The 116,298-nt window shown below is 46.6% G+C and overlaps 8 protein-coding genes across 12 annotated transcripts; 2 read left to right on the forward strand and 6 right to left on the reverse strand.

The window, feature by feature from the left end:
- Positions 1–3,584: 3,584 nt before the first annotated feature.
- PGF (placental growth factor) lies at positions 3,585–10,736 on the reverse strand. Of its 2 annotated transcripts, none has more exons than XM_015631275.2 (7): positions 10,617–10,736; positions 10,421–10,460; positions 9,588–9,784; positions 8,079–8,155; positions 6,441–6,470; positions 6,331–6,350; positions 3,585–5,790 (listed from the first exon to the last, which is right to left on the reverse strand). In XM_015631275.2, the coding sequence occupies exons 1-7, from the start codon at positions 10,680–10,682 to the stop codon at positions 5,726–5,728; spliced, it is 495 nt and encodes a 164-aa protein (XP_015486761.1). In that variant the 5' UTR covers positions 10,683–10,736; the 3' UTR covers positions 3,585–5,725. The 2 variants fall into 2 exon arrangements, with proteins under 2 accessions (XP_015486761.1, XP_015486760.1); XM_015631274.2 differs by having other exon boundaries at positions 6,288–6,350.
- Positions 10,737–20,186: 9,450 nt separating this feature from the next.
- EIF2B2 (eukaryotic translation initiation factor 2B subunit beta) lies at positions 20,187–26,139 on the forward strand. 2 transcript variants are annotated; one of them, XR_002001870.2, is made up of 9 exons: positions 20,187–20,366; positions 21,013–21,133; positions 21,671–21,819; positions 22,516–22,679; positions 22,942–23,037; positions 23,904–24,041; positions 24,713–24,779; positions 24,925–25,066; positions 25,665–25,775. XR_002001870.2 is itself a non-coding variant. In XM_015631104.3 (8 exons), the coding sequence occupies exons 1-8, from the start codon at positions 20,204–20,206 to the stop codon at positions 25,820–25,822; spliced, it is 1,056 nt and encodes a 351-aa protein (XP_015486590.1). In that variant the 5' UTR covers positions 20,188–20,203; the 3' UTR covers positions 25,823–26,139. The 2 variants fall into 2 exon arrangements, 1 of the variants encoding a protein (XP_015486590.1); XM_015631104.3 differs by lacking the exon at positions 24,925–25,066 and having other exon boundaries at positions 20,188–20,366; positions 25,665–26,139.
- Positions 26,140–26,475: 336 nt separating this feature from the next.
- On the reverse strand, positions 26,476–37,595 carry LOC107205950 (DNA mismatch repair protein Mlh3). 2 transcript variants are annotated; one of them, XM_033515248.1, is made up of 10 exons: positions 37,503–37,595; positions 37,176–37,280; positions 35,109–35,181; positions 34,393–34,464; positions 33,326–33,434; positions 30,081–30,240; positions 29,392–29,415; positions 29,110–29,191; positions 27,686–27,837; positions 26,476–26,967 (listed from the first exon to the last, which is right to left on the reverse strand). In XM_033515248.1, exons 2-10 carry the CDS (start codon positions 37,191–37,193, stop codon positions 26,890–26,892), a joined length of 768 nt encoding a protein of 255 aa, XP_033371139.1. In that variant the 5' UTR covers positions 37,194–37,280; positions 37,503–37,595; the 3' UTR covers positions 26,476–26,889. The 2 variants fall into 2 exon arrangements, with proteins under 2 accessions (XP_033371139.1, XP_015486589.1); XM_015631103.3 differs by lacking the exons at positions 37,176–37,280; positions 37,503–37,595 and having other exon boundaries at positions 35,109–36,976.
- Positions 37,596–40,342: 2,747 nt separating this feature from the next.
- On the reverse strand, positions 40,343–47,034 carry LOC117243690 (DNA mismatch repair protein Mlh3-like). Its single transcript, XM_033515246.1, has 2 exons — positions 46,728–47,034; positions 40,343–45,943 (listed from the first exon to the last, which is right to left on the reverse strand). The coding sequence occupies exons 1-2, from the start codon at positions 47,014–47,016 to the stop codon at positions 42,546–42,548; spliced, it is 3,687 nt and encodes a 1,228-aa protein (XP_033371137.1). The 5' UTR covers positions 47,017–47,034; the 3' UTR covers positions 40,343–42,545.
- ACYP1 (acylphosphatase 1) lies at positions 47,030–48,235 on the reverse strand. Its single transcript, XM_015631106.2, has 2 exons — positions 48,079–48,235; positions 47,030–47,675 (listed from the first exon to the last, which is right to left on the reverse strand). The coding sequence occupies exons 1-2, from the start codon at positions 48,160–48,162 to the stop codon at positions 47,460–47,462; spliced, it is 300 nt and encodes a 99-aa protein (XP_015486592.1). The 5' UTR covers positions 48,163–48,235; the 3' UTR covers positions 47,030–47,459.
- Positions 48,236–48,380: 145 nt separating this feature from the next.
- On the forward strand, positions 48,381–52,790 carry ZC2HC1C (zinc finger C2HC-type containing 1C). The gene is made up of 2 exons (XM_033515247.1): positions 48,381–50,406; positions 51,081–52,790. The coding sequence occupies exons 1-2, from the start codon at positions 49,186–49,188 to the stop codon at positions 51,360–51,362; spliced, it is 1,503 nt and encodes a 500-aa protein (XP_033371138.1). The 5' UTR covers positions 48,381–49,185; the 3' UTR covers positions 51,363–52,790.
- Positions 52,791–53,609: 819 nt separating this feature from the next.
- On the reverse strand, positions 53,610–80,717 carry NEK9 (NIMA related kinase 9). Of its 2 annotated transcripts, XM_015631836.1 has the most exons (23): positions 80,452–80,717; positions 80,059–80,088; positions 79,115–79,292; positions 76,032–76,087; positions 75,112–75,182; positions 71,266–71,371; positions 68,209–68,340; positions 67,134–67,244; positions 66,523–66,587; positions 65,516–65,566; positions 64,586–64,778; positions 63,231–63,375; positions 62,042–62,242; positions 61,577–61,623; positions 60,604–60,759; positions 60,061–60,169; positions 59,370–59,531; positions 58,828–58,998; positions 58,556–58,615; positions 57,791–57,981; positions 57,396–57,560; positions 56,506–56,718; positions 53,610–56,119 (listed from the first exon to the last, which is right to left on the reverse strand). In XM_015631836.1, exons 1-23 carry the CDS (start codon positions 80,638–80,640, stop codon positions 55,997–55,999), a joined length of 2,925 nt encoding a protein of 974 aa, XP_015487322.1. In that variant the 5' UTR covers positions 80,641–80,717; the 3' UTR covers positions 53,610–55,996. The 2 variants fall into 2 exon arrangements, with proteins under 2 accessions (XP_015487322.1, XP_015487323.1); XM_015631837.1 differs by lacking the exon at positions 80,059–80,088.
- Positions 80,718–85,042: 4,325 nt separating this feature from the next.
- TMED10 (transmembrane p24 trafficking protein 10) lies at positions 85,043–100,902 on the reverse strand. Its single transcript, XM_015631709.2, has 5 exons — positions 100,627–100,902; positions 96,473–96,593; positions 92,083–92,156; positions 87,712–87,838; positions 85,043–87,263 (listed from the first exon to the last, which is right to left on the reverse strand). Exons 1-5 carry the CDS (start codon positions 100,852–100,854, stop codon positions 87,142–87,144), a joined length of 672 nt encoding a protein of 223 aa, XP_015487195.1. The 5' UTR covers positions 100,855–100,902; the 3' UTR covers positions 85,043–87,141.
- Between the last annotated feature and the right edge of the window lie 15,396 nt (positions 100,903–116,298).

Raw genomic sequence — 116,298 nt, forward strand, 5'->3', positions numbered from 1 at the left:
TCATCATCATCATCACCATCAGCATCATCATCGCCCCCCGCGGGGTCCGTGCCGGGTCCCCCCGCCGGGGTCCCGCCCCCGCCCGAGGCAGGCGCTCCACCTCCCTGTTAACGCGCGCTGAGCAGCGTCGCTCCACTTGCCTTATTGTCATCCTTATTTACCATTAATCGCTCTTAATTAACCAAGCTCCTGTTCATTAAGTGATGCCTTTTGCCGCCGTGTTTCCCTCCTCCCATAAGGCATAATTAGCTGTGTTTTAGTTAGCCTTTGTCTCTGCCGTCGGCCCGACAGGTGCACCCATTCCAGCAGCTCCCCACTGCCACAGTGTCCTAGTTTAGGGCTAAAGGTGGTGGGTGTCCTCCTCACTTCATCATGGCCAGCCCAGAGTACCCCTGGCTCTTTCCAATTTCCTCTTTCAAGTTTGTGCCGTTGGCCCTGACACTGGGGTCTCAGCTAGCCCTTCTACCAGCTCTTGCAGACTCCTTGGGTTTTACAAATTTATTCCGAATGTGCACCACAGGGAGCATCACCACAAATGCATTAAGGTGCAACAAAGTGACAGCATAATCGAGATCCCAGCTGGTGGTTAACATGCTTTGTATGTGGAAAATACCGGTCTTTGCTTTATCATAAAAACATGTATTCCTGCCCTCCTGGCCTGGCTTTTGCTTGGAAGGCCAGGAGCCCTTGCAGGGTCTGCTAGATCACTGCAGCTATTAGCAAAGGAGATTTGCTGAACCAGGAGTGCCCAAGTGGTTACTACCAGCTGGCCAGCTGGTTTGCTGTGTCTGAGGGATCCCAGGTTAAATAACTGCCTTACCACAGGCATGGCAGGGCACCTGCAAAGGGAGGAGGGCTGGAATGAAATCTAAGGAATACCCTTAGAAAAACTGTGCTAAGATTGTTTGGAAGAGGGAAGCTCCTGCATCTTTGCCCATCCCTTCTTAGCCTATGCACGTGTCCCATTGCAACAGGAAATGAAGCTGAGATGGGGGTTTCCTTTTTGTCAGGAGCTGCCCTGTGCTGTGCCATCACAGCCACACCAGTCTGGTCAGTCACACTGTTCAGCCCCTGCTGGACCTGGTACTTGCTGTGGGACTGGCAGAGGGGGAACCAGGTTGTGGCAGACCTGTGGTTACTTCACACCCTGCACACAATTGGAGGGGATCTCCCCAGACTCAGGTCCCCATGGTAGCTCTTTTGCACAGCCCAGCCTGTTAACAACAGAACAGGACAGCAGAGCCTGTGCCCACAGCTCAGCTCAGCATCCAGCAGCCAAACACTGCCTCTCTTACAAAGACCATCTCTTTGGCTGTATGAAGGTATTAAGTGTGCCTCAGAGGGCAGGCCTAGGCAGATGCAAAGCCATCTGCTTTGTAAGACAGCTCAATGCCCAAACATGATCGGTGTGCTTGATTCTCTGGTTTCTCCTCAAAATGCTTCCAGGTTCCTTTTTCAACCGCTGCCTAACAGAGACCAGTTTTTTCTGCCCAACCTATTTATATCTCACAGTCTCTGAGGTCTTTTATTTCCCACCAGAGACTGGAGGCTCCTCCTTGAAGGACAACCAGGGATGAGAGCAGGGGTGCTGCTGGCACGACTCACCTGCCTGGCTTCAGCAGATCTGTGTGGACCTGGAGAGGACAGAGCACAGGAAAACCACAAAATCCAGCACAGTGTATCTATAGAGTGGTTTGGATATTGAGGTGATGGGATATTGAGGGAGATGTGAGGAGTTGCCAGGAGGGTACAAAACTCAGTTAAATTCTTCATCAAATACCTCTGAAGTGGCCAGAAGAGAGAGAGCCGAAGGCATCAGCAGGAAGCGCCTCAGGGATGTTCCTGTGAGGAAAAGCCTTGCAAGGGAAGAAGACTTGTACCAGCCCTGAGGCAGAACTGCCTTTACCTGTGGGCTTCCAGGTTTGCATGTCAGTGCTGGACAGAGTACATTAAATTTGGGAGATTACTTTTAGATTAACCTGTTAAAGAGCTTGTGGTCCTTGCTGGGAAGTGGGAACTGCCAAAGCAAAATCAGCACAAACAAATAACAGGGAGAGGAGTGAGAGCTGCCTTTTTTCTCACAGGCTGAAATTGACACATGAGAGCTGGCAAAAGCTTAAAATATGCTGAGATTGCAAATATCACTGGCTTCAACAGGCAGGATTTTGCCAAACTTTGTGAGGGTGCAAAAGACTTGCAAGTCATAGTCAAGAAGTTAGGACCTCAGTGATTCTTTATTTGCATGGAGACGTGGGAGACTTACACAGGCATGGCCAGGAGATGCTGCAGGGTGGCAGAGCTCTGATGGCATCATTTGCTCAGGGAGACCAGAAATAAACAGGGAAGTTTTAACAGCAAAGATGCTATATCTCTGGGCCAGTCCCCACATCACCTTTACAGTTACTTTCCAAAAATTGTAAAATTTTGTTCCTGGTGCATAAGGCCACTTTATGTTTTGTCTCTCTATAACAATCCTCCTAAACCATCTCACTGCAGCTCTGGCTCCTAAAGCCTTATTAAACAAACCTTTGCCCTGTGAGGCTGGAAGACGCAGGGAGCCCAGGGACGCTGATAACCCAGCGGTGTGCTGCTCCTGGGCTCTGTGGGACAGCTGCTTGTCTGCAAGGGGTACACAGGCAGGTAAAGGATGAGGGATTTGGGAGCACTGCAGCTGGAACATGTTTTCTGCCTGTCCATGGTGGAGCTGCTGGCTTTGGGGCTGGGATATGTCAGGGTCCCTTTACAAGGGCACCAGTCTTCCCCTGCAGCCCCGCACTGCAGTGCCTGGGGGACATGGGGTCTGTAGATGTTGCTGCCCAGAGTGCTCACATGTCTGCTGTGACCAAGGAGGGCTGCCAGGTATAAAACATATAGTATAAAAAGTATAGTGGTATAAAAAAGCTACAACTGGGACCACACAGAGGAGGGACAGGCAGACAGTGGTTGGTCCCCTTGAGGGGAAACATTGAACACAAGCCCTGAAGTCAGGAACCCCTCTCTCCCCATCAGAGCAGCAGTCCCCCATCCTGATCTTCGTATCTCCATTGGCTGTGGTGTCCTGCTGGGAGTCACTGCCACCCTGGGATGAGGAGGGTCTTAGGGCTTTCCCCTCTGGCAGGGATAGGAAAAGGAACTTTCCCTGGGCATGTGATGCCTGCAGCAGTCACAGGGACTTCAGAGCTAGGGTTCATTGGGTTCCTGTCACCTCCATGGAGCTGGAGGGAGCCCTGACAGCTGAAGATGCAGCTCCCTAACCTCTTGTTTCCCCCTGCTCCTGCCCTGCGCATCACAGCTGCAGTGGGACAGCCACATCCCTCCCAGGAGTCACATTCTTGCTGTCCAACACCCCATGCCATGGCAGGAGCAGGGGACAAGGCCACACACAGCACCCAGGCAGCTCAGGTGATGGAGGGAGAGAAGAAACACAGGAGTCTGTGCAAGGCAGGTGCCTGGCCCTGCCATGTCTGATGGGCAGAGCTGCCTGGAATATCTCAGTGCCAGGCAGCAGCCAAAGAGGTGACACCAGGAACTGTTTGGAAAAGCCACTGTGTGTTAGTGTGCTTGAATTTGTTTTAATCCTAATCATCAGTCTTCATAAACTTATTTTTATTAATTAACATATTTTGATTTATGTAACTTCCTTTTTTAAACATTTAATACTACCAGGGTATTAAAAACAATACAGAAACCATCACATACATCCTCAAGTGCTGCACATGGTTCTCCTTGGCCTCAGAGCAAAACCAGCCAGGCAGAAATGACACACAGTGATAGGGAAAGCCTGTGTGGCCCAGGCCACCACATGCTCCACACAGACTTTGAGCGGTATGGGAAGGGGAGAGGCGAGTTCCCCTCATCTATGAGGTAGTGGAGGAGGAACTTCATGGGCTGTTTTTGAGGCAGAGCCCATGTAGGCTGTGCTCCAGGATACTGCAAATGGCCTGGAAATGGGATGCAAAAGGGAATCCAGCAAGCTCCTGAAGGATGTGCCCAGCTGCACGGTTACATCTCCTACAGTCCATTCCCTGCTACATGGTGGCAGTCTGCAGGTTCACATCACCTCAACACCCACCTCCAGCTTCCCCTGACAGGGATCTGCCCTGTCCCCATGTCCTTGTGCCAGCCTCAGGCAACACCAGCATTATGGCTTAAAGAATCATAACATAAACCCTGTTACAGGCAGCCCTGGCAGATGTGGGAGAGAGCTACCTTGGACCCAAATTCTTGCTGCATTAGGCTCCACCCTTATTCCTCAGAGCAGAATAAACCACAGGTCACATAATTTAAGGGTAACCTTGAAGCCTTTGCAGATCTTGCCCTCCAGTCTTTTATTTGAAGATTTCAAGAATGACTCTTGATTTTGTTTTAACCCCGTGCCAGGAGTGCCCCACAACTATGCAGGTGCCAACTCACCCTGGGGTTTCCAGCTACCTGCACTGCTCCAGGATACAGCTTGCACAGATCAGCATGGGATGCATTTGGCAGATAGCCCCAGACCCCCTGCAGCAGGGGTGGAAATGGGGACAGGAAGAGCCCCAGGAGAACTGTTTAAAGCATGGAAAACCAGGAGCTGTGGCTTCCCCTTAGACCTGGACAGAGACCCAGCTGAGTGGAGAAAGCAGCAAACAGCCACCTCGATGAGGGCCACCAGCTCCTTATAGCCTGAGGGTATTCCCAGTAAGGAAAGGGGGCCCCAGGCCAGCCTGTCCCCATGCCAGGTAAATGACCCTTGGTGGGGTATTTTCTGAGTGGGCAGCCTGCCCCCCACTGCCCTAAACTTTGCATCAGCCCTGCCAGGGAGAACAGGACACTGAGCCAGATATTTGGACTGGGGTGAGAACAGGATGGGTGTGGTGAGCAGGGAGAGGTACCAGTCCCACACTGTGGTGTGAAGGGGAAGGGCAGCTCGCCCAAGGGTTCCCCAGTGCCCAACTGAACTCCAGCACATGGATAGCCCCCAGCCCAGGGAGCAACCTGCTGGTTGCCCATCTCCAGCATCACACCAAGGGCAGTCCCTTGGTGCTGCAGGATCAGTGATGGGGACAAACCCTGGGTCACTGCCCTCCTCCAGCCTGAGGAGAGTGTCCATGGCTGTCCATGGGGAAGTTCCCTGCCTCGCTGGAAAGCAGACAGGAGCTGCCAGCTCCCATGTCTGACCAGCTTTAATTCAGCAGGGCAAAGCTGGAATGTAGCTGTGATACAACAGGAGCCCGAGTTCCCTTCTGTTCCCAATAAGGACAGCTTCCCAGGCAAGCTCCCTGGCACCTGCCTGGGCTGCCCCACGCCAAAGCTGGGACGGATGCAGCCCTACAGCCTTGCCTGCCCCAGATTTCCTTCCTCCCCAGCTGCAGAGCACTGGCAGGACAGAGAAGTTTTGCAGGTGCACCCCAGTGAGCCATCTCCACTCACTCCCACATCATGCTGTCTTCCCCAGCCAGTTCCAGCAGCACATTCACCAGCTCGGCTCCTCACTGTCCCCAGAATGTTCTCAAACACCAACACACTGCTTGAGCTCCTCATCTTCAGCCCCAGGCTTGGTCAGAAGTCCTTTTTGCTTGCTGCCAGTGGGGCAGATGGGGCAAGGGAGTCCTTGGTTCCAGGCTGTGTTCCCACCAGGGCCAAGCAAGAGTACAGTCAGCTCTTCCATGCTGGAGTCCTGCTCCCCACTGCAGCTTGGAGGGACGTGACTCCACAAATCCCCCACGCAGGGGCAAAGTTAGCTGGCTCAAACCCAGGTGGCAGGAGCGAGGCTGGGGGCAGGGCAGAGGCTACCTGCGCGGTGTGCCACACCTGCAAAGACAGCATGGCACGGGGTGAGCACTGCCAGCATGGGAGGCTCACCTGCTCTGCATCCCCTTCTTTGTGCCTGGCCCCTCTGACACTGAGCTGCAGGGGTAGGGACTGCAGGCAGCCTCTTCATGGGGAGGAGTGATGCCAAAGGGGCTGGACCCCCAAGAGCAGGCTTCAGACAAAAGGGGGAAATGCTAGAGGAAAGTGCTAGCCACAGGTGTCATACCTCAAAAGTGCCCACAATGAGTCCAGTCTGTTACAGCAAGGAGTTTGAGAAAGTGACATAAAAGACAGAAAGAGTAGAGTAACCCAAACAACAATCAGTCAAGGACAGCAGTAAGGACACAGCAGGAGGACAAAATGAGGCTGAAACTGGAAATCTATGGACAAACCTTTCACTGCTCAGTGTCAGTAAAGCTCTAACTGCTTCATGAAGACACTCATCCTAAGAAAATTAACCAAGAAGACACCACCCATACCTGCCCCTGCTCACTTACAGTTCACAGTCTTTCCGTCCCTTCTTGTCTTGTCTTCTCTTACCTCGGCCCTTGGACCTCCTCCTTCAAAATGAAAGTACCAGAAGAAAAGCTGATGTGTGGGAGCTGAGACCCACAATCCCAGCCAGTAGCAATGCCCCTGATGTCACTTACCTTCCCAACCTCATCAGGTCCTGCCGAGGCCTGCAGAGAGGGAAAAATGACAGAAGTGGTTGTTGGGCAGTGCTGCGTGTTGAGCTGCAGGAGCTGGCCCACTGACATGCCCCAGTGCACAGCCCAATCTACCTGTTATCATTCATGTTTAGAGCAAACACAATATCTCTTCTCTTGACTGGACCAACTCCTCAGTCAGGAGTCGATTGCAGCAGGCAGAGAGAAGGCAGAAACAGCTCAAGGGCTGCTCAGCTTGGGGGACTACCCTGGGGATGTGACATTTTGCCAGTGAGGCTGGGGAGGGCAAGTTCAGTCCTAGCTGCTCTCAGTGACAGCTTTCACATCTCATAGTTAAACAAGGTGCAACATCCTGAGTAACAAACATGGGGGATTTGCTGCAAAGTCTCAGTGGTGGGTTCTCAGCCATGACATCCCCCCCACAGGGGTCACAGCCAGGACGTCTGCCACACCTACATTAACTACAAAAGGGAGCAACGTACAGGTGTGGAAAGCGGATTAGGAAGAAGCCAAAAACTGCTGCAGAAGGCAGCCTGCACAAGTGCTCACAGGAGATCCCCTGGGAGTTACCCTAGGCAGGAAAACCACAAAAGGCTTAGGAAATTCCCTGCATGGGAAATAGCTGGAAGGAGAGAAGGAGGCGAGGAACACATCTGCTTCTTCCCACTCTCTCTTCTGCATCTACTGACAGACATCCCAGGCAGAGACTCTGTGGAGCTGGGTCTGCTCCAGTACAACTGCTCATAAAACTGCAGGGGAATACCAATCTGGGAATCCTCAGGATCTTCTTCCAGGCAAGGATCATGTCTAATGGCTGCCCAGCAGGACACTCATCCCCCAGTTTTCGCAATACTAAGTCACCCTGGATCATGATGAAGAGTGATTACCAGGACCCCCCAGGCAGACAGTGCTGGAGTGTCTATGGCAAGGAGCAGCTGCAGGCAGCATCAGAGCTGCTCCCACAGCACTGCAGTCCTCAGGCAGAGTCCCGATCCTGCCCAGGTTTTCACCACTTTTGGGACACAGTGAGCACCCCACGGGGTTGACTAGGTGCCAGGAGTCTGTGGCAGGTTGGTGCTGCATGTTTTAAGCATGCATTTGTTGTCTTGGATGTAAACCTCTGCTGTACCCCTAGGTCTGTATGGGGAAGCCTCCCTTAAATGGTGGTCAAAGACTCAGGTGTTGAGCTTTCTTTTTGAGCCACAGTCACACTCAGGCAATGCCAAGCTATGAAGCTCCCTGCTGAGCCACCACCTTGGATGTGCTGTCACACACCAAATACCTGCCTCAGAGCCACCAGCCTTGCTCCATTACCCACAGGCAGATCCTCTGGCTGAAGGAGCATATACCAGGCATGCCAAGGCAGCTGCAGGGATGGGGAGCACAGCCCTGCAGATGATGCATGGTGCCTGACCTTTCTTCATAGCAGCATGTGCCCCCTCCTCTGCAGGGAGCAGTGCAGGAATGTGGTGCAGCCTGCAGCTGAACAAGGGCCACAAGCACCAGCAAACCCTAGTGCAAAGACAGCAAGAAGGGGTCCCAGCACAGGCAGGTTTCCCACAGGGCATCCCTGTTCCACACACAGAGTGAGCTGGCAGGGTTGCACCCAAGAGTCCCTACCTGCACTCGCACTGCTTGTGCTCAGTGAACGCCATCTCCACATAGGGTGCCTCCCCGTTTGGCTTTATCTTCAGGAGCTGAAAGAAGAGCAAAGGTTACTTCTCAGGCAGTGGCAGGAGGGGGCTGGAAGAGCTCCTGCACCACTGCCTTGCCACCCCAGGCTCTTGGGAAGATGCATGTCTAACCTGTTCCTCGGGACCTCCAACAACAGAGACTCCACCTCCACACGTAGGCAGTACTGGCCAGGCCCAGCTGCCCCGGCAGTTTGGGAGGCTCGGCTAGTGCCGCCCCATGTCTTCAGGGCTTTCATTTAAGTCCCATGGTCTCTGGGATTTCCCAGCCTTTGAAAATTTTTTTTCAGTCTCTGCCTTTCTGGAAAGCTTTCACATATCTGACCCCTTTGCACACCTCTCTTCTCTGACAGAAATATCCCCATGGCCATATTTTTCAGACCAATCCCATCCCTGCTGCCTCCTCCTGGACCCCTTTCCTATAGCACTGAGTTGGAATTCAACGGCATCAGTACCACAGGGCCTCCTCAGTCCAGGGGTACAGGATTTGCCCTGTCACAGGTCACAGCCCAGCCTGAAGTTCAGGCTGGACATCCAAGGGCCTCATAGAGTATGTTCATCATTAGTGTAATCCAATGTGATCCAAAGTACCCCTTGCAGAAGTGTCTGGAATTTCCCTGTACACAGCAGCAGGATCCCTCCCATAGAGGGAGATCTGTGCTTGGGGAGCTGCCTCCTGTTCACACCAGGCTTTTGATCCACCTCAGCCAAGAGATTTTGGAAACTGCCATCCTGCCTTCCGACACACTTTCAACCTCAGAGAGACGAAAATCACTAGTGATTTATTGCAGGCATTCCCAAGTCCATCATCCATGGCAAAGTAAAGCTTTTCCCTGGTCCCTGCAGCATCAGCAGGTTGGTCTCTGGCAGCTCAGTGCAAGAGCTTCCTGGTACATGGGGAAGAGTCAAACGTCCCAGGATCTCCCACCCCACATCTCACAGCTCACACAGTGGTGACTGAAAACAGTTGGCTCAGCCCTTCATGCTCACCATGCCCCACTGTGGGGGCATTCACTGTCAGCACCACCCCAAGCATCACCTGATACAGGAGAGCCTCACTCCTCCCTTTGATTCAAGGGCAATACCTACTTTGTCCCAGCAGGCAGTCACGGGCAACTGGAACATCCCCCAGCCCCACCACAGGACTGGAAAGGTCATGAAAAATGGCAGCAACGAGCGAGACAGACCACACAGAGAGAAGTCGGGGAAGGAGGGAGTGAGGCCAGTACCACCAGGAGTGACGCCTGACCTCAGGGGCAAGCCCAAAGAGCAGGCAGAGGGACCCTACTGGCTCGGCATGCATTTGGGCAGTTGTAAGTCCTCTCCCTTGCAAGCCACACTGCTACAAAAAGGATGCAAAGCTGCAAGGTCACCGGCGCTTGGTGAGCAGCCCTCCAGCTCTCCCGCACAGCCCCGGCCCCGCAGCAGCAGCACGTACCTGCAGGGTGACCGTGCTTGTCTCCACGGGGACGCAGCGGAGACCCTCGTCCCCACAACAGCCTCCACAGCGCTGCAGGGAGACGCAGGAGGGTCGGAAAATGTACTCCACCTCGTTAGGGAATTCGGTGATGACGTCCACCAGCTGCTCCAGAGGCCGGCAGAAACTACGATTCCAGATCTCCCGAAAGGTCAGGACTGCAAGAGAAAGGGACAGGGACTATAAGGAGGCGTCCAGAGAGGCAGAGCCCAGCCGGGCCGCTGTCGGGGCAGGTGCAGCAGCCGCGGGGGCTCCTGCAGCCATCACGGAGCACAGGGAAGCAAAGGACCACCTTGTGCTCCCAGAAAGTCCGTACCGTGCACCCGCACTGTGCGGGGGCTCACACAGCCACTCCGACAGGCCCTTTCTCCCTCTATCCGCCAGCTCCGTCTCCTGCCCAGGCACTCAGCTCACCCCCACCTCCGCCGCGCAGGGGCTCCCCCGCTCCTCGCACCTCGCTCGGCCGGACAGCCGTGCCCTGGGGCTTTCCAGCAGGGAGAGCTGAAGCGGAGCGCTCCCACCCAGGACCCCGCATGGCACCGGAGGGGCGGCAATCGGGACTGGGCTGCGCTCCGCTCCGGCCCGCGGCGGTGCCCGGTGCCCGAGGCGGGCCGGGGGAATCAGGCTGCTCCGAGTTTCGGAAGAGTCCCCGCTGCCTCTCCGGTTGTCATCACGGGACTCAGGAGGTAACTCAGCCCCGGGTGGTACCCAGCGCGCCCTGACCTTGTGCGAAGCCCTCCCTGGGTTGCTGCCCCCTCCCAGCCGGGGCACCGGAGCCCCCACTGCCAACTCACCGTGTGACTCCGTGCTGGCGGTCCCCCGTTCCTCCGTGGCCTGCGGGGAAGGAAAGGCGAGCTCTGGAGGGGCGGCACGGGGCGACCCGCCGCCGCCCCCCGCCCAGCACCGGGAGGAGCTGTCCCGGCCACCCCGGGCAGGGCACTGGGGGCCCGGCTGCCCTTGCCCCGACCCTCTCCACCCCTCGGCTCTCACCGGGGCGGGCGGTGCCCCCAGCGTCCCGGCCACCAACAACCGCAGGAAGGCGCCGAGCAGCCGCATCGCCGCTCCCGCCGCCCCGGTACAGACTCGGCTCCGCCACTACCGCCCTGCCGCCCCCGGCATGCCGCCCCCCCGCCGGGCCACCGGCCCCGCCGTGCCGCCTCCGCCGCCGCCGGGCCATGGGAGCGCGCCCCGCTCCGCCGCCGTATTTCACCGCCACCGCCCCGCCGCTGCCCCGCCCCGGCCCCGCCGCGGGGCGGGAGCAGGTGCCCGGCCCCGGCGGCCGCGGGGACGGCCGGTGCTCCCGGGCGCGGCGGAGTCCCCTCCTCCAGCGGCCCCGCGCAGCCCCCGGCCATCACTCCATCGGGCTGCCCCGGAGCTTCTATTCGCCGACCCGTGCCCGGTGAATCCCCGGCCGGCGGGATCCACCGGGGTTGTGTCGGGCTTCTCGGCTTGCTGTTTTCCCTGCTCCCTGCCCATCCACTCAGTCTGTGCCCACCTGGCTCCCCTGCCCCCATACAACTGCCCCTTTCCCACTCATCCTCTTCATTCTTCTACTGATGCCCTGCTCCCACTCAGACATCCCGTGTCCATCCACCCCTTCCCCTCAAGCTGCCCCGTGCGCGTTCCATCAGCCTTTGGACCCCTGTCAGAGGGTTTCCAGCCCTGCCTCAGGGACAGCATCCCGCGTCTGGTCTACAGCTCGGGAGGGAAGGGTGCACAGCAGGTCTGGGGTCAAACCCTGCTGCCATCCCAAAGGAGTTCTGTGGCCTTTTCTGTTCTATTTTTAAGCCACAGAGGCCAGGGAAGCTGGAACTATAGGAGGTGTGATGAGATGCCAACAGGCAACACGATCCCCCGTGGGCTGCAGGTCCCAGGGAAATAACGGGCTCTGTGTCCGTGCCAGGATTCACGTTTCTGTCCTCCTGGGAGAGTGGGAAGGCTGCTTCAGGGCTTTCCTACCCAACACTATGTGAGGTCTGTCCCAGCAGCATGAGGATGCCAGCAATCCGCTCCCAGCCCTGTAGGATCTGTCCCCAGGGGATACAGGACATGCCAGCTGCCTGTCCTGAGCCCCGCTGGGCCATGCAAGTGGCAGTGACTCAGGCGCCAGCTGGAGCTGGGCTCAGTCAGGAGCTTCTAGGCGTTGGTACCGCTGAGTGTGTGACAAAGCTGCTGGAGCAAGGCCTGGCAAATTAGCATGGAGATGCTGCAGAGATAAGCACACAGAAATCCCAGCCCCACCGCGGGGAGGGTGTGCTGCAGTTCATCACTCAGCGGCACAGCACCAACTCTGCAGCTGCCGGGGGCTGCAGCGGCGGCATTCAGTGCCTGTACACACTCCACTGTCCTGGTTGGGCGGCAAAGAGCAGGCAACATCCTTAGTGTGATGACTGGAGCATGCCTGTGCTCTCCCTCTGCCACCCTACAGACCCTCCTGGGACAGGGGACCCCCTCCCCACTTCCCCAGGGATAGTTGTGAGATGGGGTGAAGAGAGCGTTTCCTCCCACCCGAGAGCAGAGGCTGCCCTGAGCAGCAGCTGCTGCCAACTCACTGGACAGACAGAATCCTGTTATTGCAAAGACCGTGACCACACAGGGCCTCATGCCTGTCCTTGCAGGAAGGTCCCTTGGGGCCACCTCAGACACAAGGCCAGCCTCTGGCGCTGGAGCAAAGGGCTCTCCCCCAGGAGCTGTGTGGCTGGGGAGATCAGCCCTTAATTGCTGAGTGCAGTCCTGTTCCTGGTCTGAAGCTATTTCCTCAGAGGCCTTGGGCAGAGTTTACATTCCTGGGATGAGCATCCACTTTCTAGGCAGTGTGGAACAGAGACAGGAGAAGAGAAATAATATTTGGACACCGGTAACCTGTGATCAGCAACATCCTCCTGCATATGGGAGAAACATCAGGCTGGCTGGGGTCACAGTTGCTTGCTTTCCCCTCTGCCACGCTCCTCCCCAGGGGGCCAAATCTGCCCTTCCCCAGCTGCAGGATAGGGCTGGAGGTCGATGCTATAAATGCACTAGCATGTCCCTCATGTTGCCTCCCACTCGGCTCTGGGGAGCAGAGTTACGCACTTTGGGAACAAGGGACAGAGGAAGCTCAAGGAACCAGCCAGGGATGTAGGGCAAATAGAGACATTTCCTTAAAGAGCAAAGTGGCTGCTGACTGAGACCATCACCTCGAATATGCCGCTGCCAGCCTGTGCCACCTCCCTGCCCTGCTCGCAGAGCTGGTGATGGTGTGTCCTTGCTGTGGGTGAGCCCTGGCTGTCAGGTGGGGAAGGCCAGCCCTGGCACCCAGCTGCAAGCATGCCACAGCACAGCCCTGCCAGGGAACAGGGTCGCCTCCGTGCCTCCTACACCTGCAGAGTGAGGGGCAAGAGCAGAGCCCCTGGCTGCCCCTGAGCACTGGAGGAGTCCAGAGCAAGCAGCTGCTCTTCCCTGCAAAACCCCAGGGCCCCATTTGAGCATCAGAGTTCTCTCACGGGCATCTTATACCCTGCAAAATCCCACCTTTGGCATCTCACATGGAAAGAACCCAACAAAAACTTGTCCCTGCCTCATTCTTAAGCTGACTGTAGCCAGGACCTCCTGTGTCACCCCTGAAGCCCTCAGAGAACACCTCTGACATCTTCAGGGCACCTCATTGTTTTTGTTCTGCTGCTACTTAGGACACAGGACTCAGCACATCAAAGCTATAGGCTTCTACCAAAGGAAGGCTCAACCATCCACAATCCAGTGCCTGACACAGTCACCCTCCAGTGTTATACCCCAGCAGGCAAGAACCCTGCCAGCAGCTCCCTATGTGACTGTGACTGACACAGTCCCACTGTGACTGGTCTCCTGAGGCCAAAGCAGCATGAGGATGTAGGGCACCAGGCTCCTCACACCTTCTTGTCATCCCAGAGCCCCCATGTGTCGTCCTCGCTGTTTCATTCGATTGCTTTCTCTGGTTCTGTGATCTCTTCTTAGAAAGTCTCCTAAGCTCCACTATCAGAGAGCCAGTCCATAGCTAGCACTGAGACAAACCAGGTCAATCACCTGCAGTTTGTGTCTCCACAGTGAGAATGAGGATGGGATTGGTCTGGCTGGGGCATCCCCAGCTCCAGCTTCTTGGCACAGAGGGAACCCAGGCCTCTGTCTCAGGAGACTGCTGCTGATTTCTGAGAAATGCAGGACTCTCCAGTGCCCTTACAGGCAAACAGAGCAGCACCAGTGACCCCTGAACAGTCAGTGTTGCTCCTCAAGGAAACAGCTTGCAAACAACCTGCCTGGGTACCTGGGTCCTGAAGGACTCCTCAGAGCTGAGCTGCAGCAGCTCCAGCTCGGAGATGCCCTCGGCAGCACATCCCCTGTCGCTGGCGGCTGGCTGAGGTGGCGTCAGTGACTCTCCCAGCCCAGGTGTGCAGGGGGATGTGTTTGCTGAGGGGGAGGCTGACAATAGGGGGAAATGGGCCGGGCTGTGCACCCCAATGGTGGTGGCTCACAGCCCCGGCCACTGCTGCCCGCGGCAGGCGGAAGCGTCCGGCCTTAGTCAGCCCCGGCCGCACGTGGCAGGAACTCTGCTGTTTGTTTTGGTTCCTGGGGAGGGGAGCTCAGCCTCCCTGGGGACCCACAACCAAATCTGCAGGCACCTGACATCCAGCTCCTGATGCCTGGGGACATCAGGGTCTGGTCCCCATGGGTCACGGGCACTGCAGGCTGGCCTAGGTCAGACACGAGTTTTGGAGGGGCATGGCATGAGCACTGGGATTGCCTGAGAGCACTCAAGGCAGAGAACCCAGGCAAGGGGAATCCTTGGAAAGCCTGGGTACTGCTTTCAGACACAAATCCCTGATGGAGGCAGGGACTGCCAGCCCCAAGCCCTGGGAAGGCATGGCCCTCATGCAGCCAGTGCTCCAGGAACAGATGAGCACTGGCACACCTAGTGCCACTCAGCTGAGCACTCAGTGGACAGCGGCTGGGCAGCCCCACACTACAGGGACTGGCCAGGCCATGGGTGTTTGCAGAAAAGCACAGCCCTGGAGCAGGGTGAGGCACTGGAGAGCCACACCACAGTCCCAAGCATACGTGGGCACCCTCAGGTAAGCGTTCTGTCAGCAGCCCCAACAGCAAGCACAGTTACCGTGTCTAAACAACAGCCCCATGCACACCAAGTGCCAAGAGACCCAGAGCAGGAAGCAGAGACATAATAACCACAGTACAGCTCACCCTGCTCTGTCCAAGTTCCTCTCCTGAAGCCCTGGGTGGGAGCTGCATCTTCAAGTCCCAGAAAACCTGCAGGAATTTCTCTCCAGCAGCTGTAGAGTGCTGTGCTTGGGAAGAACAAGGCTGAGGGCAGGATGGACTGGTGCAGCCGTGTGCATGACGTTCTGCCACTGGCAGAGACAGAACACTCTGGGCCCACAGGCTGGAGGCACAGGGTATGGCAACCGTGGGAGGGGTGAGATTCTCCCAGCAGGAGCAGAGCAGCCCTCTCCTCTGGAAAGAGACAGAGGTTACTTTTCCACCGGAGAAGCAAGCATATTCTGCACATTTGTCATGTTTCATCTACCTGGGGAAAGGGCAGTGAGCAGTGAATGGAGAAGAGAGGCACACAGGCACAAAACAGCTGCTGTTCTGCTGCTGCCCCTCGTCTCCAGCATTCCCAGCCCAGTGGGCAGGGGCTGCCAGGCACTTTTCTCCCCTGCCAAACTGGAACCCGATCCACACCCAGCCCAGAGCTTCTGGACTCTTATCATGTGGATGCAGTTCTCCCGCTTTTAGTTGTCATAATATTGACACAAAGCAAAATAATAGTGATGGCGAGACTCTGCCTGGCTCTGGAAGACAAACAGGCAAGGAGACGGGGAGTAGCAGACTCCGCTATTGTGTGGGACAGGGCAGCAGCCAGGGCTGCTTCCAAGCCCTGCTCCTCAGCATCACTCCTGATAAGGGGGGGGATGTGGGATGCGGGCAGAGAACTGGGACATAAACTCCACAGCACACTCTCCCTGCTGAGGAGAGTGAACGTGTGTATCGGCAGGACTTCATCCCAGAGGCTTTCCTAGAATGTGGGTGGAGGAGTGGCTCATCTCTCCCTTTCCCTGAAACCTGGCAGCCGCTGAATAGCTGCCATCACCCGCAGCAGACAATGAGCAAAGCGAGCCCGGGCCAGCTGCAGCTCCGGGAGTGCGTGAGCAGAGGAACTGCGGGGAGCTGCCTGGTGACCAGGAAGCAGCCCAGACTGCTGGTGTCACGGACCCCTTGGTGACCACAAAGCGTCCGGGCCGCACTTTGTCTCACTCCAAGGGCCTGGCTTCCTGCAGCCACACCAGCTTTGCTCCGGGGCTTCTCTGAAGCCATGGAGGGATGAGCCCACAGCAGCACCTCCCCGGTGGCCCAGCCAGCCTGCCATACACCCTCCAAGTGGTGGCAGGGCCACAGCACACAGCTGCTGCTCCCACTGAGCTTTCTGAGCACTTGTGCCTTTGGTGGCAGCAAGAACAGCCAATGCTTTTTCAGGGTATGAACGTCCAGGACACTAATAGCAATGCTGAGGACAACAGCTCCCACCCAGCTCTGTATCATGCTCCCTCATCCCTCGCTAGAAATTGTTTTCCTACATGACATGCAGTGACTTCCCACACTTCCCTCACCTCTTCCTGACCAGCCTGCCCTTTGAACCAGCTGCCTCCAGCTGCCTGTATCACGAGGGGAGACCTGGGCTACTGCCATAGATGAATGAGCCGACGAGTGAGGCTCCACATCCAGGGCAGGCGTTTAGACGCCAGCTTCCCATGCTTCTCCCAGGGGCTGGGAAGAGCAAGAGGCAGCCCAGCCTGGGCTGCTTCCACAACAAGCCCTAGAAAAATCTTCAGGCTTCCCAGCCTTGGTCTCTATTTTTAAGGCTCCTAAAAGGAGGGGGGCGCAAATTACAAACTTGCTGGCAGGAGAGACGGTCCTTGGGCTGGATTCAGAACCGCCTACTCATTTTCCATAGGGATTGTGGACTCCATTGGTACCACAAGGGTCTGGCTATGGGCTTGGCCTGCCTGTGTGTGCTGTGCTGACGTGAGGATGAGACAGCAGCCATTTTCCAGGCAGAGGCAAGTGCACGTACATGCAGGCGGCCAGGCCAGGAGCTTCACCAAATCCTTTGCTAACCTGAGGTACTGAATCTGTCCTGTTATTCCCCTTAGCAATCCCTGCCTGTTTCCCTTTGACCACCCAGGCAGTTATGGCAGCCAGGCTTTCCTGAGGATGACCAGTTTAGAAGGTAGTTGTTACCAGAGTCATCAGTGAAGACCAGCAGAACACGTGCTCTGGTACCTGCAGCGTCAGATGTGAATTTCAAGCATGCCAAAACTGCCGATGACTCAGACAACGAGTGCGTGCTCCTGAAAAGCCACAGAGCTCAGCTTTCCAGCTATTCACGTACCTGCATTTGATCAGCAGCTGTTTGTTTGGGCTTTTTGTCTTCTTTCCCTGGAAGCTTGAGTTTTAAACATGCATTCCACACTCAGTTCAGCTCATCATTTCCATCCCCTTCACTTACTAAGTGACCTACTTTCTCCTCTGTAGCACACAGAAAACACTGGTTTGGGCTCCCTTCAGCAGATTGATTCCTGCCTCTACATCTGTGACCACGAGAGCTTTAGTCTTGACTAGTTTTATTCTCAGGTCTTTGAGCATGGGTTTTCCAAAGAGCAATCATGTCACACCAAAGATACCTTAGTGCATCCTTCCCCTTAAATTGTGCTTTGTGTTCCCCACACCCAAGCACTGTGACCTCCTTAACTCAGTCACTTGTGCTCAGCAAGTGGCTTAGGCACCCAGCAGTAATGCTGCTTCTTCCCACGTCACCCACCCAGCCTTCAGAGTCCCTGCTGAGCTGACAGCCTGCCCTGCTGCTCCTGCTGCCCATGGCTCAGCTGGCTCTCCTCTGCTGGCTCCTTTTCTTCGCCTGTGCTGAGCATGAACAGCTCACTTTGCTTACCCAACTCTTGCAGATGAGTCCAATTACTAGAGTTCAGCAAACTGATTCCCCTCCCTGGCATTTGATCCAGCCCACTTATCCGCTGAGAGTTTCTAATCCAAACAGCCTCCCAGCACACGATGTTCCAGTGCTCCCAGGCTCTACCCAGCCCTGTCCTGCCTTGTCCTCCCTCACATGAGCACTGGGGGGCTGACATTCAGCCCCCAGGGATGCAGAATTCCCTGGGCAGAGGGAAGCAGTGTCTCCAGCAGTCAGCCCTGATGGTACAGAGCAGGATGCCATCCTGGCAGCTCTCCAAGGAGGTGAGACAGCTTTCAGCTCCTCTGCAGGGCCATAAAACCTGCTGCCATAATCAGCTGGCCAGCTCATTCTCTGCTCAGCTCTTTGTCCACATTACCAGCACTGTCTGCAGTAGTGTCAGCCTCCTTGCTTGCTTGTGCACTAGTTGGGAAGCTGCAGCCACCAGGGTACACCCAGGAGGGGATGGAGGGTGGGCTGTGCAGGAGACAGTTCCCTGTGGCTGTGGCAATGGAGGGGGATCCTACTCCAGAACACCCAGCAGCTGTGGACCACCAGGTGAGATTCCTTCCAGCTGCAGAGGGCTGCACCTCCCCACCCCCCATCACTTCTGCCACAGTGCCACAGCCTGCAAGGCAGTGGGATTTTAGCAGAGTACATCAGGGCACCAACAAGCATCTTTCCTTCTCCACTTGCCCTACACTCCCTGTGCTGTCTTTGTTGCCACTCCTCCTCCTCCTCAATCCCTCTTTTTCAGTCCTGCTGGACAGTCCTTGTCTAACTCATGGGGTCCTGACAGCAGCGCCTGGCTAATGACAGTAAGATGTCTTGTAGCCATGGTCCCCCTGAGCAGCCTGGGGTTTACCTTGCAGCTCTCCAGAGCGCCACAGGTTTTGGCTCAGCTCAGCTGTGCAGAGCTAACAGCTCCCGAATTCCCCATTCAGAGGCTTTCATTCATGAAACACAAGGCAGCAGACCAAGAGCAGGACTCTGTCCCTCAAGGGACACCAGGCTGCCAGCTGCCCAAACTAGCTGTGGCAGCAGTGCCCGCCAGAAAGTGCCACAGGGAAAAGAACACAAACAGCACAAATGGGAAAAGCTCTGCAGCCTGGCAAAGCGCTGGGAAAAAATTGTCCTGCAATAGTTACTGGGACCAAAGCAGGGAATGTAAACAGCCCAGCATCCACATGGAGGTCATAACCTCAGAGCCCAGTTTCCCTTCCTCTTCTCCATCCTGCCTAATCTCCAAGAGCTGCTCTGTTTACTAGTAAGATAAGTAAACAAACAAAGGAAAGCTCCAACGCAGTGATTTATATTTTTCTGGCCAATCCACAGGTCCCCGTCCCTGGGTGCACGTGTGGGAGCTGTTCCTGCACACCAAGGCAGCTGGCACACAGCACTGCAGGACCAGCAGCAGGCAGCCAGCCAATGGGCACTGACAGCCTCCCCAGCCTTCCCTGTAAATGGCTGTGCAGAGGGGAAAAGGGGGAATGGGGTTTCCCTGCACAGATGAAGAGCTGAGCAGACCTTGCTTCAGGGAGCCTCAATTTACGCACTATGGAAGAGAACATACACCTAAATCTGGGGAGAAGGAGGAGACAAGGCAGGAGGGAACCAGGATGTGCCCAGTTGGCACAGTGGGGCCCAGCACAGTGGAGCCAATAGCTGAGCAAACCCTGTCACTCTCTACTGACTCTCTCCAGGGACAAAGGATGGGACAAGCTCACCACGGAGTGAAACTCTGGCTTCTATCCAGGGCTGCAGCATCCCCCAAGCACATCCAGCCAAACCCAGACACGTGGCCTTTTGCCAGGCATTGGAGGGATACAGTGAGCGTCCTTCCCCAGGCTGCTGGGCTCTCAGGCTTCCAGGCACACAGGGGCACTTGAGGAAGCAGTAGGAAAAGAAAGGTACGGAAGGACTCTCAGTCCCCTGCAGGCTTTGGGTGACAAATCACCTGCATTGAGTCCTCAGAGCCAGCACACCAGCTGTTGGTATTTTGCTGGAGACCAAACAGTCCCTTGACAGGAGCTGGCTGTAGGGTGAGTCCTAAACTAACCAGACGAATGCAAAAAATATGTTATGGACATCCAAGGCCCTACAGGCCTTGGCATGAAGCAATCACTGAAAGCTTCCAGCATAAACCTCTTTGCTTTTATTTCCTAATCTCAAACAACAGGACACAGAGCAGAGCGCTAGAGTAAAGCAGTACCGCGATGAGAACTATTCCATGGCTCCTGCCTGTTCCCTGGACACATTGCTCCAGGAACTAGACACAAAGGAGCTACATTCCTGCCTTATCCAGGGCCCGTTCTGGCTCTGCCACAAGAACAATTGGACAGCCAGGAACTGCGCCTTTCCCAACCGGTTTGATTTGGCTCTTCAGTCGCAGCGCACGGCCCGCTCCAAAGTAAACCCGGCCCTGCGCGCTCCCCCGGCGCTCCGGGCACCGCCCGTCTCCCGGCCAACGGCGGCGCCACCGCCGCTGCGCCTCTCATTGGCTGAGCCGCCGCCGGGGGCGGGCACAGCTCGGCAGTCTCCGCCAATGGGACGCCGGGGGGCCGGAAGCGGAAGTATCGCCGCCATGCCGGGCGCCGCCGAGCGCGGCTCGGAGCTCTCCGAGCAGATCGAGGCCTTCGCGGCGCGGCTGCGGTGCGGCGGAGAGCGGCCGCGCTCCGAGGACACGGCAAGGCAGACGCTGTCGCTGCTGCGGAAGATCGTCGGGCACGGGCGATGGAACCGGGCCGGTGAGGGCCGGGCGGCGGCGGGCGGACGCAGCGCTTTCCCCGGGCGGGTGCGGCAGCCCGAGCGCCGGGAGCGAGGCGGCGGCGGGGCCCGGCTGTGGGGCGAGTCCCGGGGGGGCGGTCGCACTCCGGTCGCCGCTGTCGGGTGCGGAAGTGTCCGCAAAGCCGGGTCAGGCCCGATGCGGCGCCGCTGGCGCTGAGGCTCGCGGGGGCTGGGGCCTCGCTAGTGGCGGCCAGCGGATTATTCCCGGTGCTTGTCGTGCCACGGCGGAGCCCTTCCCAGCCTGCTGTGCTCACGGGTGGCATTGCCTGAGGAGCTGTCCTGCTCAGCCTTGCTCTCCCCTCAGCGGCGTCAGTCCGAGCACGGACCTTTCCAGCAGCACGTGGTTTCCTCTTTCAAAGGAAAGGCCAAATTCGCTGCTGATGGTCTTCCCGAAGTCTATGTTGTTTCCAAGCGTTTCTGACTGCAACCAGTGGAACTGGCTGCCTTGTGAGAGGCTCTCTGCTCACCCTTTCCTGTTCTTTCTTGGTGCCGTGGCCCTTGTGCTGGAGCAGCTGCTGGCTCTGCGATGTTGAGGGGCAAGCACTGGTTTGATACTCACATGGGCTTGCTCTGGGCAGCGATAACCAAGGGCATCCCTTCTTCCAGGGGAGCTCATGGATCTGATCCGGACAGAGGGCCAGAGGATGACAGCAGCCCAGCCATCGGAGACAACGGTGGGCAACATGGTGCGACGAGTATTGAAGGTCATTCGTGAGGAATATGGCAGGTAAAGTGCCCCTCTTGCTCCCTGTATCTCTCTGAAAGCCCAGAACTGCCCTTTTAAGTTGCTACTGTAAAACTCCTTTAGTTTCCATCACCCTCTTTTCCCAGCTCTCCTAGAGAGGGATTGAGGGAGTTTAATGCCAAAGGACACCCTGTTGTTTCCACTGTGGGTGATGACATTTCCTCTTTAGAAACCACTTGGTGTATGTGTTGTGAGTGCATGGGAACAGTCCTGTGCCCTGGCCTTGGGTTCTCTGTACCCAGGGGTGTCCATCCCACTTGTAGTAGCCTCAAGCCCGCTCCTTGTCTGTGGACAGCAGTGATTACACATGACTTAAAAAGGCACTTTCTGGCAAAGATTTGGGTGTTTTTCTGCCAAGACAGCTATGGAAGCTCTCTGGTATGGCGTTGTGTGTCTCCTGTGGGTGGCTTTCCTTCCTGTCTCTTCACATCCAGGTGTGCCACACTGTGGAGACAGTGCTCAGCCTGGCTGTGGCCCTGTGCTCTTTCCTGAGGCTGAAGAGGCCACTTCTCTCCACAGGCTTCACGGGCGCAGTGAGGAAAGTGACCAGCAAGAATCCTTGCACAAACTCCTGACTTCTGGAGGACTGAGTGAAGATTTCAGAACTCCTTACCCCTCCCTCAGAGCTAATGTTATTGAAGCTATTAATGAGATGCTAATTGAGCTAGGTACGGATGGGTTTGAATTGCTCCTGAGTAAAGATTCTTATGGGATGGGACTGATGCTTCCCCCTTCTCTAGGTGAAAATAAAACAATAAGGATCTGAGAGGCTTAATCTGAAGGAACTGAGGAACTGACGCCCTACTGCTCCCAGGACTTTGTTTTAAGTCCTCTATGGCTTATGGGGAGATGGGTAGATTGTGGAAGGAGCAATATGGGGGGCTGTAGGCCTGCACCCTTGGTCTTCTGGGAAGTCCTCTGTCATCCCTGTCCACTTATAACCTGACCCTTGTCACAAAGAACTGTGATACAATTTTCTTTTTCTGTGATACTTGTGACAAATCAGGCATCTGACCCACCTTCTGAGGCCCAAGTTGCCCTGCTATTGAGCTACAAAACGAAGTTTTGTGGCTCTGGTGGCTATCTGGAGTAGTGCTGACACAATTCAGTCCCCTCACAATAGAGTTTTCAGTACAGCTATTTTTATATATAGGGAGAGTAAAGCTAGGGGGCATGGGGCATTCAAGGGCCAGCTTCTTGATTCCACTCCACTGGCAAAAAAAATGAAGAGAAAAGCTTCTCCTGCTGTACCAGTGCTAATAACATTGCTTTAGTGAAAAATGATCTTGTTGGAGGACAGTCCTAGGAACACAAGTGTTGCTTTTGCTGGCTGCTTTTACACCCACATCTTCCTTCTGTTACAGAGGGCACCACTGATAACATTGCTATGCAGGCACTGGAACATATCCACTCCAACGAGGTGATCATGACTATTGGCTACTCACGCACTGTCGAGGCCTTCCTGAAGGAAGCTGCTCGCAAGCGCAAGTTCCAGGTCATCGTGGCAGAGTGTGCACCGTTCTGCCAGGTAAGGCCTAGGCTGCCTGTACTCTATTGTCCTGCACATTCTTACTGAAATCTTGTGTCTGGAATCAAGATTATGGAAATTCCTCTGCAGTTGAGAGTTGGAGATAGCTCGTTATCCTACACCAGCATCCTTGAGTGGAAGGGCTGTGTTCAGGTTTCATTGATGTTTTTTCAGTTCAGACAAGAATTGAGTGCTGATACCTCTATAATTGCACTGCAGGAGTTATGTCACAGGGAACCAATTGGATTCTCCCTCTTTTCAGGGTCATGAAATGGCTGTCCGACTGTCTAAAGAGAATATTGAAACTACTGTCATGAGTGATGCAGCTATTTTTGCTGTCATGTCTCGAGTCAATAAGGTAAGGGGGGCTCCACAGGAGGAGGGAGTTCATGGCAGGTTGGGTGCTTAGGCCTCTCAAATCAGCTGCAAGTCCCAGCAGTGCTGGATGTGTTTCTTCACTGAAGACTCAAAACTGCAATAGTCTGTGTTCACTGCTGGGGTGGAGATTCAGTGTGGAACTCCAAGTCAGTATGATGACTGACTGAATGGTGATAGGTTTTTCTGCCTTACTGGCTACAGTTACAAGACAGCCTCAAAGGATTAACCTCAGTTTTCAAAGGAGATCGAACAAAAAGCAGACTTTCCAAAGGGAAGAAAAAGCACTTTGCCTGAAACAGAAGATGACTGATGAAGGGAATCATTAAGGTTTGTCTTGTTAAAGAGACCTGTTCTGTACTTTTATAGGTGAAAACTTGGCATCCCAAAGTGGGAGAAAAAAAAAAAAAAAGTACTTGTAACATACTAAAATCCAGCCACATCAGTTCTTATCTATATATTTTGAGCTGCTTAATGTTATTCCCTGAACCATAATGCAAGGGAATTTTTGCAGTGAGTAGTCAAGTTACTTGTATAAAGCTTACTTTGTAGGTTTGTAGAACAACAGGGACCACAGCCCAGTTTCTGCTTGGTGTTCCCTGCAGTAGAATATACATTTGTCTTCTGAAGTTCTCTGTGCTGGAGTCATGCTCTTGTTAGGGAGGAACGTCTCAGTGCAGAGACAGTGCCAGATGAAACAGATCAGACATTCAGCTGCCCTATAACTCCAGCTGCTGGCTGTACTGACACAGTCCTCCTCCAGCTCATCTGTCAGGGTTTGAGCCAGGAAGTGTTCCTTCCCCATTCTGCTGTGGAACATGCTATCCAATTCTGATTTGCCCTTCTAAGGTCATCATTGGTACAAAGACAATCCTGGCCAATGGCGCGCTGATTGCTGTGAGTGGGACTCACACTCTGGCACTGGCAGCTAAGCACCACTCCACTCCACTCATCGTGTGTGCCCCCATGTTCAAGCTTTCACCACAGGTAAGTACAGCAGCTCTTCAGGACTGCACCTGCCAGAGCTTTTACTTGTGGGAGCTTAGGGTGGATAGCACCATCTTTGCCAGGGCAAGGTCAGTAAATAAGCCATCTCCCCCATCTAACACTGTTATTTCAGAGAGGAGATCCTCACCCAAACCTGGCACATCTCAGGATCTTCTTGAAGTACTGTCCTCTGCCACATGTGCAAAGCAGTACATTGGGTATAAGGATGTAGACCACTGCCTAGACTGATGAAACTGGCATTGCCATACTTATTTTTCCTCAACCATGATAGATTACAGTTTATACCATAAGTGTTGAAAGGCAGAGAATGTAGAATGAGACATTCAAAACTTTCTTATACTCAGTACTTTTTTAATATTGTCAGGTGAAGCTGCAGGCTGAGGAAGTCACTCCTCCAGTTCACTGGGCTTTGATAAGGGAGCCACATCGTAGAAGGCTCTAAAAGCTTTGAGGAAAAACCTTTCACCTGTAAATGTTAGAGAGGTTCTAGACACAAGCACTGTGTAATTATTGTAAACAGAGTTAATATGCCAGTTAACTGGCAATCATCTTCCTCTGCATTAGTTCCTTCCATCAGTGCCAGGATCTGTTTTCACAAGGATAATCAGGTACGGTCTTTTCCTGATCTTCCTGTATTCTTTCTCATTTAGTTCCCTAATGAAGAAGATTCATTCCACAAGTTTGTGTCACCACAGGAAGTGCTGCCATTCACAGAAGGTACTGGTTATTCTTTATACTGGTCAAGCTAGTTCAGACTGTAATTTTGGTTCTGAAACTCACATAAAAAATTAAACAATTTTATAATTAACGATTTTATAACGATTTTATAAGACAGAAAATCCCTTTTTACTCTCTTTGACAGAAAAGAGTGCTGTGAACCATCCAGTTCTATAACTGTATATTATGTAAAGTGGAGAAAAAGGATTTCTCTTGAACACTGTCTCTGTAGTTTTGCTTCTGCTCTGAAACAGTGTTTTATGATAGGATGGTGATAATGATGCCAGGTAGGTAGCAGTTTCCTGTGGGATAGGGCAGCTTCCCTTCTTTCCCGTAACTTCTTGAAAGTTTGTTATGTGATACAGTCATTGAAACAACAGTGTCTCTGCCATGGGCTTTTCCCACACAAGTACCATCTTTAGAAAGGCATCAGTGCCCAAGCCCATTTTCAGTTAGCAAAAACTCTTTCAAAGCCCCATTTCTATATGACAAAGACTTTTGAAATGGAGATAGCAGCAAGCTTGGCACCAAATTTTAGTTTTGGCCTTCTGAGCATTTCTTTAAATAATAACTTTGGCAGTATCAGGATTCTTGTATTACATAGTGGTAGGGTTTTTTGGCAATTAGTCAGTCTACATCAGAAAGGATCTGGGGTTTCTACCAACAAAAATGACCAGAAACAGAGTTTTGCCATTCATTCAAGATTGTTGTATACCTGTAATTCAGTGACATCAGTGAAGAAGTTGGAAAGTATTCAGGATGTTCAAGTACTGACTTCAGGGTGGCATGAGCATAGCCAGATTGTTCAGGGATTCCAGAAGGTGTGCAGAAGCCTAAATGTACTTTGAATTGCTTTGACTGATATTGCTGCTATTCACTTTACAGGGGAGATCCTGGCAAAAATCAATGTTCACTGCCCAGTGTTTGACTACGTCCCTCCGGAGCTCATTACTCTCTTCATTTCTAACATTGGGGGAAATGCACCATCCTACATCTACCGCCTCATGAGTGAGCTCTACCATCCAGATGACTATGAACTCTAATACTGTGAAGCACATCACTATTCAGACTCTCTATCTTTGGGGAGATACAACTGCTAATTAAAGCATATGTTGCAAAGACAGGTTGCTGTGGGGAATTCGCTCAGCAGTGTCTTTCCTACCCAAAAGCAAGAGAAGGGAGAGCTCTTGTACAGGTTTTCCTCACATGCTGTGTCAGAAACAATGTGGAACTGCTAACCCACATTGATTTTGAAATAGCAAAGTACATGTATAACTCTGGGGCAGCTAAGCTGTTACTTCAAAGTACACTGCAATAAAGGCTGTTTACAGTGATCTAACTGTTAAGCACATTTTCCATATACGGTTGTTTGGTTTCTTTAGCAGTTTTACCAGTGTAGTGAGTTGCTTGCACTCACTACATGATGCAGTAGCAGGCTTTACAGTGTGCTTTCACATGTGAATGTGTAGGAATCCATCAAAAGTTGTCTTCAAAATCGGTATTTAACTATTTAGTTATCTCTGTGTGGCTAGGTGGGGATTTAGAAATCTCTCACTCATGCACACAAACTGCAAGGAGCTGGAGAAAGCAGCTGGGTGTGTCATTCATTGCCAAGTGTTTCTTGATCCTAAGCTGGCCTATATATACTATGAAGCTGGTTGATCCTCATTCCAAACACTGCTATGAGCCCAAGGAGTGAGTTTAGCGTGAACTTTATTAAGAAATACCTTCCTATTTTCAACATACGGTAAAATACACTAATTAAAATTCCCCTCTCTATTACACAGAATTATGCTATGCTTGCAGAAAAGTGCTTTACCTTAGTAACTGCAAGTGGCTGCAACTCCTTGTACCCAACAGGCCAGCACTGACATAGGGCCCAGACTTACAGCACTACTCCTTTATGTTGAAAATGCTTCTCCAGGCTCCAAGCGTGGGCTCCTCCTGCCATGTTCTCCTGGCTGGTCTCTTTGGTCAGTAGTTGGAGGAGAGCTTTGGTGACTGCACTGGCTTAGAACTTGGCTCCATACAGGCTATTGTAGTCTTAACAGCAGGCTTCATGGATCATACCAGTGCTTCTAGTGGTTGCAGTTCACATTCTTAACTTTTTTTAAATAGGTTCTTTTTTTTTTCCAAAGAGCTGCCATGCTCGTGCCATCTTCCTCAGTCTAGTCAAATTAGGTTTAGGCTGGAGGGAGAAAAATTAAGAAGCACAAGTCATAACTGACTAAAGTTTCAGTGTTTCCATACTCTTTGCCATAATACATTCATTTCCAAGTTAATATCTAATTCAAAGTCCCACCTGACTTTCAACAGAATCCAATTTAATAACAATAAAGCATAGTACTAGCAAAGGGGAGGAGTAATGATTTTGTTTTAAATGTAAATGTAACCTGATTTAAATATAATTTAAATGTAACTTTGTCTAGTGGAACGCAGCTAGATGATCTTTAAGGTTCCTTCCAACCCAAACCATTCTATGATTTTATAATAAATATGGCTATTCCTATGCTTTATCCCCATTTGATAGCATCTTAAACTTTGGGAAAGTAAGCATTTGCTTAATTAGCATCTTTTCCACTAGCAGAATTTCAGAACTTCCATGTTTTCCAAATTTTACACTTAAAAATTGCAAACACTTTAAATGTATGCTTAACCTTAAGGACACTATTCAAGGCAGTGTGACTATTCAAATAATATATAGTAAGATCCTTGCTAAAGTGTTTACAGGACAGATGGCTTATATCCTAAAATCTCATTTTATTGATAACAATATGTAAAAAGTCAAGTAATATAAGGCCAGTGGTGATGGTTTCAAACTGGACAATCCTAGTTCTAACACACATACATGATGTGCCTCTGATAATGCAGAACATGGATTACCAGAGGTGTGTCCCACACAGTACCTGTTTTTCCTGCTGTAGATGGTCTATGTCTGCAAGAGGCAGCATTGAAGGTCTTCCATGAGCGCACTGGAAGGGTAGCTTACAAGATGACAAAGCTTCAATAAGCCTGCAGCTCTCCTCCAAAGTCAAATGCTCATTAAACTTAATAGCTCCTGAAAAAGACAGACATTCTCACCCTTGCTGCCAAAGAGGACTCCACTTCCTTCTACAGCTGTGGTTTTCAGTGTAAACAAGGCATGTCCCAAAGATTACCTGAGAGGTAATGCCTGCAAAGGCAACCCAAAGGCTGCAGTGTGGCAGACGGGGCTTAGCTCAATTAAAGAGTCTGCTCTATTAGGAGATCATCTTTCCATGGCTTAAACTTTTATGTAGCCCAAGTCTGATGGAAGGTAAGATTATTACCTTTTGGTGTTTCAGGTAATGTTGCAAGAGGCAAATGGGCTTTTTTGTGTGTATGTATTAGAGCTGAAGCTGGAAACAGTTCACAAATCAAGAAGTATTAAACCAAGACAACAGTCAGTAACAGTTTCATAGATTTTAGTGGTTCTTTTTAGTGGCTGCCAGGACAGGTATCACTTCCAAGATCAAGTGTTAGCCCAGCCACTAAGTCCTTTCTTACAAGTGAGCACTTAAAGACATCCAGAGGAAATTCAAGCATAACATTAAGGTGTTATTTCAGAGGTGTTTGCAAACTTTTGCCTTCACTGATGCACAAGACCATCTACAATATGCTTTCAGCCATGGGACTTTTTTAGACACAAAAACCCGAAACATATTGACTGCCAATTGTAAACAGAGACACTTGAGAAAACAGATACTTCTGGTTCATGTTTGCCCTTTCAGTGTGATCTTGTTGATACTGCATATAGCACAGGAATTGCAACAAGAGGCTGGAGCTACTGCAGTCTACACCAGTAAGGCTGCCTCCTTGCCTGGTCCTGGAAAGCAACAGCTCCCTGAGAAGATGTACATTTTTACTGCACTCCTTCCAAAACTACTTGAACTGTTGCAGGCACACTGAAACACTTGGGATACTTAAAGGAAATTAAAAATTTGTAAAGAGTGGCTAAGTGTTCTTTCCTGCATGCTTTCAAGCAGATTCCAGCACCTTCCCCCTTGGCCCATCATAGAACTGTTATTTGAATGGTTTAGAGCTCACGCAGATGAATGCATCTCAGAGCTGTATGTTTTACATGAAGATTGGGAAGTATGTTAGGCCCATACATTATTAAATTGGGGGAATAGTGCTTATTCCTCAGTGCTGTCAATGAGCATTATCTCCTCATCCCTAAGAAAAGAGTCTTTAACCCTGCAATAGCTGCAAACAATCCAAATACTGCCCCAGAGAGGATGTTGTATAGAGAGAAAGGTTTGAAAAAAAATAAAAAAAGAGAAAGAATGAAAGAAAAGTACAGTTTCCCTACCATGACAGGCCTGTGAAGCCAACACCTTCAGAAACGTCAGAGGCAGTGTCCCTCGTGCTCCTCCTCTTGTGGTCTGCACTAGCTAAAAGCAGTAAGGGAACATCATGTTACTTTCCATTTAATATGAGAAAAAAGAACTGTAACACAAAGGAAACTAAAAATGAGAAAAAGCTAGGGGATTATCTTGTCCACTCTCTCATCTGAAACTCAATATGCTCCCTTTGATTCACACAGTAAGCTTTGAATTATTAGAGTCAACTCTAGAAGTAGACAGGCACTCACCTCAACTTGTTCTTGAATAAGCTCCTAGAAAGAAAAAAGGTAATGTCATCAGTTTCTATTTTTCCCTTCTATCCCCCTACTTTGCTACTTTACTATCTACCCTACTTTGCTCACATCTGTGTATAATTTAATGTGTGACTGCCAGAATCAGAAGTGATGCTGTTGGTAGTACACTGACCACCATGTAAAAGATCTAGGTGGAAGTCCTGATCTCCCACTGCAAGTAATCACTTCAGGAATTTCTCCCTCAAACTGCAGAAATCTGAAACAGGGGTTTTTAGAAAGCCCCATTGCCCACATAGAAATTTCATGGAAATAACTAATATTGCTAATACATAAATATTTGTTAGGACTTATTCATTTTACTATTCCTTCATTTAATAATTTTTCTGTTCCTTCAAGCATTTAATGTCCATTCAAGCATCCATATGCAGTAAACTGTTGAAATATCTTTTCTATATACAGTTTCTCTTAGCTTCTCCATTAGTCCAAGTCTGAAACAGTCTTCTATCATTTCAGTTCTAGTTCAGTGATTTCAGTTTTGGGACTATTTAGCTGCTAAAAGGGATGGCACTCACAAATGCCTGGGAACTTCATTGTCTCCTTCATAACAGATATCCTGTAACACCCTGGGCCATGAACACAGAACAAGACCTACTATGATAACTTCATCCATATCCATGGCTGACCTCCACAATACTTTTAGTGATAGGCTGTCTTTTGCGTCGTAATTCATTGGCTTCTCTTTCTATAAAACACATTGGCACTTTCCTCACAAGTATCAAGGATTTGTTTGTCTCAGGAAATGATAATTCAAGACCCAAGTCCTGCAAATTTTTGTAGCAGCATCTGAGGAAAAAAAACAACAGAAATAAGACATGAATCACTGTATCTATGACTCCACAGCATATAAATATTTTTGTAGTCCACATATATGGTTTCCTTATATCATTTCCTGTAACAGTTTCCCATCTCAAAATCCATGCATCATGAGATTCCAAGAAATTTTGCCCTTTCAGCTTACATTCAGACATGTTTTTTCACTCCAATCAACCATGCATTTTTCATGTTCCACAGCTACAAGATCTAAGAGTTCCTGTATTATGTGAAGAGAGGCTTTATTTCTAAATCTATAAATTTGCCTTTTCTGAAGATGCATGAGATGTCTGGTTCAACATACAAACATTCCAAATATTGAAATTACACAACATTAAGACTACTTTAATCTAAAAGAACTGTGATTTCAATTGACATGTATTAGTAAATACTTAAAATGGAAAAAATATTGTAAGAAATTTATGATGGTTTAATGAACTTTATATCCTGTTAAGCAAAGAGAACACAGGAAAGAACAACCTCTAGTTAATTATGACATATGACAGCCTGAGGATGGAAAACTACACACAAAAATGAGATTTCACAGACAGAGGAGAGCTTATCTTCAAAATGAAAACAACTGTAACAATATATACTTTATTAATTCAGGGAATATTCACTGAAAACAAAGGTGGTAAAGGTTAGTTCTAGACAAGAAATTCTTTGGACAAAAAATAGAAAGAAGCCAATATAAACTTACATAAATTAATCATAAGAATAGAATTATTAGCCTCCATATGAACATAGCTTGTGAAATTCTACTCAAAAAAAGAAGGCATGCATAGCCTTCAGCAAGCACACAGAAAGACAAAAAGCCCATTGTGAATGAAAAGACAAAATCCAAGCAGCTATTGAAGTCAATTGGGCTTTTTTGGTTTTTTTATTATTATTATTAAGAGAAAAAATAAAGAAGGAAGTTCAAGAGAGTCAACAGAACAATGCATTACTACAATGCTTAGTAGACAAATAACAGAACCAAAGCTGCAGGTGAACCAGAGGTCCAGTTGAATGATTAAATTGCAAGCATAGCTGAAGTGAAAGTTCTTTTAGACAAGTTAATTTATTTTATTACACCAAACTTTACCACAGAGTACAGTCATAGTCTAACAATACCAATAGCAACAGAATTTAGATTTTCACATAATACTTTTAATTCATAGCTTTTTTGTATTTGTAGTCTCACCAAGCAATTGCAATGATACTGAAAAATATTTGCAAAAATTACAAAGGGATGAACTGCTAATACAGACTGAAAAATTACTAAGTCACACAATAAAACTACTAATAAGCCAGCACCAGTAAGCTTCTTGCTGAAAATCACAACTGGCATTCCTTTGTGCTGAATATTCAATCAGTGTCCTTAGAAAAAACACGTTTTTGTAGAATGTTTGTGATTTACTTGATGAAAAAAAAAAAACTAGCTCTCAGAATTTATGAGCTCTTTCAAAAACCCTTTAATGCCACCAACTTAAAAGTAGATAAAAAAGGAAATGCAAAAGGTTGTCATGGATAGAGAAGCAACATCTATGATGTAGAGACTACGGAAGCAAGGTATGCTGGCAGCAGATGGTCAGTGTTCAACATGAGTCCTGATCTGTATCCTCATGATTGTTTATTAATGATGTGGAAAAGAAGAGGCATGGTCAAGCAAGCAAATTTGTAGAAAACACAAAATTATTTAGGTCAGCTGAGACTAGAGACAAAGTTGAACTCAATCAGAATTTAAAACAGGTAGAAAAATGAAGAATGGAATCAGTAGGATGAATGAAAAATGGGCAGAAGAATTGACTTTACTGCTCCTAAAGACAAGAAAATACAAATTATCAGAAGCGATTTAATCTATTTTTACTTTTGGCTGGCTTCTATATAAACAATACAGATTCAAAAAACAACCCCCACTACTACTCTGTTTCTTTGTCATGACCATCCACAGACAAGCAGCCCTTGCAAAGCAGCGGTAGCCAAAAAAGCAGACAAAATATCAGGTGTGAATATAATAAACAGAAAATACGGGCACAGCTGCAAAGCTACTGAATCAATCAATGGGGTTCTCCCACTTGGTATATTGTATTCAATTTTAGCCATCCATTCTCTAAAGTAGATCTATTAGAAATGAAAGATATTCACAGATGAGTGCAAAAATAAATCGAAGTTGAACAAGAGGCATTACAAATATTGTGACATTAGCAAAGTCATCATTGAGAGGTGGGAAATACAAAGGCATCCAAATATTACTGAACGACGAACAACACTAAGCAAGTGTATCCCTGTAATAGGCAACAACAGGACTGGATCAGCAGCTGTTGAGCTTGCCACAGGAATCACAATAAAAAAAAAAAAAAAACAGTAATGAGGTAGTACTGACAGAATTTTAAAATTCAGAACAATGCACTGAAAAAACCTCACAAATGCATGTGGCAAGTGACAGGGATTTGAGGGAAAGAAAGTTTGATGAGAGTCCAATAGGTCTGCAACAGTCTAACAATAAACCTGTTAGACTTTAACTTTTGACATACAAAAGTTAAATATCCCAATTGTAGCTAGGTCACCATTCTGAAACATTTGGGAAACACTGTTCATTAGTTACTCTTGGCAGTCACCTAGGATAAAGGAATGTGTTTTTGAAGGATTCACAATACAGACTTTCCATACCCCATCCTCCTCTTCTCAAAAAGTGCCTGTAAAGTGCCTAGGTCGACACGCTGGGCACTGCACTCCTTTGTGCACTCCCAAGTCCTGAGCCCCTGACAGGAGAGACTGTTGGAAGCTGCTTTGGCAGTCTCCTGGCCCACACAGGAAGGTTTACTTTCCCAGGGAAATCAGAGCACATTGCAAAGGCACAGAAATGGCACACCCCAGGGTTTTGTCTTGAGATGTTGTAACAACGTGCCTAAGAAGCATATCTATTTCCCTCAGTACAGACAGAGCCAATTGGGCTCTGCTCACGAAAGAATCAACAACTTTTCTCCTGGATTTCATGATAACCTGGCAATATCTAAAGATCTTCCTGTTCAACAGAGCCATCCCCAAAAACTGAGAGCTATTTGTCACTACTAACCGTAGAAATCTTCTTTGCTCTTCTGTAACTTCAATCTCTAAAGGGGGAGAGATGGAGGACGACAGTATTTTCTTCTTGCCACATGCTGCAGCTTCCTTCTCATAGGAATCTGTGAATGAAACATTTAGAAGTATCCCTCTTAAAATATTTACGGAGGCATTACCCTTAATGACCCTCTGGTTTGGCATGTAATCCCCTGCTTGGATTAAAAAGTGACCACAGAATGCCTTGTCTTGAAACTTGTGGAGGACTGGGAATGTCACAAACCAGACATCCAGTCTCTGGGGAAGGGTTGGTTAATGCCACTTTGTTTTTTCCCACCAGTTCCAAAAAAGAGTCACCCTAAATAGCAAAAAAACCCACTGATATATTTGGTTCAACTCAGAGAGAACAATTTTTCCACAGAAAAGTCAGATGGAGTTAAGTTACTATTCATTAAGCATTTCTCCCTTCAGTCTTTACCTTTTTTCAGTACCTGACCAAAAGGAGCAGAGTTCCTGGAACACTCTGCAGGAACTGCACAATGTTTGTTGATGTAAGAGAAGGTCAGTGATTTTTAAGTACTTGATGGATGGCTATTGTGCTTTTTAACACTGAAACCAGTGGCTAATGAGCTTACACAGAAGACTATTATCCCTTTGCAAACAGTAAGACTGTGGAAATTTTAGGCTTTAAGCACAGTATTCAGCTAAAAAACAAATGAACCAAATGAACTGGGCTCTTTACTCAGCATCCCATGTCTTGTTCTTCACAGTATAACCACACAAACTTATTGGTGTTGTTCTATTTCCTCTTCATTGTTTTTCCTATCAGTCTTCCTGGTCTTTCATTATGTCAGGACTATTTTAGTTCAATAGCTCTGTGGGTAGGGAATATCTCTTTTATTTTTGGAAAGGCTGTAAGAATTTTCAGCTGCCAGTATTATGACTGCTACAGATACTGAATGTCTGCACTCTTCTGGGCATCAGGATGAAGATGACACACGGATATCCCATCAGTTCTCTACATCCCACAGAATTCATTTGTACTTTTATGTGCACTGATTATCTTTGTTTCTTAGACCTCACCTGCAATCAGCTGCTCCAAGCGGATCCGTTCATGAGCTGCATGCTGGTCCACCAAAATCAAGAGGTTTCCATCTAAAAATGTACCACAACAGATGGGAAATAGGCAACTTTGTACCAGACAACTGTAAGGGTCAGGAAGAATAACCACTTCCCAGAGGCCACATTTAGAAGATAAGTATCAGCTTGTTTCACAGAAACAAAGTGAGGAGGAGGCTGTGTTGGCAGAACATAAAGTTACTAGAGAACAGAAATTCAGTGGTCCAAAATGGTGGTTAAATTAGGTAATTAAATTGGGTCAGAAAACTCATGTCTATTGACATCTTCATCTAACTTCAGAATGAGAGCTGAGGTCACCCATAAACTGTTCTGTTTGACACAGTCTTTTAAAATGTTACAACAACTACATTTTGAATGCCTTTTTTGTACAGCTTCAGAGAGCTTCAACAATGAGTATCTTCCAGACACTGTGAACAGAGCCTGAAAGATATTAGCAATTTGATACAATCTATTTTTATAACATTAATCTGAAGGCGGTAGGAACACTCAACAATGTCCAAAATAAAGATAAAGAAGATCCAAGAAATTTCAAGCAAAGACTAAGATTTTCCTCTCCTAACAATATCATCCCAAGGCAAGAAGAGATTACAAACAGGACAGTGCTCCCTCTGCAGTCCACTTGACAGCCACCTCAACTTCATCCTATTAACCAGTCTTACCTGCCTTTTTTTCCATTCCATTCCTAGTGTTAATTAAACAAGCGATAAATTTATTGTCCACTTGCTGAAGAACCTGTAAGATACTCATAAAACTCATTACAAAGCAGTAAAATTATTTTTAAAATAAAGGTAAACAAAAGAAACAACAATCAAAATGGATGAAGACCAACAAATAGCTAGTAAGATGATTAGAGTACTGGAAGCCACATCTTTCCTAACCCAAAAGGCCTAGCAAAACCAGACTGAGAAGCTATATAGTTATTCTTTATAAATACAGTGGGAGACTAAATATGGAAAAGGCAGAAAATATTTAAGCTAAAAGATAATACTGGCAGAAGGTCAAATGACCATTAAATGGTCATGAAACAGTTTAGTCTGGATCTAAGAGAAAGTTTCAAAATATCACCAAAAAAAACAAATCTGGATAAACTTTTTCAAAGATAATAATAAGGGCATGAGCACTAGCTGTTCTAAGGTGAATTAAATGGTTATGTACAAACCTCCTTGAGTTGGGAATGAAAGCTGTGCAAAGTGAGTCTGAGTAATTGATTTGTTGATATCACCAGAAGAGAATGTAAACAACCTTTTTTAACCTGCTAATCATCTGCAGAGAAAAGGAAGCAATTTTCCCCTTCATTTTTTGATGTAGATTTTGCCTCTGTGACTTGATTCCACTTTCCCCTCAAGCCTCAGAAATCAACCAGAGCAAGAGGCAATACTGAGATGATGTGCACAATGCTTTCAGTATCTTAGTGTTACATTTCAAATATATAGATATGGTTTTATGGAGGAGTTTCTCCCAATGTCACATAGATAGCTCACCCTGAATTCTGTTTCACAACATGTGCATTGTTCACCTGGTAGGTAAAAATTAATAGATGACTATTTCTTTGCAGGGATGCAAGACTAATGATTCTTGTTTATTCTCTTCCTGTTGCAGGATGCAACATTTTCTGATTTAAATCTTCTGTAGAGAGATTCTCAAAATTGCTATAGGACACTGAAGGCAGTATTTAGTTTTTTCAGAGATAGGAAGTTGTAATTTCCTCTAGTTTTGCCTTCTTAAAAACACAGAAAGGAAAACATGACACAGGTAATCACAGAAACATTCAGTAAGTTTTAAAGAACTGTTCTTATTATGAGAAAACAGACAAATGCTACCTTCCATTCTCCATCTTTCCTCTCTTGTCTTTGTGAAACAAAACCTGTTCAGTACAGTAACTTTATTTACTCCTGTTATTCATGCATTCACAACATAAGTAAGGGAATCGTTTGGATCCTTGTCCACCCTGTAGATGAACATTACCATGCCTCACACAGTAAGAACCTGCAATCTCAAAGTCAGCAACCTGACTGTGTAAGAGTAGTGCCAGCTGGACCTGTAAGCCTTCTATCACTGGGATGCAAGAGAGGGAGAGAATTTGGCATTTCTACCCAAGCAAACCATCAAATATGTAAGTTGAAGGCATATATTTACTTTAGCTTTTAAGCTAACACTCAAAATGTTAGATTAAAAAAACACCAAAGTAGTAAAACTTGATGTTGTTAATCCACTTTTAGAAACCACTTTCAAGGGCACACATAAATCTTAGGGTGAAATTTCAAGTTTTTCCATTAAATCTTGGATTTGATTTTGAAATCACCTTGCTAAGGAATTAAATTTCTAAGGTAAATAAAAAAGGAAGATACAGGACATAGATTTAAGAGAACTATGAACTAAGAAAATTACTACAACAAATACAAAATCTGTACTTTGACCTATCACTTAGTTAATAATGTTTCTAAGCAGCAGTAATAGGGCTATCTCTTGATTTTGATTTAATCATACTAGTCAAGTAGTTTTAAAGTGACTTGAAGATAGCTGATTAACTATGAGATGATACTAAGATATGGCATGGCACACATGTCTGTTGGTATCCCACATGACCGAGAATTCCGTTAGTGCTTGTGAAAATTAGGAATATTAACTCTTTCCTGGGTACTTCTTTCCTACCAGGTAGAAACATTAGCAAATCCCATCTGCTGAGTGGGAATGGGGGTGAAAGCTAGTAATAGATTATATTGTACCTGCATTGAATGAACCATGTCTTTGGTGAAACGGTAAGGATACAAGATATTGTGAATTTTCACAGCCAGACTGTCGGCTTGACCGCTGGTCACATCAACTGCAATCTGTAAAAACAGGGTTCCACATTAAGGAAAGACCCAACAATAGGGCAAAAAAACTCCAAACACACAGAGCAAACACTCCAAATGAACTACCTTTAATAAAAACTGGAAATAATCCCGCATTTCACAAACCAAGCTTTCTACACAAGAATAACATCAACTAAAAAAATCATCTGGCAATTGCTCTGCTTCTATCCCCATGTATCTTTCCCATCTGGCTATTACCTGCTGATTTCAATGTGTCCAGCTGATTCCAGGTACCTATCAAAAGCTGAAGTTAATTACCAGCCTACGTGAGCTCTCAGGGGACGGCATTACAAAGGATGTATTACCCCAGAATGAGTCAGAGCACACGTCACCGCAAGAACTGCTCCCTTCCAGAAACTCACCAGCAGGTGGTTTGCAACTCCATGCCTATTGTTTGCAGGTGGAAATGGTTACATACATATGTTTACACACATACACAACATGAGGATTAAAGATAATGCTACCTCATGACAGCAAAGGAAGTTTTTCCAAAGGCTCCAACATTGTTTCCCTCCCACATGCTGTAATCCTGCCAAGCTTTAAAAACAGCTATGGTAAAATACACTTTTAAGACCTGCTCAAACCTGGCTTATTTTATCTCTGTCCACAAAGCAAACAGACACTATATTACAATTTTGCCATTTGATAACTTTTGAGATGACAATCTCTGTAGAGGGAAAGACAGCTTACAATGTTTTGGTTCTGAAATTATGTAAAATGAAAGATTAGCCTGATACCTGTTTCTCTTTGAATAAATCCACAATGATGACTTGCATCTGAACAGTCTATAAAAACCAAAACTGCCAGGTCCATAGTGTAATATATCTCTGGATAACTTATGTGCAACAATCATTATATTTGCAATTTTGGACCCAATGTCAGAAAAATAACAAAAAATAACAAAAAATTTAAAATTATTCTTATTTCAGCATGAGATGCAAGGTAATGCTTACCTCTGGGCAGGGAACAAAAACAGGATTATCCCATTCCAAAAGCAATGACTGGAGAGACTCCCCTTCAGCATCTAGGAACAAACACATAGATAATATAAGGAATACCACCATCTGTCAACAGAATGTTCACTGGGTACCTCAACCTCAAACAAGTATTATTTTTTTCCTTCATAAAAAGGGGAGAGTATACAAATAAATAATGGAACATGGCACTAGGCTTCTGTACTGTCTGTTTTAACTAGGAAGGGCAATGTGCATCTTTCTAACTCCCAAAAATCCTGCAGGACAATTCAATAGGCCTGGAACAGGGGTGGAGGGACAGTAGGGAAAGAAAGATCTGTTTAGCTACCCACTCCCTCAGGACAAAGTTACATACCAGAAAGATTATTTCATCCTTTCCACTGCAAAAAAAAAGTGTGAGGATTGAAGCTATTTTTCACATTCCAAGGCTGGAATGAGTACAAAGAAGGGAGTAGGTAATTATTCTTTAAACTCATGACATAATTCAACAAAGAACTGGGTATTTCATCCTGTAAATAAGTATCCCCTAACCTACTTTCAACCTGAATTATCTTTTTTTTCCAGTTCTAGATCTGAGATGACTCACACAGTCCCATTGTTAACAGACCTTGAGTAATTCTGGGTTCCTGTTGGGACATCTGGGAGAATTCTTTGATTAGTTTTTACCACAGAACACTGTGTCCTGGAAAGCTGGCCCTACCTCTCAGATTCTGGCTTGCCTGAGTCTTCTCTTTTTGAGGTCTAGGAAGGAAAGGAAGCACAATCTCACTTCTAAAGGGATGGCATCTGAACTGAAACCCTAAACAAAAAAATAAATTTACTGCTGCAGAATCAGCAGGATGAAAAACTACTAAAAACTATACAATTATTATATTCTTATAAAGGAACATGTGCTTAGCCCTGTAAATTTTTGAGTATCCCACAGATTTTGCAACCTAACATTGAGAAATAACAACACATATGTAAAAAGCTGAGAATTATCAGACATACATGCCTTGGGAAATGTGAAAATATTACCATGGTTTCTGCAGGACTGTATTTTAAAATTGGCTGCTGCTTTTAACTTGTAATAATTATTTCCAGAATTAGTGCAATCAGAAGTGTCTTCCCCAAAGAAAAAGGATGCATATAGTAGTCTATCAGAAATAAAACACAGTTGACTTCCCTCTGTTGAGGAGCAGCAAAACTGTCAGTCTATCACCATTCCTATCAATACTTAATACAATTATCAGCAATTTGTAAAACTGAAAACCACAAGTCAGTGAGCCCACATGAGATAAGAGTCAGTCCAACAATATGTTCCCACCCACCCAGAAATGATTTAATATTACAAACTTCTATTGTTATCAAGAGTATTAAGAAAAGTGGCTCAGATTTCCAGCACACTGGTAAACATTTCACCCTTCCTTTGGTACAATTCAGTCTTTTATTCTTTGTGAAATAATAATGAATTAATAAAGTTCCTTTCTACCAAGAAATTGAGGGTGTGCATTCAGGAAAAAAGGCACAGTGATAAAGCCAAAGAAAACCAGCTGTGTGCTGATAAGCTCAGTGTGAAAAGGTTCTATAAAATCTTAGGCCAGTCCATAGACTCCTGACTATTGGCTCTATTCCAGTGAGGACGAGTGACCCTGGGGACTGAGAATCCTTTCAAGAATCCAAACTGGCAGCCCAGCACTGGAGAGTAACTCAGCATCCCATTGTCACAAAACCCAGAGAGGACAAAATGGCCTGATGTAGATCCTGGTAAACTATGGCAAATTGAAGAATGCTGCCTAATTCAGACTCTGACAGAACTTTTATAGCTATTGTCATGAAAAGACAGTATCTTTCAAAAGACAGTATCTTTCAAGTTCACAGAAGAATCTATCATCTGTATCAACACAAGTCCAATATTTTATACATTTAATAGACAAAGATTCATGTCCCTGCTTTTTCTTGAAGGGAAAATCCTTGTTCAATATACACATTGCTCATAAAGTTAGGATTTACTTGCTCCAAGGCTGGTGAGACTTAAGACTTGGCAGAGATATAATACGATTTTTTTGACAACATCAGAAAAGGTGCTGAGGGTAATAATGTATATATTTTGTGCAGGCAAACTCCATACAATTACCATATTTGAGCACTGATTTTCACTTGCCTCAGTTAAATCATGAAGATATACCAGTGTAATGACACAGCATAATGTAAGGAACAAAAATTGCCAATATAGTTGGCATAACAACAAAGACCAGGTTGAACTAGGATAGTTTCCTACTACAAATGCATTGTTCAAAAAGGTATCCAATGGTGAAATAAAGTTTGATAATTTTTTCTGTAGCAATCAGTTTAAACAGTATGAAGATGTCTGGGTCTGGCCTACAATATTTAATATCTCTGTTGAGCACATGGCTTGCAGCTGGAAGAGATGACAGACGGCCACTGCTGTCATGAAAAAAGAGGATGTCGATTATTCTTACCTACTTCCACCTATTGCTAAGCAGTGCTACTTCCCTAGGATTGTGTATGAAATGCTATTCTTAGGGGCTATGAAATTCTAAATCAACACCACAGGGTAACTGACACTACTCCTAAAAAGCAAAATGGAAGCATAAGAAAGTGAAGAAATCCTTCCGCTCTGGGTCTTAACAGCAGTCCAGAACAGCACTCAGCATTAAGAGGTGTGAATGCTGTGTTAGGACACAGTTATGTTTATTCCTACAGCTGAAAGGAACAAACATCCATTGCTTCAAAAACATAGGGATGAACATGTTTGTTGAACCCTGAAAACCTAAGACCTATAGGATCTAGCCACAGCTCAAATACCTTGTGAAGGTTTGGGAGGTCCAACTCTTAAAAGAATAAAATCAGACATCTACCCAAAGAGCTGACAGAGTTTAGAAAGACTGGCACCACTGATACAATGGAGAGTAACAACAATACTAAGGCTAAGAACAGTGCCATGGGAGGTAAAAAGATGCAATACAATAAATGTCTTCATACTGCCTACAGACTGTACAATATCTGAAAGCATACAAGTACATGAGGTATCATCTCTATGAACATGAATCCACTATCCAATACTTTGGATAGAAGATCAAGTACTACATCTCAGGGCTTTGACTTCTTACTAAACAGTACAATGGGCAACAAAACTGGTATATCACAGAAACGAAAATGTTAGTCAAGGAGTGGATATTTGCACTTGCAAGTAGTTTTGCTTAATAAAATTTGCATCAAATTTTCTTCAGTGGAACACAATAAATATTAAAAACTATTGGCATTAATTATTATACCTATAAGGGAATAACTCAACAACTGAAACATCTACTGCACCAGTGTTTCTGTGACTGGTGACAATCAAAAACAGAACAAACCAAAGGCCATGACAATTGATTAGACAATTTTTTTACATAATAACTATCTAGAAAGAAGTCCAAACTACTTTTTCAAAACAAATTACGCAGTAGGAAATAAAGTCTACACAAAGAACGGCTGTATCTTCACTCATAAAATCTGCCTATAGACAGAATGAAGAACAACTTGAGAACATAGATATATCCCTTGATATATTCCCTTTCCCTTAAAGGGAAAATCATCAAAGACAGGACTAGGCAGACAAACTAGATTAGGAAGATGCAGAAAGTCAAAACCCAACACAGACATCAGAGAAGACTCATGAACACTGTGCCCCTGAAAAATAAATACAGTGCAGGGTTCTTTCACTAATGGAAAAAGTCTACCATCAAAACAGCAACAACGCTGTACAACACCTGCTACAAAGAGTGAAAGAACAGCCTGCCTTCTAAAATCCGTGCAGAGGAGACTACACATTCTCAATGAAGTTAGATTTTTTATTCATCTTTCAAGGGTAACTTTAAATTTTGTATGCAGTTTCAAAAAAGATCATTTTAATATAAGGCTCTCTTTAACAACACATTCTTAGAAACGTAACTGTTTAGGACAAAATGGTAAAAAACATGGTACTTTTCTGGTACACTTACTTTGAAATATGTTTCTCATTTTACATGTGACAGCAATTATATGTAACTGTTATCACAAAGAATGTCATGATGCCCAGTGAAAACAAGGCAACTATCTGTTAACTGACATGATGTTGACATTTCTTTTTACCATTTCATTAAAAATTATCTTTTAATATCTTTACTGTTAATGTTTTACTGTCTCCATAGTTCCCAACACTTTCTTGTTTTCCATGCAGCTATTACCTATAAGGCAGTGACTAATTCAGCAAAAGCACTCAGGTGCTTCCAGAAAGATTATTTCATGCACCTAGAAGAACAGTTTTCCTCATTCCATTTTTACAACTACAACCCCTCTTACCATTCTCTGAAACAACATTCACAGCCATTGTTGTTATATCTTGAATACAGGCAGTTTGAAATCCTTCACTAGGAGGAGTGCCATAGGTGCTGAGTCCAGTTGCTTTATTGATGTATACTGTCCTTCCCGATAAAGCATCAAAATCTTGCAGCCAGACAGAACACAAATCATTCCTGGGATTGTCTGTGCTTCTGTGGTCAGCAGAAAATTCCAAGTTCCCTTGTAAAGTCACTTGGGGAACCTCAGTATCTTTCATATTTTGTTCTAAGGATTCACCTAACGTACTTTTATCTTTACAGATGATGTTAGTACAATCATTTTCAGCAGGTAATGATAAAACACTGCCTAAAGAGATTGTGTAATCTCCTTCTATACTGCTAAGTGGTGATGAGCTGACAGGACTCTTCACAGACTCTGCTATGACATCATCTGGTTGTGAGCACGCAGCCTCCTTAGAAATGCTGGACTTACACTCCCTCACTTTTTCCACTGAGGATTTGTATGTTTGACAAACATTATACAAGTTATCATTATTTGAGGATTCAAGATCAAAAGAATGGTCATCTTTTCCGTTTGAGTCTGTTTGGAACTGTTCACCAAGTTGTTTGACTTCTTTGTGATCAGTTTTCATTCTAGACAGTTTGGATGATAATGATCCAGGAGGTCTTTTACAACTTGTATTTTTGTTACTAACCAGAGAGTAATCAGACAATGTCAAAGGACTCTGACAAAGGGCTTGTTCGTCCTGTGACACTTCTCCGCTGCAAAATAAAGTCTTTTCAAAGGAACCAAAACCTTGGCTAATATTATTAGAATCTGTATCTTCAGCAGGTGGAGTTTCACAACTGTTTAAGTTATCATGATTGTCATTCCCATTCTTTGAAAAGTCACAGTTAGTTTCTGAATTAAGAACTGGGAGACCACATTCACTTCCCTTTGACATGGGTGTTGGTACTGTAGGCTTAACTCTCCCATAATACCTCCTGAACTTTTCTAATGATCCCAACTGTGTGGACAAGCTCAGTTTCTTAGAGGGCTGAGGTCTTGGCACAGCTATCTGTCTTCTAGTGTTTTTGATAACAATTTTCTTGCGAGGAATACCTGAAGAAGTTGCCAGCGGCAATTCCATATTATTTGATGTTTCATAAGGTCTTTTATTGGTAACAGTAGGCATAGCTATCTCCTCTCTCACCCGATGTGACAAAGGTTTGTTCTCATTACTATCAGTCATGCATACTTCTCTGGTAAAAGAAGCTGTATATTCTTTATTAATATTACTGGAAATACCCTTAGTATTTGAAGACTGAATCACAACATTCACTTTGTGGTCAAAAATATCCTTGGCACTGACAGGGCCAGGCCTACACTGTGTGTTTAATGCAAGATTTGTTTCTGATTGTTCACAGTCATGTGGGGACTCATTTTGCATAACACTTTTTATGAGGTCTCTAAGGCACAACTTTAATGCTGATGTCCCTCTTCTGGCATGATCTTTCACTTCAGTTGTTTCCCTGTTTCTTCTTGTGTTACACAGTCTCATTAATGAACTTCCAGAGACAGTTTCATGTCCCGCTGCTGTTTCAGTAGGGTCTTTTCTCCCAGGCAGTGACTGAATAACATCCTTATTTAAGACACGGACCTTAATGCTCTCCTGTATTACTTGACCTTGCTGGCTGCCCACATCTTTTATATTATTCTCTGCACAATCCCATAGGTCACCACAACCGTCTCTTTCTCTTATTTCTGATCTGGCCCCTCCACTAAAAGAGGAATGAAGATGTTCTGAAGGTTTCAGATGAGTATCTGATACTTTCTGGGAACTGTTAGTGTATTTTGGCTCCTGTTCTGAAGTATTTGATTTAATGAAATCAGAAACTCTGCCATCTTTGCTTGGCAATGGACTCTCTGCTTTACTGTTTCTACATGGATCAGATGACTCAGCAGTGTTCTGAACAGGGGCATTTTCAGCTTCCTGTATATTTTTACTTGACTGTATAAGACTTGAACTTTTTTTTCCAGTAATGGATTTCCTCTTGACATCTTTTGATTGCAAGGTACACATTTCATAAGAATCCACAATTTCATTACATGCTTTCTTAAAACTTTCTTGGACGCTCTTCTCATCAAGAACTGAAGGCTTCAGAACTGGAGCATTATGCAAACGAAAGTCATTATGTTCATTAAATTCTCTGATGTCCTCACTACATGGTTCAATAAATAAATGCTCTCGTTTCAAAAATGTTTTCACTCCTTCCTCTATGCAAGTTAGAAGAACATCCCAGTTCTGGAACTCAATCAGAGTCTTTGCAGGCTCCAGGCACATATCATAGTCACTGTAAGCACAGGTTACATTGAGAACAAAGATCCCATACAACTCTGGCCCACAGCGATGGCGACCAGGGCTTGAATTAGCCTGACGGCTTGCAGGGACACTTTTTGCCTTGCAAATTATACTTTCTTTTCTTAATAAAAAATCAATTAGTTTATGTAGTCTTGTCTTTAAAACAAGTCTTCTATTCACATACAAGAATTGCATATTCTTATTGTAATGTCCCTCAGTACTGATAAAACCACTTATCTCAAATCCCCCAGACTTGTGATTTACTTCTCGCAACTTCTGGGATCTGCCCAGTCCATAAATTTGACAAAACCGAGAGTAGATGTCTCTTGTCTTAGGGAGCTGAAGCACCATAGAACAAGAAACATCGTTTCTTAAAGAAAGGGAAACAGAAGGATGCATTAGCGAAACAGCCTCTACCTTCTGTCTCACTCTCTCAATTTCCAGCACAGGATCCATACATTTTCTCCTCACCGGCAACTGATGGAACAGATTGCACACAGTGACTGTAGTTCCACCACTTGGTCTGTTCAATTCGGCTTCATATACTTCCAGTGCTTGCCCATTGTGGAACAGTTTCATAAATGTTTTTGCTGTCCTGCTGGTCTTAGATGAGATTTCCACTACACTGGCCATGTTGGCTATACTTGCCAAAGCCTCTCCTCTGAAGCCATAGAAAGTCAGGTTCTCCAAGTCCCTCACTGAACTGCACTTGCTGGTGAAGTAGCGCTTTCCAATAACCTTTAAGTCCTCTTTCCCTATCCCACAGCCATTGTCCACCACCTGGATCTTAAAAGCTTCCAAATCCACCCTGATAGCTACACATGTTGCTTTGGCATCGATGCTATTGAGGACAAGCTCCTCAACACACTGTCCGAGTGAGTTGACAGTGACTCCAGAACGCAGCCTGGCTCGCACATCTTCCACCAAGCGTTTGATCATGTCAAAATCTGTTAGATGAGAAACACAAGTAACAGCAGGGAGCTCACTGCTCCATGTTCCTTAAAAAATGGAGAGAAAACAAAGAAAAAAGTTAAAGAAATACAAATTAAAGATGTGAAAAGACTTTCATTTATTTCATTTACCCTCATAAATACACTTAGTTTTCTTGGCATTCAGAGGCTTTTTCTGTGATTACTTTCATGCTCAAGCTCTGACTACACATTGACAGTGCCTTCAGGGTAGATAGCCAGGAGCCTCTAAGCTCCTTACTAACTACATGCTGTGTTCTCAAACTTAGTATACCCTAATTACACTCCTACTGTATGAGGCAAAACTCAAAGGACCTGCAAGCAAAAGGTCTCTACTGCAATTTTCATCAGAATTGTGGAGTAAATATCACCAAGAACTGGGCAGAAAGCTGCTTTTCTCCTGTTTTAATCTCTACATCCTCACAAAAATTTACAGTGCTTCATCCTGGTCAAAGAGCCTGCTGCTCCTTATCCAGGAAAGGAGTAAAGCAGGCTTGGCAATGGGTGTCAAGCAAAGAGCAAGATGTTTACGCGAAAAAGAACCCACTGTTTTCAAGTCCCTGGCTCCTATTGGTTTCCTAGTGGCATTCAATAGGCCTTCTAGTCGTTCCTGGGGATCTGGTGCCGCCGCTGTGAAAGGTCTCCGGAGGCTCCCTGGCCCCGGAGCTGGGGAGGACAGGGCGGACCCACGGCTCAGCTGTTCCGTGCCCTCCCCTCACAGCTGGGGCGCGCTCTGCTTCCTGTTCCCGGCCGCACCCGGGCCCCGCACCCGGGCCCCGCTCCCGCGTCCCACCCTCGCCCCCTCAGCACCCACCGGAGCGGAGCGGCCCCGCAACGGCCGCCGCGCGAGACCAACGGAGCCGGGCCGCCGGGCACCCCGCGCGGAGCGACGGCGCGTGCGCACCCGCGAGCACGGGTAAAGAGCACGCCGGGAGTTGTAGTTTCCGCCCGACCAGGTCCAAGGAGGCCGGGAGCTCGGCCCGGCTGCGGCTTTCCCGGCGGCGATTCCTCACAGCGGCACCGAGGTGGGAGGGAGAGGGACAGCTTTGGCAACAAGATCCCGCTCTGAGGACTGTCATCCACTCAGCCCCTCCATCCGACATCCATTCCACACACTAGGCGGAAACCAAGCAATTTTATTCTACAGAAAATAGTCAGTTCTGGAATAAAATAAATTGTTTCCGAGGCATTTAGTGTATAGAAATAATGATTTTAGCGATGTTTTCTGTCGGCATTGATCCTGTGATTTCCTTCACCTGAGTACCACACTCTACAAATTTCAGATTTATGTTATGTACAACTCCCCGAACCATACACACTTGGAACCAGAAGTTCTGGCCCTGAACAACCCCTTTAACAGAGCTCTTCCTCTACCCACTGGAATTCTGTGGAAATCGGAGCATCAAAGTAACAGTGCAGCAAAACAATAAATTAGAAATCTAATAAAATAAAATTCTCTAGAGCTGAACATTGGCTGAGTGAGGAAGAGGGGAAATGATCCATGAGGGCAGCTCACATTCCAGACTTTGCTTCTTCCTGGACAAAGTCACTTCAAAATCTGAAATTCCTTGTGCTCCAGAGCCTTGATCTTCTTCTCATTGCTGAACTCCGCTCGGCTGATACGGGACTGGGGACTTCCTATCTTCCTGAGCCATTCCTGCAGCTCCTGCACCCTGGCAGTCGGACCCTGGATTTGCCCTTGAACAGTGCCGTGGCTGGTATTTTGGACCCAGCCAACAAGCCCCAGTCTCTTAGCCTCCCCCTGAGAAGACAATGCAGAGCAAAATGAGGTTAATCCAAACTGTAATAGAGCACTAGAACAACATTCGCATACAGGAGCCAATTTTGTTGGCAAGACACAGACCTCCAAGGGAAGTTCCTGTGGCTCAGACAGCAGGAAAGCAGCAGAAGATTCACTCAACTCAGTATATTCTTTCACACGAAAAACTGGGGCTTAAACAGTCATGCTTACGTAACCCGGCTGGGCTGCCAGCAGCACCGCGATGCCAGCCCCCTTCAGCAGCAGCCGGAGCTCAGCCCTTGGCCGCGGCCACGACCCTGCCCGCCCGCCGCTCGGCCCCTCCAAGGCGCCCGCAGTGGGGTGACAGCGGGCGCGGCGCACGCCGGCAGGCAGGGCAGCCAGCCCCCGGGGACGCAGCACTCACCTGGGTGTACTTGCGGAAGAAGACGCCCTGCACCTTGCCGTGCACCTCGTAGTCCACGGACACCAAGCCCTCGCCGTCCGCCATGGCGGCAGCACCAGCTCCTCCCGCTTCCCCTGCCGTTACAGCCGCCGCGCGCCCCGCTGCGCCTGCGCCGCGTGGTGGCCGCCGGGGGCGTGGCCTCCCTCCTGCGACCAATGAAGAGACGTAGCGGGATCGGGCCGGTCCCTCATTCGCCGCCTCATGAATAATGCACGTTGGACCGCCTCACGAATAATACACATCGGATAACGATATGAATAATGCATGTTGGACCGCCTCACGAATAATACACATCGGATAACGACATGAATAATGCACGTTGGACCGCCTCACGAATAATGCATCAGGACCGCCCACGGGCTCGGCGCTCGTGCCGTGGCGGAGCGGCCGCGCGGCCGGGAGCGATCCAGGGTCTCCCGGCAACAGCCGCCAGCAGCGCGCGGGACGGGCACAGCTCCGCCCGGGGCCCCGGCGGCCGCGGGCAGCGGTAGCGGCAGGAGGGGTCGGGCCATAAGCGCAGCGTGTGGCGACGCAGCTTGCCGAGGAGAGAGGCCGGCGAAGCGCCGGGCGCAGCCCCGCAGGTAACCCCGCCCGGCCCGCGGCGTGAACACCCGACACACCCCGGGGGATGTGGTGGAACGAGCCACAGGAAGATTGTGCCGAGCTTGGTCGGACTCCTGCATGTCAGATCTGTGTGACACAGTGGTGGATCTCATTGCCAGAACTGAAGGGACACGTTATGGGAAACTGCCCGGGGAGTATAACAATTCCTCTGTCATTGCAGTATGTTTCTGCTGCTACCATGACAAGGCAAGGCTCATACAGAACGAGAAATAAAAGTGTGTCTTATTTCTGGCTGTATAAACGGTTGTGACTAGAAGAGGCAGCACGGGAGCTCCCTAGATGGAAGGAATGTAAAGATTTATAGAAAGCAGAAAAGTTAGTTAATACTTATTATAACCTTTGTCTACAGCCTCCATGCATAAACTGTTAGGACATTTGTCCAGTTTTGATAAAATTGTCTGTAATGGCTTTGCTTCTAACCTCAGGCTCTTTCTCAGGCACTGAATGGCTTTTTTTCCACCGATGGCTCCTGTGGTGGCAGCTACTAAGTTTTCTCCTGATTCCCAGCTGAAACACCAGAAGAACAGCTTTCAGCATGGATTCATATTTGACAAAGAGGAAAGTTTAAAAGATCTCTATGCACAAAAGAACCAAAGATACTCCCATTCTATGCCTGCAGAAAGCACTCAAGACAGGCCCAAGCATGGAGGCTTCTGGTCAGGTGGACTAGAGAGCAAGTATCTCATCAGCCAGGTCTGTACTCAGTCAGCTAAATCATTAGGCAGACAAAAAGGAGTGGACCGTGCATATCCCCTGCAACCAATTTCTCACCACCAGAGGGCAAGAACTCCACTGCTCAACACTGGAAGTTCCCCAAACGTGCAGGAAGCTCCAAATACTAGATCAAGCTCATTAAGCAAAGGGATGGTTCCAGCAAGGATGTCTCAGTTAGCTGCAGTGCTCTGCCCTTGGACAGGGGAGCCTGAACCATCCGCTCCCTATCTGTACAGGAGAGAGCCGGCCCACATCCTAAAGCTGGAGGCAGATGGAAGGAACCTAGAAAAGGCAATTCAAAAGAAAAAAGCCCTTCTTGGAGAGAAGCTAAAGAGGACAGAGGAGACGCTTAGGAGGGTTCAAAGAGAGAAAGAACTTATCAAGGTAGAGGAGAGAACAGAAAGTGAAGTGGAGAAGACCAATGAGCAAAAGGCCACAAGGCACCCTGAAGAAAAAACTTTCAGAGCTGCAGAGAGGCCAGATGTTGACATCTTCAGTGGGGCAAAGTTCACTGTCCCCAAGTCTGGCACCAATCTTCACCCCCAAGAGCTGGCTGTGGGGAAACTCGAGGAGTGGGTGGTGGCCACAAAGTACAACAAAACAAACAACAGCAAAATACGAGACAGCAAACCCACAGAGCATTCAGCTTCTTGTTCAAAGCTGGCCCCAAAGCATAGCCTTTCTCTCTCTGCCTTCTCAGACCAAGATTCTGATGACCACCCATCTGCAGAGATGCTATACATGCAGGCTGCCAGTGCTGTGGAGCAGGAGGAGTTTGGACAGTGCAGCTTCTGCAAACGCAAGTTTCTCTGCACAAGGCTTGAGAAACATATGAGTGTCTGTGGCAAGAACCAAGACTCCAAGAGGAAAGTGTTTGACTCCAGAAAGGCCAGAGCTAGGGGAACAGAACTGGAACAGTATCTGAAGTGCACGAGCTCAAGGAGTCCTCAGGTAATGTGCAATCCCTTCACCTCCCTGGATCCACATCTACTGTTCACATTCCTTCCACTTCAACATCTGACTGAGACACAAGCACCTTCCCATGTACATGGGGCTAAGGTATACAATACAGCTATTGCTTCTGAAAGGTTCTTACCAAATGGATAAAACAGATTCATTTAAATTCTCATAGATAGAGGCAGGAGTCCTGACTTGGCTTTATAATATATCGGGTGTACTGCTAGAGAAAACTCACTTCCTTGGTATAGCTAGGATGCAGACTGGTTCTGCTGCAGTAAAGCTCTGTGACATCAGGGGCTGCAGGGAGCTGACTAAAAATCCAGATAATAATAGTCTGTTAAAATGAAGGCAGTGAAAACATGCAGCTCTGTTCCTGCAAAGCAGATGTAGCAACCCTCTCTGGTTCCTTGGCCCTGCTGCTTGCTTTCCTGGTTATCCTCAAGCTCTTTGTTTTCTAAACACTGATGTTTCCGACAGTGTTTCCTTTACATCCTCCTTTGTGCTGGTTTTCCTGATTCCCTTTGTGGGACTCAGCTTCTCAGGCTGGGTTTTACATCAACAGGGAAAGCACAGGGACAGGTGACATGGGTTGGGCTCTGAATGTAAGTTTAAGAATGGAGGCTGATGGTGGTCCCAGTTGGCCTGACTGCCTTTCCCTTCCACAGAGTAAAACACCACCCAGAAAGAACAACTGGAAACAGAAGCACGAGGCTCTCATCCACATCATGTCACAGGCCCGCCAGGTGCAGCAAATCCTCGCTAAGGGGAGGAAGGTGTCTGACCTGCCCCCATTGCCTCCCATTGAAAATCCAGACTATGTTGCCTGCACCTACTGCGGACGCAAGTTTTCTCCCCGAGTAGCTGAGAGACATATTCCCAAATGCAAAAATATAAAGAATAGGCCCCCACCTCCACCACAGAAGAGACGCAGTACTCTTATAAGATAAGGCAGTGCCCAGCTGTACCTGTTGCTGTGATTCCCTGCCTGTTTTTTGCCAGACTCACAGCTATAGACATTTGTGGTTTTGGCAATCTCAACACTGGCTGCAAGCTTCTATGCACAGCAAGTGAACAGCTCAGGATGAATAAGCTGAATAACAGAACTTGTATACTTTGACTTGGAACTTTTCCTCAGCACAAGAAGCTCAGGATCAGAAATTCCAGCGGTTAGAAAAGCTAGCAATAGCAGGTGCTTACTGTCTGACTCCTTCTGTCAGTTCATGTGCATAGAACAGTGATACTCTGAATCACCCAGGCCCTTGAGGCAACAGAACAACTATCACAATCAGATTTGATATTTAAAAAAATGGAGTTTTCCTGCAGGCCAAGTTGCTAGGAACCTCTAAAAAAAAAAAAAAGCTAGCTCAAGCATCCTTAAGTCATCTGCTTATATTCATTTTGGTTACTGCAGTGGTAGGGAAATATGACAAAAACATATCCCTTCTTTTCTTCTCGAGATGTTATTTTTCTAGATTCTGATTATTAAATATATTAAACTAGTTCTCTTGTGTAAAAGTTATTTTAACTGGTCATACAGTGGTCTATTCTCACAGTAAGAATGACTACTTTGTATGAGAAAGTTCCAAGCAAACAAGGAATAAAAAAACTCCAGCAGCTCCTTTTGCAAGTTCTCCAGTAGCAATAGCAGCAACTCATGGGAACCTGGGGAAAGATGCAAAGCAACTAGATTAAGCTGGAATAGTCAGAAGTTGAATATGAAGAAATACTTCAGCCTTCAGTGAGTGAAGCTGACTCCTGAAAGAGGTTGGAGAGATTCTGTCATCTATAGATGCATGAGAAGAAATCTCAATTCCTTGGCACGCCCTGGAAAAGCATGAAGGTCCCAGAAAGGATCACTGCTGCACTGTGCCAGCCAATGATATGTGTACAAACCTGAGAGAAAAAGCAGACTCAAAAGAAGGGAAAATAGTTTACTGTATCCAAACTGATTGGAGAAGCAAGACCAATGCTTTAACTTCAGGGTTTCAAAAAAGAGGATAGCAAGAGGTGTCAAAAGGTAGGAATTACCTAATTCCTGGAAAGGGGTAAACTGAAACCTTTACGCCAGCCTCCTTGAATTCATGAAAGGTAGAAGTGATTTGAACACACTGGTTTAAAAATTCAGCACCACTGCCTGTCTTCTATATTAACTCTGCTTCCCTTGCACTATGTTTTATTGACAATATTTAGTGGACTCCAAAGGTCAGCAGTGTAAATGCTGACATGTGGATACACACAGAAAAGGACTCGATGTTGTAAAATAAACCCATGTATTGGGGACTTCTCATAACTGACAGGCAAATGGCTAACACTGAGATTGAAAAGATTGAAACTGTAGATTAAACAAAAGTTATTAAATCACCAGGCATCATTTGTTACCTGTTTTGTAGCTAACTGGGAAGTTCACCCCTCTTTGCTATTGTTTCAATATCCAGAAAGTCTCCGATAACTGGTTTAAAACTTAGTAAGTTTTAACTAACATTAAGTAATGTTAGACAAAGTATAAGGCTCAGCACAGAGATTTAAGGTGCTGTTTTGCTATCATGGTTAGTTACCCTGACACTACTCAAGCTGTGTTATTCATGCCAGCTCAGCTTCCTCTTTTGCTCCTGCAGCACAATCCCCCTCTCAAAGACATGCTGCATTTTCAGCATCCAAATCTCTAGTGAATTTTAAGTCTTTAACTCTGCTCTGCCTGTCAAGATATTTCACAATTTAATAAAACTTCTGATAAAAGTGACAGGCTTTTAAGTACAGTGTGCAGGAACAGTTGGCTGAGCAGGTGTCAGGCAGGTTCTCCCTTCTGTAGGCCTTAATGATCAGTGAAGATCTTCTGAGAAACAGGTAGTTCTTCCCTTAAAGCCTCTCTTCCTGTTACTCATTTTCCCACTTGGCACTCAAACTGTGGAAATAAACACACACACACACAAAAGCTCCTGACGTCACTAGGAGGAGATGTAGCAGTATGAGAAAATAATGGGGTTTTTGTTTGGTTGGTGGTGGTTTCTTTTAATGAAGGGACACAGAAACTGACTTTTTTTTTTAAACAGAGCAAAGAACCTAAGAGGCCTTTCACCCTCTTTCTATAAGCAAAATAATCAAAAACAGAATGCCACAAAACCAGATGACTGTATGCATATTTCCCTTTCCTCTCTTGGAAAGGAAAGACAAGAAAAAGAGTTCAAACACAGGAGTATGAGTTTAAACATTTATTTAAACAGAAATTCCAAACCACTCCACCCTTTAACCTTTCAAAGAAAGACAACGACAAACTAGTTTTCAGCCAGAGTGTCAGAGCAGGCATAAGTTGTGTTCCTCTACAACTCAGTAGCAATACTAGCAGGAGACCAACATATATGGAGCTAGCACTGCGAGAAGGGGAGAAGTAAAAAGGGTTTGAAACTGCTCAAAGGCACTTCAGCCTGCCTGCCTTTCTGTTTTCAGCCCAAGACAAAGGTGCTACCTTTAAACTGCTTTTTTTTTGTTGCATAGCTGGTTGGTGTGAAATCTGTGGTCTGTAACAGGCACAACCTGGATAGCGTGAATCCTCTAAGGCACATATGAGATTGTGGAGCACAGGGCATCGTCTGTCAGGAGCCCTAATCCTCCACTAGATCCAAGGGGAATCCAGTCTGTGCACCTAGCTTCCCAACTGCAGAGCATTGAGAAATGAGGATAGCAGTGCACTGCAGGAGAGCGACTCTCATCAGCTTGGTGCTTGCTTATTGGACATGGCTCAGGCTCATCTTTTCAGTCCTCAAAGGCACTGTTGCATGCAACCAACGACCCTCAAGCTGGGACCCCGACATGAGAACTGGCTCCAATGCACGTGGGGGAAAGGAGAGCAGAGTCACAAGGGCAAACAAGCCTGGCTGTACCAGGGCACCTGATTCTCACCACCTGCCAGGAGGGCTCTCCTCCTGCCTTGCTTTTGGTAGCAGTGGACAGGCACACTGGAATGATCCTTGCCCTGGACACTGCATTGGGAAAACAGCACTTGATTCAGCTCCCAGATACTAGCAATAGGCACCAAAGAAGTATTTAAGGAGCATTATGTTATGAGCAAATGGTTTGGCATCCACCTCTAGAGACAAATGGGGAATGCTGGATTCCCCAAACAGTCTCTCAAAAGAAGTCTGTCAGAGGTGATACAACATCCACCTCCAGTAGACCTAAGGCAATTCTAGTAACATGCCATTGATGGGGATCATTTAAGCCTCATGAAATCACAACCCCATTCTAACAGCAAAGATGAGAGAAGTTAGGACTCCTTGGAGGTGCCATGTAAGGCAGGGGAGGCTAGCTGCTCCCAGGGATCCTACCAATCCCATAAGCTTTTCTTCAAAGACAGTTTGCTAATAAATTTAAGGGGAATAAAATTAACCTCATTCTCTAACAGAAAATGAGTAAATCTTGAGCATCAGACCATGCCTCTTCCCATCTCCAATTTTCTTGGGAAAGCTTCTCACTTCTTGAAAGAAGGTGAATTCCGGACTGAGATTTGATCATTCATGGTCTTTGGGGAAGGCTACATCCTGTGACCACAGCAGTAGTGACCTATTCTGGGTAGGAAATGGCATTCCAGCTTCATAGGAACACTGAGTGGAAAAACACAGATTTTTCCCACACCCACACAGAGTGTAGGCACAGGGACTGAGGAGAACAGAAGCCAAGCAGGGAGCAGCTACAGGCTTATGCCAAGAAACCAGAAACTCTGGCACCCAAACCAAGTTGAACAGCTGGAGCAAGAAATGGGTAACTTAATCTGAGGCCCAGATGCTGGGCATCTGGTTGGGAGGCAGGTGCTCTGAAATCAAGAACTACAGATCCAATCTCAGACAGTCCCCACTACTGCTACAGGAAACACCTGTTTTACTCATCTCGGTGCATTGCCTGGAAGTTGGAAAGCCCTCGGCACCCAGAATAAAGCCTTCAAACTCTGTCTATACAGACCAGTGGACACAGCCATAAGGCCAGAAGCTATGCCTTGAGGCCAGGGACACACTGTCTACTATAATCTCCCTAAGGGGAACATCTCCACTGCCTCCAGAATGATACATTCGCTGGTCCCTCTGTGCCTGAGCAGAGGGAAGCAGCCTCACCGGCGGGGCCATACCCTGTGGTAAGGAGAGGATCCTAGTCCTTCACCCCTCTGAAGTGAAGGTGGTGAGTCTTAGGGTTCAGCCAGCTTCAGTACAAAACATGTTTCCTCCTCTCATCTAGAGATGCAGTGATGAATACTGGGGTCCCAAAGGCAGCTCCCAGGAAACAGTGAAACAATGAAAGGGCCACAAGCTGCTGCTGGAGCCATCGCCATAATGGGGCCGTTCTGCCTCACGTGCAGAATTGACAGATAAGGTACAAAGAGGAGCTGCTGCTGTTTCAATCACTGAGCTGGCCTAGAGCTCAAGGGCCCTCCCCCTCTCAAACTCACTCCTAGTTCATATCAAACGTACATGGGTGCTGCTCTGGAGCCTCCGGCCTCGCTCCTTGTCTGCGAGTGACCTGACGCCAGAAAAGCCGCTCTCTGCATTCGGTTAGTGTGCTGTGAAGTTAGATGGATCCCAGTGGGCTCAGGAGACTAGAGGTTGGAGCGGCACGAGTCCGTTCCCAGGAGACACCAGGAATCTGAATCCACATCAGGTTTCGGATCCACTTCCATCTCCTCTTTGGTTGTTTGTGTTCCTTTGGAATGAACCTTCACCTGTAAAAACATACAGCAGTTACCCAAACAGTGCCAGAAAAGCTAGAAGCTGCACAAGGCCCAGTTTGTATTCTCCACAGCCATCTGTGACTCTTCACAACATCTGACTCCCCATCCCTTCTCATCAGGTGAAATAAAGGTAAATCCCACATCCCTCAAAGAGTGGGCTGTCCTCAGAGGAAACTTCTTGGTTTCATTCCTGTTTTGCTACTGTCAGAGCCTGCATCAGCAGCTTATACAAGAAACAGGCATCCTTCTTAGTCCCACCAAATTCTGCTTTGATAGAGATGGCTGTAAAGAGCTGCTTCCTTGTGCACAGCCTCCACAATCTGCAGGAGCATGGTGAGCCCTGAGCATGGATGTGCACCCAGATGATGGATTCTCACCTGCTGCATTTCCTCCATCCTCCTGCAGAACCGCTGGAGTTGGGCACTCAGACGAATGGTTTCCTGCTGCAGCTTCTTCTGATCATCCAGACACTGTAAAACCAGGCCTCGGAGGTGCGTCACCTCCACTTGCAGAGCACTGCACACACAGCCTGCACCAGGAGATGCATCCTTCCCTTCACCACATGGTAAGGTTGGACTCAGGCAAGTAGGCTGCAGAGGCATGGAAGTCAGGCCAGGTTTGAGTGCAAGGCCAGGAGTTGTATATACAAGAAAAAAACACGCCCAGAGTGTTACCCCAGCTTATTCCCCGAGTTGCCAAACTTCTAGCGGGCAGGGTCAACAAGCTACTTTCTCTTTCTGTCTTCTGTACAAAGCCACTAACTTCCTCCTTTTCCTGGGAAGGTTGTTCCTGTCTTCCTATCACCAAAATCCATCCAGTTTACCCCCATTTCCCAAAGCATAGGATCCATGCCTCCTTTTGGGACAGAAAACTTCTAGAGTTAGGTAGTCTCACAGGTTGTAATTTCTCATTAATTTTCTGTATCTATTCTACTTCCTATCTCACAACAAATTCTGCTTTCCAAATTTCTGTTTAGTGCTAGGCTTCTGAGCCCCTGGCTTCTCTGTATTTTCCAATTGCAAAATACACATTTTCCCACGGAACTGATCTCATTACTTTAAATCTGACCAAGAATCAGCTTTGTGTTCTAGATCCTTGGCAATTTTTCTCTTTGCAGCATCATCTATGATTATCACCAGCCCTCTTTTCCTTGTCCAGATGAATTAAGCTAATCCAACAGTCTCTTCTCAGCTCTCCCCATAATTCAAACATTGCCATTTATGGTGCCCAAGAGCTTTTAGCCAAGCATTCACTTATATAACATTACCCAGGGCTCTGTTTTGGGCTTGTTTAATCCAACAGGTTCCTCAGAGGCCACTTTGAGTCCTTGAAGTTTCTGGTAAGGAAGAGTCTCCTTCTCAGGCTCCGAAGATGCCATGCTCAGAGGAAAGGGGCTGTCAGGCATGGGGATGAATTCAGCATTCTCCAGCTCCTGGATACACAAAAGCAGCTCTGTCAGGCCTGCCAACTTCCTGCAGGTCATTTCATCTTCTCAATCAATGCACCAACACCCTCTTGTGGTAAAACAGGCAGCGGGGCCATAAGAGCTCTGTGACACATGGCTCAAAGAACCTATCAGAGTATCCCTCAAAGATGGAAGGGGCCACCCAGTTTTCCCGACCTAGATCCCCATTTTAAGACACTTCTGAGAAACCACATTACCTTCCGTAGCCAGCCAGGGCAGGAGCTGCTGTCAGCACTGTTGCCTCCCTTAGCTTCTGTAGTGCTGATCCAGCCCCCCAGCTCACGATCTGCTTCCATGGTTCCCCGAAAGCCTCCACTGGGATTGGGGGTTTCTGCTTCCTGTTCATTATCCTCTTCTTCTCCTCCCCCAGTTGTGCAGCTCTGAGGCACTAGCAAAGAAAAGAGAAAACTGTATACTTTTCCCCACCTCTACTATTCCTGTTGCCAAACCCTAGATGGAGCAGAGAAGATGCATAAATTTGTACTGCATGGTCACAGTGAGAGCACATGCTAGCATTATCTCCCTCAGCAGTTTAGCTCCTAACACTCCCTGCAGGCCTCTCCACAAGGACTTGTGTGCAGCAGTCTTTTGCAGTTTCTTGGCCCCAGGCCTCCCACAAGTCCAAGAAACTGGATTCAATCTCTCCAGAAACTGCCCCCATAGAGCCCCTTCCCACATCAGCTCCCTTCAGGGAATTCCTATCAGCTTTTCCTTGTCAAATTGAAGTTCCTCAACTACAAAGGCCTCCCTGTGCCCATGCTGTTTCTCCTCTGTTTCAGTTGTTGCTTCCTCAGGTTTGGGCCAACCCTTCCCATGCATGGCACCAACTAGATTTCTTCCCTTTGAGCTCTCCTGTGAGGCCTTTCAAACACAGAGAAATCATGCTGCAGGACCAAACTTCATCCACTCAAACTGACCACTGAGTGGACTTAAACCAGAGCTCCCCAGGGCAGGTTACTTACCGGTACCAATGGACAGACCACTGCTGTTGGATCGTATTGTTTTGGAGTTCAACACCTTTTCTGCAAGGAGAGAAGCATGCTTCCAGTTAGAGTGCCACACAGAAAGCAGGATAACTCCTAAAAAGCCAGTGTTGCAGGCCTATGGCTCAGAGCAGCTTGCCACATTTCCCCCAGAAATATGGCCTGTTCTCAGACAAGATTTACGCTTGTCTGGCAAAATAATGTATCATCATAAACAATATCCCAAAACTACATCCTACATTTACACTTACCAACAATGATGATGGTGTGCCAGCCACGGCACGACAGGTCTGGAACATGATGCAATGATCCAAATATTGGCCGAGGCCACGAGGTACAAATATCTGAGCCATGAGCTCTCTCAGTTGATGTCATTGCCAGACGTCCGTTCCCACCATTACCCCAGGCAAAGATATGGTTGTCTGAGGAGAGAGAAATTCAGGGGTTCAGTTCCCTCCCTCCTTCTCAGCCTGCAATTGCTGTAAGAATCAGTGTTTCTGCTGTAACTACTATCCCAAAGTATCTAATCTACCAGCTCCATTTTGACAGTGGGAGTACAAACCAATAACAAACCTAATGGGCAGCCACCAAGTCAGTACTCTGCAGCCTCAGGGACAGCAAATACTTGGGGCTGCACGGGGGCGATTAACAGGACAAGATGGCCCCCGTCTAGGAAGATTTCTTTAGCACTGTGCTGTGGGGCTGGTAAAAGAAATGATCAGTGGGAGACAGTTAACCACTCTGCAGATGAAGTTTAAAGTAACCCACCGCAACTTGGCAAAGACCCACTCACCGTCAGTAGCAGCTATGGTGAATTCATCTCCACATGAAACCCTGATCACCTGCTTACCCCCCAAGGGGCCTCCCAGCAGGTTTATTCCCAGGTGCTTCTTATAGTCCCCAACACCAAGCTGTCCGCACTTGTTGGAGCCGAAGGTCAGCAGGCGGCCTCGCTCTGCGAGGAGGAAGGAGGACACAGTCACAGCAAGGGCCCATCTCTGCAAGCAGCCATGCATACAGAGCACAGGCAGCAACAGCCCATGAACAAGAATGGCTCTGCTGAGCAGACAGCCAGGCTGGAAAGGGACAGCACCAGCCAAAAGGAATGGCTTTAGTCTGGAAACACCTCTCCAGTTCGTCTCCAACTGCTTCCCTTTTCTGATGCTGGGGGCTGGGACTCACAGCTCTCTGACTGATACCGCTTGGGCAAAGCCTAAGTGGATCATAAATGATTGCTCTGCTTGCCCAGAGCATGATTCTTCCCAAAACATTTTTTTTCTCCTTTAAAAAAACAGGAAGACTGACATAGCTGCTTCAGCTGGCCAGGAAACAAGACTGCTGAGAAACAGGAATCCTGAGTTCCTGGCGCAGGCATGAACCTTGCTACCGAGAGCAAAACCCCCAGTGTCAAGGGCCAGGCTGAAAGGGCAAAGTTGATGTAATGTAATTCAGCAACCTGCACTCTTACTACACAAGGCTCTCACCATCAATAGAAGCTGTGTGTGTCTTCCCTGGAGAAATGGTACGGATCTTGTAGAAGGACAGCTGCTTGGCCAAAGTAAGGGAAGTGGCGTATGGCACCTCACAGTATGTCTGACAAAAGATGTGGGTAAGCACAGGGTGAAAAAAGTCACACATTCATCAGCTAAGACCTACTCAAGCAAGTTCAGGTCTGACAACAACACTAAACCTACAGTTTAGGCTTAATGGACCAAAAGTCAAGGTTTTAAGACCTAAGACAGTCCTAAAACAAGTATGATAAAAAACTGCCAAAATCCATACCAATCTGGTGACTGGGTAAGTCACCAGAGCAGCTCACTCTGTTTCACTACCTCAGATCTGACATAAGCCTACAGGGCAGACAGAACACTGAGGAACAAATTGCCTCTTCCCTTAATCTCCATCCATTGTCTTGACTGGAATTAAAGCATTGGCACAAAGCTAAGGAACAGTTTGACACAGAACTTCAATTTCCCCGTATACTACTGCTTGCTGGTATTTGGAGCCAGAGGTGCAAATGCACTTACATCATGATTGATTATCCCTGATGTGCACTGATTCAGGCCCAGCTTGTTGAACTCGTTGAGTCCACATGCCAAGACTTTGCCTGTCTGGGTAAGCAGGAAAGTTCCATCACAGCCACAGTGAACGGACACAATGTTTAAAGTCTTCGGAACATCCACCTAGGTGGAAGAAATATATCCTAAGAAAATAAAAATCCCAACACCTATTACATGGAAGCTGGCACATGGAAAACATATGAGGGTAGAGCAAGTAGCACAGCTAGTCTGGACACTATCAATAGTCAATACAGTTATTTTGAATGAAGGTGTAAGAATACCATAAAGACTGTAGCATATGGAAACTCTGGTCACAAGGCCAATATTCAAGGCAGACACCAGTGACCAGCACAGGAACCTGAAATATGATGCACAGACAATCTGGCAAACACCAAACCCAGTTAGGTGAAGGGGGCTGGGTTTGTGTCTGTGTTGTGTGGGTGTGATACTGTGTGATCACAGATCTTTGGCTTCCAGACACATCCTTACTTGTTTCTAACCCCCAGTGGGCTGGAATACTCCAGTTACCTCAGTACTGTATTTCAAGAGGGTTTTATTTTCAACAAATCTTTAACTCGTTATATTACATTCAAAGACTCGCAGTAGTTGCACTGCTGTGAGTTTCCTCTACAGACCCAAGGTAAGCTATTTGGTATTTATCATTATGATTTCTATAACATTAGGCTGGCATTTCCAGTTCCATTATGGAAATCAGAGCAATAAAGCTCTAAGCTACAATGCTGTCTGGTTTGTAAGTGGTATGACTCTGCCATGATCTCTAGGAGAGAAACGAAGCAAAATGAAGTGAGGAAGTTAAAACCCTTGCAAACTCTATAATATCTCAGAAAAAACACCTGAGCCTCAGAGAGATAGCATTTCCAAACAACAGCCAATTTGGATTTATGCCCTTGCAGATCTTGAGAAGTAGTCACAGCCCTACCTTCTGAGGGGTGTAGTGATCTTCTTCTGAATCCAAGCCCAAGCGTCCTGCATCAATGAAAATCCTGCGGTTAAAAATGGCCTCACCAGGAGTCCGTATCTATGAACTGGTATTGTCTCTCCATAGTCCCAACAGAATCTCCCTACAGAACTAGAACCTCCCTGCTCCCCTATATCCATCATTGCCCACCAATCCTCAAGGGAATTCAATCCCACTCACAGAACCATCGCCCTACGCACAGGGAATCCAAGTGGCACCCTAAAGCTTTCCAAAGTAAAGTCCTAAGGCTTCAATCTCCAGTTCCCCTTTTTAACAAGGAAGGAAAGTCCCAAAGAAACAATGGTTTTTGCCCCCAGGGTATGTACCAGGCAGCCCTCACCCAGGCCCTGCATTACACACCTGCGCCAAGCCACTTTCTGGCAGGCATGTCTCAGTGTCTTTAGGGTTCAGGGACACTCTACCCACCGTACTCTCCACAGCCCCATGTGTAGACTTCTCTGTTCCTGGTTAGCACTGCCACATGGTTATCTCCACATGAGACCTGCTCCACAGCATTGGTAAGAAAGAAATCCAGCTGCAGGGGCTCAAGCACCTCAGAGCCATAAGCCTTGTCAACGCCAATGCATCCATAATAGTCTGAGCCAAAGGCATACACCTGGCCTTCATCTGAAGACATAAGGGAAGCTTGGTCAGCATACAGGACTCATGTTAGGCTGCATATTAACCTCTTAGGACATGGTCAGAGCAATTTCTTTTCTGAAATCATCCTCTGTAGTGCAGCAGAATGTCATCAGGAGACTATGGAATCCTTTCTTGTTCATGTTAAGATGGATCTTACATGACAACCTGCAGCTACTTCAGTGCCAAAAAATCTTTGGTTGAACCTGCCAATTTCTTTAACAGTAACCCACAAATTGATTCTGTGGCTACCTAAGTCACTCCCTCCTCAAAATAACCACCTGAGCTTTCTATCAAATCCCTGTCTTTTCAGCACTGACAAAATAAGCTTGAAACTACCTTCTTGAGAATCACTTCCATGGGTAAAGCGAGAGAGAGTCAGATTCTTCTGTAACAGACAACACCACACCTAACACTTCTAAAGTATGAGCAGGTCTAGAACCAGAGACAGCTACCAGATGTCAAGCATTCTGAATTAAACAGCAAATCCTAGATACACATTCTATTTCATCACTGGGTGATTATTTCCCCACACAGTCCAAAGAAAGTTTAGAATATTCTCAACTTCAGGCTTCAAAGTTTCAGTACAAGCATGTATGGAGGCAACCCATGCACTGATAAAAGCAGAGACTGCACAGACACATGGATTTGTGGTCAACACCCAGCTTTATCACCAATAAGAAGCACATCCTTAGCAAAATCCCATCCTTCTTGGGAGTCAAAATCTTCCTCTGTGTAATAATGTTTATCTATCTCAAATGTTGAGATATAATCTATCCCAAATGTAATAATGTTGGTACTATCCTCAAAAATGAGGGAGGAGTAACATATGGGGCTTTCTCCTATGTTAGTACAGCACAAAGCTGTACTAATCTGATGGTGAAAGCAAACACCTCCAACAGCTCAGCAACTTGAAGGGACTTGTCAGTGCCTACACATCCATAATAGTCTGAGCCAAAGGACTTCCAGCTCTCACCTGTGATGCACACTGTGAAATCATCTCCACAGGACACCTGACGAATGGCTTTTCCCTGAAGCTTCTCAACATGCTTTGGCTGCCGGTAGGAAGCTCTGTCTCCATGTCCCAGCTGCCCGTGCAACTTGGTGCCCCCCTGCATATTCTGCAAGACAGAAACACCTGGTGAGGTTACATTTCTACAATCCCAGAGATAGTGTCAATAGTTAACAGCTCCTTGAGCAAACAACAGAAGACTGCAAGGAAGCAAGAGAAAATGTTCTGTCTGCTCTCAGGAAGGGACTGCTATCTCTGTGCATATAGCAGGCAGCAATCTCAATGGCAGCACAGGCTTTCTGGCAGTGATGCACTAACAAAGAGTTATCCAGTCTCAGGTCAGCAGCTGGTAAGGAATCCCTGTTCCTCTCATCTGCCAGGCTACTGAACCTGCTCCCTGCTGCAGGACTGAAATTCATCCTTCAGCTTTTTGAACTACTTTTCTAAATCCTAATGGCTGTAAAGAAATGCATAATCTGAAACAAATGTCATTGAAATGGCCTGACACAGAAATTATACGGGATAAACAAAACAAGCAGTGTTGAAACTAAAACTATTAAGAGCCAGCTGAAAGTTTTTTTCAGCTGAAAGTTCCTTGCAGGAACATCCAGCAAGTTACTCCAAATTATTCTCCTCCTATTTGGATTTACTTCCTTTCTCACTGATTTATCTTCCAATCTGTTTTAACAGATTCTGTATAATCAATATAAAAACCCAAGGAAGCCTGGAGATGGAGAACACCTCCATGTCACGGACCATCTAAACATGAGAAAACTGAATTTGATTACTTAAAATGCATTATATGCTGACCTTTTTTATTCACTTTAAACTATTCCAGAATTTCCACTCATCATAAAACACAGAGTTGTTTAGCATGAGATCCCTCTGCTTTCAGAAGCAAGTTGCCCTGCAGATGACAACTGTATTACAAAAAGGTCACTCATCCCTCCCATTCTGATTGTGAAAATACAAAACCCAACAGAGAATCACTGAGTCTCCACTGGACATCTAGTAGTCAGGAATGGAATGAAGAGATGTTTGACTCAGTGTTTGGGCTGGTAAGACCACCATCTACAAGCCTCAAGTGCCCAGCAAGCCTCCAAGACACTTACTGTCGCAATCAAAAATGTCTCCCAGAAACAGCCTTTGAGAGACCTGGGTCAGCCCCAAATCAGACAGCCTCAGTGTCCACTGCAGTCAGATTTCTCCCTTTCCAAGCTTCCTGCCCATCTGATTCAAACAGGCCCATGAACAATCAGCAGTAGATGTGAACCCTCCTTTCCCACTCTCACCCACTGCCTGCAGTTTGTCTCACTTACCACCCAGGTGTAGAGCTCCTTCTCCACTGTCACCACAGCAAAGTGAGTGTTACCAGCACACACCTGGCGTGCACTGCAGCCACTTTTGATGGCATCCAGCTTCTGGGGGGTGGACTTACCACCGCCCCAAACGTACACCTCACTTGTGCGTGAAGTCACCACTGCAATGGGAGCTTCATTCATGGTAGTTGACCTGCACAAGACCCCCCAACAAAACACACATGCTTTAAATAATGAGTATGCATTCCCTGTCATCACCCATTTTCCTGCTGTTGTCTAGCAGTTTCCTCTTCAAAACCATTCATGGTTTTTATTTTCAAAAACTGTTCTTCCAGCAAACTGAACAGCCTGTGAAAAGGGACAACTTCACCTGAGGTGCTCAGATAGTGTTAGTACTTCCAAGTTTATGAGGAAAAAATGGTCAAATTCTATCTAATAAATAACAGACAACCAGCTACACATGTCACAGAAGCTATACATGTCACAGTTGCTTCACAGAACAACCCTGCTTACAGGCTTGCTGGGGACTGTGTTGAACCTCTGCTATATCAGGTTTTGTAGAAGATATTTATATTAGTGCAATATTCATCATTCAGTTATATTCCTCCTGCTGAAGGGAGTCTGTGTGAATGGAGAGATCTACATTACAACTCAGATATGCAGGCTATAAAGATTACATACTCAGTAGGACAGATTAGAGCTGGATGGGACCTGCTGAGGTACAGCTCCAGCTATACAAATAAGAAGGGTATAAAAGGCAGAGTAAAACACTGGACAATAAGCATGCAACTGCTGTGTCAACTTTCTAGCATTCAGGGATCTTCTAAACTACACTATTCCATTAAAGTTGTCACAGCCTAACACTCTCAGTTCCTCTCTGGGGAGCTGTTCTCTCCATACTTCCTTTCAAACACATGTCTAAATAATTACCTTGGTCGCTTATTTGGCCCATTAAGCAGTGTGACTTTCTCTTCCATCTCCCTGCCAAGGGAGAAAAAGGATTTTAGAAAACAGCAACATTGCTCTATGCAATTTACTGACAAGCAGCACACTCAGACTGTTTTCCTTTCCAATAAAATGCTGCTGCCCCTTGGAGGAAACATGGCAGCTGTTTACCAGCTCACAGCAATACACAGTAAGTAGGGCAGAAGTAATGTACCACACAGCTAACAAACTTCTAGAAGAGCTGAGGACAACAAACTCTGTCTGTATGAAAATGCTGCCAACCAATACCCACATTGCACAAGAATAACTTTCAATGGCTAAATATTATCAGGATTTGGGCTTTTAGCAATGCATACAGCAAGACAAAACTCAAACTCTGCTGATCACCAAGCAAAACAGTATTGGTATAAAGGACTAAGTCTGTTGTTCTCAAATAAACCAATGTGGAATAGAAACAGCCCAGAATTATTGTCCACCTTTCATGACAAGATAGTGTGTGCAGGCTGATGGTCAAACTAAGCTAAAATGGGCTACTTCCAATGCAAGTCTCTCCCAAAGAGGGAGGCAACAAAAGGAAAAAGTGAGGGTCTCTATACTGAATGATCCACTCATTTTGAATATATATATATATTCAAATATATATATATTCAAAATGGCTTTTTCCAATGACTGCAACAGGATCTCTGTGACTCGTCATTCACAGAAATCTGAAGAGTAGAAAGAAGCATTCTTCAAAGAGTCTCAGAATGGAATACCTCAAGGTTCTCAATACAACAGCTTCTAGGGATGCAGAGACCTTTCCCATGCACCAACAGAACATCAGATCAGAAGAAAAGACTGCAAAAATGCACTTTTCCCCTAAAGAGAATGAAGTAGTTAAATATCTGCCTCACATCAGTCTAAATTGACCTAAGGACAATGCTATGAAAGCACAAACACCCTCCTGTTTTCCCTGTCAGCCACCTAGGTTTCAGGCACAACCATACAATTACCTCCTGCGTTTGCTGAGAAGGGGATGTTCAAGCAATTCATCTGCAGTGGGTCTCTTTTCTGGGTTCTGAAAGAAGGAAGCAACAAGTAATTCTCTGGGAAATATTTATCATCTACAACAAAATCTTGAGCCAGAAGACCTCATTGAAGCCTGTAGGGACTTCCTTCAAAGGACTTGACTCCCTTCAAATATTTGGAGTGAATAGGGATAAATACCACAGATGTGCAGAAGGGACTTGCATGCTCCAAAGGTATTAATACTATGTTTGCTTTCAATGAATTAATTCCCTACAGAAAGCCAGAGCCTTAAGAGACTATTGAGATGATGCTCCTATCTCCAAAGCGCTGCATTAAAAAATAATTGCTTCTACCAGCCCATTAAATACTTGTGATCAGAGTAAACCCAGCACACCTCCAGAGCCTGCAGGACTGAGACAAAGCTTTCAGAGGACTGGAGAAAGCCCAAACTTAGTGATGCCTCGGGCCTCACAAAAATTACCCTGCATTAACAGTTCATATACTGAAATAAGCATGTCATTCCCCTTCACCTCTGAATTCCATAGCTGAGACAGCTGGGAATGGATATTTGAAACTTTTAAAGTATTTCACCAACCTGATCAAGGCAGGAGTTCACCATCTGGATCAGCTCCCAGGAGTAGACAGTGGAATCAACCTCCATGGCACGATTTCCCTGTACAATCTTCACACAAAGGTTCAGGGGATTCTAGGCAGAAACCAGAAACCAGCCATAATGGAACTAAACTGGAAAACATGTCCAATGGGGAGAGATGCTATAGGCCACCACTATTTTCCTCCTCCATCTCTGATCAGGACACACCCCTCTTCTTCCCTGCCTAGCAGGTTCTCCAGAAATCTAGTAACAATTCCTGCAGAAATGGTACCTCTGATAGCTAGGACTTAGTGGCAACATCCAGCTTTTCACCAAATTCTCTAACGGTGCAGGGCGAACAGGCTTCTCTTTGCATGAAATCTCCTCTGCTGGACATTGCCATTAAACACAGCGCAGCAACAAAGCTGCTGAGGACTCCAGAGCCATCACTGGAGAAAGCCAGGAAAGGATGATATTTTCACACCTTCTGTTTCAGGGTTACAAAATCTTCCACAACTAGCAGCTTTTCTCATCACATGGCACAAGGTAGCAAATCACATGTCAGCTAGCAATGCTCCTTTCACCCTCCCTATGCCAGTTTGACCAGGCTTCTCTCGCCACCAAGCTTTGAGAAAGAGTAACAGCATTAGATCCTGTGAAATCTGAAGGCCAGAACTATTTGCCACAGATGCTACACAGAAGATTCACAGCTAGTAATGCTAAAAGAGCAAAGAGTACATAATCACAAACTTCCTCCTAGTAGTGGAAAGGATACTTCATTCACAACCATGATACAAATTAGCACAGTTATTATTATGCATCTAGTAAACACAATCAGACAAGAGTGGGTTTGGCAGGAGTCCGATTGCTGCATGAAGGGAGAAGGGAAATCTGCACAAAGGGTAAGGGGAATCATGCAGATATTTTCTATGGCTATAGCTGTCACTCTCAGGCCACTCTTTTTTTAATTAGCAGATTTAAAAAAACAACTAAAGAAAAACAACTGAAGAAAGCAAAGTATGAATCTTAGGACAATAAAAAATAAGGTTATTCAGTCCATACTGGTTTGCAGACTTACAGTAGCATCAAAGGTCCTCTTCAGAGTAAGCAGCTCAAAGATGACACAGCCCACAGCCCAAATATCTGATTTGAAGTTGTATTTCACACCCTGGCAGAGTTCTGGGGACATGTAATATGGAGTTCCCACCAGCTAGGAAAAATAACATTTAAAAATCAGAAATGATCCAGCAGCCTTCAATTCAGGAGCTCTGTATCCATTATGTTCACACAGGACAGAGGCATTGATCTGATACAGCAGTGAAGTGATATACCTCCCTAATGTGCTGGAGGGACAAGAACAATAAGCACACTTTTTCCCCTGTCATCCACAGACCTGTCTGGCCCTGAGCTTCCTAAAAGATCCTAGATACCTCTCTTCTCATGTACCTACTTCTCACTAGAGTAATAGTCACAAAAACACAGCAAGGACTTTTCCCTCTCTTAAATATACATCATTTAGAGGTAACCAGGGCCTTATGTACTGACCAGGCATATGGAAACCATCACACAAGGTTGAAGAAAACAGGATCTAGCAAAGCTTCCAAATACAGATGCCAGACCTTAGCTATGGAGTCACTCTGATCACAAGATACTACCAGGACAAAGGCTGCTCTGTCTCAAAAGAAAAGAAGGGTTCCTTTTGGGTCAGTATGTAGAAAGTTGGCTTGAGTCCCACCCAAAAGGCTTTCACTTCAGAAGTGGACTTTCTTGAACAATTGTTTTGTGTAGAACAAACACCCCCACCACACAAAAAATCCAAAACCCTGCACATAAATACAAAGGCCTTCCAGGTACTGCAGAAGTAGTGGCTTAGCTCAAAGTCACAACAAGAAGACACAGAACAAACATGATAAAATATATAAGAACGAAGCTTCCAGATGAATGGAGCTCACTCCTTAGAAAGAAACTAGACAGCAAAACAAAATAAGACAGAAATTAGAAAAAGGAGAAATATTTATAGATGACCTCTTTTCAACTCTCTCAGCAAAGCTCCAAGAACTACAAAGCCTGCCCTTCATAAGACTCTGCAAGTACACTAGATACCTAATGGGCACATTCAGAATCTGCCATCTCCCTCCCATTTCCTGTTACAGAGCATGACCGCTACAGAGCTACACGAGTCCCAGCCATGGGAAGGTTGAGTAGCCCCAAGATTTTGAATATCACATAGAGGACTAGGACACTGCACCTAAATCTTTTTTAAGCAAAGGATAATGTAAGCCTTCTGTAAGACAGATATTTTCTGTATCTTCTTTGGTAAATGGTAGAACATGATAAATTAAGAAATCAGTGTTTAGTAAGCAAGATGTGAACATTCTACAAAATCACAATTTGACTGCTACAATTACAAATACTAACATCTTTTTCACTCATTTCCCAAAAAAATTACTTCCAGTCTGTCACTGGTCATTAGGTCACAAATTGAGTAACTACACCAGAGCATAGCCAGCATATAAAAATCAAAATATTGTTGAAAGTGTACAGTTCAAAATTTTTCGTATGTGAAAAAGGAAAAAACAATGTTTGCAGGCGTAGTAGGTATAGATGAATACAGACAACACAGGCAAAAACAAACCCAGAAATTCACAGCACAGATCAAACTGCCTTTGAAAGGCAGAAGGCCATGAAAAGTGTGATAAAACAGAAGTGTTTCAGCTGAAGCCCAGCCTAGCGATGGCTTTATGCAGTAGCCTTGAGTTCCCACTTACAGTGGAACTGCACAGTAGTGCTCATGTTCTGGAAGGGGACTGACAAGTATTTAACCACACATCCTAACAGAACACCAACACCTGGCATTCAACTGAATAATACAGCCTGGTAAGGGGAAGTGTGAGCTGGCTTGTGTTCCAAACTATAATAAAGGCCTTTAGCAGATAGGAACCTCAGACAATGTCTCCTTTTCCAAGCCTAACACTCCCCACAAATTAAAGGAGCTGATAAATCCAAGCTGAACCTTTTAGGTGCCTGCAATACAATTTACCCTGTGTCCTAACTGGCTGCAAAAATGTTTTCTGGCAGGGTCTGGAACAAGGCCAAGCTCAACAGCCTTCTGGTAGAATTCATCTCTCCTACAAAGCTTTGTCCCCCTTCAGGAACATTACCAATAAACCATACATCTGGTTACCATAAGAAGCATAAGTGCCTTGCTTGCTTCTTCACAATTTGCTTCAGAGCCTCAATAATAAAGAGATCTGAGACATGCCTATGGCACAGTGCAATGTCAGGCACACACATCCAAGCTATCTCAGATCCATCTGAGGAAAAATTTACCTGTTAGCACAGCAGCATGACAAAATTAATTTAATTTGTTAAGCTGGCCTTAACTAGCCCAGAGGGAGAGCGTTGTTCTGATGGGGCAATAATGCTGCCTCTGTCCTTCAGCTAGCCCTGCCTTCCTGTTACACAGATTCACCTTTAGAAGTACCATGCCTAGAGGAAAGAAGGGCAGTGCTCTCTAGCATAGCTATGCTAGCTCCGGTACAATTCTATTCCCATACTGGCACCTATCTTTAGTTTACTGCTGCTTTCTAGAGAGACAGACCTCCAAAAGGTAACCTGGGAGCAAGGACATCTGCAGGCTGCAACACATCAGCATATATGCCAAAATTAGTGAGACAGATAAAGTTAGGAAGTAAAGTTGTATCAAGTTGGATATCCAAGTAGTAAGTGACAGGACAAGAAGGAATGGCCCAAAGCTGCACCAGAGGAGGTTTACATAAAGTACCAGGAAAAATTTCTTCACTGAAAGGGTCAGGCATTGGAACAAGATGCCCAAAAAAGTAGTTGAGCCACCATCTCTGGAAGTGTTCAAAAAAATCTGTGGATGCAGTACCTGAGGACATGGTTTAGTGGTGCACACAGTGGTGCTCGGTTAACAGTTGGACTCAATGACCTTAGAGAGCTCTTCCAACCTTAATTCTATGATACCATAACACTGAGGAAAATTGAGGGGTGAGGGAAAGGAAAGTAACAGAAAACATGCAGCAAGAATGTAGAGTCCCTGGTCTTCTGCAAGGCATGCAAAGATGGAAGAAAAACACAACTCAGTTTGCACATAAAGATGGGAGATACTCACAGTCTCAGCCATAGAATACTCAGAGTTCAGCTTCTTTGCCAGCCCATAGTCTCCCAATTTAATGAGGTTTGCCTTGGTTAGAAAGATATTTAATGTCTTTATGTCTCTGAAACGAGAAAAAAAAATTCAAACACTCAAATATGCTTCCAGATTTCACAGTTTTCCACACATTACTATACTTTCCCCCCAAAATTAGCTACTTGCTACTCTGCCAGTACTCTGTCACACACACATACAGAGTTCTCCAAAAGCAATTTTGCCCCAAGTATCAGGGCAGTAACTGCAGTTATCCATGTTTTATCACATTCCCCACATAAACACAACACAGTTTCAGAAGCTGAGGCTCAGACACCTATGTAAAGGCCACAGATCAAAGATAGTTCTTTCCCCCCTCTCAGTTTCTTCTCATATGAAGGTCATTGAGCAGGTCTTATTTTTGCTAGTTTTATAAATAGACCTAAGCCAGAAGACGCTGAGCTCACTAAAAACGTAAGTGTAAGTATGAATATGTATGTATGCAAATATAAACACACACATGGAGGGTGTGAAACAGATGCCACTCTGGAACTTAAGCATAATGTCCTTACCCCTCAAGAAGAACTCTTTATAACATGACATAGGATTCTAGCCCATTAGTTGGCTGGGCTGATTGAGAAGGCTTTAGTCTAGGTTTGAAAGGGGAAGGAGATAAGACCAGGCTGGCTAGACATGAGCCTGTGGGCTTCATGCCAGTGTTGGGAGTGAAATCGATAGCACAGCTGAAGTGCATCTGCACCAATGCACTCAGTGTTGGTAACAAACAGGAGGACCTGGAAGCCTCTGTGCAGCAGGAAATCATGGAAATCGCACCACTGGAGTGCTGCAGTGCAGCTCTTCATAAGGGACGGGTGAGCAAGGACAGGCAGTGGGGTGGCTCTGTACCTTAGGGAGTGTTTCAACTGCACAGAGCCCAGGGTCAGTGACAATATGGCTTGGTGCCTGTGGGTGACAATCAGGGAGAGGACCACTCAACCAGGAGGAAGAGCCAGATTAAATTCCATAAGCAGCTGGCTCATATTTCATGATCACCAGTTTTTGTGGGAGATTTTAACCTGCTGGATGTCTGCTGGAAACACGACACAGCAGAGAAGAGGCAGTCTAGGAGGTTCCTGGAGGGTATGGAAGATAACTTCCTGACACAGCTAGTTATAAAGCCTACAGGGGCAGTGCCTGCTATTTCTGAACAAAGAAGGACTGGTGGGAGATGCGGTGGTTTGAGGCCGTCTTAGCAACCACAAAATGACAGTTTTCAACTCTCAGTGAAGTAAGGAAGGGAGTCAACAAAACCTCTACACCTTGGAGTTCTGCAGGTCAGACTTTGGTCTTTTCAGGACATTGGTCCAGACAGAACCTTGGGAAACCGCTCTGAAAAACAAAAGGGTCTAGGAAGCTGGAAATTTTAGAGATGCAAGAGCAAGCTGCTGAAGAAGCTGGCAGCCTATGGCTTGTAAAAATGCACTCTTTTCTGGGTTAAAAACTGCCTGGGTGGCTGGGCACAGAGTGAGGTGGTGATGGGTGTCACATCCAGTTGGCAGTCAGTAACCAATGGGGTACCCCAGGGCTCAGTGTTGGGGCCAGTCCTGTTTAATATCTTTTATCAATTTTGGACAAGGGGATTGAGTGTACCCTCAGTCAGTTTGGAAACAACACCAAGCTGGGCAAGAGTGCTGATGGGCTGGATGGTAGGACAGGCTCTACAGTGGATCTAGACAGGCTAGACTGATGGGCTGAGGCCAATTGTAGAGGTTCAGTAAGGTGAAATGTCAGGTCCTGCACTTGGGCCACAACAACCCCAGGCAGTGCTACAGGCTGGGGGCAGAATGGCTGGAAAGCTGCTTGGCAGAAAAGAACCTGGGAGTGATGGTTGACAGCAGCTGAACGTGAGCCAGTGTGTGCCCAGGTGACCAAGAAGGCCAGTGGCATCCTGGCGAGTATCAGGAAAAGCATGTCCAGCAGGACCAGGGCAAGGATTGCTCCCCTATAACTCAGCACTGGCGAGGCCACACTTTGAGTCCAGTTCTGGGCTGCTCACTGCAGGAAGGGACATTGAGGCGCTGGAGCATATCCAGAGAACAGCAACAGAGCTGGTGAAGGCCCTGGAGCACAAGTCTGATGAGGAGCAGCTGAGGGAGCTGGGGGTGTTTATCCTGGAGAAAAGGAGGCCCAGGTGAGACCTTATCACTCTCTACCACTGCCTGAAAGGAGGCTGCAGCAAGATGGGGGCCAGTCTCTTTTCCACGGTAACTGGTGACAGTTGTCACAAGAGGGAATACACCAGGAGAGGTTCAGGTTGGATATCAGAAGAATTTCTTCACTGAAAGTGTTGTTAAGCATTGGAATGGGCTGTCCAGGGAAGTGGTAGAGCCACCATCTCTGGAAGTGTTCAAGAAACAACTGGACATGGCACTTAGTGCTATGGTTTAGTTGACATGGTGGTGTTCAGTTGGGCTCTTGAGATCTTGGAGGTCTTTTTCAACTTTAATGATACCATGATTTTATGATGTACTATGCCCAAGAGATTGAAAGGCTGACGGCCACAAAAATGCTGAACTTCAAAACGGATAGAAAGCACTGTCTCCCAGACTGAGTAATATGTGTGTAGTTTCACAGATCAGCACAAGAGGCTGGAAATAGAGAGGAATCCCCTGCAGCATGATATGCTTTTCATGGCCAACACTTCATAACACCCTCTTTTCCTAACATACCATCAACAACTTCCCAGTGTAGATCAGGAAAACATCAAGTAAAGAAGCACTTTGCATTCCTCCACTTGGGGCATCGCAAAGTCCTGGGTCACTCTGACAATGTCTGTCTGCAGCAGAAGGAAATCACTGCAAACATTTAAATAATTGTTCAATTTGTTATTATGGAAGGATTTGGGGCCACACATATTCATGGTAAGCAGGAAATCACTGCAAAGCAGGACAGACCTGACATCTGCTTCAGGCCAAAAACTCAGGCACTACTTTGCTGAGTGTAGGCTACCAACCCCTCATTATCAAGGCTCACCAATTACTAAAGACTCAGAATGGCAGAGCCAGGATGCTATCCTACAGAAAACGCATCTGTACATCCTACATCCTCACGCAGCTATGCCCATAAGTTCCAGTACATGATCCAACTGTGCTGGAAGTGGCTGTCTACACGTGCAATACTTCCCAGAACATCATGGCCTTGAAACACATGTGAGACATGAAATTTACTGCTCCCAAACAGAAAAGGGCAACAGAAAAAGGTAATTACCTAGACATTAAAATCTCAGAATAACTGTCAAAATTACCCCCACAAGCTAACAGACTGAACTAGCTCCTTAACTAACAGGCCAAAGAAATAAGATTCAGACAAATGTAGGACAAATCTTCACATGTGTTGTATTAAAGCAATGGACAAATGCAAAGTCTTCATTACCATTAGCCTCCAGGAATTACAGAATGATGTACATTGGCTTGCAGCTATTAATTGTGGAACAGGTCAGAAGTACCTTTGGCCTGTGGTAAATGTTGTTCCTACCCACTTTAACAAATATCATTTACGTGCTATCGCAATAAAGGGCAAATTTACTTCCTTCCTACATGGATAAACTCTTTGTTCACACAGCTGCAGTTCCATTTTCAAATACAAGATTTCCTGCACATTTATCACACGACGGTTTCTAGCCCAATAAAAAAGGAATTCTTAACATCTCGCAGATCCTATTACACTTTGGAGAGAAGCTCAGTACCTGCTTTAAACAAAGAAGCAAAGAAATTCTTCACTCACTCCCATGAACTGCACTGGTTACCTCAGCTTTCTGCATGCCACACTTACCTGTGAAGAATTCCAGCTCGATGAATGCAGCTCACTGCTGATGCAATTTGAAAGAGATACCAAACCACCATCTGCATAAAGTAGGAATATAAGAATAATGTGAGGCTTGAAAAAAATTTTAAAAACCCACAAAACCCTACACAAGCCACAGCAAGAGGGCCTGGCCATACCATTTAAATGCTCTTTCAGGAGTATGAAAATTTTAGAATTTCCTGGTTTGCAAATATCTAAAAAGCATATTTCAATAGGTAGATTGTTCTACTTCCATTCACAGTGTCTGTCCTGAAAAGCATCAGAGATTCAGTAAGTGAAAAGACTGAAGAATGACAACTAATGACCACTTGGGAAACATCTACAGTTGTGCTCTCCAAAATATGAATTGGGACCATTACATACTCTCCATGAGCTAGAAAGCCTTAGAAGTCACTATATGAGACAGGTAAGGGTAATCATTAGTCAGCTCAGCATGCAGTGAAAACAGACAGCAAAAAATAAGTTTAAATAAAATAAAGACAGAAAAAGAAAAGAGTAAGACAGATTCAAGGAAATTACTTGAAAAAAAAATCCCCTACAAAATTATTAAGAAGGGAGAGAAAGAGAGAGCCCACTAGGAAGAAACACAGAAAGAGGTTTAAAAGTTAAATGTTTGCCAAGATGACAAGGTGAAGAAAACCAGCTCTCTTTCATTATTCCTCCCTTAGAATTATATACTGCTTGTAGACAGTTAAAAAGGAAAATAAGAAGTTTCAGATAGTCCATAAATGCTTGTAATATTGAACCAGGAGGATGCCAATCCCCAGATAAACACAGAATTTCCCCACCATCACAATGAAAAAAAATTGAAGAAATACTCAGATAGCCATACAGATCACCAGAACGTCAGGCCAGCCCCACTGACCCCTCAAACCATTCCAAATTACCTCTTCTTCAAATAACTTGTCTTTCTGTCGCAGAATCTTATCATAGAGGTTCCCTCCTGTAATTATAAATGAGTGAGAAAGACAGAGAGGTTCGTCTTAGTTAATGGCAGCAGTTACTCTGCTCAAGTGCTGCTGGGAATACTCAAACCCCTAAGAGATCTGGTCAATCACTATAGCTCTCTCTCAACATTCTTCACTTAAACTGGTCAGGCACTCACAAAATTAAGTTCTTCTTTCATCTAAGAATTTCAGTGGTGTATTTAAGCCTAAGCAGAGAAGATTCTTTAACTCTTAAATTCTTTAACGATTAACCCTTTAATACTCCCTGAAAAGCAAATCAGTAAGCTCAGCCAGCAGTCCCTACTTTTTTACTTATTTTTTGTAAGGGCTTCTTGGGGTATGTAAACGTGTATTAGCTGTACACCAAATCATGTGAGACTGTCGTGTTCAGCATTATATATACAAATAATACATTAAAAAAGAGAAAGAAAACAATCTTTAAGTCAGAGTAGTCCCTGAAAGCACAATTTACTGTCTTTTCCTACCTACTCCCCAGCTCTGACTGGCCTCTCCTTTATCTCCCCTGCCAAACACATTGGTGCAGAATTCACAAAGCACTGACAACAGCAGAACTAACAGAAGCCTGCAATCAGCAGAAATCTTCAGTGCACCACATGACTTCAAGACAGCAGACTGAAAATCAAGGAGAGTTAAAAGAAATGATGCTGGGGTCTGCAGGTAGAGAAACTCCCTGACAGATCAGCACTGATCGCAAAACTCTGATCACCTCCTGTTGCTATTCCAATTCCTAATTATCATATAGTATGTCCTAATTGTAATGGATCACCAGGACCATTCCCATGGTGCAAGACAGCTTTTGGCTGCATGATTTCCATGGGCCTGCCAAGTGGTAAATGTCCGAAACAGGCTGCAAGGGTTCCTTTGTTTACTTGAGGGACTTAATTCAGACTTTCATGTTAGGAAGGTTTTTCTAACTAATATTCCCTTCACTTGATTTCTTCTCATTCAGCCTTGCTGTAACTTCTCAGCATTTCTTTTTTCTGCCTTATGTTCACATTTACAAATTAGCTACAAACCACTCACAATTTAACCAAAGTATTTAGTTCTGCCTCTTCTTATCAATGTCTTTTCTAGCCACTCAGACTTTGCAGGCTTTTAGTCAACTGTGCTCTTCATCTCTCTTTTTTCCCCCATCTTTTTTGCAGCTTTCCTGAACCAAAGAACAGCATGATAGGTACTACACTGCCAAAATCCTACACAAGGAGACAAGTTAGCTCTTGACTCATATATCCAATACCATGCATATGAAACTCACTTTAATTTGGTATTTGTTTCATCTAATCACATCTAACCTCCCAACATAGGTTATTCTCTTTTCAATTACTGTATTCTATAGGCTATTTCTTCCCAAATATATTTCATTTGTATTCACTGATGTTATCCCATGGTAAATCCACGTCTTGCAGTACCATGATATACACATGGAACTAAAGGCAAATAAATCAATAACTTGACATCCTCCTCTGTAAAGTAGGGGCAACATTTACTGAAATTTGAAATTCTTTTGTAGATCTTCAGAAGAGACAAGCCAATTAAACAGTAAAATCTTTGGATTCTGAGGAGTGTCTGACAGTGACTAGTCCAGCCCTACTTTAAAAATTACTTACAAATTATCTTGGGCTTGTACACTGCAAAAAAAAAAAAAAAAAAAAAGCCAAAGGATCAACTATTAATGCACTGGCAAAACCACTACATGGAAGTCCAAACAAGATTTCCTCTTTCTCATGTCCCTTGTTCTCTACCATTCAGACACATTCAGGCAACACCAGCTATGCACTCATCTCTTGGTTATTATCCCAAAGCCAACAGAGGCATTTACAAATGTGCACAGACATCAATACTACGCAGCTTTTCTCTGGGCCCTCCAACAAATGTATAGCAGCCCCAAGCATGCAGTCTTTTCAAGGTAAGTAAGTAATTCACACAGAGAGAACCCCTAAAATAAAAGGTGCCTCAAAGAGCTAACATTCCTCTATGCTTGCACTGGACTCCACCCTCCATAAGAACAAAAAGCAGAGAAGAGAAACCAAGCTGCCAATCAGGGTGTCTGACACCCTTCAAAAAGAATTTGTACAACTCTGTTGTGTTCTCCAACCTGTTCCAGCGAAAGCAATCTGTTGTACAAGGTGATCACAACACAATGATAGCCTTTTCTAGCAAAAAATGCTTCTACCAATGAGCCAAGGCTTAACACAAGCCCTATACAAACACCAGATACTTGGCCTGGGGAGCTGTTCCACACACCCAAACAAGAACCAAACTGCAGTTCCAGGCACGTATCCTGTTCCAGCAGTGTAAGCTGTGTATGAGCTCCTCTTCCTGCCACCTAAGAGCAGCTGCTAGTCACAACCTCATTGCAAATCCTTCTATCACTCCATCTTAGCTAGGACTGCTTCCCCTGCCAACTCCAAACACCACCAACTGAGCTACTCTTGGATGGAATTTTAAAATTTTTTCCACCACCAAAAGGACCAGGTTTGTTATTTGGGTTTTTTTTAATAGTGAATGTAAAACCTGAAAGCAGAAGGCAGGAAAAAGTTCTGACTGCAGTATATCATGACATTTTTAAGCTCTGATTTTTAACTGACAAATTATAAACCTATGTAAATGACAGTACTGAAAAGACAGCCCCACTCTTTACTAGTAGAGAGGCCCAGACAGTCTTATGGTCTTTTCCCACTGCCCTCCTAAAAGAACACAGCAAGGTGCACTGTAAGTGTTTATCACCATTAACCCAATCCTCCCAGTGCAGCAGCCATTCAGAAAACTCAAGAAATCATCTACTGCATAGACTGCCCACTAACTACTGGGCTTCTTTTTTTAGCACCTGAGACACAAATCAGAAGGGTTCTCAGTCTCTTCCTCAGGAGCTGTGTAGCAGAATTCACCTCCACTCCTTTGCTCTCCAGATGACACCCCAGAAATACTTGCTGCAGGTTCTGCAGGAGGGTGTCCCAGACACATGGCAGCTGCCTGTTTACAAATAGGAGTAGGGATCTCACCATTACAGTACTCCAGCTCAATCAGGAGCGTGGTGTTATCCATGAAGTGATTGTAGTATGCGATGATGTTCTCATGCTGCAGCAGGGCCAGGATAACGATTTCGTTCAAAGCATCACGACGCTCCTTTTCTGACAGCCGGGTCAGGTCCACCTCTTTCCACACTACAAGTGAGTCATCCTGAAACACAAAAACATCTTTCAATTAAAAACACACAGTTATGAAGAGAACAGTATGTGCCTTTATAGCAGGAAATTAAAATAGCAGGAAAAGTAAAAGATTTTCCTGTCTCTTACAGATTTCAGATAAATATTCTTCACAACTTAAGTTTCGAGTTTTGTTGTTTGTCATTAGAAATAGTGATGGCCTGAAGCCATCTTTCTAGCTGGCCAACACTCACTCTGGGGGAAAAAATACCAAAACCAAAACACCAAACCAAGGTAAAGACACAGGGTTTGTTTCATTTCAACAGAAACTAAACATACTCCTGTTTAATAAAGGGAAACCATCGTAATTTAAATTCTGTAACTATAGGATATTGTACAAGACCATAAGCTGTTACAAATATTCAAAGGAGAAAGACTAAAGAAAAAAAAAAAAAAGAAAGAAAAAAAAAACAAATTAAAAAAAACCCAATAAGGAAACCAGAATGAATTTAGATTTAGTTTGCCTTTGTTAGGCACGTTGTCAGCCATGCTGTAAGTGATCTACCAAGTGAACAGTGTTCACTTACACCTGCCCAAGCCATGACACCTCAAGGCAGCCAGAAAAAAACTGAAGAACTTACCTTTAGAACTAAATCAAGCATTTTTTCCTTGACAGCCACTAAAACCACAACTACAATTGAACTGGATGGTATTAAACGAGTTGGGAGCAACGGGAGGACTGGCTTTTCATCCAGCCTCCCCTGATTACACTGAAATGCTGAGCATGTGAAAGAGTTTACCTGTATGAGATGCCCCCATGTCCTCTGTGACTGGAACAAAACACAGAAAAATGAGTAGTCTACTAGCGTCAGAAAAATATCCACATCTCCCTGCGAAACCTCAGGGGACCCAGAGACCGGCAGTGCTCAAATGTTACAAAACCCAGACCCCGCGCCCTGCACACTGAGGGCTGGAGCTGTCACTTGGTAGCGGGGGTGTTCCCAGAGCGGTGCCGGGGGCTGTCAGCGTCACCCCGGGGGCTCTCGGTCACCCCAGGGGCCGAGCCCTGCTGCGGCTCGTCAGGCACCGGCGCCCTCAAGCACGGCCCCCGCCCCTCTCGGAGCGGCCCCGGGGCCCCTTGGCGGGGGCGGCGGAACGGGGCCCCTCTCCCGCCGCCGGGGCCGCCTACCTACCTCGGTGCGGCGGTACAGGGTGGCCTCGCCGAAGGCGCCGCGGCCCAGGGTGCGGATGGGGATGTAGTGCAGCTCCTCCTGCTCGCCGGGCACGCCGCCGCCGCCGCGGGAGCCGCCCCTGCCCGAGGACTCGTTGCCGAAGTCGGAGCTGATGGAGTCGCAGTGCCGCTCGTACTCGCCCAGCGACATGGCGATGGCGGCCCCGCTCGGCCCGGCGCTCCCTCAGCGCGGCCCCGCGGGCTCCATGTCGGCTCCCGACGGCGACCCGGAACCGCTTCCCGCCGCTGCCGCCGCCGCGACCTCCGCGCTCCCGCCCCGCCGGGCCCGGTCCCCGCCCCGCCCGCCGCCGGGAGCGGGATCGGGAACGGGATGCACCGAGCCGCGGCTGTGCACGAATTCACTTCCCAGGAAGACAAGAGTCCAACGTTAGTTTCTTAGAAAGCTTTCAGGAATAAAGAACTGTCCGAAGTAACTGATTAGATCAAAAAAGTAATTACTGCTTATTATTGTTACATATGTTAATGTTTCTTTTTGCTTCGCCATGCTACACATAATATGCATTATAGAAAAATAATTGACACAAGGGAGAACACACACATGGATAATGGCCACGAGTGCACCCCAAGCACAAAGATCTGCTGGAGTAGTGAGAGCACATGCAGTGGATACACATTTCACACTGCTAATAAAGCACAGCCATCTCCCTTTCTGTGCCACTCACAGTCCATTGATTTTCTCTCTGATGAAGAAATAAACTAAAAGCTTCATAAATTTTAGAGCTGAAGCTGCAATGACTTCTTTGTCATGAAGTATTTGCAAGCCCAATCTTAGGTTTGTGATTCATTTTCTTCACAAGTTATGCACATCATTGTTTCAATATTTTATTTTCAAAGTTCTGTGGTCACGGCTACAGGTGGGAAAGTGGAGTTGAGTGACAGAGAACGTTCACTTCGAGACAGGTGATCCAAAGCTCACAGGAGACCTCAGGAGCTAAAAGCACAAAGCCCTAAACCCAAGTGCAATGGAGCTCAGTTAGCTCTTATTTTACTACCTTGTGAAGATGCTTGAAAGAATGAACAATGCTCCTTGCAAGGTGCTGAAGGTTAAGGAGGTGTTTAGCATTATATGCACCTATTGTAACTTATACATCAATATCTGTCCTGCACTGAAACTATTTCCTTACAAAGTTGATGGAGCAGCAAAGACAGCAAGTCAGTTTTAGGATAAAGAATTTTGGAATAATGGATGAAAAAACTCAGATGTGTCTTGCTAAATATCATCTACTCCCTCCCTTGGAATGAGAGTACTTAGCAAAATGTCACCTGGCAAATACTAATATTTTTTTTTAAATCTACATGACAAAAATCTCATGAAAATGGGATTAAGGAATTTGGAACCGTTGTAGAAATTCAGAAGAATAATTGAAAAAGTCAATCTTCATTTTTCCTATTTGAAAAGTAGAGCTATCTTGACCATTATTATCTATAGTATCTCACAAATTCTTCCACAAGAAGTTAGGATCAGGTTTAGCCACCCCACAGCATTGCCTTTACTGCCCTTTAAGAAGCAGGCAGTAGTTCTCACAGCAAGATGCCCCTAAAATAAGTAGCAGTTGCTGCACACTCAGGTTTATTGGAATATGACTGAAGAATGCATACCTGACTTTATATTGTATTTTTTACTCAAGCATTTAAAGAAATCAGACCATCAAGCCCCCATCAAGGGGCAATGTGTCATTTTCCCTCTTGCAAAATGAGTATTGAAGGATGAATTTGGATAAAGGTAGGAAAACTGTAGTTTAAACCAAATCCTAGCAAGCATCTGCCTTACTTCAAAGATCTCATTCATGGTTTTCAGAGGCAAGGCAGGACATTGGTTATATTACTAAGGAAATATCAGCCCACATATTACAAGGAAAGATCAACCCACACTGAGAAAGAAGTGACAAGGCATCTACATGGTTAATTATAATTAAGAAGACAACACCATGTAAATCCTGTTACATATGTATAGCAAATACTTTATGTGTGAGGGAAGATTGTCCTAACAAAGTACACTTGGGGGGAAGAAAAGTCCAAGCAGCTGGTATGGGTGAGAAAATGCTAGAGGGTAAAACTCTACAGCAGGTCAGACCAGAGCTGCCACGGAACATAGCAGGAAAACACAATCACCTCATCTCCTCTGATTGCCTCGTCTATTGGCAGCTGTAGGAACAGCATCCACCAAATAACCAAGGAAAAACAAGTTCTTACCATTACAGTTCCAACAGAACATCTCAGTGCAGTTTATGCAAAGACCACGTAATACAATCGATTTGAAAGCTCAGGGGAAAGCTACCTCAGGAATACCAGCTGTGAAAGGAAATTAAGTGACAGGAAACCACAGAAGTGAGGAAAAGCAATGTGATCATGGTCCTGTCGTTGCTTTTTTAGGGGTTATGTGCCCCCAAAGGAAGTTATTCAACATGGACATTTTATTGCAGAAACTAAAATACAAGACAAATTAGTCCTTTAGGACACAGCAGCTTTCTCCAAACATGAGCTAAAGCAATGACCCTCATAGCAAAGATCACTGGGATGGACACGAAGAGATCACAGGTCCTCTGGCAGGCTGTGTCAGCGAGCTGGAAATGTAGATGCTAGTGCACTGAGTTCGAGGTGATAAAACACATGGACCCCTGGCAATAGAAGGAGCAAATGGGAATCTGTTACTAGAATTTTGCAGAAAGTTTAAGTCACTTCAGCTGCAGCTGAGCAGAGGAATTTCTAGCTCCTGCTGGTCCTTCCGCTGCAAAGAAAAATAGGATTCCTACAACACTACTGAGCAAATACAAATGTTTTAGTGCAGTACCAAAGGCTTGGGCTCACCTGCTTCAGGTTAACAAAAAGGTCCAAGAAAAGCCAACTGGCAGTTTTTCTAAACCCTCTGCTCTTTTCAGTCTCCTCAGAGAAAGGTTACCTGACTCTGGTCTTCCCAGCTACCACACCACCACATGCAGTGATTTGGGGGAAGAAAGAAACAAGCACAAGTCTGACAAATTTTCCAGGTGGATAAGGGGCAGCAGAAAAGACCTGCCAACACTGAACTCCTGTAGTCTTCACCAGACCCAACCTTTTTTTTTCTTCTCTGAAAGATTTATCCATTTCAGGTTTGTTGTCTCTCTTTCCCAATAAGCCACTTTCAACATAAGAGAAGTTCATTTCCCAAAGACTTTGTTCACTAAAATCATGGCCATCTTAGGCATCTGAAAGACAAGTACAGCAGAGGGACGCAACTACAGATATGGGAGACAGAAATATACCACATGAACTGACAGAGGTAAAGACAGGCCATGCTACTTTCCCAAACCTCTGCCTCAGGACCCGTCAAAACGTATGGGCGGTAATCCCCTCATAATCTTGACAGCCAGTTGCTAAACCAGTTTGAGTCAATGTCTCTCATCTGCCAATTAGAAGAAAACACAGATGTTGTACACTTGGGTTACTTCTCACATACCTGAGTAGCTTGTAAAAAATGAGCAAGCGTGTAAAATGTTCATCCCCTTTGCATATGTACGCAAACAGCAGCTGCAGTGGGCACCCTGTACAGGGTGCAGCCCACGCTGGCAGAGCAGGAGGTGGAATACACGAAGATATACCTTACTTAGGAATGCTCACGTGCTGAGTTAAGTACTGTGATAATTACATCGTTAGTCACATTGACAAGTGGGTGGAAGAGGCTGGAAACATCTGATGCAGTTTGCTACAGGCAATCATAGATTTACCAGTGATGCATCTGTCGCACACAAAGATGGGCTCAGACCCAAGCATCTGCAACAGCTCAACTTCAGCCTATTTCCCAGAAGTGAAATGGAATGAAGACACCAGCCCTGCATCCCCAGTGCCATAAACCAACCAAGACCCACTACCAACCTACCGCATGCAAGCAGCTGTTATGATTTCACATACCCAAAGTATTCATCTGGGAAAGAACTTGCAGAGGCTAATCCTTATCTAGAGATCTGGGGATTTCCCTTCCTGAAATTCTCCCTAATAGTACTAAGTAGTTATCTAAGATTTGTATGTCCCCAGTCTTGTTACGCAGCATATCTCACTTGGCTACTGCATAACAAAAGGCTTGCAGGGTCAGCAGAGATCTGCCTGCATTTCAGTAAATACCTAACCACTATCTTCAGTACCTGCCACTCACATGCTACCAACTCATCTCTACAACAGTTTTCAATCTCCTCCAAAGTACAAAACTAAAAGTACTTCTGTTTGTCTTAACAAAATTTTACATGAGAGCTGATGGTGAAAAATTTGATGTGGTACCCCAGAGCACCAGCCCTTGTTTCACTACCAGCCTCAAAATTCCTCCACATAATTAGGATAGGAGGAGGAAGAAAGGCAAAAATGGTAACCTGTATTAGGACACCTCACTTGCTGTGCTTGCAGGGAAGCTTGTGCACCCTTCCCAAGCCTAGAAGATATTGTTACTAGAGAAACCTAAGGCTTGTGAAGAGTCGATTTACTTGCTGCTTTCTGTGACAGGTCAACTTTCAGGAAACAGCAGACTGTAGGAACATGCACAAAGAGGACAAGACTCACAGCAACAAGGTGAGGTGGGTTGTTTTCCCCAAAAAAATTTTATTTGAGAAAGCTGACAAAAGTCCCCCAACCAGTCATTACAGGTAAATCCACACCAGTGCCCCACACCTGCTCCCCAGTAACTACACCAGTACAGTGAAGATCAAAACGTAACACCAGAACGATGACAGTGTAACAGCCACCTGGGGAACTTAAGGCCTCACCATCATACTTAAGATAACTTTGTACTCAGATAAGGATGGGGAGAGGATATCGAAACAGACAAGACTGGAAAAGCCCCTTTCTTGTACTGTCTTCTCAAGTAATATAAAAACAAAAGCAAAACCTTAACAGATCTACAGGCTTCAAACTGTAGGACCTAAAACCACCTTCAAATGACTTCTGTAATTCAGTCCTGTGGCACTGCTGCTGTTGTGCACTGTAACAGCTTTCAAAAACACACAAGGATAAAATGGATGCAAGGGCAGAGGAGTGGACTTAGGATCCTAATATGGCTTTATCAAAAAACAAACAAATTAAAAGCAATCAAAGTACTTGCAGTGGAACTAATAACTCCAGGAACCTGGGAATGGCAAAGAACTAATGTATTTAGATGACAGGAGATCATCTTTACATCCTCTTTTCCATTGTCTCACCCTGGACAACTGTTTCCTTCCTAGTAATACATCAGACTTGGGTCAGAAATTATAAAACTATGCTTTTTTGAAACTGCTAGGCTGGGCCCAGGGCCATGACAACCCCATCCCTACCCAGAAGTATGTGGACACAGGACACCAGAATGTTGTGCTGCTGAACCACTTGCTCTGAAGGAATGCAGAGACAATGACAGAATTGTAATCACTGCCTAAAAACTGCAGCAAGTCCAGGAAGTTAACCTGCCTTTTCCCTGCCTGTTTTATTTAACACAGTGCCATCTGGACAGCTGAGAAATGGCAAGAAGTTGCTGGCTCTTGCCATCTAGTACTGCACAGGAAAATAACAGTTCTGTTGAGGGCACAGTTCAGACTGCCCCCTCATATGTAGAGTTAGCCTATTCCCACCCTGTACTGCCTTTTTTTAATCCACATTTTTTCCAACTCCTCTGCTACCCTGCACAGCACTGTTTGTACCCTCAGACCTCAATGCAGGGTTCAGGCCCTCATGTGAGCATCAGCTCACCTTGCTCTGAGGTCTCATAAAATGGCATTCAGCCAGCTGCATGAATACATGAGAAGTCTCCTGCTCAATGTAAGACCAAGTTTCCTAGCATGACCTTCTCCCATCTGCTCTGTGACTGTATCTGACCGAGGCCTCCTGCACAAAAGGCTGTTCCTGACCAAGGTTTTCAGGAAAGCTGCTGCACCATTTCAAAACAAGAGAGGCAAATCCAAGACAAACGGGGAAGGGTGGGACAAGGCTGGATAGCTTATTTGAGCAAAGCAGGCTTCTTTCCAAGCTCAAACACACTTCCAAGCCTGCCTTAGAAGGCTCCCCTTCCTCCAGGCTGAATCACCATATGCTCAAGTGCTCTGACCTGTCAGCACAAAGACACCAGCTCCCACAGGGAGAAACACAGAGGTCCACAACAGGGACCAAACCTTGGAAAACCCTCTATTCTCAGGCCCTGCTGGAATGATGAATCCTATTGCTTTGCACTCATCTCCATTTGCTTGAGGCTTAGATCCCAGCTGGTGAGGACAGGGAATCCCCCTGCTCTGCCCCAGTGTGACCTGCATGCCACCTAAAGAGCGCAGCAGGGTCAGGTGGTTCTGAGTAACACTGCAGTCACAGACAGATGGGAGACATCATCAAGCCATGATTATAAAAGGAGAATAGACAGCGCAAAAAACTTGCTGCAGCTGTCATGGAAACATCTTTTTTTATTTAATCGCTGCCCCAGGAACACCCAAACCCATCATGACCTCCCCCACCCTCAACATCCAACAGGATTTCACAAGTCCCCCATTGCCTCCGATGTTCAGGCTCCCCTCCCCCTTTAGGGTCCAAGTTCCTCCAGAAAAGCTCCAGTCAGTGGGTATCATCTGTAAGATGGCTCCAGGAGGCCATGGCTAGGTCCAGCGGTGTCCAGCTGGGTCTGAGAGGAGGGGGAAGAAGATTTGCTCCTTTACTCAATCAGCTTCTTGGCCTTGAAGAAGCGACGCAGGTAGAAAACCTGCCAGGTGGCCAGTCCGATGAGACAGCACATGGAGAAAATGCTGAAGTACAGAACCCGGGTGTTTGTCGACTCTGAAACAGACAACAAACCACTGCACCTGAGTCTGGCATTACAGGATGCACCCCAAGGTGGCAAAGTTCCCAGGATTTCTTCTCCTCCACCATGCAAAAGCAAGATAACATGAAGGCAAGGGCACCTGATAACCAGCAGCACTTGAGAATAAAAGCAGAGGGAACAACAAGAAGGATAATAAGAGGGAACAAGGTGAAGCTGTGGTTAATGGGCAACATTGAATGCAGCAGAGTAATTCACATCAGGAATGGAGACAGAAAGAAATGATTTTTAGAGACAGAACAACAAGACTCAGTGCAGTGACTGCTTCAGGTTTCCCTTACTAGGTACAGAACAGGCAGAGACCACTATAATTGCTTGATCTCCAAATGCTGTCCTAATAACACATTTAGCAGAAATGAGGGGTTTTAGAGTTCCATCCCTCTGAAGGGGCACACAGACTCTCACCATTTGTGTCCCTCATCTCCTCTTCCCGTTTCTTCATATAGGCAAAGTCATTAACGATGGACTCGGAAAGATCTTCCAAGCGCCTCAATTCTACTTCCAGGGGTTTCAACTTCTCCACTTTAGCAATCTAGAAAACAGGAGAGTCAAATCACTGAACCAAAACCAAAAACTCCCACATGGGTTTTCACTGCCGGTTTGAACCACTCCTCCCCACACGCTACAGATCTGGGGCATCCTTCCCCTCGGGAAATACCTCTACAAGCCAGAAACTACCATTGCACAAAACACTATCACTTCTCCCACCTGTTTGCTGAAACACACTTTCCTACTACTCCTCCTACACAATGTAGGAGCACAACATGCAGGCAAGCACACTTCTTCCTTATTGGGCTTAATGTTAGCTTATTCACAGTTGGCTTCTGAGGAGTGGGTAGAAGATCTTGCCACATGACTAAACCTCCAGTGAGCGTAAGTCACAGACTGAGATACAGGTGACTAACCTGCATATCTGTACGATACAGTCCCACAGGCTCACAGGCTATCAGCACCGAGACTCCCTTTGCTAATGCTCTAGAAAGCCCAGGCAGCCCGGTTCCCAGGAGCAGCGGCTTGATTATGCCACAGGATCTCGGGTTTTTTATCATGCTCAGACGGAAGCCGCAGGGCAGCCCAGGCTCTCGGCAGGGAGCCCGCAGCCAGCGGGCGGCGCTGCGGGGCCGCTGCCGGGCCCGCTCCTGTCGGGAACAGCCCGCGTCCCTCGGGAACGCTGGAACATCGCTCCTGGGCACAACGCCGAGCCCCACGGCTCATGCGCTGGGTATCCAAAACCAAAAACCTACTGCAAAATTCGGTTAGAAAGCACAGCACGCAACAGCAACTGTTTGAATTGAATGTGTAGACACGTGTCTCTGCCCCAGTTGTAGCTATAGCCTGACACACGCGTTACATAAAACCTGTGACACAAGGACACTCAAGGGAAGCTAACTGCAATTCCTGACACTTCTGCAGCATGAGGTTTGGGTAACTGCGGTTCTTGCAGAGAATCTGTCACTATTACCAAGAAGTGACAGGCCCCTGCCATGAAGGCCAGATGCTGTGTCTCAGGTAATGCAGCAGAAGAAAGATGAGTTACAGCAAACACACAAAGCATCAGCAGTTCACCACCAGTCTCAGCCTCACAGGATTATTCAGATATAAGCTGCATGATGCTCATCTCTCAGTGATCCATGCTGACAGGCAGGCAACAGGGTACCCAGCATGAAAGAATCCCCAAAATGCCACTTCCAGAGGCAGCTCCCTGGGCAACAGAGGCAGAGCTGAAGAGATGCTCGTGACCAAATCGGTGCTAGCTAATCAGCCATTCCACTGAAGGGTCTCCACATGACACACACATCCTGGCAAGCAGCAAGCCATCAAACAATCATCTGAGGATTTTTCTGCTGAGGCAAGCTGTATATTAGAGCTCTGCCAGCACAGCAGTGTCAGTTTGGAGTGTGTTTGAGAGGAGGGGTAGGAAGGAGTAGGTTAACCCCCTCCTGCTTTCTAGCCAATAGGTTGTAATGACAAAATCCTGTGGCCTGGCCACATATCTGCCAGCAGAGTGCTTTGCTGAAAAACTGGCACCAATGTCTGCATGCCTATAGCCCAGACTATGCTGGCACTGCTAAAGCAGCAGGTCTGTAACACACACAAGGTCTTGAGTAGCTGTACTGACAAGCCAGCCCTGTGCTGACCAGCTCCATTATCTTCCTTGAGGGCTCATTTCCTCATTCACAGAAGGCTACAAGGGTTCCACTGGGAAAAAACAAGGTTTATCTGCTCCATCTACATCCCTGCAGCTGCTCTTAATAGATGCATCTACAAACATCTAATAGCTACTTTTAGTCCTGCATGTATTCCAAGATGTGTATCCTGAATCACGAAATCAATTAGAGTGGAAAACACCCCTGAGATCGAGTCCAACCTAAGACCTAAAACCACCATAACAACCAGACCATGGCACTAAGTACCATGTCCAGTCTTTCCTTAAACACCACAACCTACCTGGGCAGTCCTGGAACCTTTTACCCCTAATGAACCCAACATGCACAGCTGCTCCAAGAGATTTTGTAAAAAATGCCCACCAAGCATCTGAGATGGTGGAACATATCATTCCAGAAAGAACGTCTGGACCACCAGCACCAAGATAACAACTCCAATGAGCTTTCCAGAGATCACTTAAAGATTTGTCAAAGCCTAACTCTCTTCCTAGCATTGAAAGAAATACACTATAGCCAAGAATTGACAAAGAATAGTTGATGTGGAAAAAACCCTAGATCATCAAGTATTCTTAGTGCCATCAGAAATCTTTTCACTTTTCTATATCTTCATTTCTACTTCTTGAATGGATAAAGTTATTCCTCCCAAATCCAGATAACTAAGGTATGACATTGCAATTAGATCTTCTAATCCAGCTTAACTATTCCAGCTGCTTTACTCCAAGAATGCCTGGATCTATGAAAGTTTATGAAGCCAGACTTAGACAGTATCAGTGACCCTCATTAAACTCCCTGAATCAAGTCTCCTTGCAGCAATTCAACAAGAAGAACTACGGCTGTACAACAGGTCATTGGTACCCAACAACACATGAACATCACAAGCAAAAGGCTCAGAAAGGCTGGAATTCCATGAGAGAAACCTGAGCAACACTCCTGCCCTCTGAGGCCTTACAGCAACCTGCCAAGTCAAAGCTCACAACTTCTACAGCAAACTGAGAAGAAAGATGGTGAAAAAAAGAAAACACACTGCAAAGCAGTGTCATTAAACATCTATAGCAGCTGTACAAACAATAAATCAGTTTGAGTCCTTTGCAGACATGCTGCTCAACAAGGCTCAATACAGTCTACCACTCTGAGAGATCCTCACAAGTCAAGGATGCTTGCTGGGGCTGCCAAGATCTGCATTTGGTACCAAGTAGTACTGCAAGTCTAAATTCTTCGTCTCTTGTACTCATCCATGGATCTTTTCCCTCAATGAGCATGAGAGATGCATTTATTCCAAGACAGTTTTATCAGTACAACCGGTGAGTATGTAGATATACAGGCATAAGAGAACCTTTCTGCACAGCTACAGTGCTTCTTGGTAGCACTACAGTAATGTAATTCTGGAGTATGCTCTGGGGTGGTATTTAAGGGGATTCTGTACATTTAGCAAATATAGTCCTTTCAGTTACACTGTCAGAGATTCACCCCAAAAAATCTCAACATCTTGCAATCCCTCAGCAGCAGGTTGACAGACAGCTGGCCCTATGAGTGCTCCACTCTTCCCTGACCCCAGGCGCATTTTTACTCTCCATGTAGGATGTGCTCCAGACTGACTTAAACTATGATTCCTCTGCTCCTCCCTGACCCCAAGCACCTCCTTACAGCCCACACAGGAAGTGCTCCCAACCAATTTAAATCACATAAGACCAGACAGCCCAAAGTTTGAAAGGATATAGGAACACCAGCACAACCATCTCAGAAATTTGTTAATTTTCTATCTGGAACTATGCACAGCCTCCTCTGCTTCCTGCTCTCCTCTTTATGGCATATCCCATGCTCTTATGCTCAGTGGACAGAGCAATCATTTGTGAGACTCTTTCTTCACCAATAATTCTCATTTTCTTAGGCACAGGCTCTGTACTGGGGAATGAATGATCCCAAATTCTATTGAGGCAAAAGCATGATAGCTGCCATAAAAATTCAACATTCAAACCAGTCAGGACTGTCTCAGCGACAAAGTAACTGCTACTCTACACAGCTGGCTCTTGGGTCTAAGCAAGCTGTGTCCTCCTAAGATGGAAATGTTTAGGTTTTTATGACTATTTCCAATGTCACACCTTCAAACCAAATACCCATTCCACAGCAGCTACTACCCTGCCAAACACCTTTACATTGATACACTGCCAGTTCTTAGAAACACACAAGTGCCATTTCAGGCTTGCTGAGCCAGTACATCTTACAGGCAGGAAGGTAAGATCAGGAACACTGAAACTTGACCTTTAAGAGAAGGTCTGATATTAACTTAAAATGACCTCTGCTGCTGGGGCTGGGGAAACTTCACCTCTCAGTGTCTTGTTGCCTTTAATGCCTATGAAGCTGGGTCATGCTGTCCTAGCAAAGAAATTCACACATTAGGCTCCAGTTCCCAGAACACAGAATCAATTCTAGTTGATGTTTGTATTTTTTTTTTTTTCCCTACCATAACAAAGCTTCGCTGCAATTGTAGTTTGCAGACAGGCTTACATCACCACTGGGAAAAGAGCTTCCCATCACGAGCCCAGATCTACAAAAGGCATCACGTGAGTGCTGGGAAAGGGGAGCCTGCAGTGCAGGCAGCCAGGGAACATACCTCCTCGTAGTTCTTTGCTTCAACGCCATGCTTCATATCCAGAGTCACGAGCTGGTCCGGCATCCTCCCTGTTCCTGGAAGCATAATGAAAGGATTCCTTGTGTGAAACATTCAGCCTGCCAGGAAATCACCAGCTCTTCCCACCAGTGAGGAAGAACTCAAATCCCTCCCCCCCGCTCCCTCCATGTCTGCAGCTAACTGCGGAGGCAGCACAGTCCAGCCTAAAAATACAGAGACTTCACAATAAATCCTGGCTGAAGGAGAGCCTCCCAAAGATAATGAGAACAAGCTGTAACTAAAAGCACTCACTGAGTGTCTACAGGATGCAAATCACTGTAAAAACTGCAGAGGACTAGAACATGAACACCAGCTGCTATGAGACAGCCTAGTGAAAGACAAGTCACCAGAGGGACAAATATTCAACTGGGAAGCCCACGTTCACAGGAAGTGAACCAGCAATTTGTCAAGGTTACTGGGGCTGTAAACGGCTTTACATTCATTCAAAGGAGCGAATGATAAACTGCTCCAGCTGAGGAGCATGGCATGTAAGGGCTACTGACCCTCACATGCTGGAATGCCTGCAGAAGCCAAGACAATTCCTTTACCAACCATCTCAGATACCCAAAAACCACACTGCTAATGCAAGCCCCAAGAGAGCAAGAGGCTTCTGAAGCTGGGAAAACACTGCCTCAGAGAGCTGCCAGCTGGAGCTGCACAAACAGCACACAAGGTTGCAGTCATCAGCACAGTGAGTATCTTTCAAGGCTGTAACCCCCAGGCTAGGGAAAGTTGTGGCTTAGAGCTTCTTTCAACTGCTACAAACTGTGACATCTGAGAACGTTCATAAGAGGGAAAAAAAACGTCTAAGACAGTCATATCAGATACTTTCAAAAATGCTGCACATAGCTTACCTGAGTATTATTCTCTACTATACCACCCACCAAGAAAACGTCTGTATGTAACACATTTCCAAATCCCAGCATGTTGGGACATACAGCTGTCCTCAACTGGCTGCCAGCAAAACACAAGGTCTGAATTTACTTAAACTATGAATTTCAGAGTCTTTATCCAGGAACATGTCCAATACTCACATTTTGTCTTAGAAGACTGATAGGTGGGCATTACCTCAGTCCACAAACAATTTCAGTGTACAGTTTATAATGGATTACCCCAGTTGGAAAATATTCCAGATTTTCAATACAATATCCCCAAATTTTTTCTCTACCCACTCACTGAACAGCTCTTCAACACCAGAGCAGAATCACCTTCTGCTGCTAGCAAGACAATGAATAACCTACTTACAAAATGGTGCATATCAATTATAAACAGCTTCTTGTGTCTCCTTATGGGAAAGCACTATACAAGACCCCGAAAGATAATTACGACTAGGAAGGAATTTTATTGTTTTCTTATGAAAGACCAGTTACTGTAAGAAACCCTTGAAGTCCCAGCACTGTTCTTTAACAGACAGGCTGTACACAACCCCCAGTGCTCCTTTCCCCAACCACAAGTTTTGACTGCTTATGCCACAAACGTTACTGGCATGCATGGAGACAGACAGGTAGGACAGACAACAGTAGTTGCAGAAAAAAAATTCACAGCACACAGTTCAGTGAGAGTTTTTTTTTAATGGTGCTCAAATTATAGCAACTTGAGTTGAGAGCTAAAGTTTGCAGGAAGAGATGAGAAAGATGAAAAGGCCAGTGAACAGAACTAGAAGAATTAATTTGCTGAACTGGAAGGGAGAGCTGCCAAGAGGCAGTAAGTAACCAGAAATCTTAAAGCTGCCAGGTGCAAAGGGATGGACAGCAGACATTTTGCAAGAGGTTAACATTGTCAGGAACCGGCAGGGAAAAACTCAAGCTGCTCTCCTGTAAGTTTACTAAGCCCAAGGCAGCTCCCTTCACATTCATCAGATCCTTAGAAACCCCTTGCTTCTCCTTCAGCCAAGGCTCATCTGAGCAGGCTGGATCAGCAGCAAATAAAAAAACAGTCAAGATTCAAAGATCATGAACTAAACTGACACCTAAACTCCTCATGTCTTCAAGAGATCATCTCATCTGAACTGTTTTCTTGGAAATTAGGGGAGCTCTTAATTTGCAAAGTCAGTGGAAAAGTGGGATGGTGGAACTGAACATCAAAAAGTTTTCCCACAGGAATTCCAGAAAAAATGAGTCCTAACACTCTTAAGAAAGTTTGGGAAGAGAAGAATTACAGAAGGAGCCTTCAGTCAAAGATTAGCAGACAGGAGAGCCCTAGAGGGAAATTCAGTGAGGCCATGAGAGTAAATGTGCCTGGGAGCAGAACAGTGCTCAGGAAGACAAGACCATTCTGCCTGGAAGAGGGTAAAAAGCCCATTATGCAAATACAGCTCCAAGAAGCACCCTAAGAACTTCTCCACTCTAATAAGGTGAACCTTTGATATAAGATCTCCTTCTCACTTCCTCTTCCTCATTTCTGTGGTTAGGGATTGAGAAATCCCAGTTGCTTGAACCCCTCAGATCCAACAGCTCTAGGCTTCCTCTACCAACAGTTCATCTATTTCAATACTCCACAAACATCCACCTCGGCTGCTGCCTGAAGTCCTGATTACTCACTTCATAAGACCAGGAAAAAGACCCTAACTTTTAAAGAGATATGAGGGAATTAAACAGATTTGGTAAGTTGCCCCACTCCCATGCTGATCTTATAGAGGAAACAAGGTACTTCCTTGTGACGTGGTTACTTCTTTCTAAGTACCTTAACCAAGTCCTGCAGATGATCAAGCCTCAGAGTGTCATGTCCCTTACTTAAATAATTCCAGCACAGACATGGAAAGTCTGGAGATACTCTAGGCGGAATTTGGGACACCTGGGTCCAAAAAGAAAGCCTCCAAAAGAGGCTCCAGTTCTCAGTTGGTGAGCTCTAGATTTTGGCAGCTCAGTGCCCCACAGGTCATCAAGGCAGAAAATGCATTTAGAAATACTTAATCCTCAACCATATTGAAAGCTTTAAAACAAACTTGCAACAAGGGAGGCAGGGAACAAACATTTGCTACAGTCAAAACAGTTGTAAGGGGCTCAGTCTAGGCAAGAAACCTCTGCTCAAAAGCACCGAACCAAGAGTCTAGACACAACTAAAGAAAGAAACCTTTCCCAGTTCAGTGTGTGATCACATGGAAGCTATGAAAAGATTTGCAGGACTGTCTGGAGACTTCTCAAATACCCAGGTGTTGGAAAGTAAATAGCATGAGTGACTCCCAGATGAGTCACTAGTGCCTGCATGTCTCAATGTGTTAAGGGACATTTGGAAGTCCTACCTGTGGAGTAAAATAAAAACATAATCCTGAGCACTTGGGGTCACTATTTTATCTGTAAAATACCACAGGTGTTACAAGCCAGATACCTCCCAATTCCAGCAAACAATATAGCCTTCTCTTTCTGTAAAATTCTCTTCAACTTGCAAACTGTTTGCATCTTATGTATGTAGCAAAACCAGTAAAACGGCAGCTGCCTTTCAAATGATTTCAGGAATGCTGCTAGGAATACTCTGTGAAACACTCTGGGGTCTTTTAGGATAAGACCTAAGAAAAACTGGGCTCAAGGAGCAGAACTCTGACAGTAACCATAAAAAGATCTAGCACCTACAAACTTGCATGCGCTCACACCACCACTGATGAGACCAGAGCCCACATGTTGCCACTTTCAGCATGTTTGTCCTGAAGTTGAGATGGGCATTCAAAGCAGTACATGCGTCACACTCACAGGAAACAAGCCTCTGCATTCGTTAGGCAACCATCCTTGTAGCACAAATGCAAAGCTGACATCCTGCTCATTTCCCCTTCCCTTTATTGACCACTTAAAGAGCAGTTGTGGGTGCAAATCAGGGACACATTTTCTATACACACACAATCCAACCTCATTAAATAGCTGTCAACCTATCGCAGGATAGCAGCCAAGAATACATTGTGCATAGATCACATTCAACCAAATGGGGAAAAAATGGCCTGCTGGGGTGAAAGAGAGGTCCTGGAGATGATGGCACCCAGCTCTGTCCTGGCTCAACTGCAAGATGGGGAGAAGTATGAAACTGGCAGAAGAAATGTGGTTTGCTCACTGGTACTGCTGCTCATTGCAACTGTGGTGACCTCTGCAGGAGAAATGCCCAATTCCCCTTTCAGAGGAAACCCAAGTGCTTTACACAACAGCCACGGAGGATTACTTCAAATGCAACACACAGAGCGGATGTTCTGCAGTGAGACTGGCCACAACCTCCAGAAGATCAGCTCTAAAAGTCAAAATGTGTTCTGGGGACCACACTCAGGATCACTTTACTTGTCTTCCTAACCCACATAGCTACATAAACTTAATCAGAAGCTAGAAACAGCCAGCACATCTTTCATTTCACTTACCCACAGGAAGCTTGCTCTCAAAGCAGGCCTCAAACATATCATAGTCCTCAGTGGTGAAGGCAAACTTGCCCTTGGTGGCATCCTCCTTGGCATACAGGATGTGCCCAGCCGAGTCAGTTATCTGTAAGAGGGAGAATGAAGGTAAGAAACAGCACTTTGCTGCTGTGAGCTCATGCTGCCTGTGCAGCAAGAGTAATCCTAGCCTGCCCTTTGGATCTGCTGCCTTCTCCTTTCAACAGTTTTCCTCCTTCTTTGTGACTATATCAATTCCTCCCTTCCTCATCCACACACCAGGAGCTGACAAAGTCAGAGTGACTATAAAATAATTATTGACTCTTAGATCCAAAAAACCGCCAACCAACCAAAAAACAACCACCACCAAAAAGAAACCACCACCAAAAAGCAATTGAGCAACGAATCAAAAAAAATCCCAAACTGAAACCCACATTAATTTCTCTTCCTCTTATGAATCCCAAATACAGACTACATGTAAGAACTATAGCTGAACCAAACTGTCATTCATTGCCTTTATTTTGCAAGTAAAATTCATGAATTCTCATAGCAACAGATATAGGGAGAAGTCTTATGGGATAAAACAGTCACATTCCCCAGAAGATGAAACTGAGAAGGGTACATCTAGTCCTCTAGAAATGGATCATGAGTGTAGCCCTGAATTGCACAAAGTTTGGGTGCCAAGACCCATGAAAGTGGCCACTTCAGAGGACAATTCAGACAGCACAGACAGAATAATGATTGCTTTGCACTAACTCCATAAAACTAAGAATAGGCAAAAACTGTGGAAGACCTACAAAAATGCTTCAACAAAGAGTATAAAAATAAAGGACACACATTTCATGACGCAAACTTGAGAATAATTGTGTTCAATTAGAGGTTCCATCCAGCTGAAACACTCTGACCGAGGAAAGGGGTGAAAAAACCAGAAGGTGTTACAGCACTGCGTGAAAATTAACAGTGTGTATTCCACTGGAATGCTTCCCATTTTCCCTTGATGCTAATTTTTAACAGGTATGTCTGAAACAGCATGGACACCAAAGTTATTAGGGGTCTTTGAAAATCTTAGAGATGAAGAAAGGAAAAAGCTTGGGAATAATTTTAAAGGTATATAAGACCAAAGTACACAAAATAATATGAGGCATGGAAAAGGTAAGTCAAATATTCTACCTGACTCCAGCCTTTGTCCCTCTACAAAGGCCATGCAAAAGGACTACGTACCCAGAACTATTCTAAGGAAACATTCTTTACTCTTATTAGAGCACCTAATTAACTCTCTAGCACTGGATTTGAAACAAGTGTGGACCTACTCATGGATGAGAGTAACTGCATTAGGCAGGAAAAACAATCAAGTATATAAATTCTCAAACTTTATGGTATAAACCATAGCAGGCAAGACTTTAGGAACAAGCTTCCTCTATATACAGATCATCCCACAATGGCCTGTTAGGGGATTTGTTGTAGCTGCCCCTACGTACATTGTCAGTGTCCAAGAACCAATGAGAAGCACTGTTCTCTGTGCAGCAGCTCAGCTCAGAGCTGTACCCGTTTTCAAGTGGCAAGCAGATGAGAGCACACCTGTGCAGTCATCTGTGCAGCAGTGCTGTGCTGCCCTGCCCTTGCCACAAGCCACCAGCTCCCTCCTGTCTAGAAGCCACAGGCACTGCAAGGCACTGGGAAGCTTGGCCCAAGTGAGCAGGCCTATCTGCAGCAGAGGACTGTGTATGTTTGACCATGCCAACACAATGTAAAAGCCTGTGATTTGACCACCACATGGCACGTGCTGTTTAGTGGAGCAGTCATGATTAACCAAAATTCCTTATCAGCGCAACACCATACATTTTGCACACCGGGTTCTCCATCACAAAAGTAGTCAGAACAACACAGCTCTCAGATGCCCCTATTATTTTGAGCACTATTTTCCTCTGCCTTTGTAGACACCAGAACTAATCTTCATGCAGCTTGATCCATTTTTGCCCTCTGCAGCTCATGAACAGCACTCTGGACAGTAAAAGCTCTGCTATCCACTTTCATCAAAACTGAATAGCATTAACCAAATCAGCCAAATACACTGCCCATTCTGCCGGGTGTGCGAGGGCGGGAGAAGCTGATAATAGCCCGGCCAGAACGCTTGTGGGGGAGTCGACCTGAAAGGGATTTTTCATGCTATTCTAACGTTATTTACGGTAAGGCAATCCCCTACAGACAGGGCATTGTTTGCCCTTGACAAACAGCCCGATACCGTTGGGCTCGACAATGGGGCAGAGGCACGTGGCTGCCAAGAGAGCTCAGGGGCCCTCGGCCCCCCCGCAGCAGCCAGCTGGCAGAGCCAGCGGATTCCTGCAACACAGAGGGTGCCACTGTTAGAGCTGGGTGATCACACACACAAATCTCAGCTCACCGGCAGGAACCGAACTGAGCCTGGACAGAATTAGATACCAACCTCTTCCCTCCTCTGTTTGGTGGCCCGATCCAAGGGGCCACAGCAGACCATCCAGTGCGGAACACTGAGTACCTGCAGACATCATGTCCTGAACTGACCCTTCCCACACAGACCACAGTGAAAGCAGGTACCTATCAGAGAGGTTCCAGCACTTATAGCAAGCACTGCATATTGGAAGGACACAGGACACCGGAACAATAAGAAGGAAAGCAAGAGTTGCATACGTTACTTTTTCTCCTTTGTAGCTTTTTAAACTATACAGGGCTTTTAAAAATTATTTCATTTTATGGTTCGAACAAAAAAGAAATTCTATAAGCAGTACCACCCTGATACCAGCTTCATCAGCAAAGCCAACCAAGACTCAAACATGGGATTCACTGGTTCACCATCACCTCCTTAGATAAATCCTGTGTCAGAAAAGTGAATTTTGGAAGAGACCTTGGGGTCACCTGACCTAAGAGTGGGCAACCTGAGAACCAGGAGGCTTGGTTACCAAGCAGTAAGAGACAGATGGGAACATGGCACTCCAACTAAAGTCCAGGTGCCTTACCAAGCAAATACTACATCAATATTTTAAAGCCTTAATGCTGCTTGGCTCTGCCTGTACACAAACAAGTTCTCTCTCACAAATGATGCAAGAACAAAAGAACATGATTTTTAAAAAAGACTACAGAAGAAGCCTTCTCTAGCCATAACCAAGCACAACTGACAATAATGCCAGGGCCTTCAGGCATTGGTAGGCAGATGCTGGAAAGGCAACCTGATTTCAGCTCTAAAATACTCAAGAACACCAAGCTCAGATCCTGAGCAGACCATTCGACTTCTGTTTGCATTCTTACTACTGAAACCTTTGGGAATGTAGACAGAAATAAAAAAGGGACAGAAGGCTGTTATGAACTCGCTATTTAGCAACAGACCTTATTCAGCTAGGTTGGAATTTTGAAGAAAGCCTAGGAAAAGCAGACTGTGGGCAGAATTAAAGTGAAGCTATTGAATTAAAGTGAAAGTGTTGAAGCTTTATAGTCGTGTCACACATGTGTATTAGTCACGTATATTCTACCAACCCTGTACTTCCTAAAGATCCTTCAGGATAATTTTCTTCCCTGCAGCAAACATCTGCCCAACTAAAATCCATGGAAGCCACGACACAGCAAGATGAGAACAGCCATTCTGTGTACCAGAACACGGTTTCTCAGCCCCCATTCCACTGTGCCAGGATCCCGTTGTGCCAGGCCCTACGCATGGAGGGAGCCCTTGGAAAGCCACGTCACCATAACCCTTTCCTGCTCACACAATGTCAGCAGCCTTGGTACAGCTTTATCGGAGCGGCCCATCTCGCCGGGCACCGGATAATCTGCATCGTGTGCGGATTAAATGGCAGACTGCGGGACGGGCCGCTTCAACTCGATCTTTGGGAAGAAAAAGCTCCTATTTGGCTCAAGCTAAAACGCTGCCCTGGTCCCTCGCTGCCCAGCACCCGGAGCTCCTGGGCAGGCTGGTGGCCCCTAGCAGAGGGCGAGTCCCGCGGCGCGGCGCAGGCCAGGCGGCTGTCGGCTCACGCGTGGGCCGGTGTCACGCGTGGAACACGTCACCCCTTCCTTCCGTCCTTCCTTCCCCGCCCCGCACGGCCGGCGAGGGGAGGCGGGGCCGCGCCGCCCGCCCCGGCCACCCCCGCCCCCCCGGCCGGCGGGGGCCGCACCTTGAGGTTGGCGGAGGGTCCGGTGGAGGAGCCCGGCGGGGCGCTGATCTCGTACTCGCCCGTGACCAGCGTGTCGCGGTGGATCTCCTCCCGCAGGCACTTCCGCGCCTTGCCCGGCAGCTGGAAGGAGATGGGCCGCGCCGGGCCCGGCAGCAGGAGCAGCAGCAGCAGCGGCAGGAGCGGGGCCCGCCCGAGGCGGGGGCGGCCGGGCAGCGGCGGCAGCGGCATGGCGGCGGCTCCGAGTGCGGCGGGCCGGGCCTGCCTCCGCCGCACGTGACCGCCGCCAACGCCGCCGTGCGTCAGCGCGGGGCGGGGCCAGGGCGGGGTCTCGTGAGGGAGTGAGGGCCGCGGGTCTGGGGCCCGACGCCTGACCCTTCCAGGAGGCTGTTTCGTTATAAAACAAATGAGTAATGAAGTTAATCCAGTAATAGCGGACGGAAACGAGTAATAATGGTTTCGCTGGTTTAAGAATTGGAAAATTAGAACAAAACCAAACCGTACTTTGAGGCGGAGGAGCATTCTAGGGATGGATGAGCAGTGTGAATTTCTGTGACACCGCCTCGCGGCTGAGGTCCTTCACTGGGAGAGACACTTGCTGTTCATTGTGTGGGTTTTTTTTCATTTTTGAGGAGTAACTTCCCTCTTGACTTCTTCACACAAGAAAATTCAATTTTATCAGATGTCCCACTTCTTTGCGTCAATGTCTTGCAAATACCATTCAATAGGAGTATCCAAGTGTTTTTAACAGCAAATAAAATTATGATGATTTTTGAAAGCAGCATTACTTTTTTCTCTCCTTTCCCAGCATATACCCAGATCTACTTTCTCCTTTGTTTCCTCCTGACATATTTTACTCTTTAGGAAGACGGCATTAAGCGACCACTGACCAGCTTTGTGCTGCTGTTTTCCCTGGAATCACATCCTCTCCATTCCCAGCCTCCTGGCCTGGTAGTGGAGCTGCCAGGAAGAACGCACACAAGTGGGAGCAGTGACTTGTTCTGCAGCGTAACCTGCAAACAGGGAGGAGGAAAATTGCACAGGTGTGTGGTTATGATCACCGCAGTCAGCTCCTGGGATCAGCTGCAAATATTTGGGTGTGCTAAGATGTAAGGAAAAGCAGGAAGAAAGAAATGGAGAGAAACATTGCTAGAAAGCAAAATAGATTTTTTTTTTAATTTCCATTAGCTTGAGTAAAAAACATTACACCATTTTTCCACTTTTATTCCTTAAACATCACCAGCTGTGTTCTCTCTCTGGTCAAAACACGTCTTTAATGCTAAGCAATAACAAGGAGTTGGTGCAAACTTCAATCTAAAGAGGCTTTAAGTGGCAAATTTCATGCCTGGATGTTAACCTGTGGAGCATTTTAAAGAAAGTTCAGTGCTTTTGTCTGCTTGTGCTCATATTCAGTGAGAAAATATGATTAAACTCTCCTGCAGGAACAGGCACTAAACCCAAATGTACAGAGGTGGAGTGACCTCATTGCTTGGAGGGAAATAAAAAAAACCTTCACAAAGAAAAATACTTTCAGAAAAAAAAAAACCCAAAACAACAAAAACCTCCCAGCCTAGACCTTTGCCCTTACTGTAAGCTCCAGTTTATTGTTTGAAGTGGGATTTACAGTCACTTGATAGACATTTCAGTACATTTTTATTTTTCTTATCAGTTCACAAACCTTCCCTTACTTGGACAATTAAATTATTTGGAAATGTAACCATAATAAAATAAATATTTTGCCCTTTCTGCAATAAGTCAAAGTATATTTGCAAATGAAAACATTCTTTCCATTGCAGCATTTAAGGCCGAAATAGCTATTATTTCACAAACTGTAAGAAACACAGATTACTAGAATATGAAGATATAAAATTCCTGATGAAACAGGCACAGCACAACAAATTTCTTCACACACAACATTCCTCAAACCAGTGATATGTATCCAGCCTTGTAACATCCTTGTAATGGTTTAAACCATTCAATAACCTCTTATTTTCCAGAGAAAGTTGCTAATTCATGTTAAAGTAGCCTCGTTTTCTGAAATCAAAATGTGAACTCAACCATCAAAAAGCAAATAAACGACTGACTACAATCCCTTTCTGTTGTGCCCATTTTATCATGGTACATTTTTAGATGAGTTACATTTATGACCAACAAATTTATCCCCTGCTTTCTGTTGTAGTCTCCTCCTGTGGATGTATTATTCTAGAAACTGCCACACAGGCAAGTTCAGACCTAATTATAAAACCCCTTCAGAGATCCTTTAATGCCTCAGTGTGTTATGAAATAAAATGGTACAGAGCTGCAGTGAGTCTCTTCACAATCCCCAGCTTTTGGTTTTAAAGCACTTAAACATGCAATGGGGCAATCTCCCCTGAGTGTGCAAAGTAACTTACAGCAGAGGGAAAGCATTTGAAGATCCTTTCAGCTGCAGGTTAGGAAATAACAGTCTTGCAGGGACATGCCTTAATGTTTCCACATAGTGGAGGTTAACAAAATTAAATGCTTCCTGTAATTCAAAAACCCTGAACAGAGGTGAAGGAGAGATTGATAACTTGTTACACAACTTTCTACATGAAGTGATGACCTATTTTAGACTAATCTGCTGTGTTAAGCGTTGTGGGAGCTCAGCAGTCAGCTGGAAGCAGGTTCTCACTGCAGCCAGTCCATAGGCAAATGGGTGTATCCCCAAAGTAAACATTAATGTCAGCTGCCAATCATGACACACTGACAAAATTCAAACCATTTTGTCCGTGTGATAAAAGATACCTTCTATCTTTCCAAATATCCCCAATGCAGTTTTACTGCTGTCTTGAATATGAAGAGAACAATGAATTTATTCAGCTTTCAGTTCTGTTTTATCAGAAGAGCAATAGAAACCTTTGGGTATCTCTATAGTCTGAGACAACAAAGGCCATTGAAGAAAATATGCCTCTTCCCACCAAAAATCTGACAAAGTTCAGAAAGTGTTAGCAGTAGTCAATTCCTGCCACACCAAAATGTATCTTTTATCTATGGTAAATGGAAGAAGACAACACTAATTTGCTCTCTCCATGAAACAATGTGTATGAATTACATAATTAAACCTTTATTTTACTGCTTCTGCGTCAGCTGCTGTGGCATTTTTGCATTTTCTTCTTTTGGACAATAAAAAGTTGAAACAATGTTCCTCCTAAAAGCTATTCTAGACTTACTTTTATGCTCTAATCCTTTTGCATTCTGCCTTGCACCTGGCAATCTTCTACAAGCTACTGAGAAAAATTCTATAAAAATTACATATGCTTTACAATGCTAATCAGTGTTTCTACTAACCATGTGAAATTATCCATCCCCCACTTCTGGAAAGTGCAAGACCACTTCTTTTAAGGGGCTATATTTGTACTCATTGCTGGGATATAACTCTCACAGTCATCATCATGATCACAATCCAGATAGAGATGTTATTCGATCAACTAAAAATAAATCAGTGGCTAAACAGCCATAAAACAGTATTGCACTGCTTTGTCTCTCCTGTAATCTGTCCCAGAGATCACATATACTGTGTGCTGGACATATAGATAAAATATATAGTGTTTGGGTAAGAGGCATGGAACAAAACAACTTTAGATATCAAGAATCATTTGAGTTGAATCCTTTGAGGAGATAAACTATTGTTAGAGTACATTTGTATGTATTTGCTTCCATTTCATCAAGTGACTAAAGTTATTCCTACAAAGTACTTCAAAATCCTGCAAGGATATGAATTGCTTGAAATCAAGTGTATGAGGCTTAATCTAAATTATGAGTTCATTTAGGGAAACAAAACATCCTTCATCAAAGACAGCCCAGATTCAATCACAAACAAACCACTTTGAGGAAGTGAGCATTCATGATTCTTCTCTCATCTCTCCCCAGAGCTTTTCCTGCTGCCAGGCAGGTTTTCACCTTTTAAGTAGTAGCCTGACTGCCCTCCCATCTTTTGGAGGAAATCTCCCAGTTTGTTTCCCAGCAGCTTTCACCTACTGCTCTCCTGGAGCTCAAGGGAAGCCCCGTATCTCTTTCCATTCCCAGTGGATGGCTCCAGGAAAAGCCCTGCTTCTCGCACATCCCCAGTGACATGAACTGTGTTAGCTCCCTGTCCAGCAGAGGCCTGCTGGTCTTTCCTGCTCACCAGCAAGAGTGTTGGGATTAACTTTTCCAGAAAACACCAATACAGAGTTCACCTAGAAACCTTCAAGTTCTGCAAGAAGCAGCTGGCTTGTTACCTCCTCTCAAGCCTCAGCCCTGTCCTCCTCTGACCTTTGTGATAAACATGCCTCTGCTCAGGGAGGGTAACAAATTACTGTTTACACAGGCTTTCAAGAATCTTTACAAAAGAGGTTTTGTTACCTAAGCCACAACTCTAAAAAAATAGAAGCTTGGGATACTGTCTTGTCTCAACAGGCAAACTCTCCAGTGTTGTCATACCATTATTTTTCTTTCAGTTGTGAATCACACTGCAGGCTCAAAACAACACAGAAGAGAGTACATTTGATGTTTGGGGCATAACTTTATCGTTACTTTTTCTTAAAAGACTGCTGTTGAGATCCATCTGATTAAATGCACATCTCTGCATCTCATGGGCCATGGGGGCTGCATCCTCTTTCCAAGCAATGGAGAGAAGGAAGTTATCCTAGAGACGTCTTCTCATCCTGAACCAGACACCCAAATCTAGTGAGATAAATCTCATTCCAGTTTTCTTCAAACTGAATTTATGCTGAAAACCAAGGTCTAATCAGCAGTTACATTGTGTATTGATGCTCTGCACAAGTCTGACTGAGCTGTGTCCTTGCCCATGTAAGGTGTACAGCATCTTAACTAAGAGGTGATTGGTCAGGTCCACCTTCCTGCAGCTCAGCTCAAGTCCTCATTCACCTCATCCCTGCCACCTGACAGGGACCCTCAGGCCAGCTTCCAGACCACTCAGACAAGTTCCTCCACTGTCCTCTTTCTGATAAAGGCTAGAGATGGATATGGCATAGCACAATAGAGAAATCCACAGCAAAAGGACAGGACATTTTTACTCCAGTATCAAACAACTATGAGTTAGACCTAACCAGAGGCCCTCAGAAGAAGACACACTATCCTTCTTAAAACACACAGTCACTTTTAAAAATCTGGACCTTTCTGCCAGTGATATAAATTTCAATGCTTTGAATTATTTTAATCAGATGCTTTCCAGAGCTGCTGTCCAATGCCTGTAAAGGTATTTCCTTAAAATCAGTTTCAGATTTTGGTAACTGCAAGCCTGTGACAGAACCTGTCCTCCAGGTGTACCTGACGGGAACATAATCAATTTCACTCTGAAGAAAGGTGGCTGCCTAAGCTGTGAGGAGACAGCAATTGAGGGAAATAGATGAGGAAAAATACCAGGTTAGGTATCAGGAAAGGCTTAAGTATTAGTGTGTCTAAAGGCAACTCTTTCAAATAATTCCCAAATAAGACAAGCTGTGACTTCAGTGGTATTTTTAAAAGAAAAATTCTGAACTGAATTCTTAATGTAACCATCCAGAGAGACTTTCACATGTCAAAAGTAATGTGAAAAATACTCAGGAATTAAAAAAGTAAACACTCTTGTGTAGGCTTTGCACATGACAGCAAGAAGATTTTATTGTGTAGGAAGCCTGAAGTCTTTTTATTATTCTATGACAGTGATGATTAAATGTTGAAAGGTTTTGTTACTAGAGGCTGTATTTCTTCAAGGTCTAATTTTAATTATTTTTAACTTTTCAGATATTTAGCATTTTTATCTGTCTGTTCTTAGACCTTTCCTACTTATACATTGAGAGTAAGTGCAAGAACACTGGAGAGGAAATACCAAGACAATAGAGAGCTTGGATTTCTAATTTGAAACACAAAACTAATTTCAGCTGTAGCTATGGAGCCATGATTTCTGAATTATATTATCCTCATATCACCTGGTAAGAATAAAAAGAGGACATCTATGTGCAGCAACACTATCTATTTCAAAGATATTGTCGTGATAGATTTAACGGAGAGTACCAAACCAGGTTCCCCACTGAAAATAATACTTAATGAATTCTTCCAGACTGACATATTTTTTTCAACTCAGAACAACCTTGCTGATTGTTTGAAGATTAACATAAAGAACATTCCTTCCTGCAACTCATCAGAATGACCAGCATCTAACAAACGGCATAATGAATATTAGCTCTTGTATATCAACAGCGCAGCTGAATGCTCCCAGTTCTTGGAGGAGGCTTGGCAGCAAAGGCAGCAGTTAGATGGGATGTTTATTGGATGTCTTCCACCAGCTGCACTGCGTGGTGGCTTGACTGTTAGATTATAAATATTTCCCCTTGTGAAAAAGGGAAGTTGGCTGGATGAACACTGATTCAGCAGGACATATTCATAGCCTCGGCAGAGATTGGTGTGTAAGAAAGCAGGAATGGGAAGCATTGAATTAGGCCTGGGAAGTCCCCTCTCTCCACAGGCACATGAGCAGAGCACTTATCTCTGGAAACTAGTCAGCATGGCACGTGGGCAATAGGAATATTAATAACTCCTCTACAGCAAGATTTCTGGCGGCAGGGTGGCTCACCCAAACCACAGCCTCCATGGCCATTTGGTGCAGATGGGCAACTTCTGCATTGAGGAGTTCCTTCTGCAAAGGCAAACTGAGCTACTGGGCTGGGTGGGGTGCAGGGGGCACCCCAAAACCCAGGGGAGAGGTACTTTGGAGATACCACTTTGCTCACTGTTGGCCATAGGCAGCAAGTCCCTAAATCACTCCTAAGCATCGTACCCAAGGCCAGTGGGCCATGTGAGCCTTGCCAGTGTGCCTGTCTCAGTGAGCACCACAGACGTGGCTGGCCACTGCAACATCTGATATGGAGAGTATCAGTGAACAGGCCTTTTGGAGAGCTGCACAAGGAACACATTCTAGCTGGAGGGAATGGAAGAATACCTGGTGAAGATGGATAGGATGTGTAATCGCAGGTTCTCATCCATCTTGCACCATGGGTATGAAGGCTAATGAGGATCAAGTGGTAAGAGCAAAGTGGAAATTTCCTTTGCCCTGCTGAAGCCTTCCCCAGAGGTGTCAGAATAGTGGGATAGCTCTGGAGTTTGTCTCAGTGCTGGCTTTGTGCAAGTGTCTCTGACTCACCAGGGCAATTCTGGACCAGGGGGTTTTCCAGGAGGCAGGGGCTGAAATCCCCAGGGATGTTGGTCTAGACAGGGTGCTCTTCCCTTTGACCTCATTGAGGGCCTCAGCTTCCCCTTTATGCAAGTAACAACTGCTGCCAGGGCAGCTTATTTTGAGCTACAGAACAGTTACGAAAGAGAAATATGCTGAGGGTTTGAGGAAAAAGATGCTCCTGTTCTAAGTATCCTTTTCAGACCACAGTTGTGCCAGGACACTCATTACTGCTGCTCACAGGAAACAATTTTTATTCGTGACAACTAAAGAGACTCAAACAGCCTGAGAATGGCTCTTTGCCTGACACTGGACAAGAGCTCAGAGCTTGTAGAATGATCTCCATTTCCCCCAGGATAATCAGAGGGAAATCCCAGTCATTAAGTCTTCTGTCAAGTGTTGACGTAAGAGGGATTGCAATTTAATCCTGCTTCCCATTCATCTCATCCCAGCAGAGATTCCGCTGGTAAAACCAGTCCTCCAACAGCCTCAGGAAAATCCCAGACCGTATCACAATGCTCTCCTGCCCTTTCCTACAACAAATATGCCCTGATATTTCATGTGCATGTGTTACACCTTCCAATCCTCAAGAGCTGATTTGTAGAAGGCACAGACAAGGTGTGAGCAGTGGAAGCACAAAATGCTTACAATATTCTGGGCCATGGAGATGTGTGACCCTCTCTCCACTTTCACAGCAGCTTGTCCCTGGCTGCCTCAGCTGCCTTTGGTGTCTCATAACTCTTCAGCAACAACCAGACTGGCTTGAGCAGGGCTGACTTGTGGCTTGTGGGGAAAGGACAGGTTTTGTGGCTCCTCCTAGCCTGTCCCATCCTTGCTGGCCCTTTCCACTTCTGTCTTCTCTCTCAGAGGCTTTCTGCTACAAATAAACAAGCAATTTCAGTGGAATGAAAGAACCTGGGCAGCCAGAAGATGAATGTCCCCTGCCTAGTGGCAGGAGCTTTGCCTGCACGTGGGGTCACTGTCATGGGCAGCACCCAGCAGGACCCACTGGGATTAGCACTGCAGGGGTATGAGGCTGCACTGAGTTGGGCAGTGAGGAGTTTGTGGCTGGGGGAGTCACACAGACCTTGGTAGCAACCAGGGAATCTGGATTTTGCTGTACAGTCCTTTTATTCCGATCACATTTTCTGAACTGCCTCACTGAATACACAACACCAGTCTGTGTCACTCCAGGCACTTCATATCCCATGGAATTATCATTGGCCAAAGGAGAAGATAATAGATTATACAGGGGACACACCAGGTGTTCTGCACCCTATGGTGGACATTTGGATTGCAGCAGGGCAATTCCTCAGAAACTAGTGAGATAGCAGTCATCAATGGATACTCAGCAAACAATGTCCCCAAAGATATGCAAGCAACTTCCAGCTGGTCTTGCAGGCTGAGGGCAGGACTGAGTGAGGAGGGACCTCACCATGTGACACAGATATTCCTCCTCTCATCCAGCCACTTTGCTCCTGTTGTGCTTTCACCTCCAGGAACTCATGGGGAAGATGAACAGGCTTCATTTGTTCTGAGTGGTTTGGGGTTTGGCTTTTTTTTTTGAGCCCAGCATGAGGAACTGCTCCTGTGGCTGCCTCACTCACCTCTGGCCATGCTGATATATATATATATATATATATCAGTGATTCCTGTCTCCAGGATCTGTCTGGGGTCTGAGCCAACTCTCCAAAAGGAGACATATTCAGCACTGTCATATGACAGAGGTGAAGGGAGAAGGTGGCAAAGGTCATGGGGACACAGCATATAATACCTTCACAAGTGGGCACATGCTCCTCAGGATAGGAAAACATTTTTAAACCTTTTGTCTTTTGTTGTTGTTTTTCCATAAATAAGGAAAACCACAGAAATTTTCTCAAGGGCTCTTGTTATCTTTAGTGTTTGACATTATATTAACTTGCTCCCCTTCACAAGTCTTCAACTTGTCAGCTGAATGAGGATGGAGTACATTAGGCCCAGAATTCAGGATGGGACACCTGAATACAGACACACAGACATCAGGGAAAGTTGTGCCCAAAGTCACAGAGCAGAGCAATGTCACAGAATAACAGATTACCATATTCCTGGCTCCTCTCCTCTGTTCAGACCAGGCAAAAAATATCAAAGCCAACACATTTAAAAGAGAAGTTAAGACATTTTCATCTGTGTGTGCTTTGGACAATGACACTATTATTTTTACCTAGTAATCAGAAGCTTTGAGCAATTGAGATTTCTCATGTCAGCAGGGAAAATCTCAGACCTAATCTGTGTGTCTATACAGGAGTGTGAATGACTGTTTTCCAGATTTTTTTCTAGGCTTTTCTTCTGGATTTATTTTCCTCTTCTTTTTTCTTTTCTTAAAGGGTCTGAGTCAGCTTTTCACCTCCTTTCAGTACTACACAGCCTATGGCTCTACCAGCAAAGTCAGCAGACAAGGGGAGTCGGCCAGCTCCACAGGTCACCTCCCAGGGGACAGCAGCAGCTCTGGGTTCCAACCCACAGAAGCAAGTTTGCTAGAAAGCTCTGGCTAGTATTCCTATTCCAGCACTCCTCTGCTCAGAAGTTCGGCCACTGTGAATGCAGAGCCTTGAGAGAAGCCCTGCTCCGCCCACGGTGGTGTCCATGCTGGAAAAGCGAGGGTCAGCGCAGCGCTGAAGCTCAGCTTGCGTGTGAGCGCTCTGCCTGCATTCCCAAAAGGCAGCGATGAGGCATGGAGCCGTCCCCGTGAGCCTTCGGCAGCCGTGCTCCCCCCTGCCGCCTCCTCTTCCACACATCTATCCCCTGCGGCCACACACCAGCCTTGCTGACAGATCTTACTTGAAAGCTCTGGCAGGCTGTGCCACTAATGGCAGAGCTCTGAGCCGGCTCCCTCCGTCTCCCTGGAGTCCCTGCGCAGACGTAGGTGCACGTCACGGCCTGCTCTAATTTTATCCGTGTTTGATGGAAGAGACGAACTGAGCAGCAGGGAGGCAGCTATTTTGGTTTTCTCTGTGGCGGTGGGTTATATAAAGCATCTTGCCGTGACCCGCGTCGCTTGGGAGCCGCTTTGCTTTCAGCCGCTACAAAGCAGAGGCTCGGACACCGGCGGCAGCCGACACCTCCGTGCGGCTGCGTGGGCCAGGTGTGCCGTGTGTGTGTGTGCCGTGTGTGCCGTGTGTGCGTGCGTCCCGAGACTGTGTCAAACAGATTCAGGGGCGAACATCCATAGCGAGAGACCGGCTCTCCTCCTTGCAGTGCAGTGTGACACATATTCAGGGCTTTCACCCGTTCCAGCGCCAGCAGGTCATATGCGCTCCCCCAGCAGCACAGCGGGCGCGGGCACAAGCGGGCAGCTCGGGATGTGCAAGCTTTGGCCGCCGCAGAGCACTGCCGCTCTCATCTCACCCGGGCAAGAGGAGCGGCTCCATTAGGTGGCAGCAGCCACAGCAGGAGGAGGCTGCTCTCCCGGTGGGACCTGAGCGGGTGTGCAGAAGGCCCGTGGAGACACAGAGGTTTCTGACAGGGCTAGGCAAGCACTGGCACTGGGTGCTGGGAAGCTTGTTGTCATCGGCTGCAGGAGATGTGTGGGGGCTCTTGCCCTAGCTACCTGTGGTTCCTGCTGCTCTGGGGTACCTCTGCCTGACGCCGGCCGAGCCGCTGTGACAGCCCAGGGGCCGGTCCCTCGGCTGGCCTCCCGCACGTAAGGCACTCGGTGGTAAGCGGCCGTGGGATCCTGTCCCGTGCTGGCTGACCGCAGCGCCCAGCGCCCGCGCAATGCCCATTTCCCAACTACGGGCAACGGGGGCATTACGCAGGGCTTCTCGCCCATGTGGGCTGTGGCTCCTTCCACGCCTGGCGCTCACGGGTGGTGTATTCGTCAGCGATACTCCGGTTCTTGGTCCCAAGCTAGCGAGGCAGGTCAGCGAGCTTTGGGCTTGCCGGCTTGGGAATTTTTTTGGCAAGAGGCAGCATTACCAGAACTCCTTTCTGTGTCTGACATAGGAAGAGTCTGACAACATCTGGGTAAGGTACTAGAGCCCACAGCCTAGAGGGAGTTTTAGGGAATGCCTCTTGCTTTTGTTTCTTGTACAAGCAAGTAAATTTAATAGCACAAGCTAAAGTAATTAGGACGTGTCACGATGTTGACTGGCACCTCCCTGCTTCTCCAGTCTCTGGGTACTTCTTACCCTGTGCTCAGCTCTCCTGCTGACTCATGTCAAAGCCGCCTTCTCGCTAATGACCAAGGGTCAGGCTAGGACCCAGCCTGCTCCGTGGCTCTCCTCGCTCCCACGCAGTTCCCGCTGGGCCTCCCGCCGTGGCACCGGCAGGACGCACCCACTTCCTAAAGAGTCACCTCCTGGGAACACCGCCGAGCCTCTGCGGTGGCCACGGCATCCGACTCCCGCCCCCTCCGGGCATGTGCCTGCCTGAATGCCCATACCTTCTGTCTGGCTGCTCCCGAGGAGGCACTCTGTGGCGGTGGCTGGGTGAGGGAAAACCCGCAGGACAAGGGGGCTGTGGTCCATGTGCAACCACCAGCCCACCCACCCAATCTGCAACTGGCTGGGCTGGGAGAACTACATCCTTGGGATGTTCCCAACAGGACCCATATCTGTCTTCCTCATGCATCCCCCACTGGTGCCAGGAGCCCCAGCCCCCCTCAGCACACCACCGCATCCCCTTTGCTGGCACGATCCCCGGGGAAAGCGGCGGGCGCAAAAGGCATGCCGGAGGAGGGCCGGGTGTGCGTGCAGGAGCGTGCATATGTGCACGTCAGGCAGAAGGAAGCGGGGTTGTGAGTGCTGGAGGCGTTGTGAGCGCCAGGCACAGGCTGACAGGCAAGGGCTGCCGCTCCCGTAGGAAGATAAACTGTTTCACAACAGTCACGATCGCAGTGAGTAGCTCACTCCAGAGTGCTCCTTCTTGCTAGGGAGGGAGAGAATAATCAGAGCCGAGGAGTGTAGGATACGGGGGAGCATCCCAAAGATTATGCGAGTGTGTGCGGAGGGAGAGTATTTGTGTGGAGGGTGCAGCAGCTCTGTAAGCCCCTACAGAAGGAGTGCGGACACAGGAGAGAAGTAATGCTATTGCATAGTAATGCAGTAACTCAGCCCCCTCCAGTAACGATGTGGAATGCTGCCCGGGGGCAGAGGTCACTAAACCTGCCAGAACTGGCACCAGAGCAAAAAAGAAATCCACAAAGAAACTGAAATACTTCAGGGAGCAAAAATGTTATAGACTTGGAATATACTGGAATGGGAGAGCAGCCAACTAGCCACCTCTCAGTTCGGCAGAAAAGTGCAAATATATTCAAATATTGTGTGAAAGGACAAGCCCTCCTGCAGGAGCTCAGCTCCAGCTCTCCTTTATTAGTGCAGCAATTCAGTAAAGATATGCCCCAGGCTTGGACTCGGAGACTCTGCTGATAACTGGAGCCCTGTTAGATTGAAGTCACCTCTGTGGCCATGCTTACCCTTTTTTGGTGCTGAGGCTGTTTGAAGTGGTGTAAGCAATAGTAACTCCACAGAGCTCACTCAGATCCTCCCTGTTGTGCCAGTGCAAAGCTGTACACAACTGCCTGGCAAACCAGATCCAGGAGCTGTTCTAGCAGAGGACCCATCATCTTTTGTCTTTTTGGGCTTAATTGCCTTCCAGCACAGCTCATTGCAAGGTTCCTGAGCAGCACTGTACACCCCGGCTTGGCTTGGAAGGTGCTGGCTCTGCCTCCCAGATTTGAATCAGCTGATATACAGAGAGCTGGATAGCTGCCAGCACCACACCCTGTGTCGTGCCAGCACAGGTGAATGCCCATCCACCCAAATTGCAGCTCTGCTGCAATGCAAGCTGAGCTGCCGTAGGCTGGCTTTTCCCATTCCTCCTGGCATGGGACCCAGCCTTCTCCATTCACTGGCTGACTCCTGACTCTGTTCTCAACCAGTTTACCATGATAAAATGGCAGAGGACAGATTGACAAAAGACAGAAAAGGGTTTTCTCTTGGGACAGCACAAGAGGGCAACTCCCCACCCCACAGCTGAGAACTGGACCTGGCAAGCAGTGGGAATGGGGTCCCCCAGTGGGGAGGGTACCCCGGCAGTTTAGCCCATGGCAAGCCTGAGCAGCAAGTGGCCTCAGCTGACCTTCAACCTGCTGAAATAAAGTGTTCTGTTTCCATCCAGGTCAGCTCTCTGAACTGGCTTGTCACATGTCTACATGCTCCTATGTCTAGTGTAAATAAATTAAGTACATGACTCGAGCAGGAGGGGACTAGGAGCACCACAGGGCTATCTTCCCACCCCACTCACATCTCAGCTGTCCAGCTGCTTGCTCTTGTCCAACAGCATCACTCAGCAGGGCCTGTGTGACACAGGGCAGGACAGATTTGGGATGGAGCAGGAGGAGCAGGGCAGATGCACTTCTGGGTGTTGAACTCTGTCCTCTGCTCTGCTAGTCCTTCCCTGTCCTCTGCCCCACTGTTCCCTCCCTTCCTGCAGGTGAGGTCCTGTAGTAGACAGGGTGGCAACTCAGTGGCAGCCCTGGCTGGCAGGATATGGCACTGAAAATATCCAATTGACTGAGATGAGGCATGAGCAAATGAGGAGGACACAGGGTTAATTGTTCACTGTTGCTCCCTGCAGCTCAGGAGCTGTGAGCCCCTGTGCTAGCAGTACTCTCGCCTGTGCCCTGGGATGGGATGGGGCCAGAGGGCTGGCAGCCTGTTTTGGGATGAGGGAAGCAGCATGAATAATTGGAGTAATTAGCGGCATTTTTCCTTTCATGTAAACATGAAACATGGAGGACAAGCCCTCATACCATGGGCACCAGCTGCCTGGATGCATCAGGAGCATCCCCCCTGTGTGGGTGTCAGTTAGCAGGCACTGCCCGGGGCAAAGGCTGTGGGAGGGTACACGTCCTGGTGGGACATCCCTCCATCCCTGGCAGGTGACTCTGCATTGCAGCCCCAAACCCCAGGCGCGGTTCATGCCTTTGACCACCTACCCACACTTTCCCACACGGCCAGCGGTCTCCGGGAGCAGGTGACCGGGTACCCACGGAATGCGGGGAGCTGCCGTGACCGTGCGGAAAGCCTTTTCTCACGCCCGCTGATTACCTTCCCAAACACCGGCACTTCAGGCTTGCCCTTGAGAAGCAAACACTAATTTCAGCCGCGCCCTTTCCTGCCCTGGGGCTGCAGGGCGAGGGTATCCTCAACGTACACCGTGTTCCCCACCGACGGGTGTGGGACAGGAACTAGCCCTCGTAAAATCGCCCGGATTGAACCTGCTGCCCTCAGCCTGCCAAACTAAACAGAGCTGATGTAAAGCAAACAGCAATGACAACAGCCTGGCTGCTGGCGAGGGTTGGGCAAGCAGCTGGTTTCCAGTTTGCTGGCCTCAGCAGATGGCGGCGGGAACAGTCGCTGGGAGTTCCCACCCCGCAGGCACCAGGCTCAGCGGTCGAGGCCGGGGCGGCCCCGAGGTTCCCTCCTCTCCCATCTGCCAGCAGCTCCTGCGCAACCCCCAGTGCAAAGACAGCTTTTGGGATTTCAGGGAGGCACCCAGCCGGCCCTGGCAAGGGGAAACCGGGGATGACGGTGGGCGAGTCCCTCTGCCAGCCGTTCTCCTCGTCCGGTGTTTCACCTAGAAGAGCTCTGGCCGCCACGCATTGTAAGGGAGGAAGCTGATGTCAGAGAGAAAGACGCCCGAAGGAACACCCAAAGGCCGGCTACCGGGGAGGAAACTGCACCAGGAGCGGGGCTCTTTGGAGCAGCCCCTGCTGCCCCGGAATGCTCCGGGAGGAGCATTTGGTCTGTCTGGCCTCTTCTGGGCACCCCCGCTGCTGGTGACAGGAGCATGGATAGCACTGTGTGGTCTGCTGCTCTTGGCAGAGCAGGCTCTTCAGAGGATGATGCTGGGAGATCAGGCCACTCTTCCAAGAGATGGACCAGAAAACACTGCAACATCTGTGGTTCACGTCTTAATTTCTTTTTGCTTGTTTCACAGCTGGATTTCTCAGGTTTGCTGGACATGCACTTTACATCCACACTCCACTCAGCAACTTGGATGATGGACACAGCACACCTGTGCTGGGAGTGCTCAGCCAGTACCTGCAGCAGGGCAAGAGCTCACGTGCACTTCTCTCAGACTATGTGGCCTGCCCATCCATCCATCCATCCATCCATCCCGGCTGTTCCTGCAGCTGGACTGTTTACACTGCTGGCCAGGCTCCTCAGTGCAGAGGCCTGCACCACTGATCCCAGTTAAAAATAAACCCTCCTTTTCAGCGGCATTATTTTTAACCCTGAGCCCTGCTCGGGTTACCAGCCCGCGCCCTCCCGGCGCACGGCGGAGGGGCGCCCAGCAGCTACAAGCCGCCCGTGGGGCTGCCGGCTGGAGGGACTCAGCTGACCCACAGTCCCCACACCGCTGTCCTCCCGCCCGCGGGGATCCTGGGCTGCGCGGCTGCCCGGGCCCGGTCGGGCCAAGGTGCCCCGCCGCCAGCCGCGTGGGCAGGACGCCGGGAC

Source organism: Parus major, chromosome 5, assembly GCF_001522545.3.
Source record: "Parus major isolate Abel chromosome 5, Parus_major1.1, whole genome shotgun sequence".
NCBI classification, from domain to species: Eukaryota; Metazoa; Chordata; class Aves; order Passeriformes; family Paridae; genus Parus; species Parus major.

What these genes read in the sequence shown, in the direction of transcription:
- PGF (XM_015631275.2), bottom strand. Translation starts at nt 10,682, where the DNA reads ATGCGGCTGCTCGGCGCCTTCCTGCGGTTGTTGGTGGCCGGGACGCTG. An exon ending in CAAGCACGGTCACCCTGCAG is followed by an intron (nt 8,156 to 9,587) that starts GTACGTGCTGCT and finishes CTCTTCTTTCAG; the next exon opens with CTCCTGAAGATAAAGCCAAA. An exon ending in GAGGAGGTCCAAGGGCCGAG is followed by an intron (nt 5,791 to 6,330) that starts GTAAGAGAAGAC and finishes CTGTCTTTGCAG; the next exon opens with GTGTGGCACACCGCGCAGGT.
- EIF2B2 (XM_015631104.3), top strand. Translation starts at nt 20,204, where the DNA reads ATGCCGGGCGCCGCCGAGCGCGGCTCGGAGCTCTCCGAGCAGATCGAG. An exon ending in TCATGTCTCGAGTCAATAAG is followed by an intron (nt 23,038 to 23,903) that starts GTAAGGGGGGCT and finishes TGCCCTTCTAAG; the next exon opens with GTCATCATTGGTACAAAGAC. An exon ending in AGTGCTGCCATTCACAGAAG is followed by an intron (nt 24,780 to 25,664) that starts GTACTGGTTATT and finishes TTCACTTTACAG; the next exon opens with GGGAGATCCTGGCAAAAATC.
- LOC107205950 (XM_015631103.3), bottom strand. Translation starts at nt 35,205, where the DNA reads ATGAGTTTTATGAGTATCTTACAGGTTCTTCAGCAAGTGGACAATAAA. An exon ending in GGCTTCACAGGCCTGTCATG is followed by an intron (nt 27,838 to 29,109) that starts GTAGGGAAACTG and finishes TGTCTTTTTCAG; the next exon opens with GAGCTATTAAGTTTAATGAG. An exon ending in ATCTACAGCAGGAAAAACAG is followed by an intron (nt 26,968 to 27,685) that starts GTACTGTGTGGG and finishes TTCTCCCTCCAG; the next exon opens with CCTAAACCTAATTTGACTAG.
- ACYP1 (XM_015631106.2), bottom strand. Translation starts at nt 48,162, where the DNA reads ATGGCGGACGGCGAGGGCTTGGTGTCCGTGGACTACGAGGTGCACGGC. An exon ending in TCTTCCGCAAGTACACCCAG is followed by an intron (nt 47,676 to 48,078) that starts GTGAGTGCTGCG and finishes TTGTCTTCTCAG; the next exon opens with GGGGAGGCTAAGAGACTGGG.
- ZC2HC1C (XM_033515247.1), top strand. Translation starts at nt 49,186, where the DNA reads ATGGCTTTTTTTCCACCGATGGCTCCTGTGGTGGCAGCTACTAAGTTT. An exon ending in CGAGCTCAAGGAGTCCTCAG is followed by an intron (nt 50,407 to 51,080) that starts GTAATGTGCAAT and finishes TCCCTTCCACAG; the next exon opens with AGTAAAACACCACCCAGAAA.
- LOC117243690 (XM_033515246.1), bottom strand. Translation starts at nt 47,016, where the DNA reads ATGTCGGATGGAGGGGCTGAGTGGATGACAGTCCTCAGAGCGGGATCT. An exon ending in TGCGGGGCCGCTCCGCTCCG is followed by an intron (nt 45,944 to 46,727) that starts GTGGGTGCTGAG and finishes CCATTTTTTAAG; the next exon opens with GAACATGGAGCAGTGAGCTC.
- TMED10 (XM_015631709.2), bottom strand. Translation starts at nt 100,854, where the DNA reads ATGCCGCTGCCGCCGCTGCCCGGCCGCCCCCGCCTCGGGCGGGCCCCG. An exon ending in GACCCTCCGCCAACCTCAAG is followed by an intron (nt 96,594 to 100,626) that starts GTGCGGCCCCCG and finishes TCCCTCTTACAG; the next exon opens with ATAACTGACTCGGCTGGGCA. An exon ending in AAGCAAAGAACTACGAGGAG is followed by an intron (nt 87,839 to 92,082) that starts GTATGTTCCCTG and finishes CCTGTTTTCTAG; the next exon opens with ATTGCTAAAGTGGAGAAGTT.
- NEK9 (XM_015631836.1), bottom strand. Translation starts at nt 80,640, where the DNA reads ATGTCGCTGGGCGAGTACGAGCGGCACTGCGACTCCATCAGCTCCGAC. An exon ending in AGAGGACCTTTGATGCTACT is followed by an intron (nt 67,245 to 68,208) that starts GTAAGTCTGCAA and finishes GTTTCTGCCTAG; the next exon opens with AATCCCCTGAACCTTTGTGT. An exon ending in GGGCCAAATAAGCGACCAAG is followed by an intron (nt 64,779 to 65,515) that starts GTAATTATTTAG and finishes GGTCTTGTGCAG; the next exon opens with GTCAACTACCATGAATGAAG.